The sequence below is a fragment of the Zalophus californianus genome, chromosome 5, assembly GCF_009762305.2.
Source record: "Zalophus californianus isolate mZalCal1 chromosome 5, mZalCal1.pri.v2, whole genome shotgun sequence".
NCBI classification, from domain to species: Eukaryota; Metazoa; Chordata; class Mammalia; order Carnivora; family Otariidae; genus Zalophus; species Zalophus californianus.
The window spans coordinates 22,159,949-22,304,127 of record NC_045599.1 but is presented as its reverse complement, the minus strand read 5'-3'; the positions used below and the strand labels follow the sequence as shown (position 1 = coordinate 22,304,127).

Here is a 144,179-nt window from a genome sequence, read left to right as displayed (position 1 = left end):
AAGACACTTCTCTGAAGAAGACATACAAATGGCTAACAGACACATGAAAAAATGTTCATCATCCCCTTAGCCATCAGGGAAATTCAAATCAAAACCACATTGAGATACCACCTTACACAGTTAGAAAGGCAAAAATGGACAGGGAAAGAAACAACGAATGCTGGAGAGGTTGTGGAGAAAGGGGAACCCTCTTACGCTGTTGGTGGGAATGCAAGTTGGTACAGCCACTTTGGAAAACAGTGTGGAAGTTCCTCAAAAAGTTAAAAATAGAGCTACCCTATGACCCAGCAATTGCACTCCTGGGTATTTATCCCAAAGACACAGATGTAGTGAAAAGAAGGGCCAAATGCACCCCAAAGTTCATAGCAGCAATGTCTGCAATAGCCAAACTGTGGAAAGAGCTGAGATGCCCTTCAACAGACGAATGGATAAAGAAGATGTTGTCCATATATACAATGGAATATGACTCAGCCATCAGAAAGGATGAATACCCAGCTTTTACATCAACATGGATGGGACTGGAGGAGATTATGCTAAGTGGAGAAAGTCAATTATCATATGGTTTCACTTATTTGTGGAACGTAAGGAATGGCATGGAGGACATTAGGAGAAGCAAGGGAAAAATGAAGGGGGGGAAATTGGAGGGGGAGACAAACCATGAGAGACTATGGACTCTGAGAAACAAACTGAGGGTTCTAGAGGGGAGGGGGGAGGGGGGAGGGGTTAGCCCGGTGATGGGTATTAAGGAGGGCACGTACTGCATGGAGCACTGGGTGTTATAAGAAAACGATGGATCGTGGATCACATAAAAAACTAATGATGTATTGTATGGTGACTAAGATAATAAAATTAATATATATATATATAACATAAGGATAAAATTGTTAAAAGAGGTAACATGGAAATAGTATTTAAAAAGAAGGAATGACATAAAAACTTTAATTACTAAAGAAGAGGCAGTTCATGTATATGTGCATTGATATATATACTTAAATTCACATGCAGGAAGATTCTCTTTGTAGTTTACAAGTCTATGGATTTCGGCAGATGTATCCACCACCACAGTCAAGAGGCAGAACATCTGCACCCACCCCCCAAATTCTCAAAGGCTGCCAACTTCGTAGTCTTTCCTCCCCCCCGCCCCATCCCAACCATTGGTAACTGATGTATTCTCAATCCTTACAGTGTTATCTTTTTGAAAATGTCATATCAACAGCATCATTCAACCTTTGGGGTCTGGCTTCAGTCACTTTACTGTGCTCATCAATAATCCATTCCTCTCGCTGAGGAATATTACACTGTACGGTTATACCACAGTTTATCCATTGAATTTATCCACTGAGTTGAAGGATATGTGAGTTGGTTCCAGCTTGGGGCCATTAGGAATAAAGCTGCGTGTGAGCATAGTTTTGCATCTCACTTGGGTAAATACCTTGAAGTACAATTGCTGAGTCAAGTGGAAAGTCCATGTTTAACAGACACCGCCAAATTATGCGCTGTACCATTTCCCCTGGCTCTCCCAGTCTACATCCTCAGCAGCGATGCATAAGACTTCCAGTTGTTTCCATCCTTGGCAGCACTTAGGATTGTCAGATTTGCGGGTGTTGTTTTTTTGTTTTCATCATTCTAATAGGTGTACAACGGCATCATGCGGTAGTTTTAATTTGCACTTCCTGAATGACACTGAGAATCTTTTCATGTGGTTATACCAGTCATCTGTGTATCTATTTTTGCTGAACTATCCAAATATTTTAGCAAAATTTTATTTTTTTCATTATAGGACTGTGAGAGATAATAGTCCTTTACCAGATACATGATTTACAAATATTTTCTCCCACTTAGTGGCTTGTCTTTTCAACCTCCTAATAGTGTCTTTCAAAGAACAAAACTTTTAGGTCTAATTTATCATTTTTTTTCTTTTATGGATTGTGCTTTTGGTGTCACACCTAAAATCACTTTACCTAACCCAAGATTACAAACATCTTCTCCTAGAGGTTTTATAGTTTCAATTTTTAATTTTAGGTCTATGATAATTTTGAGTTAATTCTGATATCAAATTGGAGTTTCCAATTTTTCACACAGACACCCAGTGGCACCAACCCCTCTTGTTGAAACATATACTTTTTAAAGTTAATGATAGTAAGTGCCAATCACTTGTCTTTAAATTTTATTGGATACCTTTTAAAGAATAATAATGAGTAACAAAATGCTTTTCCCTTCAAATGTCAGTATTCCTAATATGCTGGATTAGATCCTTTGCGAATATTTGAAAGCATAAGGCATTTTAGAGGAAAGCATGGTAATGCGTGGGGCTACATAGTTTTTTCAAAATTATTTTAGGGGATATTTTAGCAACATTTAGCAAAAGAAGAGTCTGAAGACCACTCTTTAAGTGTCAGCAGAAAAAATAAACAAAAAGGAAAGGATTTCCTGAGAAGGATTTCAATGCTGAAGGCTTGACCACTTGGAACTAGCAGAAAGGAAGGTTAGAGAGAAAGAAATAAAAAATGACAATATGGTTTCTAACCTGGGGGGACATGTGTTTGGGTGGTATTGCCAATAACCAAGTTCAGAAATACAGGAAGAAGAGCAGACTAGAGCAGGAGAAAGGAAATGAGCTCAGTCAGTATGGGACACGTATTTAGGGTGCCTGTGGATCAAGCATGGAGAGAACCAGTTATTATTTTATGGGGTTTGAGGGGTTTTTTTGTTTTTTGTTTTTTTTGTTTTGGTTTGGTTTGGTTTGGAATTGGGTGGAGTTTCTCCTTTCTGTCTTGTCTTCTCTTTGTGTATGTGTGCATACACTGAAAAGTTACTCCATGTTGGGTTATCTCTTTATATACAACATGATGTTTGACACAGGCTGGTCGGAGAGAAGTGGGCGCCGTGTGATGGAAAAGCAAAGGCTTGAGAAGCAAACAGGCAGGCGTGGAGTGTGGAGTGCACCTGTGCAACCAAGAACTGTGTGACCCAGGGCGAGGTACCTCACTTCTCTGAACCTCACTTTCTTCCTGGGGAAAATGGTGATAATACACCTACTTAAAACAGGATATTAAGTGGGACTTTTCCTCTCTTAGAACTGCAACCATGGGCAAAGGGTGACAAAAGTACCTCCCCACATTCTGTTAGGAGGAAATAGATCCAGATTGGCTTGTTTATGCTAGGGGAGTTATTAGATCAGGCAGATGGACTCGAATGATGGTCAAGTGTATTTTTCAAGACATTCTAAGACAAAATACAAGATTACCCACACAGACTCACTGCCAAAACCCTGAGGATGAGAGAGGGAAGAACAGGGGAGTCTACCCAAGGCTGTGTCACGCAGAGTGGAGAACAGCCCATGTATCGGCCTTGAGCTGTTCTGCCTGATTCCCGATGATGCCCACAGTCCTTCTATCATCACCCGGCTGCCACCAGCCCGCCACATGGCCTGACATGTCCAGGGCCTCCCGGCCTCCCTCTCCATGCAGGTCACCTTGTGCCGGCCCTCCCTGACAGCCATGGCCCCCAGGGGTTAAAGGCTCTCTCCTCCTCTCTTCTATGCCCTCATCAGAGGGCCCCCAAAACTTCGGGGTGCTCTCACAGCACTTGGAAGGGTGAGGCTGGGCCTGCTGGAGATGCCATGAACGTCCCCCAGTCCTAAGGGCCTCGCAGAGCACACGAGAGACAGGGAATTGCTTCCCAATGCTGAGCTCAGGTAATGGAGTCACAGGGTCACTTTGCTCTGGAACCATCAGACCCACTGGGGATATTACTGTTTCCTCCCCAGCTCTGGCCCAGGAAATACAGGGGTAAGCTCAGGTTCAGAGCCCTCCCTCCCCTTCAACTACCACGTGCACAGTCAATTCTAACTCTTGCTCCCTTTCTTCCCTCAACAACCCCCTCCCCCAGCCAGGAGCACCTTTATCTAGTGGTGTGGGGGTGGGGGGGGTGAGGTGGGTGCTCACTGTGGCTGATTGTCTCAAGCTCCTAAAACACCTGAACCCAAGGCTTGGCGATTAAAAGCTCCGACTCTGCTGTCTCCGACTCTCCTCCAGCTCCCTCTGGACAGTCCTCCCTGGCCTCAGGGACAGTGCGAGGCTCTGGGACTCCGAGCCAATACTTCCTGTACTCCTGCCATGTGTATCCAACATACACTGCAGGTGTGATCTGCAGTGTTCCAGGTCTCATTAACAGCCGCCAGGCCCGGGGTCTGCCCACAGGGGGCAGTCATCTTCCAGCCCCGCCACAGACCTGCAGGCACGAGCTCATGTGAGCATATCAAGGCCCCTCAGGAGCCCGTGGGCACAGGCCACAAAGCCTGAGGCAAGCTGCTTGGCTCCCCGGGGAGTCTCAGACACCCAGGCCCGACTGCACAGCAGGGGAGCAGGTACAGCAAACCGGAGTCTGGGAGGCTAGTGCCCTGTCCGCATCAGGGCAGAAACCCTGCCAGGATCAACAGTGACTTCTGCCAGCCTCCCTCCACATTGTGGTCACCAACGGCCTCTGTTTTCTCTGAGATGTGGATTGTGAAAGTAACCCCCTGAGGTCTGGCACACAACTGATTTCTTAGAGGAAAGAGAACAGGGAGTGACGCGTCTGTCCAAGGAGGCTGTGAACACTGGCTGTCAGCGCCTGGGAACCGCGCTGCAACAGCATCAGCCAACACCCAGGGTTCCCACTCACAGGACCATGTGCCACCCCGGAGATGCAACCCAGTCACAGAAATGCAAGCCCCGGAAGGACCTGGAGACCGCTGAGTCCAGATCTTTCATTTCACAGAGCCCGAAGCCAAAGCACAGCACTGGGCAGCGTTCAGCCTCCAGGAAGCCTCCCCTTCTGTTCCATCATTTCCTTCATGTGTTTTGCCTTTTGCTGAGTTTTAAAAAGACACAAAGGGCAAGATTTGCCTTACTTTAGAAAATCGATACACCACTGACCTTCATAACTTACTGGCTTCAGATCTGGACTCGCCTAGATGGTCTCATGCAGCCAGCCTTGGAAAGGGGGCTCAGCCCATGAATTAGGTCAGGGGTGAGTCTCAAATCTACCTCAACCACAGGTCAAGGGGCTAGTCAGCCTGGCCAAGGTGGATCTGAACACACACACACACACACACACACACACACACATACACTTATATATATGACACATTATACATTTATATGTTGATACACACTCTCACACACAAACTTTATTTTGGTAGGATATAGAAGGTCCTAAAAATTTAAACAAGCTTATTTCCTCTGACTCCACAGACTTCTTTATTCCCCATTCCTGAAATCTATCTAAATTTTGAAGGTTCACTCTGAAAGCCGTAAACTTGCCTTTATCTTGACTGGCTTTTAAAAAGAGAAAGAAGTTCTTTTTACAGTTCAGGGAAGCCAGTAAAAAGTTAGACAGGCTTAAAACTGAATTCTGGCCAATCCAGTGACTAATTGTAAAACCTCAGGAAAAATCCTTAAACTTTCTGAAAGTCCACCTCATCTGTAAATGGGAGTAATAACACCAATCTTAACAGATTTTTCTGAGAATTACATAAGAATAGATGAGTACAATCCTTGGCACAGCGCCTGGCTCATAGCAAACGCTCAGTAAATGGTGGATATATTGTAATATTATGGCCATTTTTTTTTATTCTTAGTTCCTAAAATTTGCTATTGTGGAAGTGTATCAACTCTGCAATTTGTCAACCATTTCCTCCCAACAAATATCCTGAGTACCTTTTTCAAAACTGGTAGCTGGATAGATTTTTATCAGATGCTGACCGCCCCCTTTGATGAATTTACGAGGGGGTCAGAGCGAGTGGCCTGGGATTGCATAAATTCCTTCCCCACACCGACTACTTTGGTCACAGCTTGCAGTATAAAAACACAACCTCGACACTTCAGAAAGGTAGAAAAAGCTCATAAAAAGTTGAGGGAAAGTCTTTAGCTTCCGGTGGGATACAATAGGTACATTCCTAACACAACTGAAACATTTTAACCTCAGTTTGTAAAGTGCTTGCTTTAGTTCACCAGCTTCCATGCACCCCTCCCCCTCCAAAATAAGGGCAACATCGCCATCTACCGTTTCCATATCACAATCACAAAAGAGAAACTGCTCTTGACAGCTGTGAAAACTTTTCTAGCTTAGAAAACTAATTTAGTTGCTATTTCAGCTTCCAGAGTAAACTCTGTTTTACACAGGCCCACTGTTTGACAATCTCTTGTTGGAGACTGAGGTAGCTTGAGACTGAAGACAAGTCTTGGCTAAAATTAGTCAAATTTCTTCTTTTCCCAAATTTTGTACCGTGTGTATCTGTCCTCAAGCTCTCACTCTCAATTTAGTTATACAGTATTCTCCCTAAAGGATCCCCAAGGGATATGTTTCTAGATCTCCAGTGGATGCCTGAAATCACAGATAGGACCAAACCCCATATATACTATCTTTTTTCCTATACATACACACCTATGATAACAGTTTAATTTATAAATTAGGCACAGTAAGAGACTAACAACAATAATCATAAAACAGAACTGCAATATACAGTTGACCCTTGAACAACATGGGTTTTAGCTACAAAGGTCCACGTATACAGATTTTTTCATATATAAGTACAGTACAGTACTGCAAATGTATTTTCTCTTCCTTATGACTTAACATTTTCTTTTCTCTAGCTTTCTTTCCTGGAAGTATACAGTATTGAATCCACAGAACATGCAAATAACGTGCTGCTCGTCTAAGTTAGCGGTAAGGCTTCCAGTCAACAGTAGGCTATTAGTCGTTAAGTTTGGGGTGACACAAAAGTTACACAAGGATTTTTCCCCCGGACTGGGGAATGGGGCTCCTAACGCCCATGTTCTTCAAGAGTCAACCGTGCTAGAAGTTATGTGAATGTGGCCACTCTCTCACAGTATCTTATTATACTGTGCCTTGTTAGATGATAAAACGTCTAGGCGGGAAGAGAGTTGGTGAATGATGCAGACGTTGGGACCTAGTCCTCTACTACTGACCTTCCGGTCAGATGTCATAAGGAGCAGCATCTGCTTCCCGATGGCGGTAATTAACACCAGGAAAGCAAAACTGCCAATTAGGAAGGATCACTATACTCAAAACTGACCTAATGAGTGGTCGTTTGTGTGTGGTTTGCTATCTCTGCCTTCTGAATCGGACAGACGGGGAGCACAGGGAGGTGGGGGAGGCCTGAAAAACGTTGAGAAGTCAGTCTTTGTGGTTACTGCTCGAAAAGGGGATATCCTTGCTTGACAGCCACATAAGACCCCGCAAGAGTGCAGTCCGTGATCTAGATCAGCACCAGCTGGTCAGCACTGCCCCTAGCACTGGATCATCAACCTGTACCCACCACAGAGTTGACAGCAGTGTCATCTCCTGGACGTAATTTTTTCCTCTGCTTCTGCCATGATTTATTACCACATACCGACAAATGACTAATACAGAGCTTTCCATTAACTGTAAAGTGGTTTTGGAAACTGTGTATGAAAGGCATTTTGCAAAAGCAAGCCCTACGTACTGTGTGAAGTTGGAGAAGAGGTGCCCTTTCTATATTTGTGTACATACTTGTCTGACTTTTTATTTTTCCATCACCTCACCCGGCACTGGGAAACATCTTTCATCTCGGAATGGCTCTCTTCCACACTTAAGAGTTAGTTCAGTCTCTGGTGAACTGTGCTGGCCCTGGCTATGTTCCTCAGATACTAAGTAAGATTGTAAGACTCCTGTGGAATAATTTGGGAGGTGACAGTTCATTTCGTACAGACAATAAAATAATATAAACTGCCTTTACCTCAAACCAGGATAAACTGCATACCACCTCACAGAGAACAAGGACCACTTTTCACATCCTAGGCAGAAAGCAAAATGACTTAGAACAAGTGGCATTTTTCACATCTTTGGAAGTGTGTTTGTCTCCACCACAGGATGGGATGTCAGCCCTGAGATTCCAGCTCCTTTCTGGGGCCATTCCCCTTTTGGAATCAGGATCAAAGTGGACACAGCCCGTGGGGAGCCACGGCACACTCTTGGGGGAGGCAATTTGGTTCACTTGAGAGCAGAAAAAGAGACTTCGCAAAACCAAAGTTATTGGGAAAAGCAGGAAGGATCATGTTCGGAAAAATGCTAACACCTGATCCGCACGTTTTTCCCCCCCATCTGCTGCTCATAATCACTCACAGATGCTGAGATGTTTAGCAGCAGGCAACTTCAACTTCTAGAGTCCCCTAAGACACAAAGCCATGGAAGCTTCAGCTCAGCTGCTCTGTTTCTTGTTTGACTATAATTGTAAATTCAAATTAGGGGAAAGCTTTCTTTCTCATTTTTACCTTTTGACCCCCCTTCACCTGTTTCTTCTTTGCCCCCTACCCTGCTGCCTCTGGTAACTACCAATCTGTTCTTTGTATCTGCGAGCTTGGGTTTGTTTGTTTGTTGTGTTTAGATTTCACATGCAAGAGAGATGGTACGGTATTGGTCTTTGTCTGATTTATTTCACTTAGCACAATGCCCTCAAAGTCCATCCATGTTTTTGCAAATGGCAAGATTTTCTTCCTTTTTATGGATGAATAGTATTTCATTTTGTGTGTGTGTGTATATATATATATATATATACCACTTTTTTTTTAAGATTTTATTGATTTATTTGACGGGGAGAGAGAAAGCACAAGCAGGGGGAGCAGCAGGCAGAGGGAGAGGCAGAGGGAGAAGCAGGCTTCCTGTCGAGCAGAGAGTCCAACTCAGGGCCTCGATCCCAGGACCCTGGGATCATGACCTGAGCCAAAGGCAGACACTTAACAACTGAGCCACCCAGGCGCCCCTATACCACATCTTTTTTATTCATTTATCTGTCTATGGACACCTCAGTTATTTCAATTTAGTGTTTTCCCTTTTTTTCACTTTCAGTACGGTATTCAGTAAATTACAGGACATATTCAACACTTTATTATAAAGTAGGCTTTGTGTTAGATGATTTTGCCGGCTGTAGGCTGATGTACGTGTTCTGAGTACATTTAAGGTAGGCTAAGCTAAGCCATGATGTTTGGTAGTTTAGGTGCTTTTCTTTTCCTCAGATTAATCCCCAGAAGTGGAATTGCTGGAGCATATGGTGTTTTCATTTTTCATTTTTTGAGGAACCTCCACAGGGTTTTCCATGGTGGCTGCACCACTGAACATTCCCACCAGCAGAGCACAAGAGCTCCCTTTCTCTCTGTCCTCACCAACACCTGTTATTTCTTGTTTATTTGATAAACAACCAGGCTAACAGGTGTTGGCGAGGAAAAATGTTTTAAAGACAAGACCAAGCGTACCCCCATCAGTATTCTCTTTTTTGCATGTTTCCTTGCCCTCTTTTTTGCTCTTTCTACCAATTACAGAGAGGTGTGTTAAAATTTGCTACTATGATTATGTATTTACCTATTTCTTCTGTGAAGTCTGCCGATTTTTACCTTGTATTATGAGAATATGTTATTAAATGTATGTAAAATTTAAATTTTTATATCTCCCTTGTAAGTTGAACATTTTTATCCCTTAAGAGGAACCAACTTTATTTTTAGTAATACGTTCTGCGGGCAACTTTTGTCTGATATCAACATAGCCACACTAGTCTTTTCTTCAGACTTCACCACATACACTTCTATTCTCTTCCTTTCAACTACTATTTATCCTTATGATTTAGACATATCTCTTGTTAAACAACATATGGTTGGGTTATGTGTATCCAACAGGCATTTTTCCCCCTCTTAACTAGAAGATGCAATTCATTTAGGTTTAGTGTAATTACATCTTTGGGTTTTCTATTTGTTCCTGCTATTCTAAGAAGACTTTCTTTTTCTATCCTTGCCTTGAGTATTTTTCATATTGTTTTTCACTCTTCCAATTTGGAAGCTATCCAAATTTTTATTTAAATTATTTATTTAAAATGTTTTTTTTTCTTTTTTTTAAAAACTTACACAAGATATTACTCCTTTTCTGGTCATTGCTTACTAAGATTTACCTATATATTAACCTTTTTCTTCTCTCTCCATTTATTCTTACACCTAAGTGTTCTTCCTGGATTCACTTTATTTCCACCCAAAGTAACAACTTTTGGAATTTCTTCTTATGAGGATTGGTGGTAGAGAACTCAACTTTTGTTGTCTGCAAATGTCTTTACTTCACCCCATCTTTAGAATATATTTTACTGTAAAATATATATATTTTTTACTCTGTATGGAATTCTAGATTAGGGACTCCTGGGTGGCTCCATCAGTTAAGCATCCGACTCTTCATTTTGGCTCAGGTCATGGTCTCAGGGTCATGAGATGGAGGCCCGTGTCAGGATCTGAGCTCAGCATGGGGTCTCCTTGAGATTGTCTCCCTCTCCCCCCACTCATGCACACTCTCTCTCTCAAATAAATATATAAAATCTCTTTAAAAAAGAATTCTAGGTTAGCACTTGTCTTTTCTTAGTACATTACATATATCATTCCATTATTTTCTGACTTGTATTGTTGCTGTTCAGAAGCTGGCTGTCAAGCTATCATTCCTTTCAAGATGATCAGTATTTCTTACTCCTTTTTACTTTTTTTAAAGATTTATTTTATTTATAGTTTAATTTATTGAATAAAAGACAACCTAGAAAATTTCTGCAGGGAACAGGAATAAGTCTGGGCATCTAATGTACAGCAGGGTGACCACACTTAACAATACTGTATTATATACTTAAAAGTTGCTAAGAGAGCGCAGATCTTAAATGTTTTTACCTCAGTAACAACAAAATGGTAATTAATTTATGAGATATCCTTATCATGGCAATCATTTCACAATATATACATGCATTAAATTATCACATTGTACACCTCAAACTTACATAATAAGGTGGTATGTCACCTATATCTCAAGAGAGGTGGGAAAAATTAAAAAGTTAAAAAGATTTTAAAAAGCTGTAAAAAGCGGCACCTGGGTGGCTCAGCGGGTTAAGCATCTACCTTCAGCTCAGGTGGTGATCCTGGGGTCCTGGGATCCAGTACTGCATGAGGTTCCCTGCTCAAAGGGGAGCCTGCTTCTCCCTCTCTCTCTCCCTCTGCTCTTCCCCCCCACCCCACTTGTGCTCACTCTCTCAAGGGCTCTCTGTCTCTCTCAAATAAATAAATAAAATCTTTAAAAAAAATAAAACAATAAAAAGCAGTAAGAAATACTTGAAGGGAGTGATAGCTTGACAGCCAGCTTCTGAATAGCAACAATAAAAGTCAGAAAATAATGGAATGATATATTTAACGTGTTAAGAAAAAATAAGTGCTAACCTAGAATTCTTTTTTTTTTTTTAAGATTTTACATATTTATTTGAGAGAGAGAGTGTGTGCATGAGCGGGTAGGGGGAGGGTCAGAGGGAGAAGGAGACAATCTCAATACGACTCCATGCTGAGCTCCAGATCCCAACACGGGGCTCGATCTCATGACCCTGCGAACTTGACCTGAGCCAAAATCAAGAGTCAGACGCTTAACCGACTGAGCCAGCCAGGCGCCTTCATAGTACACTTCAGTTTTATAGTGGAACTTTCTCTGCCCAACAGTAGATCCTAAATCCCTCCCCTGTCTTTACAAGCATAGTTTTACAGAGTTGTACACTGTGAATTCAGTGTGTCATATCCACCGCCCTCTCCCTCCTCCCACTGGCCAAAAATTCCTTCTTTGCCTCTGTCCAGGTCCAGGGCCTGTAATTTGCTGAATGGAGACAATGGGTGGTGAGGAGGAAGACTGGAAGGCTTTGGAACATGCTTGAATTGTTGATACTGGAAGGGCTCAGAGTGACTGGCAATAGAAAACAAATAAATAAATCTAGAAGCTAAGGAAGAATGAATGAAAAAATGATCTTGGAATCATGTTCAAAATGTGAAGGAAGGATGGCTAGTGGCTTCCTAGGGAGCTAACCTGTTTGTGAAGCAGTAAGAATAAGAGATACAGAATGAGTCTTAAGAGGTTTTACTGTGCTTAAGAGTGGAGGAGCTCTTAATAAAGGTTTGAGAGCTTTCAGAAGAGATGGAGGTTGGTTTTCCAATAATTTATTGGATTTCATAGAGACACTTCTTTGAATGAGTCTCTCTATGGAGACTATGTTTAAAAACTGTCTCGCTTTATTTTGATTACACCATATGCCTCATATGCTCATTTTTAATCAATGAATAATTGCCGTTTAAAATTTAAATGGCATGATTTATCTAATCATTCCAAAATTTATTGAACATTTAGGATGTTTTTAATTGTTAAGTCGCTAGAGTGAATATCTTTTTACTATAAAAATATTTCTAGCACGTACCTACTTTGGTCAAATCTTAACTTTTTTTTTGCTATATTGCTTTAGATCTTTTGTTTTTAAGAAAATAAAATTAAAAAGGAAAGAAAATTGAAAGATATGGTAGAAAGCCCATTCTTAATAAAATACTGCCAGCCCCCTCCAAGAGGTAACCAGTAGTGTGAATTTGCTATTCTTCCTGGGCTGACTTTATACTTCTTCTATAGATGTATGATCAAAAAGCAGTATGTAATATTATTTAGTATTTAAAACCTTTTCCTGAATGTCATCATACTGTGTGTACAATTTTGTGTGTGTGCTTACATCATATTTTTTGTTTAAGTCACATTTTTGAAATTTTGTCAATTTGATACATGTACTGTAATTCACTTATTTTAGTTATTTATTATATTTATTACATTGCACCTATCATTTCAAGGTGTGTATTGTGGGAAGGTTTTCAGGGAATCAGTTCTGTCATATTACCAGCACTAGAAGTCTTCATCATATACACATACAGTTTTTAGCTTCTTTTGCATTATGTCCTGCAGGAAGAAAACAAACAAACCCCCGCCCCAAAAAAACAAAAACAAAACAAAACAAAACTCCATGAGCAGAGATTATGAGATAAACACTTTTAGGTGCAGAACCACCATTTACATAGTTGTGGTGTGGTCCCCAGGATCCTACTGGTAGATACTAACATTGTCATATTGCTTCCCAAGACAGCTGTAAAAATAAATTAGATTCACTACGAACACATTAGCATATTTGATTATCATTTGAAGATGTTTCCTAATTTAGTAGATGTAAATGGCGCTTCAAATTTGCTTTAATTTGTACTTTTTCAAGTTTGCACTGGAGACTTTTTTTTCCCGGATAATTATTTGCATTTGCTTTCTTATAAATTGGCATTTAAAAAATTTTGAGGGAGGGGCGGCTGGGTGGCTCAATCTTTAAGCGTCTGCCTTCGGCTCACGTCATGGTCCCAGGGTCCTGGGATCAAGCCCCACATTGGGCTCCCTGCTCCGCGGGAAGCCTGCTTCTCCCTCTCCCACTCCCCCTGCTTGTGTTCACTCTCTCGCTGTGTCTCTCTCTGTCAAATAAATAAATAAAATCTTTAAAAAAAAATTTTTTTTGAGGGATCTTTCTATTGGCTCAGCCTTTTGTGATCTCTCAAGGAAATGGCCACTCCAGTTTGAGCTGAGTATCTTTCAATGCCAAATGCACTTTAAATCCATACTCAGGGCCTCCATGAGAGCGGGCAAGAAATAACTTCCTCTGGATCAAAAACAGAGAGGTGGACTCTTTACGTGGAAAGGCATCACATAATTACCCTATGCTGTCACTGTTGTTGACCTAAAGTGAACAGAAGCACAGTGAGTAAGACTGATTGCAGATTTAATTCATTTTAACAAAATCCATGGAGAATCAGTTCTGTACAAGCAACTGTCCTAAGGCAACAGGGAGATAAGGAGCTTGTACTCTCTGGTATGTGCGGGAGAAAGAGGAGGCATACCTAAGGAAAAGAGGTTTCTTTCTTTCTGGTTCTTTTCCCAGCCCCCTAGGACAGAAAGAAGATGGAAAAAGTAAGAGAGAAGGTCACCTATCTGCTCTCAGGAGGCTGGTTGCCTCCCCAACACTGGTGAAGGAGGGAACTCCTCATTGGTGGCAGTGGGGGTCCAAGGTTTCCCTGACCATCGGACCCGTGCTCCGAAGGTACCAGGGCTGTCCCCCGCAGACCTCCAGTTTGGGGACCCTCCTGGAAGCTTTTGACCCATTCAGTCGGCTGTCACAGTGACTTGACATAGTGATGAGGAGGCGTAATCACTCCATCTGCCAGCTCGTGGACTGAGCATGGCTTATCTCTTCTACCTCAGGCTTCTGCCCTGACCTCTGGACTTCCTTGCTGAGTGGATTGTCCCTCTGAGTGCTTGGCCTTCAACTTGGGTTTCATGTTTTATCTATGCCTTCTCTGCCATCATCACAGATGGTTTATACAGATGAAGAGATATGTGTTCATATTTCTAAATAATACAAAAAGCTTCCTTCTTTATAATCTTCATGGACAAAAAATGCACAGTCATAAACAGGATTTCTAGTTCTCGAATAGACATGGAGTCATTAGAAAATGCTAGTTGTAACTGGGGAGGACTCTAAGGAATGAGGAATTCCCTAGCCTCTCCATACTACAGATTATTATGAAATAGCCTACAGCCCTCCACCTCCTTTGGGCAAGGCACAGAGAGACTTGTATTCCAGTTGTGAACCAAGTAAGCCCTTAACAGGAGATGTGACAATCAAAACAGTAAGCTCTGCTTACTCACTCTCCATCTCTCTCTATCTGCCATGCACATAATAAATAAGAATTAAAATAAAATACACTTATTTAAGTGGAGCTCACCATTTGAATGTGACTAAAGAGTAAGATGGAGAATTTTGTAGCCATTCTTCCTTTTAAGTTAACAGACACTATTAATGCATGCAATTATATTTGTCATAGCCCTACTGAAGTCTGAAAACATGGTTGAAACCATTTTTAAATAAAAAAATGATGACCTTCAGCAGAGAGCAATTATAAAGAAACTTTTCAACATTCAAGCCAAGTAATGGACCTTCCTCCCCGGCCTTAACTCTAATGTTTAGATAGATGCCAAGTATAGCACAGACTCTTCTGAATTTCCTTTACTTCAACTTTCATTATAATTATGTTTATTACAAAAATGCAATGCCAAATTGGCCTCCTTAGCTATTGGCCTTGCAATTTAAGTGTTTGTATAGTTCCTAAGATGGTGTAAATTCTCTGCCACAAATATTGCGAACCATTTTGGGGTGGTGGGGTGAAGTTTCATTTTCTGTACATTTTAGAATTAAGACTTAAAAAGGTTCTGCAGTTGATAAGTAATCATATTTACTTAGGGTGGGTACTAGAATTTCATTTCTTGAGTTTCAACTCAGTCAGGAACCATTCTCTGAGGCCCTACTTTTAGGTCATTATGTGGGATAATGTCTCCTCGCTCAGCACTGGCTTCGCTGCACATCAGGGCAGTACATCTGTCGAGCCTGGTGAGCTTCTTAGGAAAACACTTCATCAAGGGCTTTGGACTGGGGGTCAGAAGACTTGGGTTCTAGTCCCAGATAGGCAATTTACTGAGCGAAGGCCCACGTTAATCATTTAGCCCCTGAAGCTTCAGTTTCCTGCACCTGAAAATGTAGGTAAAAATACCCACCTTGCACACCTCCCAAAATGAGTGGGGATCAAATAAGATCACGTGAAAGTTCTGTGTATACATCATTAAATATATTTTTACATCCCAACCTTTGGGGAAGTCAGTTACAGCACAGTGTAGAGAACAAGACTGGTTAGCATTCTTTCAGTTCCAAGTACCAAAAATACAACTGCAACTGTTTTAAGATCATCAAAAATATACTGGCTCAATATACAAAAATGAATTGTATTCCTATATATTTGTAATGAACTATCTGAACATAAAATTAAGAAAATAATTCCATTTACAATAGCATCAATAAGAATAAAATACTTAGGGGCGCCTGAGTGGCTCAGTCGGTTAAGCATCTGCTTTCTACTCAGGTCATGATCCCACGGTCCTGCTCAGCGGGGAATCTGCTTCTCCCTCTCACTCCGCTCCTCCCCCCAGCTTGTACTCTCTTGATTTGCTGTCTCTCTCTCTCTCTTAAATAAATTAAATAAATAAAAAATAAATAAATAAATAAATAAATAAATAAATAAATAAATAAATAAATAAGAGGATTCATGGTTGCTTCACCATTTGCACTGATACCAAGGGTCTCTTCTACCCAGTTCTGTGCGTGCTGATTCTTAAGGGCTTCACATCTGTGTCTCCCCTTGTCTTCCCAGTGATCTGGCCTGCGATGCCAGGAGCACAGAGAGGTTTGCTGACTTGTCCTTGGTCACAGAGGAAACCTCAGCCCCACCCCAGCCTGGACACAGCCTCCCTGTCTTGTGGCCTTGCCCTGTGGGCTAGTCGTCACTTGCCTTCATCCTGCCCCTTTTCCTTGATGAGAGCTCATAATTTCCTTCTCTTCCTCCCTCATTTTGATGGAGCTGACCCATTCCTGGCTTCGGGGTTCATCATGGCCTGGCTAGTCAAAGTGATTGGTATAAAAACAAGCTCATGATCCCACAAGGGCCAATGGCAGCCAGCCAGCCGCAGGTTTTGCTGGACCTTCTGGGAGACAAGTGTGTTTTTTTACCTGAATTTGCTAAAGTGATTGTTATGGACTGAATGTCTGCTCCCCCCGCCCCAGTTCATATATTGAGGCCCTAACTCCTAATATAACCTTAGGTATCACCTAACACCCTCATTTGAAAAAATTTTTAAAAACTAGTCTATAAAGGCAGATGTAGGGCAACTTGATATGGGGATCAAATGGATTTCACATTGGGGCACCTGGCTGACTCAGCTGGTAGAGCAGGTGACTCTTGATCTTTAGGGATGTGAGTCCGAGCCCCACGTTGGGTGTAGAGATTACCTAAAAATAAAATCTTTTAAAAAAAATGGATTTCACAGAACTAGATGGGGAAAACAATGCATTTGCTGTCATAATCTTCCTCAGCCTCACTTCATTTTATGGACTATCAATAATAACGACAATGATGATGATGACAAATGTATTAATTGGTTAGAAAAAAATTAATTGGTTGGAAGAATCTCTTCACATTGTAAAAGTATCTCAAATCATCACAATGTATACTTTAAACATCTTGTGATTTTAGTTGTCAACTATACCTCAATCAAGCTGAAATTCAGAAAATTATCTCATAGAATTGTTCTCAAGATTAAATATGAAAATGCAGCATCCCTGACCAATGCAGAGATCAGAAGTGACATCCTCACATAACAGATGAGTCATACAGATGTGAGGTTACTGGACTTGAAACACGAGGAAGTTTCTCTCGAGTGTGACATCTCTAGGGAGAGGGAATTAAGTAGCAAACTCTCCCCTCTTGTAGGAGTGCTCATTAGTGCAAAGTTCTGGAGGCGGTCAGGTTACAGTTTGAACTCTGGCTACGTCGTTTTTAGACCCTGGGCTTCTGAGAACCTCAATTTCCTCTTCCGTAAAATGGCACAATGCCTACTCAAGCTGGGATATTCTAAGAATAAATAATCATGTAAAATGCCTGGCACGTAGAATATTCAATTCACCTAGGTCTTACCCCTTTCCTTTACCGCATTTGCATGGCAAGAGTAGCCCATTCTACCCCAAATTATTTCCCAGGCCGGAGTTTGGTTACTCGAAACTGGACGACCCTAAATTCCTCTGCCGGGGTCCATGTCAGCCTGAGAAAAGCTGGAAACTTTTTCTAATCTTAGGGAGGCAAAAATGTGCTAAAAAGAGAACAAGAGCGTCTCTCCTGCCAGTCCACGAGGGCCGGTCTTCCAATCTGAAAAGAGAACGAAGTAAATACTCAAGTCACAGAAGTTGCTCGCCCCTGGAGCCACACGGGGGAGCCCCTGTCGGGGTAAAAGCGGCTGGCGGGGTGGCATCGGCGGAGCGCGCAGCCCCGCCCCGCCCCCCCGCCCCCATCCCCCACCCTGTCAGTCCTCCCTCCGCGGGTTGCTTTTAACAAAACTCCAGTCAGAACAAGGAAGGCAGTCTGTTTTTAAAAGTAGAAAATAGGGGCGCCTGGGTGGCTCAAGTCATAAAGCGTCTGCCTTCGGCTCAGGTCATGATCCCGGGGTCCTGGAATCCAGCCCCGCATCGGGCTCCCTGCTCAGCTTCTCCCTCTGCCTGCCGCTCCCCCTGCTTGTGCTCTCTCTCTACCTCTCTCTCTCAGACAAATAAAATAAAATCTTTCCAAAAAAGTGGAAAATATTTTCAAGTCACGTTCTTTTCTTCAAAACACTCCCCGCCCCCCATAAATAAAGGGTGAAACCTGAGAAATGTCAGACGACAGAAGGGAATGAATGAAGTCCGGACTAGAGTAGCTAGAAGGCAGGGCACAAGAAAGAAAGGGAGGGAGAGAGGAAAAGAGGAAATCAATCATCAAGATTCCTCCTGTGGGTCTGCACCTGAGTGGAGAGTGACCCGGTTAAGCAGGAATCCCCGCTCCTTTGAGGACCCCGAGATTATGTCAAACCTCAGAGTCACCTGTCTCGGAAAAGAACCTCTCAAAAGACTGGAGGTTTAATAATAAACAGGGATTTGCCTCCATTCGTGGACTTCCGGGTGCAAAGTTTTCTCAAGAGAGCAGACACCTGTGAGACCGCAATGGGACTGTGCAATCACCCTCAAATAACAAAAACCACCGAGGAGGAGCGTTTAAAGGGCATTTACGGTAACAGCCGGGACCGGGACTTGGCCGAGCAGGCGACTAATCCCTTAAGCAAACACCTAGACACCTAGCTAAACGCGGGCTCCCTCTCCTCCTGGACTTGGCCGCCGCACACCAGCGCCCCCACCCCCCTTTTTCTTCGCGCCGGCTTCCTGGCCCCCGTCGCGTGGGAGGGGCTTTGAAAGATGACGTCAGGGAGGGCGCCCCCTGCCCAGCTCTCGAGCCCCAGCTCCCCTCCCCAGCTCTCCCCTAGGGATTCTTCCTCTTCCTCTGCCCGCCAACTGTCCTTCCCCACCTACTCCCGCCCCCCCCGCTGATCCTCCCCCCAGTTCTCCCCAGTGCTCCGATTGATCGCGCCCCCTCCTCCTCCCCATCCCTTACCCCCCCCAACCCCACTGCTCTCTCCTCAGATCCTCTTCTTCACCCCACTCCTCCTCCGGGTCCCCTCCCCCACTTTCCACCTCCTTGCTGCCTTCCCCTCAGCACCCTTGCCTTCTCTTTCCCTCTCCTGCCTCCTTCACCTGCTCTAGACCAAGTCGCCCCTAAGGCTGCGCAGCAAGGGTCTCAAGGTTATGCTCCCCTCCCCGAGGCTCAGCCTCTCCGAACTACTTGACCTGGCCCATTTGGGTTTCAGTGTTGGGAACTTGAAGGCCCCTCTTGAAGGCTGGGTTTTTGGGCATGGGCTTGTGCCTTCTTCAGGTGATGTCTTCGGGCTTCCTTGTCTTATGTCACCTGCAGCACACCGCACCTGATTTTTCTCTGAGGTTGAAATAAGGGTCCTTGGCAAGGACATGGTCTAAGATCTGGAAGCCTGTTTGTCTTATGTAAAACGGGGATAATAATAAAACTAGCTTATTGGAGGTTTGGGGGTTAAATGAGATGACACGTGGAAAAGCTGTTACTGTGAAGTCCTTCATGAGAGGGATCCATACCCCTGTGTTTCTTTGTAGTCAGCTAGATGGAAAAGGTATCAATGTGTAACTTTTAAGTCCCATAATAGCCAATAGTTGTGGCCTTTTTCTCCACCAAGTGTCTTTCTAGAGCATTTTTAGAAAAATGTGCTTCGTGCTCTTGGATTTTGGCATTGCTTTGCAATGACTTATTTACAACAGGCATCTGTGAATTCCTCTAGGACAGGGACAGGGTCCTATTCACTTTTATGTCCCTGGAACGTTACTTGGGACGGAGTAATTCAATAAATATTTGTATAATTAATTGTCTTTATAGAGGTCACTTATAATTGGAAATGGCTCAATAGTTTAGGAGCAGAATGAGGAGATGTAAAGGGAGTAGGAGAGGACCCCATTATACCGCTGTGACCAGGCATTGCTCCAACATTCTGTGCGCATCTTTCCCGGTCCAGTGAGGGGGGGGTGATCCATTATTAAATTTTATACAAGTGATTGGCATACCTGGTGAAAATCAGGCCCTATTTTTAAACAAGTTGATTCCATTCGTTTGCTCCATAAATATTTACTGACAACCTACTACGTGCCACGCACTTGCTAAGTATTAGGGAGAAAACCACCAATAAGTATTCACTGAGTCAATAACCACTTATTAAATGATGCTTTCTTCAAATAATGATATCCTAATGACTAGCATGAAGGAAACTAAATTAACAAATGGAAATAGTAGTTATTGTAAGTTAGGCCTCAAGAATTCAAGCACACATGGAACATTTTCCAGCAGGCAAATCATATTAGTGTGTGGTTGTTAGGACTGGAGAGCCCTGATCCAAGTCACTGATTCAGAAAGCTCCATTCCTAATAAGGCTCCATGCCTTAATTCCACGTATCCACTTCCCTGTCATCATCAGCCTTCTCCTTCAAATAATTTATTTTTTTCGTTTCTTCATTCATTTAAAAATCCTATATGGAAACCTACTGCCCCCAACTAAAATAAGCCACTGGAGATGCCAAAGTATTAAGGAAGTTACTCAATCTAATTGGGAAATCAAATAACAATGGGATAGCCTCAGAGAACAAGTAGGAGGGCTGCAGAAGGAATTTGGCAATGGATAAAGCAGGAAACCAAGCAGGTTTGAGAAAAGGTGTGCATGTAGGATGAGGTGTTTAAATATGAATTAAACATAAGATACTGGGGTCTGGAAGTTGTGACAATTAGCTGTTGAACCAATGAAATAATTTACCAGTAAAATCATTGGGACCAGAACCTTCTTTGGAGACAGTTCTTAAATTATGTTCAGTTCATTCCATGGTTACTGTTTCCTTAAGTTTTCTATTTGTTGCTGTGTCGATTTTAATAATCCTTCATTAAATGTCAATTCCTATGCATTGAAATTTTTTTTAGCAATTAAGTAGAGCATGCTTGTATAATTTCAAGATTTATATACTTCATATATTCTTTTCCTTTTTTACATGTTTTCTCATTTCTTGATGGATTTGTTTCTGTTTCCTAGAAGAGACACATTTTTTGAATGTATTTATCACTTCCATTAACTTCCTCAGGTGTCATGGCTGAAGAAACAAATCCAGAAAAGCAATGCTCTTTGTTTTAATTCTCCCCCTCATTAGAAATGACCTAAATCATATGGAATTTTTTTCTCATAATCCTATAAAAGTATACTATAAGCTATCGACCTCTGGAGATACTCATTAATATCCAAAAGATACCACTATCTTGCAAATAGCAGTCTATAAAGGGAAAGTCATGTTCATACCTCTAACAAGCTTAAGTTGGATGAATTTGTACTAGAATAACTGACAAACAAGAGCAATCTCTTGAACTTTGAGGCTCAAACTCAACGACCCCAAGGTCAAGAGTTGCGTGCTCTACCAACTGAGCCAGCCAGGTGCCCCAATCTCTTAAACTTTTAAAAAAGTGACCTGGAAGAAAGTCATCAGTATAGTTCAGTGAAAGGAATATGATTTTCTGTTTACTACAGGAGACCATGTTTTTTCAGAGAAGTTAAGGAGGATAAAAGTACTGGAAGGCCCCTCTGTGAGAGGAAATGGAAGGGTGGAGGAGACTTTCCAGAAGCTGACCCAGGTTCCTGCCCTGATGCAGCTGCTGACTGTGATCACAGTTCCTCTAAGCCTTGCTCCTCAACTCTACCACGAGGAGAATACTCCCCATTCCAGAGGGGTCTGGTGAGAGTTAAATAAGTTAAAATAAGTAACCAGGTAGCATATGGGGAGTGTTCAGATGATGGGAATCCTCTTTTCCCCCCCATCTTTCCTGAATTATTAGGAAGAAGACAATACTCAACCCATCAAGGCACTGTGACTCCATCTTCGTGCTCAACACAGCACAACCCATCACTCAATCCTATTGATTCTTTTCTCCAAAGCATCTCAGATTTCTGCCTCTCTCCCACCTCAGTCTGGGGACTAATGAGTATCTTCTCACAAGGAAGTTAATCCTGCACCATGCTTCTTAGATTTGTTGGACTTGGTATTCAAGGGTAATAAGGGGAGCTGTTGAGATTTAATGGAACATAATAAAGAAAATTAACCAGGTTGTTCTCAGTTGTTTTAGAAAAAGTATGCTCTGTTTTAGTGAGGGAAGACTCTGCTATTACATTTCTGAATGGTGACTGCATTTCTAGATGCTGTGGGAAAAGCAAACACTTCTGTGATCGAGAGCCTACTAGCTGAGCTTTTCTGCATTTTCCTATCCATGAAGACTCATCACGAAGAGCTGGTTCTTATTCTAGGGCTGGGGAGATCCTGCCCCGTGGTGTGGGTGGGAGTTCCAGAGAGATACCACCCTAAGGAGAAAAGACGAAACAGGTGCCACAGATGGAGTTGCCACGGATGAGGGGGCCAGGAATGCTCTGCCAAGTGCCCTCTGAGCGCACACTTTGAGTTGGGCACGGCTGTGCGGCTGCTGGCCTGGGCTGGAGAGTGGGGAAGGAACGATATGAAGCGTTGAGCTGCAGAGCTTTGGGAACCTAGTAAAGGTGGTGGCAGCCTAGGTTTGGCCTATAGTGCTGTCCACCTCGGAATCAACTGCTGGAGCCTGGGCAGCCAAGGCCCTGGAGCATCAGCCAGACGGGGCAGAACGAACATCTGAGGCCCTTCCCTCAGGTCCCGGGCCACACAAACCCCAGACTCTAAGGGCAAACCCAAGGCAGAGGGGATGGCCCCTGACCTACACGGGGTTACTCCCGCTGCCAACATATCTTCTTTCCACTACAGTTGCTGCCGAACTACTTGAGTGGTTCACCACTGAGCACTCTCCATGGTGACAGTCCACCTGAAGAGTCAAGTCAAGCCTAGAGAGGCAAACCGCAGAGAAGGAAAGGTCAAGAGACGGAGCCCTGAGGACGCTGCTCTGAGTCTCTGCTTTCAGAGTCCCTGACCTCAGCTGTCTTCCTGGCCTTCCTGGCCTTCCCTTTTCTGTTGGCCGGCTCTGGGTTCCGTTCCTGCCACTGTCTGATTAATGTACAAGGAAAAGCGTGAGGAACCTGGAGGGGAGCTCATTATTTGAGCTCACAGCCGGCCTGAGGGGAGATGGGTTTACGTGTGGTTGTGGAAGAAAGGCGGTGGGGCGTGCGTGAAGGACCGAGGCAGCCTTAGAGAAGGGAAGGTTATCCTGAGAAGCAGCGGATGTGAAGGGGACGAATTTCACTCAGAACAGAGATTCGGCAGGAGGACGGTAGGGTTTAACAAGCTCTCCAGGCGATTCTGAAGCACACCACTGTTAGTGTTTCAATTCATAATACACCTGTGCTTCGTTACTATCAACTTTAGGAAAAAAGCCTGTGTGTGAAATTTATGTCAATAACATTGAACTCACAGGTGCATAGACGGTAAACAAGGGATTATCTTTACTGATGGGAAAGTCACAAAAGTCTGCCTCAAGGATGTAGGCTATACCTTTGAGATTGGTACCATGTAGCTCATAGATGCAGATTATGATCAAAGGACTCTAAAATTCAGAGAAAAAAATTAATTTCATTCTTCACCGTTCACTGGTTCCCAGAAGGAAGTATGAGTGCAAGACTTTTAGCCATGAAGAGGCCAACCTTTCACAATCCTTGGATCTTTCTTGGAGCCTAACTTTCCACCCATCCCCACCCCCTTTCCCCAATTATCCCTGTCATCTTTTAAATTTCTTAACTAGTGAAGTTTCTTAGGAACCCAAAGGAGAGCTGCCTAGACTTCAGCAAAAATGCTGAGGGCTTAAAATAAAAATAATCTGTGGCTTATTGGTCATTCAGATAAACTCCTATAGCTCCTTTTTCAAACAACCTCCTTCAAAAATGGCTTAATTGGGGGCTAAATGTATGTATAAAAGAGTAAGTAAAATCGTCTTTCACGGAAGTAGTTAATATGCCTTGATGTGTAACCGTACGTAAATCAAAAACACTGCTTAATTTTAAAACTTTTCTGGTTTATCTGTTATTAGAGATATAAGACATAAAATGGCCCTGTAAACTGCTTCCCATCAGACTGGCTAAGCGAACGCTTCCAGGACAGACTCTCCATGTTTCTCCTCCCAGCCCCAAAGCTTCAGCAGTCATCTAGTGAGATTCTGACCAGTACTGAGTCACGGGCCTCTATGTTTGCCTTCAGTGTCCACGGATCACTGATCCTATGCTGTGGATCAAAAAAGTACAGTTGATTTTCCTTTGCAGCTGTGGTCGGAACATCTTGGTAATTTGCATTCGTATCTGAGAAGAGTGGAACGAAGGATATGTGTGGACACGACGCTAGTTTTGGGGGATGAGTTCCTGATCTAGGATTGGAGCCTACATAAGTAAGGCTGCACAATAGGGCGGGACCGATTCAGAGGCCTTCACATTTTCCCTAAAACAGTACTTGCTCACTCTTGTCTAACACAAAATTCAAGGCTAGAGTCAAGAGGAGAAGATGGGCCTAAGTTCTTAATGCTCCATTCAATAGCCTACCTGAAATGCCTATCACGTGTGAAAGAGGTCTCTGCGCACTGCCTCCAGATTCCATTAAGAGCAACAGGACTTAGATCTTTAGGTATTTTAGTCGTCTACAAAAACAAGTATGTCAAGTTGGTTAACCCACCAACACATTCTGTGTATCTACTACCTAAACTAGCTAAACTAAACAGTATTTTCTGATGAATGTTTCCCAGGATTTGTGCCATCTTTACTCAAACAGTCAAGCATTAAATTACCACCTATTTGTTCTGAACCTACAAACATCCAGTTGATACGTAAAGACAGAATTGTATCAGAAGCATTTATCTGTTCTTCCTGGTGAAGGAACCAAAAATACTGCTGGCTGGAAGGTGAACTCCATCCCTGTTTTGAAAACCACTGGATGCTCTGATACTAGGAAATGCCACATTCATAGCTGCCTTTGAATTCTCTTTTAACTCACCAAAGAAGTCACTAGCCTGAATAGTAGGATTATTGGAAAATAAGCAAGAAGCAAAAAGCATGCAATGGACACTTACATTTCGTTTCAGATCTATTAAGCCAGCCTATAGCCAATCTATCTCTAATTGGAATTCGCATTACCTGAGCACACACTCACTAGCAATATTGGGTGACTAGTTTGGAAATGGCCAGTCTGTCCCAGCCCTGTCAGTTATGGATCAGGCAGCAGTGAGTGCGTAATAGAGATATCCCTGGGGATGAAAGATCTGGGCTCTGGGCCAACATTCTTCACTGATTTACCACAAGACCTCGGAAAATTCCCTACATTGCTCCAAGTTGCTTTCCCAAGAGTGAGAGAGAGAAAAGTAACTGTCCTGGATATATAACTGTCCTCACTTACTATAATGTTCAAATGATAAAGTGAAAATGTTTTATAAAACTGTAAATCAGCTTAGCCAAAAATCTTCTGAAGAAAAGACAGAGACTATGGATCCATTTTAGTCTAGTATCCTCATTCCTAAATGCATGATTTGGCCCAAAAATAATTTAAAAAGAATTAGAAAAGTAAAATCACTTTTTAAAAAAAATCAAAACGAGCTGCAATCCACTGTCAAGTATCAATAGTGACTATTTCAAAGGCTTAGGGATAGTGCACAATTTCAAACAACTTTCTAAGGCATGAATATTAAAGGTAAAAGCCACTAAAAAACTCAGACATTCTGAAATAACAGTTATATAAACAAGGGTACATCACAAAGTTGCCACAGCTTTATAAAACAGATAAAATAGTAGACATTAAATAGTTTTAATGAATCCACTTCCTTTATTGCAGTAACCTCTGTACAAAGCAGCAACTGCAATACTCAACGTTAAAACATTAGAAAAGCATTTGTGTGACAGTTATAGTACAGTATTATCAAAATATTACATTTTCAAACTTAGTAGATAAACATCCACCAGAGCTCAAATCTTTAAATTATTTCCATAGTCTTTAAAAATATGTAATGTCAGAAAGCATATAAAAAGAATGTAAAAGGAAACCTAAAATACAAACGAAATAATGTAACAAATAAATATCTGATTTAATTAACCATTAATCATCAGCTTAACACCACCATTCTCTCCAAACCCAATGAGTATTTACCTATAGGAATAACGAACTGTCAAATGCCATTACATATTTATTTCCAAGTTATCACCAATGATTAGAACTCAAAAAAAAAAATTTGGCATGAAAATAATCAAATTCAGCATAAACAAAATAAACTAGAATAGCTTCAACACTAGCTAGCATCTCTCAGAATTGCTGAAATTTATTAGAGTACTACAACAACCTTGAAAATTTTGACCTGGTGTCTAGTGTTAAGTGAAAGTAATGCATTTTTTTTAAGTGAAAAGCTTCTTACATTATTTCACAGACAATATTACCCTCCCCCCATTATGCATATTTAGATATACTTTATGTACTTTATACACATATGTATGATGCATGACATTTGGTTCCTGCAGTACAGATCACAATGATGGTTTCCTGAATGGGAAAAATTAAAAAAAAAAAAAAATAATAGTAAGTGTACCTGTGCACATTTCAAGATAGCAGCACTCAGTTCATGCCCTATTATCCATTTAAAAAGTTCAAACACGGTATTGTTTACTGAATAATATGACATTTCTACTGTCTTTCCCCCAAAACACTACAAAACCTGCAATAAATGGAACAATGCTGTGAGTTACACTGTGGGAAAAAAAAAACAACCTGGAAAAACAATTACTTCATTTTAACGTTCTGAATTCCAAATTATTATCAAATCTCCACTTTTCTATTCATTTCGTTTATGCTCACGCAGCAAAAATACTGCACTATCGACAACAGTAGTGATATTAATGATATCTATCAAGATTCATGAATTCTGCATATATTCTTCACCACCAGAATGTATACCAATGAACTCACTGAACAGTACTGTAGAGGATGCGTTCTCCATTTCTCACTGAACAGTAACTGTGTGAAGTTACATGCCCTTCAAATGATCACCTTTGTTCTCCATGAAACCTGTATCTCTCAATCTAATTTTGAACTTATGTTTACTGAAATCAAAAAATGTTAATCGAATGAATCTTGATCACTTTAAAATGCAAAAAACCAGCAACATAAATGTCATTATATATACACATATGCATCTGTGTATGCATATACACATACATACACACATACAGATATGTAGACATATATCCCTTGAAATGTTTTTAGGAAATCGTTCCTTGAATAAAAAATGAAAAACTTCACATTAATAATTGTATATAAAGCTTTTAGTAACAGTACGTACGCACTGTCAAAATTTTACTAGTAGACTATGATGTCAAAACAGACATTCCAAAAGCACAAACTGGCAGTTTTTCTTAACACAAAAGTTTTAAAGTATTAAGAATGGATTAAATTTAAATGTTCAGAATAATCTGTTCAAACCTGAGTATATTAATTAAGACTAAGTGTACTGGACAATTGAATGAATTAAGCCTAAAAACATTTCACTAAGAAACCAGTGGTCCATTTAACCATTTGATGAAATGCTAAATATTTTAATGATTTATAAAGAATGTGTACAGTGGAATTCCACATATTGTTTATTGAAATATTCCACTAATGACACTGCTTTGTCTAATTTTCCTTGAGAAAAATCTTTTAGCATTTCTTAAAAGTCCCTCAAGATTTGAGGAAAACTAGAAATTAGGACAGATCGCTCTTCTAATAGATACAAATGATTTTGAGGACTTAGGTCTAAAGAATGACAACGGGATTTTTCAGCCTGGTATACAGAAGTACTGAATAAATCTTCAACCTTCCCTAAGATTTCAAATAAAAATACAAATAACAGCCAATTAGAGATTTTAAAAAAAGAAAGGTTTATTGGGTCTTTTTTCCCTACATCTACATTTTATATGTACCCATACAAACCTAACCTTGGGGTCACTTATTGGCTACCATTTTTTGTTCTGTTTTTTTTTTTTTTTTTTTTGCATTTTTCATTAACTTGCCCTAATTCTCACCTTTAGTATCTAACAGATACCTTTATAAAAGTAATAGAAAACATACAGTACTCAACACTAACTGGTCAATGGAAGAAGAAAAGCAGTGTCCATTTCATTTTAAGGTGGGAGAGACTAGGAACGAAAATGACAGCTGAAGGCAAAATTTGACATTCTATAGATTTATAAAAGAGGATATATGGATGAAATTTGGTTAATTTCAGAAGGCACCTCAAGGCTAAAGGCTTTTTGTACTCCTTTCATCAATCACAAAATAACACACTTTTATTGCTATTCAAGTAGCAAAGGAAAACTTTACTCTCGTGAGCTTCAGTCCAACAACAAGGAATCATCATCATTCATTAAGATTGAAATACAGAACTGACTAAAACTCAAGTCTCCATACGCGTATCAGTGGAGCAACTTCCCTGTGTGCTTTCAAATTAATGAAAAGGTGAAAGAAAAGTCACATTTCCCCATTGTGATGTTAATGTGTCTTTGAAGATCTCAGTGACTTCACTAGGCACTCAAGTACCATCTGGAGGGCTGTCCACTGTACTGGGGCAGTTAGGAATAGAAGGTAAGGACACTCTGATGATTTCCACGGACTAGGAGAATTGGTGGTAGGTTTTTTGAGAGAGCTTCTAACCAGGCCATATAGAGAGCACTAGACACAGCACCTTTCCGGGCAACTGGAAGGCTCCTGGTATCAAAAAGAGAAAGGAAATTAGGCAATGCATTTAAGTTGAGAAAAATAAAACACAATAAAAATTATATATTGAGTCACTAATAACAGTAACTGAAGAGTACCGTGGTTACACATTATTTTGGAGGCAGACAAATTGTGAACATGGCGTAGCAAGGACTATATTCATCACTCTTCCCCCTTTTTCATGTTTGAACAAAAGATTTTTAAAATTTCATCTAATAACAGAAATGAACATTTCTATTATCTGCAACACATTTGGTCTCTAACATTAAACCTTCCATCCTCCCTTCTTCAATAAGGACAGAATTCTTCTAGGGGAAAGGGATGTTTCTACCTAAATTAAGAAAGCAGAAACCACACATGGATAAATGAGATTCAAACATAATTAATTCTATGTATTAATTTTAAACTTCTATCTCCTATCTTCTTTCATTTTTATCTGTACGTAGTGGTAGTATAACCAGCTGCTCTATAGAGTGTTTCTCTCTAGATTTCTAGGTTTTAACATCTTCCATTACAGATATTTGATCAGCAGCAGCAAAACTTGAAATTTCCTGTATTGTTTTTTGTTAATCAAAATAACAATCCTTTGGTATTGCTTTATTTCATCATTTGTCATATTTTTGGAGGCCTGAGCTTTTTTTTTTTTTTTTTTTTTTTACCTATTTAAGGACTGCGGCTCCATGACGGAGAAAATTTGGGTTCAAGTAATATGTAGCTAATCTGACTTTAGTGAAAGGAAAGCCAGATAGCGTCTATATCCAGTGGAGGACAGAATGTCTGTCTGTCAAGTTTGTGTGTGGAAATACGGGGGTGCAGATTCTGACGGGAACCATTTTTTAAATTTAATCCCCAAGATAACTTGATGGTATTATTTCTATGAGGATGTTGCCCACGGTCCATATTTTCTTTTTTTAAGGTTTTATTTTTTATTATTTGAAGTACAATCTACCCCCCAATGTGGAGTTCGAACTCATGAACCCAAAATCAAGAGTCAAACGCTGTGACTGACTGAACCAGCCAGGTGTCCCACACCTCACACCCCAGGCTCCAAATTTTAACTTGAGGCCCTCATACCCCACATAGGCTTAACAGCTATGCTGTAGTGTCCTTCAAGCCAAGGAATTTTTTTAAAAGGTGGGAAAAAAGATAAAGGAAAAATTCTAAAATAAACTATTAGGATAAAGAATTACTTAGATTCATATAAGCTTAAGATTTTTGTTTTTCTTTCCTCCTACCTTAAATGATTTCTCCATATGCTTAAAGCGAAATGTATTAACAGAAGTTTTGTTTTTTCTTCCTTATAACTAACTGTTAAGTCATTACTGGGGTTTATATAGGTTCGTACTTGGTATGGAAACCGATCCTAATTGCATCATCATAAAATGGATGCTCAAGAAAACCTCAGTGGATGCAGTACTTACATGACAATGATATTAGCTGTACTTGAATGTTCCTTCAATAATTCATTTAACCTGATCTGCCGGTACGTCTGCAATAGAACAGGACAAAGTCATTCCTGGACCATTTGGAAAGTGGAATTTAGTGCAGTTCATAGAAGTATAAGTAAACAAAAAGAAACCAGAAGAATTTTGCTATAATAAAAATATCTGTCCCTTAATTTAGAAAAGAATTAATGATTTATACACACTGTTCACATACAGACCCAACTTAGAGGAGACACACTGGTTCCTCCCGTAACAAATGACAGTTCTTGATACTTACGTCTTCCTTATCTTTTTAAAAAAAAAATCAATGGAATATTAAGGAAAAGCAGAAGAGACAGAATACCTTGGTCTTGTAGAGTTCAAGCTCATTGTCGGTTATTCGCCATGGCTCATCTTCTTTCATTTTATCTGCAATATCTTGCTCTTTGTCATCTTCATGAAGTCTGTATGGCTCAATCATTTCATCAAAAGCTACAATACTTGAAAACAAAACAAAACAAAACAAAAACCCAGAAAGAATACTGACCATTAACCTCAATTTGAATTCCTTAACACTAAGATCTCAAATGCTAAATTAGAACTTGAGAAGTTAGTGTTTTCCATATATTATGCTCATCTTCATACCCTAATTTATAACCATCACTTCGGCAACTTATCCAGAAAACAGCAATCGCTAGTTTCTCAAACTGATAAGAAATTTAGAACTGTATTCACAATAATAAAATTGCAATTTCAAGGGCTCACACTCACCTCTCTGTATTTACCCCCTGCTCCTATGCCCACCCCCTTCAACCTACATAAATTTTCATCACAGTAGCTAACATGATCCTTTTGAGCAATATGTCAAATTGTATTGCTCCTTTACTCAAAATATTCAAGAGTGTTCCTAGTTCAAGTACCCATGAATAAAAAGAGTAGTAGTAGAAAAGGTACTAGAATATTCTGAAGAGAGGAGTGGGGAGATATTGAACATTTAAGAAGATGCAGAATTAATCTCTAGATCCAAAGATACTTAATAAAAGACAGTAAAAGAACACCAAAAATATTCTAATTCTCTATGAACGTGAAAAACATTTTTCAGTATCAAGTCTCATATAAAGTTCCTGGTATATATTATTTTATAAAAGGAAACAAATCCTTCCCTGGTCATAACCTTACAAAGCATACCTTATTATTTTCTATTTAAATCTTTGTATCAGCTTCATCATTTATTCACCATTTATTTGAGAATAATTAAAATTATGCCTGGTAGTATAAATATGCACATAATTATAATATCCTCTATATACCATTTTCAGGTGGACTATTCCATAAGTATACTTTTCTTTGACTCTTGAGAATTCTGAATGCAAATATTATATAGGCAAATTCTTAGATTCTCCTATTTTAGTAATAAAGCAAAATAGTAAGAAGTAATACATAACATGGGGTAGGGATTGAGTAGTGGTAATGAAGATAGGCATGAAAAATCAAAATTTAAAGAACCATGTGGAATTTCTGTGGCATTAGGATTTTCAGAAATTACTTATACAACAGTAGTTGAATTCTCTGAAAACTGAAAGCCCTTTAGACTTACTTTGGTATCTGCTATAAGCATGCCAACCGTCAGTGCCAGATTAAAAACAGTTGACTTCACATATAACTAACAGCAGGCAAAACCCCAGGTAATTAGTTTAGAATGATCTGTTACTAGAATATCTGAGTAGGTCACCCAGAAAAGGATCAGAAATCTGTGAAGAGTAATTTATCCAACAACTTACTTTTCTTTCTTTGGTTTAGTATTAATATCGCCTAAGACCATGATATCGGAGAAGTCTATCCGGAACTTGCTAAGCAAAGTAGCCATCCTAAAACAAAAGGAATAGCACTGAGATACACGAAAGCTGTATATAAGTATTTTTATTCTGTTTTGGGCTGAATCAGTATATCTGAAAAAGCATGATTTATAGGAAAACTGTCTCAGGTGCTAAACAAAGTCCATCTGAATTAATTCACATTGTACGTTCAACTAAGTAGACATCTAAATTCCCTGAGTAGAGACTCCTGTTACATTCTTTTACTTTCTCTGAATCTCATCTTAGTATCCAATAATGAATGGGTAGAGCAAGACATTAATAATGAAATCTGAATGGCAACTAGTTTTTAAATTTAATTTTTGTCACGGGGAGTGAGACAATCAGACCTCCAGTTCCAGAACGAACAAGCTGCGAGGCCGGAAGGTACAGCATGGGGCAGAGAGTCAATGGTATTTACTCGTGTTGTATGGTGACAGATGGCAGCTCCATCTGCAGGGAGCAGCATGACCCACAGAGGTAATGAATCTCCATGCCGTACATCCGCAACTAACAGAACACTGTGCATCAGCTCTACTTCAGTAAAGACTATTTTAGACAAATTACATTGGTAAGTATATGGATTTCAGCAAAAACGAGTAAACATTTGGAGGTTTAATTATTTTTGGATTACTCTTCCACCCATGAAGAATGCCTATCTCAAGGTCTAAATAGGACTTTTTGGGGCCGAACTAAAGCTGTAACTGATGGCAAATGAATTTCACAGAATTTCTGCGGGGGGAGGGGGGGGCTGGGCTCCAGTAAGCCTCTGAGTTTTCAGGAAAGAAACACCTTTTTGGAGGCATAGCAGCTGGCTGTGAAGCCTTGGCAGCAACAACAGAAGAGTGGAAACATACATACAGGAAAAGCAGTTAGCAAAATAGGATTCTATCTTTAATAGAAACAGTTTTCTAAATTAAGAAATTAGAAAACACACCAGCTACAGGTTTAACTTTTAAATCATTTCTAGTATTTCTTGCATACTTCTTGTTTGAGATAAATGGACACTCCACTGAATTCCACTATAGATCTACTACGTGTCTATGTGTCAGGGCCCACAAAACTCAAATCTAAGAGATGAAAATAAATATAAAACGAGCTCCAGGACACAGTGAGTGGACCAAGAACCCTGTTATTCAGGAAGGACGGGTAACAACTATGAGGAGACAAGGGTAAAAAAAAAAAATGAGGGAAGCTGTTATGAAGAAAGTGATAGCAATGCTGGACGTGAAAGGATGCAGTACTGCCACAGAGAAGGGAGGCAAGTGAAGAGCTATTTCTAGTAGAGAAATATATCAAATATGCACTGTACTATATCAAATATATATGCTGTATAGTAGGAAGAAGTATGAGTCTGAAACCACATGCTTATTTGGAGCAGGTGCAGAATTGTAAAATGAAGTATAAGGCAGAGTTGGGGGAACACGACAGACTTTCTATGGTATATAACAGAGAGGAAATTAAAAGTATTTTGGGCAGAGGAATCATATGATCAGAGCTTTGGTTTTCAAATGTGAACTCAGGAGCAGTGTGTACAATATATGCTGAAAAGGTCAGAGACAAGATACAGGGTACTTAGCGAAGCGCTGGAACCAGAACTAGAATGGTGACAGCAGAGCGGAAATAAAGACAGTGGGTGACAAATGGCATCCTGCGTTTCTGTTGTCTTCAAGTCTACAAAATGTATCTCACATACGAACATGTAATTTGGGGGCACATCCCCTGATTTTGTTTTAAAAAGGTGCTTAACATTCCAATGGTCCAAGTTTTTAATACTTCCTAAAATGTCAACATAGGAAAAAATGATAGGTATCAGTAACACTAAGTACCCACAACTTAAATGTGAAGACTAAATTAAAGAGAATGCAGTTTTATCCGTTTAACTAGAATTTTTAGCTTTAGTATAGAACAGGGCAACATGACTGACATTTTCTGGATTGTCTGTTTTATCCTATCAAATATATCCTGTACCATACTGTAATAATGAAATATATACCGTAGTAAGACAAATGCTCTTCAATTTAAACAGACTTACGCTCTCCGGTCATGGTCTATTCGATTTATTTTCCCACCAATGAATACTCTGATCTTACAGTCTTTCCACTTTTTCTTGGTAGTCAGAAGATAAGGTATCAGTAAAGTCAAACCTGAATCATAAAAATATAAAAAATCATTTACTAGATGCTAATTTCTCAAGTAAGAACTTTTCATTCAATGTAATCTCTAAAAACATGTTTACTACAACTCAATATCCAACACAATTTTTCTTTCCGTCCTTCCTTAAGAATTCAGTCAAAAAGCCATGAGGTAGGCCTGAACAAAGAGGACAGCCCAACAGAGCTGGGCTTTGTGAGGAAGGCGGTGAGATGGGGAGAGTGGTCCGGCAGAGTCAGGAGATCAGTCACATACAGGAGGAATGAGGGAATGAGAGAATTCATTGACCCTAACGGGGGCCAGGTTTCTCACTGAAGTGAGAAATACAAGAAGGGAGAAGCTGGACTGAAGCCCGCAGTGTTGAATTGGAACTGGTTTTCAATTTATACCTACACGTACAAACATATACGTGTATGTTTCTAAGACCCGTCCACTGAGAGAACCTGGGGGCGCAGGGACACCCTAGCAGCAAGCCTATTTAATGCCATGATCATTGTCCCTAAATACTATTCTCTACTAAAAGCAATCCGGGCTCCTTGGGTAGATGGTGATTCAATGGCTGGTGCAGGCAAAGTGCAAAAGTGAGCCTAGAACATCTCATTATATCAGAAAATAAAAAACGACTGGGAAATGACAAATGGACATACAAGTTAGCCTCCACAGGATCTCTCTGGCCAAATATGGGAACAATGTGAACATCAAAACAAATCATGAGAATGACAAATCATCTCCTACTGAATATAATGGGAATCAATGAATCTGCAAGGATAAAAATAAGGAGAAGGCTCTTCCTTACAATAAAATGCCAACTAATAAATGAGGAAGAATTAACAGGATTGGAAAATCATCATCTGACAACCACAAACATACCACACCAACAGTAAAACAAGAGGCAAAACTATCAATGGATGCTAAAGATGGTGGGTGATAGAAGTTGCAGTAACAATGGTCTATTTTATATAACCCCAAAGTACCTCCCCATCCCCTAACATGTGTAACTACACAAGGGGAAACGGTCACTTTTTATTCTCAAGATCTAGTGAAAACCACTTTACTGAGTGGACAGTTAACTTCACGAGTGATGAGGCAAATCAACATCATGTGCCCCCTGATGAGATACAGACAGAAGAGCAAGGCATCACTTCTGTGAGATTTCTACCAAAATGACATAACTTGAACCAGTTATAATGAAAGCTCAAATGGTACTTCAAATCTAGTGACATTCTAAAAATGGTCAGTCATATTAAAAAAAAAAATGTTAAGGTCATGAGCACACGGAATAACCAGTCAACTTCCAAAGTGAAGGACACTGAAGAGATAACAATTAAGCCTGACACCTGATTCTGTAACCAATCCTGTTGCTTTGGGGAATGTTGTCTAGGAGTGAAGCATACCTGCCATTTCTCAGTATTATTCTCACAACTTCAGTATTATGTAAAATTGCTAAAAAGCATATTAACAACCTTACCTCCATCATCAAAAAGCCACCAGACATCAATAGTATTCTTTCCTTGTTTTTTCTGAAACTGTGTACTAGCTTCAAGAAGCTTTTGGTCAGCTACATTTAAGGGCACAGTAGGGCCTTTGGATTCTAAAGGATTAAGCAGAAAAATAAGATGTAAGGGAGATAAATTTTCAAGTCCCTTTTGCTGAATTCCTATTGTTTCCTAACTTTTGTGTATTTAAATGTTTACAATGCAGATAGTTGTATACAGAGTCCATCATAAGCTTTCAGTTGTTTAAAATTTAAATGTACTTTAAAAAAATGGTTACAGATAAATATATCTTTACAAGAGCTAAACTCATCCAAATTATCTTGCCTAATTTCTAATAATTTGAAGCATTGTGAATGAAAGAGGATCATAAATACCAATCAAGAAAATTATAACAGCTAGATTTTAATTTTTGAGAAACCATTTTAGGCTAAGTGGACAAATTAAGTTTATGCCTATTCCATGAACATATTTCTTTTGTAATGTGGTTCCTCAATAATATGAAGATCAAAGAAATTTCTTACACATAATGTTGCTACTAGTAATATAAAAGACAGAAGGAAGTGGAAGACAAATGAATACAATCTAACGATTATCACAGTGAAACCTCCCAGTCTAAAGAAGGACACCCTCATCTTGACCTAACTTGTCCCCTCAGTATGCGATGCCCAAAGAAAAAGCCATATAATGACACATCTTTCTTTGAAGCACAGAAAGATGGTAGGAACTCCTTGGAAGGGCACCATCTGCTGCAGGTCTCAAGAACAAAATACCAAGGGAGTTCCCATTTATAGTCCCAGGAATTAAAAAATTAAAAAAAAAAAAATCAGCACTGACTCTATGAGCAAGCAAATGACTATTACGAGACTCCTACACTAAATTTTTAAAAGCAGGAATCCACAGGAGGAAACCTGGTCACTTCGGCAGGATGTGTCATTCACTTCTCATGCTGCCATGATGCACGCAAACATAACGAATGATTTTGCATGATGACATAATATGGCTGCCAAACCACACTGCTCCGTAACTCTCACCTCTATCTCCTTCTCATAAAAGTCATGCACGGGGTCATGACTGTGTATCTCCCAAACGCAGCAGGGCTGTGAGAAATATTGTAATTTTTGAAATGAAAAATATATTAGTATCAAAATTAAGGGCTTGGCTGGGAACAACTGATGGTAAAGAATGCGAGTGACACTGGCAAAGACCCATTTCAGTGTCTCTGCTTATCATCTGAACCATGCAGTTTAAATTAAAAAAAAGTAATATTGACATTCAGGGTTGGAGTATTTCAGAAATGCTATAATGATTTAAAATAATTTGCTTTTGATATAATACCTTTCCCTGGGATGATTTAATTTTTTTAGGTAAACTAAAGATGATTTTTTTTCTAATCTGCATTCAATAAATAACTGTAACATCACCTCGCCATGGAAATAAAAACTCAGGTAAAAAAAATAAAATAGCAGAGTTGGAGTTAAAGAGTTAACAGTATGAAAAAGGGGATTAAAATAAAATGATGAAAAATGCCTGCCTTTTTTCAACAGTGGTTGAGTTGGAGTCTTGCCATCCTCTTCCTCATCTAGATTATGTTTAAAAAACACAAAATATAAGTTAATTGCTTTTATATTAATAAAATAATGAAAATGTAAATAGAGCACATTTATAAACAAAGCACAGTATGAAGAGAGAGTCTGCGAAAAATAATCAAGACTGAAGATAGATATTTTCTACGCTGAGTGTTGAGGATTTTTAAAAAAGCAAACATATTTTTAGACCCTCTCCAAGAGGGCCACTGATTAACACTCACCCCTAAATTTTATTCCTATGAAATTGATAAAAACGTCAGCAGGATTTTTAAACTTTTAAACTTTCATACTTGAAATCAGTTGAAGAGATTCTGACCTATGGCTTACAGAATAGAAATAGGACATTAAAGACTGACACTGCAGATAATACATAAATTTTAATCAGTGCCACTGCATCGTGGTGCAAATGACTGAAAAGTAATTTTAGAAACATAATGGAATCTGGTATTTTTAAAAATTATTCACTTGAAATAATAAGGAATTTGATCAGAGACAGTCTTCTGCTTCATTTAAAACACCAGGTTATACAGGCCTACATAAATTTATATATATATATGTGTGTGTGTGTGTGTGTGTGTGTATAAAATATAAGCATATATATGTGTGTATGCATGTACTGGACCATCTGTATTTCAGTATCTGTAAGTATTTTCTTGGAGTTAACAGTTTTCCTAATCTCCGTTTTTCTCTTCATATAAGCTTCTTCTAGTTGTGTGAGGCACACAGAATTCCCGACTTGGACAGGAAAGAGTTCACTGCTCTTAAGTCAGTGGCTCTCAGGATTCCAGTATTATTGCTTTTAACTCTTTTTCTGACTATGTGAGCTTGAACTAGTTAACTCCTCACCTTCCTTGTTAGGAAGAAGGATGAAGGGTACCTACGTCTTCAGATCATTATGCTGCAAGCATGAAAGCACCCATCTCAGTGCCTAGCACAAAGTAAGCATTCTGTGTGCCCCAATAACCGAGACAGACATACCAAACATCTAGGCTTATATAATAATTACACAGGAATGTTTATAATATTCTGGAGACTTCTCAAATTATATAAACTTTTCTATGGTTTCTATGCTAATTTTGAAAATAACTGGCTAGACAGAAAATAAACACAAAATAAAATGAATGCTATTTTTGAACACTAATTTCTTATGCCTGTGATGGAACAAGAAACATTTCAATGATCACATTTGATTTTTATAGCATTAAATATTATTGTTCTTATGAAGTAGGTATTTGATACTGTCTTTGATGATAATAAACATATACGGGCACACTGTGTATTCATTTCAAAGAGCTCAAAAAATGTCAAGGAAATCCTGACACTCAAAAATGACTTACACTAAGGCATTTAAAAGTATTAAAGGTATTTACATTTTTATAATAAAAAGGCAAGTAGTTTCCCACTCTGTAAAAATACTGACTTCACAAGACTGTGACACGCAGTCATGAGCCAACGTATGGATAATGCCCACTGCAATGTGGGAGGCACAGAGTAGATGCCTGATGATTACTAACTACTTCTTTCTTTCCCATTCTACTTTTACCTATCAATTCCTAACAGATTCTGTAAAGAAAGGATCTCCTTTAGGAAAAAGAAAATGGCAGTGCAAAAAAAAAGTAGGAGGAAATGAAAGCATGTATACCATAAACTAAAAATAAATGCAGGAATGTAAGAACAGTTATCAAATCTTTATTATAGAGTTTTGAGATGAAAGAGGAAAAAAATGATAATCAATACAGCAAAGAACTTAAAGGGGAAATGGGTATCAACTAAAGCCTCAACTACCACTACTCTAAGCATACAAGGTAAGAAAGGAAAGCAATAAAAAGCAACAGCAACGCTTCTGCATAATCTGGAAAAGATCAATTTCAAAGAGACAGGATTTGTCCAAGGTAATCAATTTCAGAAAAAGAATGGTAATTCTTTGACAGGAATCAAACAAGTATGATATGGTTTGATGATTTACAGTGCAGATTTTTCCTGTTGCGCGCCGGCTGGGGCTAGGACAGATGGAGATACTGGGCTGATCAGAGGTAGGAGAGTGAGGGTGGGAGAGTAAGATTTGGAAGTCATCCCTCTTTCCGTCTCATAAACATGACATAGGTAGATGGATGAAATTATCTGAAAACCTCATGAGATTTAGAAACCCGTGTGTGGCTTAAAACCAGGGGTAATATGTCTGCAATTACAGCCTAACAGTTCAGTAACCAAATACCAACAGCTCGTTCCTTCAAGAGACTAGAATGAGGAATAAAACTGCATTTGATTTTTTATTACATGGTTTTACTTCAACAACTCCAGGCAGTAGATGTAAAAAATATTCTGAATATCTTAACACATAAATAAAATCCCTGGTATTTAAATATCTTGATTTATAGAAAAATTAGGTAGATTATTTTTATCAATTTCATTCCTTTCAGGGTTATCTTATTATGCTCTATTGCATTACTCTCAAATTATCACATTTCTTTCCAAGTTCAGATTGAACCTATGCTTCAAGCGAAATTGCGCAAAGAATAAATAAAAACATACAAGAACATATGAGAGTGTAATTAACTGGCATGTTTTCTGTTCTACAATCTACTTTAATACCTGAAAAATAGCTAGTCATTTTGCAGCCATCCATTTTACCTTATCAACTAGAAATGAGCGGTACTAATTAGAGAAGGGGTTACTTATTAAGACACGTTATACAATAAAACCCATTTCTCCCAAAATTAAACATTACCATGAATAACATCTCGTCTGAATAAAAATTACCTTTGTGTGTAACAGCTTTCTCATCAGATGGTTTTGAAGTATCTAAATCCGATTTTTTACTATACTCCATACTTAGTACCACATCCTTGACGCCAGGAGATTTCTCTTGTGATGACAATAATTCTTCTATGGACATGAAAAGTGATCAAGATGTTATCTAAATCTTCTTTTAACCATTAATGAAAACAACATGGTATAATATGAATTAAATGACAATTCACAACAAAGTTTATTATGAAATAGTAAGTTTACAAAAAATGATTTCTTATGTGAACATATGTGATCATCTGTTTTGAAAGGACTATTCACTCAAATATCTTGAGCCATAGCTAAGCAGCAGACATTTGAATCAGGTGCTGGAGAATTCATAATGAGTGAGATTCAAGGAACTTAAGAATGTGGTAGACAAACGAATGATGTATGAAATGTGAATGAACTCTACTCTCAAAGTCATTTACACATGTAAAAACTGTAAAATGTGACAAATGTTCACATACATGTTAAGATGACAGACAACACTGAAAAATTATACTCCGGACTAGAGAGCTGAAGCCAGAGGATTAAGCTCATGGTAAAAGTACCATTTCTTCATTTTTATTTTTTTAAAAGATTTTATTTATTTATCTGACAGAGAGAGAGAGCACACAAGTAGGGGGAGTTGCAGAGGGAGCGGGAGAAGCAGGCTCCCTGCTGAGCGGGGAGCCTGATGCAGGGCTCGATCCCAGAACCCTGTGATCACAACCCGAGCCAAAGGCAGATACTTAACCGACTGACCCACCTAGGTGCCCCCATTTCTTCACTTTTAAAGTACTTTTCCCATTTTCTATCTTTTGGGAAGGAGTTAGTAAACAGTTAACTTCCACCATAAAAACATGCATCACAAAGACAAACACATATGAAAATGGACCATGCACACATAATCCTCATCGCTGATTTGGGTGTATCATGAGAAAGATCAAGAGAAACAACATTACAAGAAGTACCAACACTATGCTAAGAACCTCACAAGCTGTGTCTTTACAACAACCCTTATGAAGTCAGTATAGTTTGTTTTTGTTTTTTTTTTTAAGTTTTATTTAAGTAATCTCTACACCCAATGTGGGGCTCTAACTCATGACCACAAGATCAAGAGTTGCATGCTTTCTGACCGAGCCAGCCAGGTGCCCCAGTGATGATGTCTGAAGAGATGAGGAAACAGAGGCTTGGAAGTCGACAGATACGCCCAGGCTGAAAGACTACCGTACTAAGAGAAAAAGGTGGGATTTTCAAAGGAGATCTGACTCCAAAGCCTCTGCTCTTAATCCTGTGCTGAACCAAATTCCTGTCTCCAAATCCTGATGATGAATAATAAGACCTCCAAAACAACTGTCATAATGATTATAAACACATGAAAACACTTTCTTAAAGTTCCGGTCACATTCAAATCTCAATAAATTACAGAACTATATATATAATTTATTAGTCAAACTGTGAAACTTTTGAGAGTGAAAGGGAACGCTACTAATTATGCAGTCTTAAGAGGTACCCTAAACCTCAGTCACTGGTAGTGCAAGAGAGAACTGAAACAGTGTTTTGCAAGGCCTACTCCAGAGGAAGAAAATGCATTTTCAGCAAGCCATACTTTTGTGTTACATGGATAAAGACTTCAAAGCGTTCCTTTCAAAACTGCACAATACCCTTAAAATGGTGGGAGGAGGGGGAGGATTACAACTGTTTAAATACATAAACAGATGACAAAAGTTCATGAAGTGCCACTCAGCTATTTAGGCTTAGCTATTTTTGATGATTTAGTTAATTAATTGATAAGTGTAAAATATTAGGTATGCAATTTTCTTCAGCTTATAATATTTGTTAAACTACTAGAAAATCATTAGAGGGTATGGAATTTTCCACAGTTTTTATTAAGGTGGGCAAAAGTAAACAGTACACCTTAATTAGATTTTAAGCTTCATCTAAAAACATTTTTTTTAAATGCTTTGAAAATTACAAAGTTGGAGAAGAGATTAGTGTCAGGGATTAATGATGGCAGAAAGACAAAGAGCCTCTGGGGGCTTAAAGGGGTAGCACAAGGGAGATCTTTGCGGTGATCGAACAGTTCTGTATATTAAATGTGGTGGTTACATGAATCAACCACATGTGTTACGTGGCAGAGAACTCTACACATGTTCATGCACACATGCACACACAAGTGTAAGTAATACTACTGGAATCTGAATAAGGTAGGTAAATTGTCCCAATGTCAATTTCCTGGTTATGACATATAACGATAGATAGCAAGATGTTATCATTGGGAGAAACAGATGAAGGGTACATAGGACCTGTCTACTATTTCTAACGTCTTATGAATCTATAATTACTTCAAAATGAAAAAGTTAAAAAAAATGATTCATAATTCATAGGGTCTTATCTCTAGACAGAGTAAATGCTATCACCAAGTTTAGTTTTTCATTATTAGTACAACTCTGTGTAAAGAAGCATGACCTTCGTGAACATGAAAATGTCTGATGATTTAGCAGTTATTAACATTTTATCCTCTATTTTATTTATCATGTGTTTTTACAAATTTGGCCAATCTAAAACCAAAACTAATGCTTGTTTCTCTTAAGCTTTAGATGATTTAGACTGAATTTTATTCTCTCTGTTAGTAATCACCAGCCATCATCCAGGTTGGTACAAACTGGTGGAGCCAAACAGATCTGATCTTCGTGTGCCACACAGTAAGGACATGACTGAACTGACGGTGAATGTTAAAGTTACTGAAGAATATGTGAGAATGACATGTAATTTTCTAATAAAGTCACTTCTATTTTTAAACTAAAAAACTTATTCAAGCAAGATTTACCTTGTCCTTGAAGATGAGATATATCCAGACCCTCTTTTAGGCGGATAACCACTACTCCATATTGTATGTCAAAGGCGTCACTATAAGAGGGAGAAAAAAGTTAAAAAAAAAAAAAAAATCACAAAAATGTTTGTGTCTTCCTCTATAAAATGAAGGCATAAGAGATGATTTCTCTTTCAGCTTTACATGTCTGATTTTTAAAATATGCTTTTAAAAATACAGTGAGGCCTATATGATGTCGGTTTCAAATCCTGTATCATTCCCTTACCTTTTTTCTGTAATACTCTTAAAAACATCCTAAATGTATATCTTTGTAGTATTGATACTCTACCTACACCAGCCATTTAAAAACAGTGCCTGTACTAATATCACATCCTATCAGAAACAAACTAAAATTATAGAAAAATAATGTCAGTTTCCCACCATACTTTATTTAGGCTTATACCCTTAAAGTCAAGATAAATACATGAAAACAAAGAAAAGACATTCTACTGAGAATGCGAACAGGTTGGACAGTATAAAGGGATCACTTCTGAAAGGAGTCAGTGTAATTTTTTTTTAATTCTTGAGCCAGTGTATTTTAAAGCAATTCTTACATTTTACAGAAACGGTTTAATAAGTAGTCCAAAGATTTTATATGCATTTGTAGGCATTATTCATATATCCTTTTTTAAGTTTTTTAAACACACATGGGACATCCTATAACACACACAAAATACATTAAAACCCCAAAGACAACTCTAAAACCACACTTCAGTGCTGGAAACTTTGTTGAAACCATGAATCATGTAGATCCAAGATCTTCTCAAATCTACTGCAAGAATTACAAATTCCTAAACTTCAGGTTGTTCCCCAGAGTGTAACAGGCTTAACTTTTATCTTTCATTATTATTTTTACTTGTTCTAGCAACGAATATTCATTATATACAAAAAAGTGATATATTATCTATAGTTATATGTAACAAAAAGAAAATCCTAAAAGCTGGAAAAAAAATCAAATTTTGGTTCCTACTGACACACAGAAAAACATGTATCATTGTAATAGGTCTTTTATTGGTGTTTTGGTGTTTTGTTTTTTTTAAATCATGGGGAGACAATTTTGGCCTCATTCCTATAATGAATTAACTAAGGTCTAAAGAGATTCATTGGAAAAATAAATTAATGGACATATTAACCTACCCCGCTGTATACTGAAAGACCTAACACTAGCGAGGAGTAACTACAAGTATTTAAAAAATAGTTAATAAATCACAAGTGAATTAAAATCGATTTGATTCAAGAAAAGCCAAGGAATACAGATTCCTGAGTTTACTTTGGATTAAAATTGGTAAATGCTTTTGCTATCAACTATAGGGATTTCTATAAGCTATTTAATTTCTCTAAGCTATAAAAAGTGATTTGGAGTTTCAGACCTTCCATGCTATCACTAGGCACAGTAAATAAAGTAAACCTCAATTGCTCAAAATATTTATAATCACAACCAAAACTAAAGTGTTACAAGATAAAAGGATAAGCAATATCATTGTTTTAAAACTGCCATCAATCTCCAACGGCCCTGGAAACCCGAGAGCATTATTTTACCTATCATTTAATTGCTGCCTGCTGTACAATACTGAGAGTAACACTTGACTCTCAAACATGCACGTCAGTTCCTACAAGGTCAGAGTCAGAAAGAACCCTTTCTTCCAGTGTTTCCCTATGAGCAACTACAACTAATAGTGTAAAAATTATTTGCAAAAATGTCGCTTTTTCTATTTTCTATGGTAATTATTCCATCTCACTGGTCTTTCATCTTGAGAAAGAAAAAGCATAGCCCGTGGAGGATGGCCCACATGACTTAATCTTTCTTCTACACTGTCCTTCCTTTCCAAATCCCCAAATACACAAAGTACACAGGTCAGATTAGAAAAGCAGGACGAAATCATGCTTACAAAAAAGTAATAACCCCAAAGCCAAAGAGCAGTTGCAGCACCTGAAGAACCAGCAGAGTCTTAATTTTACTAAAAGCATTTTAAGAATTAACTTGGGAAAACTTATACATTGTACACTTTACTAATCAATATAAAGAGATGTTTTAAAAAGGACAGTATGACATCTGGTTACTCCTTCAAAGTTATTTCAAGGTAGCTATGAAAACAAAACTATCCTATGTGATACAGGTAAGTAATTATGGTTCCAGCGAGAGTTCCAGTAAGGGAAATAACTCTTGTGAGTTAAGGGTAATCAGGTCAAACTTCGGAGAAATTAAGATTTGAATCTGGTCATAAGAGCTACTTTGCCAAACACAATTTTTTTTTTTTTTTTAAAAAGGACAATTGTTTGTACATAAAGGAATACTTTGTAAGAACGAATGAACTGTTCTGTTTTACCAGCAGCTGTAATAAGAAAAAACTATTCTTCAATCAAGAATGGTAGTGTGGGGCACCTGGCTGGCTCAGTGGGTAGAGCATGTGACTCTTGATCTCCGGGCTGTGAGTTCGAGCCCCACGTTGGGTGGAGAGGTAACTTAAAAAAAGAATGGTGGTATGATGGACTCTTAGCTATTGAGAATAGAGGGTTACCAGAGGGGAGTCGCGAGGGGGAATGGGAGAAAGAGGGGATGGGGATGAAGGAGTACCTTATCACGATGAGCACTGAGTGATGTAGAGAACTGTTGAATTTACTATATGGTACACCTGAAACTAATATAACACTGTATGTTAACTATATTGGAATTAAAAAACGTAAGCATTTGTGGATTAAACAGATACGTTCATAAAAAATCAACTGTAACATAAACAGACTAAAATCAGAAAGAAATAAAAAGACAAAGTAACAAAAAGAATAAAAAGAACGCATTAGACAATCCATACAAAGGCAGCTGAAGGCACGTAAAACAAAACTATGCTCTCTGATAAATAGCATTCATTTGAAATACCGCTAAGAAGTGAAGAGCAGACTCAGAACTTACACTCAAGAGGGTAGAAAAGCAAAGCATGTAAGCACAATAAAAAAAAGAAATGTAGATGAGCTAATGCATATATCAAACAATTAACTGCAAAATCAGTTTCCAAGGAGAGCAAACCAAAACCTCTGAGGGTGATATCGGTGATATGCTTTTCTCAGCTCCAGATAATATAACGATGTAACAGAAGGTGAGAGGTCTGACAACCCTGGGGAAATCCACTCAGCAATAGCTATAAGGATATGAGAGAGCTTCCTAACTTAAATGGGAAGCCAGCTGATTCTTTTTCATTCTTATGCTTCTACTAGAAGAGACTAATATGAGAAACAGCCTTTACAAACCAGTGAAGGCTTCAAAAAACCAGTTCAAGTTTTCATTTTCTGAGCCAAGTTACTGTGTTAAAAGGATACTTACTGAAATATGTTTATGTACATATCCACATCCCTCACATCTGCTTGCAACCAATCTTTCTTAAATCCGAGGACGAGTGTGTTTGGCTTCATACGCCCAAGACCAGCAGCCTAAAATACAGGAAAAACACAACTTTGAAGATATACCATCCAGCAAAATATTTTTTAAAGGATCAAATCCTCCAAATGGACAGGCTATAAACATTTTTAAACTGTACACCCTTAATAAACTATATAGATTACATTGATCACATATTACTTATGCTTAACCATATACAAAAACTGAAGATAAATGCTTTAAAAATTCTAAATGGACATTTTCATACTCGTATGATTTGCCAAAATTTCTGTATTTTTAGTAAGAAAAAGATAATAGAATATATCTAATCTTTCATAAAAATCATAATGATACAGTGGTATTCTTAAGTAGCTATTTTGATAGCCATTAACACCCAGAAGCAAAAGCCCCAATAGAAGAGAAGCATTACTGGTTGCAGTTGTGAATCACAACAACACTGAATTTTGGCTTCTACCAATCACGCCCAACTTTCTCCTGAGAAGTGGCTAATTTTCTTCCTCAACTCTTCCATCAAAATATTTTTTGTGCAACTTCATCAAGAGTTGCAATTCAATATGCTTAACATATCCCCTAATCCCATGAATCTCTTCTTTTGTAAGATAGTAAAACACACTGATTTTTGAACTCCAGTATCTATTTGCAAAGCCCTCTCGGAGCCCCAAACAAAAATTCTCTAACCATAAAAGAAGTAATTACCTATTTCTTGCCTCCCTCCAGGTCCTGGTAACATCTAATATACTTCTGTCACTTGAATTTGCTTATCCTTAATGTTTCATGTAAGTGTAATCATACAGTGTTTGTCCCTTGTGACTGGTTTATTTAGCACCATGTCTTCCAGGTTCATCCACGTTACAGTATCTATCAGAACTACATTCTTTTCTGTGGCTGAATGATATTCTACTGTTTGTGAGTAGCACATTTTGTTCATCCATTCATCTGTTGATGGACGCTCACATTGTTTCCACCTTTTGGCTACCGTGAGAAATGCTATCAACACTGGCATACAAAAATAACAATCTCTTTGGCCCCCTGCTCCAATTTCTTTGGGTGTATGTCAAGGTGTAGAATTGCAGGTCATACGCAGATTCCATGCTGTGCTGAGGAACCACTGAACTGTTTCTCACAGCAGCTACAGCATGCTATGAGCCCACCAGCAAGGCACGCATTTCAATTTCTCCACATCCTTGGCAACCCCTGTGATTTCTGGTGGGGGGGTGGGGGCAAGGTGGGGTGTTTTAAATTATAGATATCCTGGGAGTGTAATGTTATCTCATTGTGATTTTGATATGCATTTCCCTAATGACTAAGGATACTGAGCATCTCTTCATGAGCTTATTAGCTATCTTCAGATCTTCCTTGGAGAAACGTTTACTCAGATCCTTAGTGGATTTTTAACTGGGTTGTCAGTCTTTTTCTTCCTGTTTTAGGAGTTCTTGTATTCTGGATATTAAACTTCATCAGATGTATGATTTACAAGTATTTTCTTCCATTCTGTGTCTTTCACTTTCTTGATAATGTCCTTTGATGCATGAAAATTTTTAATTTTGACGATGTCCAATTTATCTACTTTTTTCTTTTGTTGCTCATGCTTCTGGTGTCATATCTAAAAATACACTGCCAAATCCAAGGTCATGAAAAATTACCTCTACATTTTCTTCTAAGAGTTTTATGGCTTTAGCTCCTATATCGCTGATGTATTTTGAGTCAATTTTTGTGCATGATGTGAGGTCACATTTACTTTTTTTATTTTTTAAGGAAACTCTACTTCCAATGTGGGGCTCAAACTCATGAACCAGAGATCAAGAGCCACATGTTCTACTAGCTGAGTCAGCCAGGCACCCCCACACTCAAGTTTTTAAACATGACATACTTAAATCATGTTTTGCAAAGATTAAATTAATCCCAGTATATATTAAGTGCTGACCATGGGTCAGACACTGTCCTAAGGACCTGGGATAATTAGAAATATTCTTAACCACATAAAACTTAAATTCATTCTCAAAACATTTGCTCCATGCACAGGTTTCTTCCAAAAAATAAGATTATTTTCCCACTCAATATTAAAACCACCCACAGATAAAAAAAATAATCATTACTGTTTTTTATAACTATCTGTTAGGTACGAAGATAGCCACTAACCACAAAGTTTTGTTTTTGTTTGTTTGTCTGGTAAAAGAAAAACAAGAAACATCTTTAAGTTTTAGAGTTTTTTTTTTTTTTTTAAAGAACTAAGCCACAAGATAACCAGTAACTTTTTGATGGCACAAAATATTATTATTCTCTTTTTTTCTTTTTCATCACAAACTTTTGTCACAATCTTATTATAATTAAAATGTTTTATTTTTATAAAATTAACAATAACATCCTGCAGCACTCTGTGCTCGTTTCAACTTCATTATTTCAATCCCTTTCCCTTGAATGACTGAGCAAAGAAATTTCAAATGTATCACTCATCCCTAAATCCTTTGTAAATTCTAATCAAAGTAGCTATTCAGTCAGAAGTAATGTTTTCAGTTTCCATAAAACATCATGTGTTTTAAAGAATAATTTATTCCTGAAAATATGTCTTCTCTGGAACAGACTTATTGGTTCATAAAAAATCAGTTTTTCATGGAATTCCATAAATGAAACCAATTAGGCAGAATGCAGTCCTTTGAAGCTCATCTCTAGTTTCAAACATTACTGTGTTATTTGTTTGTTTGACTCTGTAGCAATGTTTTCTGTGCACCTTCCACCACAACTTGCTGATGAGAAATGTGTTTAGTTTGTTATCATATTTTTCTGGACATTATCATAACCATTCTTTTTTTTTTGAGGGAGGGATAGAGCACAGAGGGAGAAGCTGACTCCCAGCTGAGTAAGGAGCTCGATGTGGGGTTTGATCCCAGGACCCTGAGATCATGACCTGAGCCAAAGGCAGACGCTTAACCGACTGAGCCACCCAGGCGCCCCTATTACTAACCGGTCTTACTGCAGCAGAAAGAACCACTTACATCCACAATGGCACATGGCTTTTATTTTTACATTTCACTATTAAGTAACAACATTTCCAAACATTACGCTTATCTATTTAAATGTAGTTAAGTACTGCTGTGAGAGTTGTATTACTTCAAAAATCAGTGAAAAAGAAAACTTGTAGAGTTTGGCTCCATGTCCTGGATGGTTAAAATGTTCAGCTAATAGTGATGGCTTTAAATTATCATTAGTAATATTTCATGGCTCCACACAGATTTAGGATGTGGCTATAGAATCTGGACATAATTTATATTTCAAATATTCTTATTGGCAATGTGACATTATTTTGGTCTACTTATTTTAGAATAATTTAAAAGAAATTACTGTTTACCTCAAAATGTGGCTGATGAAGGGGAAGGTGCCAGAAACACTCAGCATATATTACAGAGTATACCTCTAGGCTATTTTTGTCCCGGAAAAAGGTAGTTATGTCTTTAATGAGACTCTGAATGAGATCCACTTGATTTAAAGGACATTCATATTCTGTAATCTGATTTTTAAGTAAGAACAATAGGTTTTTGCTCTTTGAAATGAAGGTTTAAAATTGGATTGACAGTTTAGTGGTTCCTGCCATTAAAAACAGAAAAAAAAAAAAAAAATGAAAAATCCAAATACATAAGAGTCAGCAGCAGTGCTAATGTGTCACTGCCAAAGGGCTCCTTAAGCAAGCTACTGGTAAGACTGCCTCTTTTTAAAAAAGTGAATCTCAAGTTTTAATGTGGAAGTTGGATACTTAAATGCTAATTTAAAGATAAATAAATGCTTATCATTAGTAACTAGATAAAGGAGGGACATAGAAATGAAAAGTTAGAGAGGAAGGTATAGTAAAGCCTATGAAAACCATCTAAAAACAGCATCTCCAAGATTATAACATAAGTCTGAAGAAACAAATCAACATACAAAAAACTATTTTGACAAAGATTATAAACCTCTAACAGACATACAGGCATTCGCGGTTTTATGTAACAGACTTCCAGAAGGTACGAAGGAAAGAGAAATACTGCCAGTGACAATTTACACCAAGATGTCAGTGATTAATTCTCCTATCTGTAAGTTTATTTTACACAGACAGCTCTGCTACTAGAATAAAGTCAAGCTCTTGGGCATCTCTGTCAAGTGCTTGTATATGCCAGGTTTATAGGACAGTCTCAGAATACCACTGTTCGATGCATCCCACCTTTGCTCCATACTGCTGAAAGACCCACTGGGTTGAGCATGTTAGCTTGAGAGTGATGGGGATAATGGACCCTAGCTCTCATCAACAGTGTCATTTTAACTGCAGACACCCTTAAAGACAGAGGTCCTCGAAATGTAGGACCTGGACTGTCTGAGGAGCACCTGTCAAGTTACGGAACGGCAAACTCTCTGGACTCATTGCAGACCTACTAAATCATTCCAAAGGTGGGGCCCAGCAGTCTGTTCTAACAAGTCCACCAGGTGATTCTGATGCACGCTCAAGTTTAGGAACCACTGCTCTAAGGAAGTAATTTCCTTCATTTCCAACATAACATTTATTAAATACTAATAAAGAAATGTTATAGAAATGTTCCTATAAATTGTACAAAAGCAAGTAAGATTTACCCACTAGAAACAACCCTATGACCAGAGGTAGGATTTTACTTGAAAAAATAAAAATTTTGCATAGAAAAGTGAATAATCAGTCACGTATCCACTACCTAAAGAAAATAAACATGACACACTTCAAACACCGTATGTTTCCTTCTCATGCCCTCTTTGTATTTTTACTATGTATTCCATTATTTAGGCATACATACATATACATTTTTAATTTATAAAGATTTATAATTTTATAGCATCTCCGTATCATTCCTTTTAGCTTGCTATTCTCCTTAAGGCTTTTTGTTTTTGAGGTTTATCCCTGTTGCTATGTGGAATTCCACTGCATGGTTATACCATTATCTTTAAAACTGTGACTGATGGTTGTTGAAGTTACTTCCAGTTCTTTGTCATTACTACAAACAGTACTGCTCCGCAGTTTCATATAACCTTCTTTACGCGTGTAAAACTTTCTCTAAGGTACACATGTAAGAACAGCATCTCCTAGGATGCCCACAGTTTCCAATTTGCAGGACACTGCCAGGCTGCTGACCAAAATGGTTGATCCATCTATGTTATTACAGCAGTGCAGAGATTTCCAAGTGCTCTCATTGCTCCCAGCACTTGGAAGTGGCAGACCAAACTCTGGTCAGTCTAGTGAGTATGGAGTACACGTGTATTGTGGTTTTGATTTTTACTTCTGCTGTTTATGTCTCCTCTTCTTTTCCTCTATTTTTGCTCCTTTTTTCCCCCCTCTTACCAATTGACACTATTTCTTTACATAATCTGGGCCATATTCATTTGCTAGTAACATGTTGTCTCTCTGGCCTGTGGCTTCCTTTTTTGTTTTCATGGTTTTTGTTTTTTTTTTTTTAAGAAGCACAAAGTTCTAAATTTTAACTAAAGAATAACTTATCTCTTCTTCATAGTTCAACTTTCTCTGTCTCATTTTAAAATATCCTTCCCTAGTCCAAGTCATAAAAGTATTCTGTATCTTCTTCTAGTAGCCTAAAAATTTGCCTTTCATATTCCTTAATCCATCTGGAAATAGTTTTTGTGCAGTCTTTGGAAGGATCTGTTACATTATTTTTTTACACAGATAACTGTCCCAGACCATCCTGGATTTAATGCTACCTCAGTCATGTATTAAATTTCCTATACGAGTGGCTCTATTTCTCCTGTTTTGTTTCGTTAATCTAATTATCACTACTTCAATACCACTATGTCTTAATTATGGTAGTTTATGATAAGGCTTTATATCTGCCAAAGAAAGCCCACTTCCATCCCTTATTATTCTTGAGGATCACCTAAGATATTCTTACCCTTGTGCTTGTCAAGTGTGAGAAATGTGAAACATTCAAACAGAAGGGGCACAGATGACAGCACTCTGAGCCTCCCACCTCTGCTTTAACAAAGCAACTCCACAATTAGCACAGTGAATGGGCTTCTAGTTAAGCTTTCCTTGGAAGAAAGGGGTTCGTACAAAAATAGGATGGCAAGGGGCGCCTGGGTGGCTCAGTCATTAAGTGTCTGCCTTCGGCTCAGGTTATGATCCCAGGGTCCTGGGATCAAGCCCCACATTGGGCTCCCTGCTCAGCGGGAAGCCTGCTTCTCCCTCTCCCACTCCCCCTGCTTGTGTTCCCTCTCTCGCTGTGTCTCTCTCTATCAAATAAATAAATAAAATCTTAAAAAAAAATAGGATGGCAAATACTATCTCAGTCCATTTATTTCTTCCCACAACCTTTAGGGCTGATTGAGGAAATTAAGTTTCGGAGAAGTTGAGTAACTTGCTCAGCAAAAATTCATAATAAGGAAGTGGCAGTGCTAGCATTTAAATCCAGGACTAATTCCAAATCCCATGTAACTACTGTGTCACACACAAAACTGAAAGTGAAGTCTATGTTTAGTAAAGAAATAGTGAGAAATACGGTAAGGAACTAGAATTTTTTAAAAATTACATAAGGACTGCCATTACTTAACACTTAAAACAACAACAACAACAACAAACCCAGTGAGGTATAGCAGCAGAAAATGAGGGGGAAATACCTTAGGGAAATAGGCTAAGATAATTTCCAGACAGGTTTTCCCCTGTCAGCCAACAGCACATTATCTCTATAGTTCCTTAAGTGCTCAGATTACACAAATCTTAGTAGTAATAAAGATATTTGAAAAGATATACCATTTTTATTAATATGAAGAATGACACCTAGAAGACAAAAGGTTTTAAAGCTTACCCAAAACTCAAATTTTGTTATTTGAGAGGCGTAACGTATTTACCTGCATCAAATATTGTGCACCTTCTCTCAAATCATCTGCATGTACTGGAGCATAAAAAGCCTTCATCTTGTTTTTGATAAGCCACCGCTGATATCTGGCTTGATCAACGCACATCTCTTTCATGGCTTGTCTTCGAGGGCCCTTTGGAGAAGAATATTAATAATGCCTTTAACTGAAAGATAATGCAGTCCGCACTTAAGAAAATCACCATTACACTAGCTTAAACAAGGTGCCTAAACCTTGGGGATGGGAAAGAAGTAGGACAACAACATTTTCTTTTTTTTTTTTTAACATTTTATTTTCATGTCAATGAATTCTTTCTGTAGATTATGACAAGGTACGGTTGATGGAACAGTTAAGGCACAGGAGGCAGCGTGAAAAGGGAGAAGAGAAGATGAAGAAATACATACTGAAATATAAATAGGAAGTTTTCAATACACTAAGTAAATAAGCGAAATTAGAAATTATTGAAAATGGAGAAGAGATCACATGGAGAAAAATAAGAGCCTTCTGTTTTTCTACAAAAAGTTTCCCAGCTTATTTTTCATTTGTCCCCAATGTCTGAGTTATTAATTCTCAGGAACCTGAAAATGCAAGTTTGCTGTAAAATATAAATGCATTTTTTTCTTCATACTTCTGTTAAATGATGAAGAACAGAATTAAGGAAATGAGATTTTCAACTTGCAATTCTATTTTGATCCTTGCAAGCAACACATAAAATGTGTTATATGCAAATGTATATAAAGCAAAAATCTAAAACTAGGTTTAAAAGTACGCCTTAATTGTTCATGAAAAAGTAAAGGACAAATACAATTTGTTTTTCCTGGTAGGAAAATTGCCCCATTTGTAATTTCCTGCGGTCAAAACCCCAACCTGAACTGATCAACTTGGAAACAAACTGAAAAACTCTACCAGTCCTATGGGGGACCTGGGGCCAGTGTGTCCATGTTCTCGGCCAGACGCGACTTTGACTTTGTGACTATACAAGCAGAAGATCAACCCTAGCAGGAGCTGAGACATGGGGCATCCAACACACATTTCTAATGAGATAAACAAAACAGTTTGGGACAAAAGCTGATCTGACAAATACTCCAATTTCTCATGCAGAACAGGTGAACCATCATCTAGCAATTCTTTTCAAGAGCCAAGATGCCAAAAATAGAAAACTACTTTTGGGTGAAATGTTTACCACTACTTTTCTTTAAAGATTTTATTTATTTATTTGACAGAGAGACACAGCGAGAGAGGGAACACAAGCAGGGGGAGTGGGAGAGGGAGAAGCAGGCTTCCTGCAGAGCAGGGAGCCCGATGCGGGGCTCCATCCCAGGACCCCGAGATCATGACCTGAGCCGAAGGCAGACGCTTTAACGACTGAGCCACCCAGGCGCCCTACCACTATTTTTAGTAATGTTAGTACTCATGATTAAAACACAAATGAACAGGCAATTAACAGTGTTGAAACTTGGAAATTCAGCATTCACTCTGCTCTTCTTATGTACTGGAATGCTAGATATTTACCACCATTCATCTACCTCCTCGAACCTCTTTTTTCTTTGGGTAGTAAATGTTCCCAGTGTTCTCAGAACACTATGAGAAATATTAGTAAGAAAATACACATACTGTATTTCATTTAGATTCCTTAGTTATCAAGAAGCTACTTTTCTTAGCCAAACCATTCTATAAGAGAAATATAGTTTGGTAAAATCTCATAATAAATAAGAGAAAGAACAAAGATTTAAAATTCTAAAATCTTTTCTAAAATGAGGTTTTGAGACAGTAATAGAGGCAATAATATTTTGAAGAACTAACTTCAAAAAAACCCCAAACTCAACAGATTTATCTTGTCAAATCGTTTCATACCTAGAAAGCCCCACAAATTACAAATTATATACACAGAGCAAAAAATGTTTTAATATAAAAAAAAACAATACAAACACTTACCATATGTACATGACTACAGATCATCAAACCAACATTTTTTGTGAAATCATGAACAAGATGAAGTAAAGCTGGGCGTGAGTTTGGAGCACCTGTCATAACAAGACACTGTGGCCTAATTTAAGATTAAAAAATAAAACAAAATTAGAGAAGTTTAGATTTTTGAGAACATGGACGTTTTTAAGTTACTTCTCTTAAGAATGTATTATTACACTAGAATCTCCTTCATGCAACTGTCCTCAGGACGTAGGCCACAGGATGCTCAAAAGAAGAGGACTTTTAACCAGGGTTTCTTAGTATATGAGAAATGCAGAAACAAAAACTTCTTGGACCTAACATCATGCAAAATGTCCTTCTAAAATAATTGGTAATGTTATACATCAAGATTCTGGTAGGTATTATAGGAAGACACACAATAGTTAAAATATATTAAATATATGTAAACAACTTTTCATCTTCTAAAGGTAGTAAGTATTCCAGTTCTTTCACAGAGTTCACAAAACTTCCTAAGAGCATTGCCTTCCCTTCATGTACAAACAGGTCACCTTCCTTCTTGGCTTGATCACATTATAGTGATTTCTACTTCATAATATCAGCTCTCTCTAATCTAGCTTAATTTCAATGGCAACTGTCATATCAGTAAAATCACTACAGTTGATGTGAAGGTTTCTATTTGAAGTAAAAGTTTTAATTCTAATTAATTATGGTGAAAATCAAAACTAAATTCAATTGCCTTTGTAGACACAAGATAGTGGCATGACTTTCACATACTCTTAACTCTTGATTTAGCTAACTAGAAACGGAGATCAATGTTATTTTCTGAAAAAATATTCAAGTATCCATTTTATAAGTTCAAACATTACCATAAATTCTTTAAAACAAGACTTCATATAATTAAAATAAACTTTAACAAAAAGTAAACTAAAATTTCTGACTTAACCACTAAATTAAATGTTAGGGTAGTTCCTAACATCATAAAATAAGCATGAAAACTTGAATAAAGATCATAAAAAAACAGAACAAAACAAAAACTAACCTATTCAGAATTTTAGCAAGCTATCTGAAAAACCAGTCCTGTCTGGGAGAATGGCTTTGGGGGAATCCAACATGACATCATCCTCTATGGCCCAGACTGCTCACCTCCCCATCTAAGCTTTAGCAGGTTAAATAGCTCCCCACATAGAAATTACATAATTCCTAGCCTGCCTGGTAGCTTACAACTGACCCTCTGAGTGACTTACAGCCCATTTCCTCTAAAAAGGAAGCTGGCTACCCTCCACACTTTGTTTCCCTTTCCTGTAAGCTACGCCATGGATGTGGTGATGACTTTGACCACACTGACAAAAACACCTGCTAGGAAATGGCAGACTGACAAGATACAGGGAATGTGGGACCTGAATGAGCAAATGCAGCAAATCTGCCCACCATAAACCATCCACACGTAACAGTGATGTCCGTCTTGTAGAGCCACTGCATAATTCAGCTTTTTTTTAATGGTAGTTTAACGTACACTTTAACATAACCTATACTACAATTAAATAACTGGTAGTCCCTATCTTTACTAAATGGTAAATATACCACAAAAGCTTAATTTGGTATAGTTGTATCATGCCAAAAAAGTATGGTATGAAATATATTAGAGATGACAACGAGTAACAATGACAGAGTGTAAACATCTGTTTCATTTTAACTCCTTCCTCAAAAAATGCCATCATATAATGGGATTTTTAAGGCATAAAACCCACAAAAATATGAACAGGAGAAAACACAGTAGTATGGAAATACTGAAAGCCAGAGATCAGATGGAAGACAAATCAGGAAGTGGCTAAATCCTAAAGCCTATGAGAAAGCTGTGAAGCTACCTGATTTTATGCCTTAAAAAAAAAAAAAATCACCAAAATGCCTATAAGTTAGAGGTAATAGGTGCCTCTGGAAGAGGAAGGGGCTATGTATTAAAGAGACCAAAGTAAGAAACAGTGGTTTAAACTCTGCACAAGAAACCACTAGATAGAACCAAATCATTTCCATCACTATGATGAACAAGTATCTCTGTCCTTCCCCAACTGTGTTAGGCTAGGGCTTATTTGCCAGAAAGGGCCTCAAAACCACAATGAGGTATCACCTCATAATACTCAGAATGGCTAGTACCAAAAAGACAAAAAGTAAGTGAGGATGTGGAGCAAAGGGAGCCCTCATGCACTGGTGTTTGGGGAATGTAAATTGATGCTGCCACTATGGAAAACAGTATGGAGGTTCCTCAAAACATTCTTAAAGAGAGAAGTACCATAGGATCCAGTAATTTCACCATTGGGTATTTACGTGAGGAAAATGCAAACACTGATTGGGAAAGATAAATGCACCCATATGTTTACTGCAATGTTGTTTACAATAGTCAAGATATGGAAGAAACCTAAGTATTCAGTGATAGATAAATGAATGGAAAATATGTGGTGTGTATATATATGTACATATATGTACATATATACACACAACAGAATATTACTTGTTCATAAAAAATAATGAAATCTTGCCATTTGCAACAACATGAATGAACCTAGAGGGTATTATACTGAGGAAGATAAGCCAAAGACAAATACCGTATGATTTCACTTACATGGGAGTCTAAAAAGTAGAAAACAAACAGCAACAAAGGGAGAAACAGACTCATGGAGAACAAACTAGTACAACAACAACAAAAAGAGAAACAGATGCATAAATATAAACAAACTGATGGTCACCAAAGGGAAGGGGATTGGGGAGATGAGCAAAACGCGTGAAAGGGATTAAGAGGTACAAACTTCCAGTTATGATGGTAAATCTTGGGGATGGAAAGTATAGCACCGGGAATAGTTGATAATACTATAATACACTTCTCATGGTGAGCATTTCATCATGTATATAATGGTTAAATCACTATGTTGTATACCTTAAGCTAATTTAGATTTTTAAAATTTAAAAAAAATTTTTTATTATTTTTTTAAGTAAACTCTATGCCCAACATGGGGCTTGAACTCATGACCCTGAGATCATGCTCTACCCATTGAGCCAGCCAGGTGACTCTAAAGCTAATTCAGTATTGTATTAATTAAAAGCATTTTTTTTAATTAAAAAAAAAAAAAAGGCGGTTTCTGGTCTGTGAGACACCAGCAACACCTAAGGGCAAAAACAGCTACTTTCATCAGGGGAGAGTGAGAAAACATTTATTTACACACTGAATCCAGAGATTCCCGACCTCCTTTCCCACCTGACTAAGAACTCTGGTAGCCAGGACTTTTATCAACAAGCAGATTAAAATATTCTTTTCTGGGCAATCTAATCATATCAAAAAAAAGAAAGTCTTCAAGATGACTTAAATTTCTCAAAGAACCAGTAAAGCCATATTAATCTACATTAAGGGCTTCACTGACAAGCCCCACCTACCAATGCAGAGTTTCCCTGGCTATGGACCACAATTACTTCAGACAAGGCTAAATCTAAGAACCCAAGTTAAAGAAACAGGAAACAGTGAGAAAGACACTTCAAAGAAACAGAAACTACGAAGCTCAGAAAACAACATCTTTTGTTAAGTTTGGTGAAGGATGAGATGGTGATATATATTAAGTTGAAAGAAAGAAAGAAAGGAAAGAAAGGAAAGAAAGAAAAGAAAAAGAAAGAAAGAAAGAAAAAGAAAGAAAGAAAGAAAGAAAGAGAGAGAGAGAGAGAGAGAGAGAGAGAGAGAGAGAGAGAGAGAGAGAGAGAGAGAGAGAGAGAGAGAGAGAGAGAGAGAGAGAGAGAGAGAAAGAAAGAAAGAAAGAAAGAAAGAAAGAAAGAAAGAAAGAAAGAAAGAAAGAAAGAAAGAAAGAAAGAAAGAAAGAAAAAATGGCTCCAGAGGAAACAAGAAGGCTGTACAGGAAAGAGAAAGCAATCATAATTTACTACATGGCTCAGCTGGGAATCATTTTAAAGCGTTATAAAAACATAAATATGAAGTACAGCCTAATCAAAATAGTGACATAAAAGATACTGTGAGGATGGGATGAAGGGAAGAGTGCATGCATGAGCCACCGCATGTGAATGAAGGAAAAACATCAACAGATAAGGCCTAAAACATCCAAAGTAGAGCAAAACCACCATGATGTTTGGGAATATCAAGTAATTACTAAATGAATCAGCGAAGAGTTCGAAGTGGTTGCCTGTGGTATGTCACAAAGAGGGACACAAAAAGTTGGGCAATTACAGATTTTCATGACGAACCCAAGTTTTTCCTCTCTCAACTATGTTTATGTGTAATTCTGATAAAGATTTAAAAAGGTATTTTGGAATAAAATACATCTTTTCAATGTTCCCATTCCTATAACAAAGCAAAGGAAAAGGTTTTTACTGATGGCAAATTAACTTTGGCTCTACTTAGTAGGTATACAATACTTACAGAACTTCGATGGCCACAGTGGGAAGAAACTGTTCACTTTATGAGAGCTGACACTTAAAAGCCTTCAAATGGGAGACTTCGAACACTTTCTCTCTCATAACATTTTGGTAAGTTAGATAATTCACCTCTTTGTCAACTTCTGATAAGAAATCTCATCCTTATTTTTGAATAAACTGCCCAACCAAAGTCCAACCAAAACAAAAAACAATAATCTATGCTTTCAGGAAACTTCTCATGAAATAGCAGCATACAAAAATGTTACTGAATGGTAAGTAAAGAACTGACTGCCACCTACGACCAACGATTCTATGTTACCTTACTGCTCACCTAAAGTTTTTCACATGGTCTTCCACTCCTGAAAGACGAATCGAATGCTGTAGTGCATTCAGGTAAGTCAAAGCTTGTGTAGAGGATCCCCAGTTCACATCTGTGGGAAGACAGTGTTCATGCAGCAAAACACCAATATTCACCAACAATCAATAACCAATTTGAGACACAGAGACGTAAACAGTGCTTTCATATTTAAAAAATCAAGTGCTAAAATAAACCAATGTACTCAGAACTTTCAATAGTTCAAGTCCAGAGCATGACACTACGAAAATGCTCATCTGAACTGTAATTGTTTTTAAAGCAAAATGTACAAAAAATGAAGGTGACAGGGCAAGAAAGTTCCACAAATAATTTTAAAATTATTGTTTATATAGGCAGAGGTCTAAGGGGAAAGAGGCAGCTCTCTGACTGAAAGATTTCAAAACTCTGGAAGTACCATTTATAGTGCTTAACGGTTAAGTTATCTGAACAGGCAAATTTCACTCTGTATTGAATAAACAGCCTGGGCACGAAATATGATTTTAGACATTTGTTATTTTAGAGAAATAATTGTTTCTAAGATGGTTAAAACATTACCTTCTTTGTCCATTTCATTTCTAAGGCCAGCACTCTATCCAAAACCTCATTGTGTCATATCTGGATTACAAAATGTTTCCTCACAGTTTCACATGACTACACTGCAACCACTCTTGTAATTTCTTCCTAAACTCTTCTTTTGGGGCCCAAACTTCTTAAACCTTTTTCACTGGTTCTTCCCTCAGAGTTAGAGGTCACCATACTATACTGGATCAACCCCAACATACCCGAGTATCATTGTCTTATGTGGAGATACACCCAAGAGTTATCAGTGTGACACCTTCTGGGTAATCTTTAACTATTTCCCAGTTAAAAATACCTTTGTCAAATTAGGGAAGATACTATGTCTTTCTAATATACCATAAATTCTGTGGTACTTACTATACAGCAGGTACTAAGACTACAGTAGTAATACATATGTTTATTAGGCTAACAGCTACTACAGGAGCTATTTCACTAAGTCTAACCCTTTCAAAGAAAATTTTAAAGTATATTGAGGGCCACCAACATGTTAATAATACAAATTTGTCATTTTTCTTTAAGTAGGATTAGTTAAATCTAATTTATGGGTAAGCAGGAGTTCCAGAGAATAAAGCCCTGTGGTAATTATTTTCACTAAAACTACATGTATTTGGAAATGAAGTATTTTAGGTTTTACAAAGCACCTTTCAAGTACACAAAAGATGATGTTTAGATATGAAAAGCCACAAAGAACTTCTAGATATTTCTAGCTTGAATATACATAATAAATGTAAAAAACTACTGACCTGGTTTTTTGTAGGTAACATAAATATACAGCCCAAGGACTATTACATATGTTAGCAATGCAGCCCACCAGTTAATAACGAACATCACTATGCAACAAAGAATTGCTCCAAGAAGTGATATCCACATGTTGTAGTATTTGAATGCAGGACGCCACCCTAACAATCACAAATAAAATAGAGACATCAAAGTCACTCAAATACCTTATCTGCTTTAGACAATGGTACATATGTATGCACAAAATAACTTTCTTTGTGGTTGCTTTAAACAAGAAGTATAAGGCTAATGTATGACAGTAAAGTCATAGAGCATTATTGAGCACAATTTTTGAAGGCCACGAAGAGAGCCCATCTATTTACTTCTGTTTTATTCTATGTTACTAGTTTCTGTATTCAATAAACTCTTCATCAAAAAAAAAAAAAATGTTTAAATCAACGTATCTTAATGAATGGTTAAAAACTACAAAAGATTGAAAGTTTTCAAATCCAGCCCTTAGTAGTGTGGTTTTATGTTCTGGATTTTTAGCATAAGACATACCCATATTCTAATGAATATACAGAAGAGTTCAAACAGAATGTTCTTGAAAATTGTTAAAAGTTGATCAACCTGCTAGAAAAATTAACAGTTGAGTATAGAAGGTTACCTTCGGTGAAGTATTTAAGAATTAAGCTCACTCTAAAAAAAATGCTGAAGACCATGTTTTAAATTTTTCATTCCATAGCCAAAAAATATTTTTAAATCATAATTTAATATATTTTATATTCTTTTTTTTTAAATTAAATTTCACACAAAGTTATGAGAAAGAATTCAGAGAAATTCTGGGGACCTTTTACCTAATTTCCCTCAATGGTAACATCATGCAAAATGATACTATAATATCACAACCAGGATACTGCTATTAATACAGCCAAGATAAAGAAGAGGCCAGTATAAGCACCCCTTGTGCTGCCCTTCATAGCCACAAAGACACCTCTAAAATTTATATCCTTAAAGTTCTGAGAGGCTTTTAGGCCCTTAGAAGGAAAAGTGCTTTTTGTTCCTTCAATTCTTTCCCTGATGTCCAACCGTTATGATTAATAACAAAAAGCCCTCAATAAAAGTATACGAGGCACTTTTTCAGTTGCAAGAGAGCCTTTATAATAGAACTCCGCAAACTTATTGTGTTGAAAATATTCCTCTGGGCAGGTTAGGTACACCAAAATATTGTTGAATAGAACTTGAAACAGAAAGCAGCTAAATAAATAAAAACAGGGAAAGAAAAGCACAATAATTCTTTCAAAGTGTTAGTCAGAATTTGAGATTAACACTCTTACACGAGTTCTAAGACAAGAAACAGTACATTACTGGGAAACATCATGATAAAGAGATCTTTGAAAACTCAGTGAATTTGACTGAACTGTAAGGGCTGACTGAGCATTAATGGGCTATACACTCACAATACCATCTTTTAAAACATGTTAAAGTCTTATTTTCTCTAAAATCAAAGACATTAGTGCATTCACAAAATTTTTTAAAAATGAAAATCACCTGGAGATTTTGCAAGTGATGCATGGAACACCGAAAAATTGATCAATGCATATGATGCAAGGAAGAAGTTAGAGATAATTGGAGCAATAACATTCAGCTCAGCTGCAAAAGAAACATGAGGTATATTTACTGACACATTACTTTTTGACTTTTTAAAAAATGAAATTATTTTAAACCTTTAGATGACAGCCTTAGGAATACCCCCAAATCCACCATTCAGACTTAATGAATACTTACACTTTGTCAGATATAGTTTGTATACTTTACTTTTCAGGAATCAAACCTTAGGTCCATAGTTGAAACCCTTTATACCTCATCCTTACAAAGTTGGTGTATTTTTCCAATGATATCATATGGTTTTACACATATATAGTCCACAAACATTATTAGGTAGTCCCATTTTGGTATTTTAAAAGTTAGACAAATAATATCACACTATATTTATTATTCTGCAATTTGATTTGATACATTTATTATATTGGAGATTCATTCATATTGATATATGAAAATCAATTTTAATCATTGTTTTTACTCCTGAGTATTATTCTGCAGTTTCATTCTTCTGTTAGTAGGTATTCAGGTTGCTTCTATTTTTCACTATTGTAATTAATGACACTAAAGACATCCCTGCATATGGCTCTTTGGTTATATATTCAAGTTTCTTTAGGGTAAATACTCCTAAAGAGAATTGCTGGATTGTGAGAAACCTTACGTAACACTGCTAATTTGTTCTCCCAAGGTAGCCTTACCAAACAGATACCTAGCAGCATTACATGGGAGCTTCCACACATGGTGGTATCATCAGACATTTATTAAAAGCCCACTGTCATCTTTAGCAGCGGAAGACTGATTAGCTCACTTGCGATCAGAGGCAAAACTGCCAAACAAAAAGTAGCTCAGTGAAGGCCGTACCTTCAGGAGGGGGCACTGAAATCCTTTCCCTTATGCTATTATCTCATTGGTTTCAGGGACAAGAACCTAGGAGTTCCCTCTCATGAGGATTTAATGACGGTAGTAATTTCAGCAAATATGCACTGAGCACTATTATTTGCAGTATTTTCTATATACTCTTTAAACTGACCACAAAGAAACTAACTTTGTTTACTAGGCAAAGTAAGGTTTTGTTTATAATTTAATAATTCAATATTTAGAGCTAATACTGTAAATACTCCAATATCTGTATTAGCACACCATTTATATGACTAACCAATTAAGATGAATCCAAGGGCAATTAAGAATGTTAAGATGTAGCCACGAAGAGGTTCATTATTTTTCCCATAACCTTTAGCAAACATCTGGAAAGCTGGGTAGATGTTGTCCTTACAAAGAGCCTAGGGAAGAAACGTAAATACTAGAAGGAAATGTTAACACAGTTAGACATACAGATTTCCTTACAGTTTTAATAGGTTACTCAGGAATAGAACACAAGTTTCTAACTCTTGTTCTTTCTTCCCCCGTATGATACTGCTTTACCTACAATCCATAAAGGAGACCAAACATTTCAAGCATCAAAAGGTAGTTGCTGGGGCGCCTGGGTGGCTCAGTCAGTTAAGCGGCTGCCTCCGGCTCAGGTCATGATCCCAGGGTCCTGGGATCGAGCCCCGTGTCGGGCTCCCTGCTCAGTGGGGAGTCTGCTTCTCCCTCTCCCTCTGCCTGCCTCTCTGCCTACTTGTTCTCTCTCTGTATCTCTCTGCCAAATAAATAAATAAAATCTTTAAAAAAAAAAAAAAGGTAGTTGGTTCAGAATACCACTGAAGTTTTTAATCTGCTTAACCCCACACTCATATTGAAATTCTTTCAGGAAAATAAAAAAGTCAGAGAAGCAGGTACATGAATAAAAGAAATGTGAAAACTTGGTAAATGACATAAGTATGACCTACATTAAGAAAAAGTTCTGAATCCTAGATTTAAAGCAGATAAAAATCCTAATTATAAACTTCACCACTTTTCTTAAAGCTTTACTAAAAATTGTTTTTTAAGAAATATATTCTACATTTACTGTACTCACTGCCTACAACTATAATATTAAGAACAAGGATGCAGAATCAACGTTTCATTTTTGGACTCAGTAATAAAAAGTATTTCCCATTCAGTATCGGCTGTTTATTGAATGCTCATTAAAGGGAGATAATGTCTACCTTATTCATCTTTCTACCCTAAGTAGTTAACACAACGTGTGACATATGGTAGGCATTCAAATATTTGTAAAGTAAAACATAAAGACTGACATCATGCTAAGAGGGACAAGATCCTTTAATTCTTCTGATTTATGCTTGGAATGCATTCCTTATTCTTGATAAGACATTAGAAAAATTTGACCAACGAGAATATGTCAAAAAAAGCAAAAATTCATCACCACTTCCAGAAAGACAACTCAAGGACTACACCCTGACAGTAGGTAAATGCACTAGAGTTTATATAAACAGAAACATTCACATTCAAACACACAAAGTTAAACATATCTGGCTTGAGATACATGTGTATAAATCATAAACACCTATGAGGTAAACAAATAATCTGAAAAAATTAATCTCAAAATGAAATGTATTACCATAAATTCCCCTTCAATAAAGGCTGTAATGTGAAAATACCTACCTGAAATATTTTGGGAGCACTCACAAGGGATGCTAATGCAGAAGAAAGAGTGGCTGAAAAGATACCAGCAGAAATTAATGGTGCAAATCCTGACACCATGCTCATTACCTTAAAAAGGGACAAAAATGGAAAATTAAGTCTTACAAACCACTCAAAAAACTCACATCTTTATTATGCTAATGAAGGAGACTAATACCAGGGAAATATGATAATAATGAACAGGAATAATAATTCTATGCATTAAAAATTTCTGAAACAGATTTACCATGAACCCTCACCTTCAATCTTTTTATTTGGTAAAATTTCAAAGACATACAATGGCAGAGAATAGCATAATGAACCATTCCCCACATCATTGTGAGTCAAACCCCAGATATCAATGCATAAAAGTTTCAGTATGCACCTCTAATGCATAAGCACTTTAAAAAATCCTACCTGCAAAGCCACTATCACAGTTTGAAAAGTAACTCCTTAACATCACCAAATATCCTATCAGCACTCAAATTCCCCTAAGCTGTCCATCTTTCCTTGCCTTTTAAAATAGTTTGTTTAAATCAGGATCCACAAAGGGACTCCACATTAAATTTGGTTCATATGTCTCTTAAGTCTTTTTCAATCCACAGGTTCACTGTTTCCTTTATTTTTTATTATTTTTAGGTCATTGTCCTATAGAAGCCTCACACTCTGGATTTTGCTGACTGCACCTCCAACTTCTGTTATTTAACCTGCTGCTCTCACTTCTGTATTTCTAGTCGACTCATAGACCTAGACAGGTCATCAGACTGAAGCACAAGTTTTCTGGCAGGAATATTTCAAGATGGTACAATACACTTCTGTCAGGTAGGTTCTTTCTTTCTGGTTTTTTGTTTTTGTTTTTTGACGTTAAGGTAGCAGATTTGTACTGTGGTTATGCTTTTTCTTTTTAAAAAGAGACCTTAAATATTAGAGCTAACTGTGGAAGTATTTCTACCTGAAGGGATCTATGTTTATGATTGGTCTTCAAATAATCTGGGAAGTAGGAAGTTATAAATAAAGTAACGTCAGCCAAGCACTGGTGATTGGTAAAGCTGGAAAATGTATGCTAGATACATTACACTGCTTTTCAATCTTTGCACATGTTCAAACATTTCCTTAATGAAGTTTTAAAAAAATGAATTGATCACTTAGATCATGAGAAGACAACCAGCTAAATCCAAACTGAGGGGCAAAATGCAAAGTAACTTGCCTGGACTCTTTAAAATATCAATGTCCTGGAAGATTAAAACAGGCAGGCTACAAAGCCCTAGATTAAAGGATTTTAAAATAATAACTAAATGCCATGCATGACCTAGATTGTATCTTGGATCTAAGAAAAATAGCTGAAAGGGACATTACCGAAACAAGTGGGGAAAGATGAAGATAGAATATACATTTCGATAACAGTATTCTGTCAACATTAAATTGCTTAAGTGAGATAAGAATATATATATATACACACAAAGATAAAGCAATGGGGTAAAATATAAACAAGTAATAAATATAAGTGAAGGGGTAGGTATACAGGTATTCACTGCACTGTCCCTTCACATTTTTGAAAATTGTGAAAAAATAAAATTGAGGTGGAAAATATGTCTGGTGGACTCAGGTACTGTCAACTTGACCCATCCAATTATAAATTTCACCAGTAGTGAACGGTGACCATCACCTAAATTCATTCCTTCCTTAGGAGATTTACTTCATATATACATATATATATATAAAATTCATAAATATATATAGTATTTATAAATATATTTTATACATATATTTTAAGATTACTTATTAGAGAGAGAGAGAGAGAGAGAGAGCACATGCGTGCCCAAGTGGGGAGAGCAGGAGAGGGAGAAAGAGAATCTTAAGCAGGCTCCATCTTAAGCCAGCTCTATCTCACGACTCTGAGATCATGACCTGAGCCAAAATCAAGAGTTGGAAACTTAACCGACCAAGCTACCCAGGCATCCCTACTTTTCATTTATATTGACCAAGACCATGTGCCAACTGACAACCAAGGAGATAAAGGAGATATGGTTTTAAGGTGTTAGTGACTATTATACACTTGACTGTAATTTTATACTTTAAACCAGATGTAAAGTTAACTACAGGCACAATCCCTGGCCATAGTGCAACAATCTGGTTACAAGTGTACATAATTCCACCTTTTTTCATTTAAGTATCTCCCCCTGTATCTTTCAAAAGACCCAGTGTTAAAAATACACTAAAGTGTTTTAATGAACCTTAGTATTACCCTCTCTGAGCATTTCAAGGAGCAAAAAAATCTTGAAAAGATCATTTTCTATTCAGCCCTTTAGTAACAATTTGGTTAGGTATATGCCATGTATTTTTCACAATCACTGTATTACACAGCTTTTAATACTAGATCAGCACTGCCAATCCTGTCTTTAGGGAAGGAGATTATAAAAGACATATAAGATGGACCAAGATAAAAAAGTAGCAGACTTGATTTCTGCTATATATACTTATGAAACACAAAATTCTGTGCCTGTCTATAATGACCTCAAAGACAAATGCAAAGACAGGAGATAAATGAAGAGAGAAAGCAAGGAACAGAAAATATGATACACTGCTGGATTAAGGCAAAACATATACCACTAGCACTATATATAACTGACTTTTCATCTGTCATGTTTTGGGGAAAAATTCCATTTTCTCTTCTTCCATTATATCATCTCTTCTTCCACGAACTGAGGTAAATAATGCTCCATGCTTAGCATCTCGAAATACTCTGCTTCTAGAATTTGCCAAGTTTCCTGTTTTCTAGTTATATATTTACCCTACTTGGTAACCTCTGCATTTTCCACCATTTAATGATAAAATATGAGTAGTAAGGACAATGATAATGAATGTAAATAATGGTAACACCAGTGTTGACCAGAATACAAAGTACAAAGATAACAAAAACACAGGTCTTCTCTCTAGTAAGGGGGAAAAAAGACAAAAAAAGACAAAAGTCCGATAAAAGGTGTGTGTGTGTGTGTGTGTGTGTGTGTGTGTTTTGATGACTTGTAGTTTAGAAAATCTTCATGGAACTGGGTCTCCTTGAAAGCAGGCAGATTTGGACAAATGTAAAGAAAAAAGCAGGTGCATTCCCAGAAGAGTGAAGCAACAAAACAAAACAACCCCAAGAGAGTAGGGTAAGCATGTATGCATGTGTATGTGTACAAACATCCAACCACTGGAGTTCAGTATGGATATAAGGCTGTGGGATATAAGTCTGGGTATCAAGGGTTTTGACTGACAGAGCAAAGAAGCTCACACTTTGTTTAGTAAGCAACGGTGAGTCAAAGGTTTCAGAGGACATGAAAATATAGAACTACATTCAGAAACATTAGGACTATGTATGTAAAATTAAAAATTTAAGATAAGTAAGGCAACCCAAATCACTCTTCCTCCTGAAGTATGAAATGTCAATTACATGCAAAACAGTGTGATCAAGTGTGGCTTTGTACAGACTTCATGATCATATTCCAACTTATAGGCCCCTCACATACGTTCTATGCATCATTCTTCATTCTCCAAATGACAAGCAATTTGCATTTTTCAGGATTTTTTTTCTATTTAGTTTCACTTTACAAGGCATTTAAAAATTGTTTTAAAAAATTTTTTTGTTGTATTAGAAAAGCTGCTTTACATAAACCAAACTCCTCTTTGCTTTAATGAGTCCATACTAGACTTGACAAAGACAACACACTTTTGTATTTTAAGGTAACAACACAGAAATCTGATTGGCATTTTCAGTCACCGGGCAGAGATCAACATTTGTGCTTTTCATACACAATATCAATGTCAGAACTGGCCTGAATCATTAGCTGGATATGAATACTTTCTTTCATTCCTACGACTATGCCTAGGTCTTGTGACTAGAACAAACAAACTTCTATTACATAATTGGATTCAATATTTATAACCAATGAAAATGCAGTCAATTGCTTAAAACACAAAATAAAAAAAAAACCATTAAAAATTAAGTGACAAATTTATTACAAAATTTAAGTATTCTACATAAAATGTATATTGTTCTAAAATACAGTGAACTCTCAATGATTATGTTTACACTAAACTGTAAAAACACTAGAATCAAAATTTTTAATTTTCACTTTGAGTTAGTATAATCTTCTCTGTAAAAGCCCATAAATGTTACAAAAATTTCATTTTGCTTTTGGAACCTTATAGAGGTAATAACAAAAAGGAAAAGGAATGATATTCTCTAAATTCTAGACAAGTAGTGCTATAGTTCATATGTTCTGAAAGGTCACAAACCTTCAAGCATCCATTAAGAATTTAATTCTACTGTTCAATGGGAGTTTACCACAGCATGACTACATGGGCCTTATCTAATAACACTATTGATACCAACACTTTTTTAAAAGGGAAGTTAAAATATAAAGCAATTATGAAGACACCTCAAATTAGAAAACTGAACTCATTTCACTGAGTACAGAACTCATTTAAAATACTTAAGGGGTGGCCTGGCTGGCTCAGTCGGTGAAACATGCAACTCTTGCTCTCAGGGTTGTGAGTTCAAGTCCCACACTGGGGGACTTTTAAAGATTTTAAAGAAAATCTTTAAAAAAATAATAAAATACTCAAAATAAGAATGAAATACTTAGGTATAACAAAACACGTCGAGTGCTTGTATTCTGAAAACTACACAATGCTGATGAAAGAAACCAAAGATCTGAACAAATGAAGAGACATACTGTGTTCATGGATTGGAACACTCAATATAGGGACACATGCCAATCCTCCCCAAATTGATACACAAGTTCAATACGTTCCTATCAAAATCCTAGCAAGACTTTTTGTAGATAAACATTATTCTAAAATTTGTATGAAAAAGCAAAAGGAACTAAGCTAAAACAATTCTGAAAAACAATAAAGTGGGAGGAATCAATCTACTTGACTTCAAGACTTATCATGTAACTACTCTAAACAAGAATGTATGGTACTGGTGGACTCATAGATGGAAACACCAAAGAACAGATCAGAGAATCCAGAAATAGACCCAACAAATATGAGCATGTGTGAGATGCTTCCTTGCTTTCTGAAGCTATACACTACATATATATATACTATATATTATACACGATCATAAAAGCATTACCCTCGGGAGCCCTTTTGCTCTTGAACAGCTTCAGATTTTACCCTTTCAGTATTTATCTGTTTGCCCAATTATTTATCTACAGACTTTTCAAACAGCTATCTGGGTAAAAAGTAACAATGGTCCTACAATGGTCCTCCCTTCTAACCGACTGCTGTACTCTGAATGCTCAGGTTTGATAGCAGTCTGACCTCTATATATACAATGTCAGCATAACATAAATATGAGGCTCACCTGGAAATTGTTCATTAGGCCATAGTAACAAGGACTGCTTTCACAAGATGAAAAGTCAAAGTTTAATTTGCAGGCTGCAGAAGTACAGTTTGTTAGCTCTGTTACAATAGTGTCATTAACATTCCCAGTGGCATCTCGAACAACACAAGAACCTGAAGGGCAAGGGACAATAACAACAAGTAATATAACTGAAATTTATATTCATTTCAAAATTACATATATCCATAAAGGAATTTATGGTACTGACTGAATATATACTAGTTAACAGTACTTACATTTTCAGCATTTACATATAGCATTTACAGTTTAAATAGATTTACCTCAAACAGAATTGGAAAAGCATCATGGTCCCCAATATTTAAGTAGTGAAACAAAATCTTACAGAGACGAACATTTCACACATGCATACTTAAAAAACCCCATACATATAGTTGTGGAAAATGGTAATGAGCAAAACTATTTGGTTAAGCAATTATGAAAACTCTGTTGGAAGAGTTCCAAATGGTAGAAATGTTTTCCTGCACTCCGAAGTGTTTTATATGTGAAACATGCCAAAGATCAGACTTCAGGTAGTATCAATCTTCTGTGAAGGGAAACAATTTGAACATTAATGAATTATAATTCTATTTAAACCTTTGGCTCAAGTAAGTCTATCCAGATAAGACAGCACATGATACCTGAGATTTGCTTAAAAATAACCCCTGGGGCAGAAGGAATGGGCACAGGTGAAACAAGATTAACCATATACTGTTACTTCTTGGTAACTTTGTTGAAAGTAGGTGATGGTTCATTAGAAAATACACTCTACTTTTGTGCAAAACTGAAAACTTCCATACTATGACATTTAAAAACTTTTCTTGGAAAAAAGCACTTCATTATTTGGAACAACATATGATGTGTAACTATTAGTAATTACCATTCCTTAGACTTTCGAAGCACTTTAACACTCCTGTCTCATCACATAGTAAAAATTATAAACACTGCAGCCAAAAGTGAACAACACACAGAAAATTAAGTTTGAAAGGGAGAATATTTTAATCAAGTTCTTCCTAAATTTCTTCATCTAACTCTCGGAGCAGTGTTTGCAAAACCATGTTTCCTTAAAGGTACTTGTGAAACCATGTGGGGTGAGGAGAGAAAAGAGCCCTGTCTACCTTACAGCAGCTATGATTTTATGTTTCATACTCTGATGTTCTACATCGCAGGTGACGGGGGCGGGGGGAAGGTTCCCTTACTCTGAACCAGTTATACATCCACTCTTGTAGAAACTGGCCCCACTCCTGAGTGTCAGGGAGGAAGGGCTACTCCTACTGCTCCAAGGGCTAGTACGGACAGAATGAAATAAGTATGAGGGCTCACATCAGAGAGACAGATACAAACAGAAAACATTTGTTTGGTGTAACTAATTATTTTCCAATTTGAAACACAATCAGTTATATCATTCTTTAAATTAAAACTAAATTTTCTTGACCCAGGAACTTTTAGGAGAACACAAAAATATTTTTGCTAAGCTTTTATTTATATATATATACATATATATATATAAAATTATTGTTTCTAAATGAATTTCAGAAATCTACATATGGACTGTAAGAATAAACAGGAGCGCCTGCGTGGCTCAGTCAGCTAGGTGTCTGCCTTCGGCTCCAGTCATGATCTCAGGGTCCTGGGATCCAGTCCCTGCTCAGTGGGGAGTCAGCTTCTCCCTCTGCCTGCCCCTCCCCCTGCTTGTGCTCTCTCTCTCTCTCTCACCTTCTCTAAAATAAATGTTTTAAAAAAATTTTAACTATCCATCAGTGCATGTCAATTATATATAAATCAATACTTACTTTTTTGGGGGAACGTTTCAGCTAAAGAAACTAAGAGTCTTTAAAGAATTCACTAAAAAACAAAATAAAATCTCTCTTTGCCAGGAAACAATTCTTTAAATCAAGTGTCACTTATCTTTGGTAGGAAATCTCTAAGCTTTCATTCCTTCATGTGTACAACAGTGATTTAGAGACTGGTTGACCACTTAAGTCCTTTCCAGTTCATTTAAAATGCTATGATTTCATGAATGTAATAAAAGGTTGAAAACCAGGTTCATTCAATTTAATAAGACTTCATTCAATAAAGAATGTCCTATCTACCAAAATCAGTTTTTTTGGTAAAAAATGCCAAGCATTGCTTAAATGTCTTCAAACAATCTTCATAGGTAGTAAGATTAACATGCAAATATAAAATAACCACCATAAAAAATATTAAGAATTTTATAATGATCACAGAGTAAAATGCATTTACTTCTACTATGTGAATTGTATTTTCTATAAAATATAGCTAAGTCAAATTTAAGAGTTTGCAAAGAGGACTTTACATAATTTTTAATTTACTTTAATTCATAAAGATCCTAGAGAAAAAAACAAGAGGGCATCTGGGCATTTAGGTAGTATCTGTAAAATCACTACTAGTTTACTTAAAACTCTTTCTGAATTAAAATACGCAACTCTTCATCTTTTTATTGAAGTATTTCTGAAATTAGAAGTTAAAAATATAATACCATGGAAATAAATATTTAAAGTATGTATATCATGAAATTTCTGAAAGAGAAATATAAGGCTATTTACCTACAGATACTGCAATTCCTATGTAAACCACCGTAGTAATTAAAATGGCTAAGAGTGTTCCTTTGGGTATGGCTGACTGAGGATCCTAGAGGACAAGAAAAAAATTTTGAGTCTACCTTTAAAAATAAATATATGTATACCATTTTTTACACAAAATCAATACAGTACTTTGTAATACTTACTGCAAGATCACCTGAGATATTTGCTCCAGCAAGAATACCAGTTGCAGCAGGAAAAAAGATGGCAAATACAGAAAAGAAAGTCTCTTCCTCTCGAAAATCTGGTCCAAAGTTCTCATTAAATATTTCAGCTGTGGAGAACAAAATATCTTTGGCAATTAATGGACAGCAGATTAGACCATTATAATTTAGGTCAAGTGTAAGTGTTATGTATGTATGTATGTAGCTTTTCTTCAGTTAACTGGTAAATTCTTGACTATTTCCTAGTAAAAGCATGGCATTGCCTGTTTTCTTGTATGAGGAAAGAGTTTATAATCACAATGATGATTTGACCTGGGCCATGCCTACTATTTTGTATACCTTACTAATTATGTTTCAAGCACCTCTAACTTGATTGTTATCTCTAGTACAAATGTCAATCAAAGCGTGGATAAACTTCTCAATGTCTGGGGTCAGTCAAGGAAATAAGAAAGGAGGTAGGAAAATAAAAAAACATCATACTAATCTGGACCCATTTTTTTTTTCTTACATCCAACTTATATACTATCTGTACAGTTCTCTATTTCCTTGTGGTGACCTGTGTAATTTTTGATGCTGAATTATTCATCAGGCTTCCATATAATTTTAGCTAAGGCAAACTAGGTAAAGTCCCTTTCCATTTTAACAACAATGAAAGCTTCAACTAGTCCTACTGTTTCCATCTATTCTGATGGGCCCTGACATTGAAACAACTACTTAACTATCATCCATCCATCCATCCATCCATCATCTGAGTAACTACCATGCACCAGGTTTTCCTACTGGAGCCATTAAGTATCTCACTACCTTAGTAAAATGAATGAGAAGGCAGCAAAGCAGTATCAACCACCAAAAAAGAAAAGTCACATTCTGAAGTATATTTAGATTTATTTACTTCAGACTGAGATAAACCCAGATACACTACTTATACAATATTTATTACTATACTAGGTAACAATGCAATACTTTTATAAGGTGCCAAGGACCTGAAAAAAAAAATGGAAATGAAAAATGTGGTTTAGCAGATATTGGCAGCTATTTTTAAATCAACTAAAGTCACAAACAGAAAATATATAATTACTAGGTATATTTTTAGAAATAATCATTTCCTATAATTTTTAACACTTCTTTTAGAAGTAAGGTTGCAAAAAGAAATGTTCAGAAAAATTCATAACATAAAAAAATCACTTCTAAGGACAAGAAATGTCACAAATATAATTTATGAAAGCATAAAATGTAAAAACATATCTACCTAAGTGATGGTTTTAATTTTCACTTCTGGCATGCCTAGTAAACACCTCTTCCCCCAATCTAGAAAATCAGGAATTTAAAGCCCAGTTTAGACGTAGGCACGAGCATTAGTAATAAGAACAGATATCCCACTATCAACCCAGGACCAGCAGGCACAAATAATGGGTGAATGTCACTGGTTAAGGTATAAACCTTGAAACAATTCCTATCAGAAAACTACCCACGCAACTAAGTGTCTGAGAGAAGCCAAACCAGTGCTACTCACAAATGATCAAGGACTGTATGTTGTTACTGTGATCAAAAAGATTAGTAAGCTTACACCAGAATGTAAACGAACTAGGTCTCTAGGATCCACAGTTTGTGTCAGCTTATTTTTTTTTCCCCCAGTAAGACTTTGTGAAGGAAGAAGGGCACTGCTGTACATTCTGTATCTTTTCACAGATCTGTATGAATAGCTCTGGGCTGAACTGGGGAGTACCACAGCTAGGCCTCTCCCTCTAGGGTTTCAAAACAGGGAGTTTCTTGAGGAGTTTTTGTCAACTGAAGACACATCTATTACCCTAAACGGTAACCCTCTCTGACGCTAATCCAAGTGTTCTTTCCTGCTCCATTTCACCCTGTGCAGATGCAGGTGCAGAGTGGCTCCATTTGGTGGGGAGCGGCAGATGGTGATGGGGTGGGAAATACAGATAGAGACTTAAGGAAATAACAAATGACAAGTAAATTTCACCAGCAGGGACAATTAGAAGCAGAATGAAAAGGGTCACAAAGATGAAAACTGTGGAAAATCCTCACAAGGTATAATGTAAAAGGGTAGAAAAACTGAAGTTGCCATTATACAATGAGTATTTTCTTCATAGGTGTAGGTACGTTTAGACTGTTGTGTTGAAATACAACTTAAAGAATGAAAAAGCCATGTGAGCATAAAAGTCACCATTTCAGTTACAAATTCCCAAAATGACAGAGAACAAAGGCAACTTTCCTCAGGAGCACTGATTTTTCTACCTTCTATCATCTTTTGATGCTAAGAATGACAACCAGAAGATGTAAATAAAAGTGGTATTTTACTCTGATCGTAACATACATAATGGAGGCAACACTAAATTGGATTGTCAATTAGTGTGAGTCACTCCACCAAAATCGGTTATATTACAAATTACCTACAGTGAACTTTGTTTACTAATAGATAATGCTATAACATGCACCTTTAAAAAGAGAGTCTGTCTTTTTTACTTACACTTATAACCAAAGAAACCTTTGGGCTTCTTGCTGTCCAATGGGATAAATGTTCCTATGACGAAATCAGCAATAGCAAGTAGTAGAATCACCAAAAGAACAATCTGAGCCTGGAATTTTAAACATGAAAAATCAAAATCAAATCTCTCATGTCTCTCCACTGATTTAGTTTCACTCTCGGATAACTTCTGTGACTGAAGAGACTTGTCTTGTTTTCCCAGTGCCCCAAAAAGCTTTTTGAGGTGCTCAATAAACTTATACTACATAAGCAATCTTTAAAGAACTATCCTAAAATGTTCAGTATACTAGCGAAAAAATGGATCGCATAAGTAGGATCATGCCAAATATTTCTGAAATGAATTAAAGGTGTGCATGTCATCCCACAAATCATAAAGCCCCATACATTCCACAACACTGCAGGCTTTTCATCCTTTATCATTATTTACTGCCCCCTCCGATGGAAGTACAGTCTTGACACGGGGAACGGATGTGCCACAAACACAAGTTTTACACCGAGTCCAAACACAATGTTGAATGTCTGACAGCCCCAGGAAAAGAAGTGTAATTTATTTAGTGCAAAAAGTGGATGGAGTGGGAAGCAAAAGTAAGTAATAAACTCACTGTACAAAAAGAGGAAGACAATTTGCAGGAGGAGGACTGAATTAGTAATGGGACTGGAAGGAACATCTCTAAGAACTGCCATCCCTCCTCCCGCACGCTTCTTGTTTTGCTCGTGAGATATAACGGACATGTAACAATCTATCAGTTTCTGGGGTAGCACATAACAATTCAATATCCATACACATGCAATTGTAAAGTGATTGCCACAGTAAGTCTAGTTAATATCCGTGACCATACATAGTTTAAAATTTTTTTCTTGTGATGAGAACTTTTAAGATCTACTCTTTTAAAAAAGCAACTTTCAAATATGCAATACAGTCTTAGCGACAGTGACCATGCTGTGCATTGTATCGCCATGACATTTATTTGATAACTGCAATCTTACACATTTGACTCCCTTCACTATCTTGCCCCCGTCCCCCGCCTCTCCTTCTCCACTCTTCACCTCCCAGTAAAGTTAGGCAGATATTCATGAAAACCTGTGTCATCCATGAGAATAAAAACTGCTTAAATGCTAATCCGGTCCCAGGTAGGATGAAATTCTATTCTTTTCAGTTAAGTCAAATGGTTAAAAGTATAAGTAAATGATTTAATTATATGCTAATTATATACTAACGACTTAAACAACTTTGGGAAAATTATTCTTTCCAACTTGCCTAATTTTTGACCTGATAAATATTATCATGGCTCACATACAGCAGAAATATAGGATCTTACACAATTTATAAAAGGAAACATGACGACACCTAGAGGGGACTTGGAGATCCTCAGCAGGATCTTTGTGGATATGCTTTAGTCAGGAAAGCAGAGCTGTACTGAGGAATATTCTCTCAAAGGTGGAGAAATAATGCCAGGTGCTCTGCCTACAAGTTAACATGTGATTTCAGCAACCCTTCCCAGACACAGTGGTCCTGGCTTTGGTAGCCATGATTTCTGAGACTTCAACAGCAAGGAGCAAGATGAGCTTCTCTAATCTCTTATGGGCACTAACTTGAAGTTTACTGCCCCTGTATTTATTTTTGAAATTGAACTGTTAAATAAATTACAAAGCCAAAACTTTAATCTGGGCTACCTAACATACTGACCTGAGTGATTCTAAATAACTTGAATCAAGATTAAGGGAGCAGAGGGGAAAGGAATGGGGGGGAGAGGGGGCAGGAATCCAAAGTTAAAAAGTACTGGGGTTTTTTTTTACAGAGAGAGAGAGAGAGAGAGAGAGAGAGCACAAGCAGGGGGAGCAGCAGAGGGACAGAGAGAAGCAGGCTCTCCTCTGAGCAGGGAGCCCGATGTGGGGCTCCATCCCAGGACCCTGGGATCATGACCTGAGCTGAAGGCAGATGCTTAACTGACTGTGCACCCAGGCGCCCCGAAAGTACTGTGTTGAAGTGGATGCTAGACTGACTGCTATCTGTAAACATTCCTTGCCTTGTCAGATAGAAAATAACCTGATACACAAACTTCTCTGAAAATGGCCACTGAAGCAATCTTCGAAATCTAAAAATATCACCGCACTTTAGAGTGGTCCCTAAACAAACACTCTAAAAGTTCGTATGTTAAATATGTACAGATATTCCAGTGAGTTTATTACTTACTTTTGCTTCCCACTCCATTCCAGCCACTGAGATACCTAAAAGGATCACCACAGTAATGGCTCCAATAATTCGAATATCATTGATTTCATCGATCATAAGTATGGAATGTTCCTAGAAAAAGAGAATTATAAACGTAATGAGCAATTTCAGTTATTCAGATAAGCTCTTTAATTCTTTTGGAAACATTTCAGAGACATCAGAATCTCTTACATGAAGAAGTGGAATAAATACCTATGTAAGGAATGAAGAGGAAGGCCTAAGAAAAAGGAATAACTAACTATGTACTACTGAGGCACCATTCAAAAAACTCAAGACATCAAAAATAGGATCAAATTAATAAAGGCTATATTTAATACAGACTCAATAAATCAAAAATGAAATTGTTAACAAGCAAATACATCATAATATGCCTAAGCAGGACTCACAGTTAGTATTTTTTAAAGAAATATATTTTGTATTACTGTGATTAGCAAACTCATGCTTTTAGTGGTCTTTAATGTTCTGTAAGAAAAAGAGATGAATACATGTTCATGCAGTTGTCCAAAAACACACACTGTTCGCACGCTAACAAGCAAAACTATTTGTGGTTTAATATCAATGACATTAAAAACATGCTAAATTAAATAACAAAAGAATAGTAACCATTAATAGTTATACTGCTTGCTTTCTTACAGCCCTTGCTTTTCCCCATCCCTTAGGCCTATACAGCTAAGGGCAACGCCAACATAAGTGTCAGTCCCCCTCAGATCTTACACTTCCTAATGGACGGCATCCGAACACAGACGAACAGAGTTACAACCTAACCTAACATGAACCACTATAGGTGTCTCTCAAGGTTGCTCTCAGTTAATAATGCTGAATCCTATTTCACTTCTACTGCTTTAACTACACACATCCCAATGACTCTTTTCAAACAAATCCTCCTCTGAATTCCAGAGCAGTATTATCAACTACTTCCTGGCCAGCTCTACTTGGATATACCTCTGGTTCTTCCAGTCAGACATCCCAAACTACACTGTCTGTGCGGCCATTACCCTCCATTTAAACCTCCAACTCAGAAATCTATTTATCATATATATATATGTATATATTTATATATATATATATATTCAGGTGTGTGTGTGTGTGTATATGTGTGTATATATATATACCTGAAATCCTCCTTTCTCTTTCTCTAATTTCCCATATCCCAGTAATCATCAAGTCCACTCATTTAACATTTTAAAAATCTCTCCAGTTCACCCATACCTCTCCAGCTACACTGGTCATTGTTTGAATGTACACCACCATCCCTTTTCCCAGGATAGCTACAACATTCTAAGTGATCTCCCTCTCCACCTGTGAGCCCACAGATCCATGCTCTATATTCTTCTTCAAGCCCCAATCTGATCATGTCCCAGCCCCTAACTCCAACTGAGATTAAGACCCCAATTTAACAGCAAACAATACCTTTCCTGATTCGACCCTTTTTTCCCTCTCTAGTCTTAAATCTCTGTTTTGTGCTACAATCAGATAGAAATATTTGCAGAATTTTTTTTAGAAAACACACCGCACTCTACCCCTTCCAGGCCTTTGTTTCCTTTTCTCCCATATTCCCCCTTCATGGTACCCCCCACCTCTCCTACCTGCCTGCTAACACCTAGACTCCCTTCCCTGGAAAACGCTTACTCACATTCCTTTGTGACCCCCTTTCCTGGGTGGTAGTAAGTTAAGTGATTACCCTTTGTGTTGCCAAGGTCTTCTATAACTACCCACTTCTGACAATGTATCACCATCACTTTATCTCTTACACTAAACTTCTTGAAGGACACGTTTTGTGTGCATCACTGCTTTCATAGGATCCAATATGGGGAGTGGCACATAAACCCTCAATAAAGATTTGGGAAACCAATGTCCAGAAGCAGAAATTACCTTAAGCAACTCCACCACAGTTTCTGCAAATCCAACCACGTACATAGCAACTGCAACAGCATTGGCAAAAGCGAAGATCAGTCCAATTGCACCACCAAATTCTGGTCCTAGACTTCTGGATATTAAATAATATGCTCCTCCTAAAGGAAAGGAAAAAAAAAAACAAACCAAAATACTCAAGTTAGGAATTTAAATGTCAAACAATCCTTTTAATAACACAAAAGAGTTCAGAAAGCACATGCCTCCAGTAAGCACAACTGTTATATTAATAAGCAAGTGGGTGAGCATATTTTCAGGAAGAAACATCCCAAAAGAATTCTTTACAATCCACTTCATTCATTAGCAGTTCTCAAAACCCAGAGAATTCTGCCTGTATCAAATATAAAATCATCTGGCTTTTTAAATCCCTATTCTCTCTTCTAAAGCTTAGACTAGAATGGACAAAAGCCTCCTACTCATATTCATAGATACCAATATCATCTCCTAATGATTTTCTCAGTAATGTTTTAATCTTAATGTAACTTTTAAAATCACAATTGAGATGATTTCAATAACCTATACTGGTATGGTAATTTGTTGGTAAGATGACTACTAAGACTCAAAAAAATTTCCCAAGAAATTGCAAAGAACAGCAAGCATAAGGTCGTATCCTAAATAGATACAATTTATATTTTAATAAATCCTACCTAAATGTAATAGTCAACAAGGACATTAAATGAACTATCATGAAACAAGTATTTTTCTAACTTAAATATTAATCAGTATTATGATTTTGAGTCAATTCTAATGCTTAGTTGAAATCTCTAAGAATTCTTCTAAAATTCTATTTTATTTCTGGTCTCTAGATAATAATCAAACTTAGTTTTAGTAATAGTAAAGTTACATGAAGTTATATACATTTTTTTAGATACTGATGAACTGTTTAATTCTTTTTTTTTTTTTAAGATTTTATTTGTTTATTTGACAGAGAGAGAGAGACAGACAGTGAGAGGGGGAACACAAGCACGGGGAGTGGGAGAGGGAGAAGCAGGCTCCCTGCTGAGCAGGAACCCAATGTGGGGCTCCATCCCGGGACCCTGGGATCATGACCTGAGCCAAAGGCAGAGGCTTAATGACTGAGCCACCCAGGCGCCCTGAACTGTTTAATTCTCAAGACCATAAGATGAGGGATGCCTGAGTGTCTCAGTCAGTTAAGCGTCTGCCTTCGGCTCAGGGCATGATCCCAGGGTCCTGGGATGGAGCCCCATATTGGGCTCCCTGCTCAGCGGAGAGCCTGCTTCTCCTTCTGCCTGCCACTCCCCCTCCTTGTGTTTCTTCTCTGTCTCTGACAAACAAATAAAATCATAAAAAAAAAGACCATATGATGAAATGCCACTTAACAGCTGAGTATTTCTCCTGTTCTCCCAGTATAATCAAGACAAATACAATAAAAAATTCTATAGTTCAATAAAGTACTAAGTATGCAAACTTCATTTTGGAAATATCTGTAACATTTTTGTAGTTAATTCTATCAATTCTCTCAAAATATTCTATACTTTAAATCCATCCACCCAAAATTTCCTCAGTTACTTATTTTACCAATTAATAATTTCAACTACCTTGGAAATCCTCAAGAAAAAAATGCAATCCGATCATTTGTAATGATTGGTCTTATGGTTTTTAATCAGATAAAATTACTTAGGAATTTCCCAGAAATATTTCTGAACACTAAGAAATTCTAATGGACTTATATAAGGACAAATGTTTTTTATATCAAATAAAGATCTTAGCTTAAGACATTAACTCCATTATAACTAATCACAAGGAAAATCCCTGGAATACTCTAATTAATCAAGACTGTATTTAATGTATATGTTCACAAAATTGATTTAAACTATTTTATTTAATTCCAATACCAACAATGAATTATTTATCCTGACTTCACAGATGAGAAATTTAGGTCACCGTGAAAGGTTAAGTGAAATCCGGGATCTAGCCTGGCATCTGGCTCTCTGCTCAGCAGGGAGTCTGCTTCTCTGCTTCTCCCTCTGACCCTCCCCCTCTGCCCCTGCACTCTCCTGCTTTCTCTCTCTCTCAAATAAATAAGTAATATCTTAAAAAAAAATAAAGAAATCTTTCAATGACTCATGTGTTTTAACAATTGACAATATAAACTTGAGAATGAGGGGAGCCTGCGTGGCTCAGTGGATTAAGCGTCTGACTTTGGCTCAGGTCATTATCTCAGGGTCCTGGGATCCAGCCCAAGTTAGGCTCCCTGCTCAGCAGGGAGTCTGCTTCGCCCTCTCCCCTGCTCCTCCCCCCCACTTGTGCTTGCTTGCTTGCTCTCTCAAATAAATAAAATCTTAAAAAAAAAAAAAACAAAAACTTGAGAATGAGCAACATCACCAATAGGACCTATAAAAACAAAGAATTCATTCATGATATACTTTATAGTTTGATTTCAAGTCTTTTTATTACTAAGAAGAAAAAATATATATCTTAAGGTACATTTAATATGGCAAAACATAATGGGAAGGGGAAATTCACCTTGGAAATGATGAATATATGTAGGCAAATTCTGGCATTTCAGAACTATTTTTAAATTTTCTACAATTTAAAATATCTAAACCTTAAAGCCTCACACCTAGTTTTGTTAATTTTTTAAAAGATTTGTATTTTTTTCCAAGAAAATAAAGAGGGCATGGATAATAAAGAATAAGAGTATCTGCTAATCTGATGAAAAGCATTCTCTGCCCTGTTTCTTTCACTTCTATTTCTGCTTCCTAGAGACAACCAGTTTTAAAAGCAGTTTTCCTTTGTTTTTGGTTTTCATCAAAATCAAAAGATAGTATTAAAGACCTACCACCTGGAAACACTGGTCTGGTATTTTTACCAGCATAAAGTAGGTATTTATCTTGAATAGAAAATTTCTATTTTGTTAAAAATTACATTTTACTTACTTCTAGCTAAATACTATTATCATTCCCATTTTACATATGAGAAAATGAAGGCTTAGAGAGGTTAAGTAAGTTGACCAAGGTCATACAAGCAGCCAGGGAAGAATTGGGCTTAAACTCAGGTCTGGCTCGAGTCCTTATCATACAATATGCATGACAAAAATCAGGCTTTTTGTTATTATTGAAAATGGCAACTAGAAGGATGAAGAATTATGAGTGATAAAAAGGCATCAATAGACAACAGTAACTACTTTCTTTCAAAAAAAATCTATTTGTCAAACACAGATGTTAATGTTGAAAAAAAAATTCTTCATGGGGTTTCATAATATGGCCATAAACTACCCCAACTTCTGAGTGTAGAGGACAAAAATGAGTCAGATACCAAAGTACTGAGTAATGATACTACATACACTGGGTTCCATTTTTATTACATATTGATTTGGGGATATATGTCCCTATAGCTCTTGCTAAATTTCACATCAATAACCAAAACCCTGACTAGGGTAATCAAGAGCTTAAGATTAAAAATGGATTATTGGCCATAAAATAAGTGTCAGTAACTTTCAAAGATCTGAAATGATACAGTGAGTATTACTGACCACAAAATAATTAAATTAAATGTATGAAAGATCCCTAATATCTGTAAATTATGCAACATACTTTTAAGTAACCCATTGGTTAAAGAATAAGCCACAGGGAAGTTAAAAAGTATTTTTAATGAATGATAATGAAAATACAACATATCAAAATTAGTGGGATATAGCTAAAGCAGAAATTCTAGAGGGACTCATTCAAATGTTTGTATTAAAAGGACATAAAATCAATGATCTAATAAGAAGCTAGAAAAAAAGAGTAAATAAAACTTAAAAGAGAAACAAAGTAATAAAGAACAGAAACCACTGATACAGAAAACAATAAAGGAAAATCAACAAAGCCAAAAGTTGTTTTCAAAAACATTAATTGAACTGGTAGACAATGAACAAGAATAAAAAAGAAAACATAAATAAACGAAGTCACTAATGAAAAAAGGGATATACAGTGATAAATCCCACAGTCATTAAGAAGTTAAAAGATAATATAATAAATTTATTGCAATGAATATGCAACTCAGATGAAATAGATGCCCAAACTGAGGTAAGAAGAGGAAACTGATATAATCCTATAGCTAAGAAATTAAACTTGTAATAAAAACTTCCACAAACACACAAACACACATTCAAAAAAATTACAGGCCTAGATACCTTCACTGAAGAAGAGGAGAAAAGATCAATTTTACACAAATTCTTTCAGAAAACAAAGGAAGAGGAAATGCTGGCCAACATCCCTTTTAAGATGAGCATAATCCTGACACCAAAATCTGACAAAGGTTATTAGAAAGAAAGAAAGATTTCAGATGAATATTCCTCATGATCATAGACTCAAAAATTCTTAACAAAATGTTAGCAAATAAAATGTTGCAGAAAGCATATCATCTCTAAGCAAGTGGGGTTTATCCCACAAATGCTAGATTAAGATTCAAAAAACCATATAATTTGTGAAAGTACAGAATAAGGGAGGAAAACCATATAACCATTTCAGAAGATGTGGGAAAAGCATGGCAAAATTGAATATCCATTCATGATAAATATTCTCCACAATTTAGAATGATAACTTCCTCAATCTGACAAACGACATCTGTCTTCAAAAACCCCACAGATAACATCTTCTTAGTTGTGATATATTGAACTTATTCTACCTAAGAAAGAGAACAAGGCAAGGATATCTATTCTCATCACTTCTATTCACCACTGTACTGGAAATACTAATTCAACAAATGAGAAAGAAAGAAAAAAAATCCTAAAAATGGGCAAGAAAAAGTATAAGCCACGTCTATTCACAGATGACATGTCTGTTTATGTTTATCAAGATCACAGAGCAATGGTGTCAAAATACAAAAGTCTATTTTACTTCTCTATGTGAGAAACAAAAACATGGAAAATAAAATTTACAAATACCATTTATAACCAAAGAACATGAAAAACTTAAGGGTAAATTTAACAAAATATAGGCAAAACAGCTATACTGAAAAATGTAAAACACTACTGTAAGAAACAAAAGATCTAAACAAATGGTAACCATTCTTCCCAAAAAGATTTTTAAGACTGAAATACCAAACCCCATTAAGATTTTATGGGGTTTTTTGTTTGTTTTTAAGCAGAAATTGGTACACCTAATTCAAAAATTTAGGTAGAAATGCAAAGGACCTAGAAGAGCCAAAACAATCTTGAAAAAGAACAAAGTTGGAAGACTTAGAAATTACAAAGGCAAGCAATCAATAGTAACTGGCATAATTACTCCTATAATTCTCCCTAAGTGGGAGAAACAAACTTATCAATGGAACAGCATACAGTCCAGACAATACTCAGACAATTGATTTTTCAACAATGGCACCAAAGTCAATGCAAAAGAGAAAAGAAAGCCATTTTAAAAAATGGTGCTAGACCAAGTGGATACCTGTGCAGGGAGGTGGGAGGGGAGAGAACCACAATCTGTCTCACTAATAATAGTTTGCTATTGACAGCCAAAAACCTAAGCTAAAACTATAAAGATTCTAGACAAAACAAAAAAGAATTATCTTCATAACCCTGAGATAAGCAAGAGATTTCAGGTCAGTACAAGAAAAGCCCTAGCCATAAAAGAATACCCAAGAATCTGGATGTCATCAAAATGGTAAACTTCTGCACTCTGAAAGATAAGATTAAGAAAATTATAAAAATGATGAGGCAAGTCAAAAACTGGGAAAAAAATACATACATTAGACAAATCAATTGTATTCAGAATATACTAAAAGAAACCCTCCTACAAATAAATAAAAGATAATACAATTTAAATATCAGCAAAAGATTTGAATATATTACAAAAGAAGATATACGAGTGGTCATAAGCACATGTAAAGATGCTTACCATAATTAATCATCCACAAGAATAGCTATAATTAAAAATACATAACAAGTGTTGGTAACAACGTAGAAAAACTGGAAGTCTCATATATTGCTGATGGTAGTATAAAAATGGTACAACCACTATGGGAAACCATTTGGCAATTTCTTATAAATGAGACATACAAGTGCCTCACAAATCAACAAATCCACTCATAGGTTATCTCCCAACATGAGTAAAAACATATAACCACAAAGACTTATACAAGAATGTTCCTCTCAGCTTATTCATAATAGCCTCACACTAAAAATAATCCCAATGTCCTGCAATAGGTACTAAGTAATTTATTGTTACTACAAGAATACAGTCATAAAATAGAGTAATATATAGTAATGCTAATCTACAACAAACTACTAATATATAGAAAAACATGGGTGAATCCCCAAAACACTATATTATGGTGAGACACAAAAAGAGTACCTTCTATAGAACATAATTGCATCCTGGGCTAGAGGCGAGGGAATGATTATAAAGGAACTTTCCAGTATGATGAAATGTTTGAGCTAGGTTTATATACTTATCAAAACTCACTGAACTGTAAACCTAAAATAAGTGCATTTCACTACATGTGAATTTTACTTTAATAATATGATCTAATGAACTATAAATCTATTGTCAACTAGCATTTTAAAACTTAAGAACTGTACAAAATGATATAGCAAAAAAATTCATGTGCTAGATTTCAAGAGAAGATTAAAAAGGTCTCAAGCAAGTTCATCAACTCACTGCTTATAACGAAAGGAGACAAAAGTTATTTCTAAGGTAGACTGTGTTAAATCAAAGTTTTTCTTTTTCTTTTTTTTGAAGCTTTTCTTAAAAGGCAATTAAATTGGGGCACCTAGGTGGCTCAGTAGATTAAGCATCCAACTTTTGATTTTGGCTGAGGTCATGATCTCAGGGCCATGAGATGGAGGCCTGTGGTGGGCTCCATGCTCAGCCGAGTGTCTGCTCAAGATTCTCTCTCTCCTTCTGCCCCTACCCTCTGTGAGCATACTCTCTCCCTCTCTCTCAAATAAAAAATCTTTAAAAAAAAAAGGGCAATTAAACCCATAAATCCATCTACATGGGTTTTTTTTGTAAAAACAAAGAACCCAACCCAAGTTCAGGATTAGTATTGAACATCTGCAAAATGAAGAGAGTTGTCACCCAGATTCTTCATCACCACCTAGCACCCTCCCTCCTCTCCATTCACTTCTGTGGTTCTTAGGTGTAACCTCACAGAATCCTAGTACTATAAGGCAATTCACTGGTCATCAGGCCAAACTCCTCATTTTACATGAGGACACAGAGATTCAGATAAGTAGTGACTTTAAGCAACAGGTGATGGATAAAGCCATGAAAAGACTAAAGTGATGTGCTGATTAGTCCCCAAGTAAAATCAACACTAAAATGACTGCCTCCTCTATCTCTTACTGTTCTAAGAATTGATTTAAAACTCCTTGGGAAAAATAAGGCCCTATTACAATTCTATTGCAAAAAATACTAAAAATCTTTTTCCTTGGCTGCTACCTAAAACATAGAATTTCATGAATTTCATGAATGGTGTATAGAGGTAACAAAGGTTTCTGCAAAGTAGACAACATTTTAGTAAAAAAAAAAAAAATCGACTTTATCCTGTTTCTTTTTTTAAACAGGAGTCAGTAGATTTGAAACTTCTTCCAGTGAGCTCCGTCTTGCCAATTTTTGTTATAAAGCATTAATCAATGATTACCTTAGTTTTTTCTGATAAGAACCATAAAAATGAAAAACCCATTGTTAACCATTGTGAATGTGCATGGTCAGGAGCAATTTTTGATTAGGAGTACATTTACTAATCAATCTTTGTAGAAAATGGGATTATCAGATACAGCTATTATGAACATTTAGAACAAATGAACTGAACTCAAATGGCACCTTCAAAATAAAATACACAAAGACAAGAACCCCCACGCAACTAGGCAGGAAGGAAGGAGTAGTACTTACTATCTTTTGAACACGCACTCTGGACGTCTACCAATTATGCCACAAAAGAGACATTTCTTAAACCACACAGGGCTCTTAAAGGTTCTCATCACAAGGGAAATAACATGTTTTTCTTCTTTTTTCCTTATATCTATATGAGATGATGGATGTTAACTAAACTTATGTGGCAACTTAGCCACAATATATGTAAGTCCAGTCATTATGCTGTAATACCGTATTCAGTGCCATATTTTTATTACATCTCAATAAAATTCTAAGGAAAAAAAACTACACATGCTTCTATTTAGACTTGTTCTTTTTATCTGCTAACATGGACTAAATGTTGCATATTAATGTGAAAAATTTTTTAACCTTTAGAAACACCAACAAACCTGTCCAAGTCAAAGTTAATTTCCTTTGAACTATGTCACCTTCTTTTATTTTAACTCTTGCTCATCCTTGATAAAAACTGCACAAGAAATCTTACTGTCCAATATGACGTTGAAAAATCACAGTCAACATGGGATCCAGTGCATCCTCAGTGCCTCAGGTATGGGTAAAAAAGTCTGAACAAAATCAAATTTTGACACGTTTTCTACCAAAATGAACTTCCTCCAAAGTGTAGTTTGAAAGTAATTCAATTTAAAATACAAACAAATACAACTATGCAGTAGAAAAACACATGTAAAAGAAGATAAAATTTGAAGGGTAATGGACTCCAGTTAAAATAAAAGTTAATTTGGGGCACCTGGTGGCTCAGTCGGTTAAGTGTCAGCCTTCAGCTCAGGTCTTGATCCTGGGGTGCTGAGCTGGAGCCCCACGTCAGGCTCCCTGCTCAGCGGGGAGCCTGCTTCTCCCTCTGCCTCTCCCCTCTGCTCATTCTCTTTTTCTCTCAAATAAATAAAAATCTTTAAAAATAAATAAAATAAAAAATAAAAGCTTAGCAAGGTGACACAGGGAGGGGATAATTTTACGTGTCCACTTGCTTGGACGTGGTGCTCAGATACGTGGTTTCCGTGAGGGTGTTTTCAGATGAGATTTACATTGAACTGATGGAATAAGAGTAAAGCAGATTGCCCATCCAATCTGCTTGGGTGGGTGGGTGGGCCTCATCCAATCAGCTCAAGTCCTGAACAGAAAAAAAAAAAAACAAACCTCTCCCTAGCAAGCGGTAAGAGGTAGATAGTTCTGCAGCAGACGGCCTTTAGATTTGAACTGCATCACCTGTCCTCTGGGTCTCCAGACTGCTGACGTGCCCTGCAGATTTTGGACTTCCCAGCCTCCATTCCATTATCATCTAAATCAACACCTTCAAATAAATCTTTCCTTATATATACATACACAACCTATTGATTCTGTTTCTCTGGACAACCCTAATATGAAAACGTTATAAGGTAAATATCCAGAAATCCATCATATTTCCATTTAACAGCAACAAATAGTAAGAAACTAGAATTTTAAATAGTAACCTTACAATAGCACCAAAAAACAGTTAATACTTTAAGTATAAATCTAAAAAATATCTGCAAGATCTGTGTACTGACAAACTGAAGAACTAAAGAGAGATAAACGATTATTTATGTAATAGAAGCCCTAATAGTTGTTAATTCTCCCCAAGCTGATCTCTATATTCAACACAATTTCAATCTAAATTCCAGCAAGACAGTTTGCAGAAATTGACAAGGTAATTCTAAAATTTGTATGGAAAGCCAAGAGAACTAGAATAGCCGAGACAATTTTGAAAAAGAACAAAGTTGAAGGAGCCATACTACCCAACTTCAAGAATTCCTGTAAAGCCACAGTAACAAGATAGTATGGTATTAGATTAAGGACAGATCTTCAGATAATGTACCACTAGAGAGTCCAGAAATAGACCTACACATGCAGGGTCAATTCATTTTTTTCCAGCTTTACTGAGATATAACTGACGTATGATATTGTATAAGATACTGTGAGGTTTTGACACACGTACATGTTGCAAAATGTTTACCAAAATAAGGTTAATATATCCTTGACCACAGAGAATTTCCATTTTTGTTGTTGTTTTATGGTAAGAACATTTAAGATCTACTACCAGGAAGTTTCAAGTATATAATACTAATTATAGTCTGCATGCTCTATGTTAGATCCCCATAATTTCTTCTTATAACTGGAAGTCTGACCAACATCTCAACATTTCCCTTACCCATCGACCCCTCGTAACCACTTTTCTGCACTCTGTTTCTAGGAGTTTGACTTTTTGAGATTCCTCATACAAATGAGATTATATAGTATTTGCCTTTCTCTAACTTATTTCACTTAGCATAATGCCCTCAAGGTTCATCTATGTTGTTGCAAATGGCAACATCTCCTTTTATATGGCTAGATAATATTCCATTGTGTGTGTGTGTGTGTGTGTGTGTGTGTGTGTGTGTGTGAGTCATTTTATTTATTCACCTATCAATGAACACTTAGGTTGTTTCCATGTCTTAGCCACTTTGAGTAATGCTGCAATTAACATGGGGGTGCAAACATCTGTAACAAATAGTAATTTCATTTCCTCTAAATAAATACCAAGGAAGTGGGACTGTACAATCATATGGTAGTTCTATTTTTTGAGGAACCTCCATACTGTTTTCCACAGTGGCTTAACCAATTTTCATTCAGAAAAGTGCACAAGGGTTCTCTTTTCTCCACATCCTCACCAACATTTATCTCTTATATTTTTGATAATAACCATTCTAACAGGTACGAGGTGATAACTCATTGTGATTTTGATTTGCATTTCCATGATGATTAGTGATGTTGCATCTTTTCATGAACTTGTCTTCTCTGGAGAAATGTCCATCCAGGTCCTCTGTCTTTTAAATCAGACTATTTGGTTTGTTGCTATTGAGTTATAGAAGTTCCTTCTCTATTTTGGATATGAACCCCTTATCAGATAGGTGATTTGCAAATATTTTCTCTCATTCTGTAGGCTGTCTTTTCATTTTGTTGATTGTTTCTTGTACAGTGCGGAAGACTATAGTTTGATATAGTTCCATTTGTTGATTTTTGCTTTTGTTCTTGTGCTTTTGGCGTCATATCCAAAAAAATTCACTAGCAAGACCAATGTCAAAGGGCTTTTTCCCTATGCTTTGTTCCAGGAATTTCATGGTTCTAGGTCTTAGATTTAAGCACTTAATCTATTTTGAATAAATTTTTATGAGTGGTATAAGATAGAGGTCCAATTTCTTTTGCATGTGAATATCCAGTTTTCCCAACACCATTTAAGAGACTACCCCTTTCACATCGAGTATTCTTAGCTCCCTTGTCAAATATTAGATGAGTGTACATGTGTAAGTTTATTTCTGGGCTCTCGATTCTATTCCACATGTCTACGCATCTTTTTATGCCATTACCATACCATTTTGATTACTACAGCTTTAAAATGTAGTTTAAAATCAGGAAGTGTGATGCCTCCAGCTTTGTTCTTTCTCAAGACTGTTTGACAATGTGGAGTCTTTTATGGTTCCATGATAATTTTTCCTATTTCTGTTAAAAATGCCCTTGGAATTTTGATAGGGATTACATTGAATTGATATGGAAGGAACTTAAGTGTCCATCAGTAGACAAATGGATAAGGAAGGGGTGTGAGTGTGTGAGTGTGTGTGTGTGTGTGTGTGTGTGTGTGTGTGTATGTGTGTGGTAGATATTACACAGCCATAAAAAAGAATGAGATTGTGTCATTTGAGACAACATGGATGGACCTAGGCAGCATTATGCTAAGTGAAATAAGTCACAATGAGAAAGACAAAAAACTCATAAAAGGAATCTGAAAAAAAAAAAAAAAAACAAACACAAAAAACCTCTAAACCCCCAGGTGAATAAACAAACAAAAAGCAGAATCAGACCTATAAATACAGAGAACAAGCTGATGGTTGCCAAAATGGAGGAGAGTAGGAAGGTGGGCAAAGTGGGTGAAGGGGAGAAGGAGATACAGGCTTCCAGTTATGGAAAGAATAAGTCACAGGAATAAAAGGCCCAGCATAAGGAATACAGTCAATGATACTGTAATAGGGATGTAATGGGACAGATGGAAGCTACACTTGTGAACATAGCATAATGTATCAACTTGGCAAATCACTAAGTTGTAGATCTGAAACTAATGGTAACATTGTGGGTCAACTACAATAAAAAAAAATTCAAAATTTCTAACTAATAAAAAGCTTCAAAAAGTTGTTACCCACGAAACAGGGGAAAATGAAAAGTTTGCGACAGACATCCTTTATCTCCCGTGGAGAAATGATCAATATAAATGATTCATCTATGTATTTTACAGTATCAACGAAAATTGTGTAAAATAAAGGTTTTATTGGTGTATTGAGGAAAAAACAAATCTAAAGGTGAAAATAACAAAAACGTAAAATTATTAATGCCAAAGTCAACTATTTGACAATTATTGCTCAGAGTTCGTCTATTATGATTAGAAAATACACCAGAATTCTCACAGTACTAAAACACCTACTTCTATACACTCACTAAACAGTTTATCCAAAGCCCCCTTTTGTAAAATTCCAAGGAACCATTTTGAGAATACAACAGAGTTCTAAGGGATCCAAATGGATCCAATATCCATTTTGGTTATCATTCTAGGAAATACATTCTAATACCCTGGTCTACCAATATACAATAGTCTGCATCTTAACACTGTACAAATTTCCTCTGCTCTGTTGCCATTATTAAGTCAAGTAGAGAAAAATGTGCTAACCAACATGAAATCTTCAGACTAGGACTGGGGGCTGTATTATCATTGTGACTGATCACTTGAATAAGTTATACTTGAAGAGTCAGGACATACTGCCCTAATTATGCAGCAGACAATTTCAGAACCAAGTTGAAGTATTTTTAATCATTAAAGACTGGCAAAATTGAAATGCCACCAAATGAGTCAAAGAGAAAACCCAAGTCAAAAATTATTTACAACTATTTGCCAGATTCACATTCATACTATTTGTGGTTTATAAATAGTGTTTTACTAAACTGAAAACACAATGTTAAGCTTAAGTCTAATAAAATCTCAAAATACAACTGTTAGAGAACTCCTTGTTACAGCTTCTTCAAACATTTCACTGATCTGGAAAGCTGTAATTTGAAAGAAATTACCAATAAAAGGAAAGAACTATGGAGCTTAATTCTAAGTTACAACTCCTTGCTTGGTGATGACAGGAATGAATAGGTATATAATGGACTAAACAAAAAATTTGACAATCGATGTTCATCTGATTTTACCAATATAGAAGGCACTTTCTGTCACTTAAAATCCATGCAAAAAATGTTACTATTCCTTCCAATGTTTAATTTTACCTATATAGAGAATGAAGAGGGCTTCAATTATTTCAGAGAAATGAAAAAGATAGCGGAGAATAAAAAGACAATTCTGACATAATGCAGACACTTAAAAAAGATTCGCTAGTAAAATCTGGATGAAATTTAAATTTGTTGAAAAAATGAGTATAATTGTTTCATTTTTACTCTCTTCATCCATACAAATTATACATGTGACTAACAACGCTTCATTAAATCCAATGGATAATGTATGTCAAGACTACATTATCATGCCTAGCAGTTACGTTTCATGTATCATGCCTAGCAGTTAGGTTTCAAAAAATAATTGCCACTATTATCTGATTACAGCTCCAAGAAAACAGGATATTCTCTGACCTTCATTGTTACAAACCCAGTGTCTGTCACAAAGAGCTCAACAATTATCTGTTGAATGACTGATGTACAAGTAATATAAAATTTCATCTTAGTCATGGAATAGACAGGTTTATATTAATTTTACATTTTCAGAACTACCTGTCTGAATTTGATGTAACCTGGCTTTTTATCTGAAAGTACACTGAACTCTGCTTTCAACTTAAGGCTCAGCACTATAATACAACATGATTCAAAAACTAGTATTTACTATTTCACAAATGAGACCATATTCACAGATTAATTAATTTGAGGATGGAAGAACTCCGGTCTGAGACATCTAGAAAATGCAGATCTAAGTCAAAGTGACTGCTGGCCAGCACCCTCTTAGAGAACCTGCTGCATGTGGCCCAAGTAAATTCAGTAAAACCCAGCTTTCAGAAACACCGATAAGGATTTGCACAATGGTAAAGAGCTCTGGGCTTGGAGTAGGCCACAGTCATCTGTAGACTATATTTGTCTGTTAGGCCAGGCACTGAGGCAGAGATGAAGGTGAGGAGTACCTGCCAAACTTACTTGGCACTGCTATCTTATTCTGTGCAGGCAGAGAACTGAGGACATGATTCTGTAACCTCCGAGTAGTTTCAGTACCCAAAAATCCTGACTAAAAACTAATGAAGCCTGAAACTATGCTTTTATTTTCTAAGTTTTGACTAGTTTTGTTGTTTTTTTTTTTTTTTAAGAAACCTTGAATGTTGTCATATTATTTTTATCCTGGACTTCATAACTGGACATTATTATATTTGTTTACAAATTGGCAGTTACTTAATATTTTAAAAAAAGCACACTTTCCTAGATTGCTATCTGTTTAATCTCTAAAATGTACTGTTAAAGCCAATGTTAAGGTAACTTGGTAAAATTAAATTTCTCTAATGGCAAAAAGCACATAGTGCTAGGAAAAGTATGTATCTCACATACTGCCAAAGAGAGAGAAACATACCCTATAAACTGAGAATAAAATATTATTCAATATTAAATAAAGTATAAATAAATGTTGTGATTGAGTTAAGTATCAACATAAACTGTTGGACTCTACCTCAAAATAATTCTTTATATTAACAAGATTACTAGGGAAGTTCAAAAGGAGCTCTCCAAATTGAAATTACTATACAGAGCAACCACAACCTTTAGGTAAAATATTTCCTTATTAATTCCCTTAATAATCAACCTCCAGTCACAGAAAATTGAGATGGATTTCCAGACATCACTATTTCCATGGTATCCCTCTATTTCTCTAACCTAAGCCTTTGGCACCCTGACTTGTGGATATTTATAGCTCTATTCCTGTCTTCCCTGTGTAGCCATTTTAAGAGAAGTAAAAATCAAGTCCTCAGTGATTGGGCTAGGGGAGATCCAAACCTGGCACTCTTGGTCCCACCCCACTTAAAGACAAAGCAGTTTACTGTTACGAATGGCAAACAAACTCACACCTATAAAATGAGTCTCTTACAGTTTGCTTTAAACCCTAACTCCCACACTTTCTTTCTCCTTGGAAAATTATGTCAAACAAGGAAGATTCCTGGGGTACCTGGCTAGCTTGGTCAGTGAAGCGTGCAACTCTGGATGTCACAGTTGTGGGTTTAAGCCTCATGTTGGGTGCAGAGACAACTTAAAGATTCCTTGTTCCAGAGAGATTCCTTCTCTGGAATCTGCTATCACGCTACAGTGTTATTTAGTAAGTTCCTCTCTCCTCTGTACATTCTATAAAATGCTTTCTGGATCTACAGGCATGGTATAATTCAGATTCAATTTCTCAGGAAACAATACTTCACAGATACTTTTACTGAGTAAAGAGCTTACAAAGTTGGAATATTTTAATTCTCTTTCCTTCTCTTGCTACGTCGAACAATTATCAAAGAACAAATCTCATCAATTTCTTGATTACACTGACTTTAGGTAAGGAAACTTTCATTCAGGAAAACTTGATGAATCTCATGTTGATGAGATTCTTCACATTTATTTATCAATTTTCATAATAAGTTAGTTCCCTAGCATTCTTCAAAGGTAAAAAATAAGATCTTTTTGTGGTGTCTGTGAACTTAAGGATTTTATCATACATTATGTCTTCATTTAAATTAGTTATTATTAGTAGTAGTATTGCTGTTCAAACTAAGCAAACTCAAGTCAGCACTAGCCTCTTAATTCAAATTGACTCCTGGGTCCTTTTGACCTGAAACTAGTAGCCTCTGTTACACCTTCTTTACTTTCCAATGTGAAAAAATGTCTAGGCTCTTAAAGTACATTTCCTGCCCAGATCTGGAACCAATCATTTCTCCAAGGTCCTCTGCTCCTCTGACTGAAAATATACCACATGGGCACTAGGGGGTGGTTCACTGCTACTGGGTTGGTCATTTGTTATACGTCATTTTTGCAAACAGAACTAAGCAACATGCACTTTTGGGATAAAATATATTAAGTCACACTAATACTTTCAATTTAGCATCATGACTACAGGGTGCGATATATTCTTGCCAGATTTAGACCTGTATCTACTTTCTCATATGGGGAAAATCCTGTTTTTCATGAAACCAAATTAAATCCCATTAGGGCTGTCCAAGTCCATGAAGCAGATAAAGCAGTGACAGAAGGGGCTTACAGTCATGGAAAAAAATCTCCAAAAAACTTTCACTGATACAACTTGCTTGTATTCTGTAAAGGATCAGCCAGGTTTCCAAAGTCACCAACTGACAAGTGAAAAATGAACGCCTTCTAGCAAAGTTTCAGAGTATGTGGTCAGAGTCTGAGGTAGATGTATTTATGAATACATATGAAAACTACTGACAGTATTGAAAGATTAAATGGCTTTTTAGTCCCAATGCAGGAAAATCTATGCTGCCCCTAAGCTTGAGTTCACATGGAGAATAATCTGTGGGGTTCATGCCGCCAGTGGCTTCATGCCCCATTGAGGCTTACAACCTTGACTGGAAAGCCTAAAGAGAAGGAGAAATACTTTGATAATTTGCTGATCCACCACATCCATTTCTTCTTTCACTACCATTCCCCAACAGTAGCAGAAATAAATGAAGCATGGGGCACAGTACATAAGAAGGCAAAAAGAATCTCAGTGTTGTCTGATTAACTCTTTTGGACATATCCACATCTTTCACCCCAATATAGCTCACTCTAGACTCATGTACATGTACAACTTCAGCCAACAGTCATGCATGCTCAACATGGACATATGGCTACCAGCTTCCCGCAGGCCATAGAGATCTGGATCTTCTGGTATGTAATATGAAGACAATGAAGAGAAATGAAAGGCTCAATCTAGTTCTCTCTCTAAATACCTGGTGCAGACAAGGCAGAAATTGTCTATGTATAATGTCAAATATGGGTCTGTAAAACAGGTGAGGCAGATGTTACAAGTAGATTCTCTTCTCAGTTGATTGCTATGACCACTGTACAGGAGCTGGTAAAGTCCATTTTCTTTCCTTTCTCTAGGGATGTCCTCACTTCAGCCAAATGATGAGTTTTGATTTGGAAAATGCAATTCTTTTCTTCTTGTTCACAGAGGTCCCAAGGCGATTCTCCTGGTCTCCTAGGTGCTCTCCCCGGAAAGGTAAAATCTCACAAGGCAAATCTTGTGGATTCCAATGAAAGAGACCTCAGGGCAACCAAAGAAGAGAGCTAGAGTTGATAGTATGGATTCAGGTCCCAGGTGTAACTCACACAAGCTGTCAGATCATGGGAAAAGAACTCTCCCTAAGCTTCCCTAAAGGTTACACCTATATAATACTAACCAAATACAGGATGCATGCTATTGATCCAAGGGCTAAAACCAGGAAGGAGGTAAGGGACAACCCAATGGAGAAGACACCAGGTCAGAAGCTCCATCTTGCTACCAAATACAATGAACATCCTAATTAATTTTAAGCATACATATTTATGTATGGGCCAAAATTAAATTGTATATTCTAATATGCTAGTTTGAAAGTACTTAGTAGCAAGTTTCTCACCAATACAGACCTGTGTTGCTTTTTTTAAGATAAAAATAATTTTAAAATTTAGACCTCAGTTTACTTAGTAACAGTAATCTGGTGACAATGATGTGAAAAGACTGAATTTACCTCCACGTACAAATCCATTAGTAGCTATTGCTGAAGTAGACAATCCTGTGATAGTTGTCACAACAGTGGCCATTATAATTACAACAACCGACAGACCTTTAGGGAAAAAGAAAAGAGACTGAGAATACTTATATTTATTTCAACCTGCCTTATCTAGAACTGGTTAGTCTACAAAATTTACATTATATTTAACAATTACCTTATTTTTATTCCATTTTAGAAAAATCTAACCAAAATTTTGAAAAAAATTTTTAAGATATTAAGACAATAATCTGATACAAATGAGAAAATAGCTTAGAATAATTCCAGTTGTTTGAATGCTATGAGGTTCACAGCCTAGACGAGCACAAGGCTACCTCACTTTTTCATTCTCAAATGAATCAAGCAGTATATAACTTCGCTTACCTATTCCAGCTTGACCCACAATCCATGACAATCTAATGAAGAGCATAACACCCCAAATGTTTAACATACAACGTACCTAGGAAAGAAAAGAGGACAAGTCCCAGATGAAGGCAAGTGACCAAATTTAATACATCAGTAAATGCAAAACTAGCCAAAAGGAGGACAATATCCATTTAAAACTAAAGAAAGACATTTACAATCTCTTATCCTTCTCTTTGTAGTACTTTTTTTAAAAGAACTTAATGAGAGCTAAAATGTGAGCTAATTTAAGTGTAATATAACACCACAATGATCTAAAACAGCAAAAGGTACTAAACAAGGTAAAAGAAATCTTTTACCACTTCAACCCTAAAAAAATAGTTCCTATTCCTATTTACTAAGTTTAATTTTTGCTTATTCTTTAATAACATCCTTATTTCATGATTTCTTCAGAAGATTTAAGTATTATAAAGTATGTCAAAACAAAATGCTAATTGTTCACACATCTTTTTTTTTTTTAAGTTTATTTATTTATTTAAGTAATCCCTACACCCAATGTGGGGCTCAGACTCACAACCCCAAGATCAAGAGTTGCATATTCCTTTGACTAAGCCACGCAGGCACTCTAGGATCACAACCCGAGCTGAAGGCAGACGCCCAACCTACTGAGCCACCCAGGTGCCCTTCACACATCCTTTAAAACTGTGAACAAATGATACACTGTATGGTGGCTAACATAACATAAAAAAAAAAAAAAAACAACAACAACAAAAAAAATCTCCGAACTGTGAGTTCTAAATACTAAATATCTAAGAATAGGCAAACAATACTATCTGGAGCTTCACATTTACCCTATTGATTAAGCAATGAAATTACTACTGGAACTGGGATTTTCCCTCTGCTTCTCCCCTAAATGTCAACATGACTCTAATTAAATGCTCCCAAAGCCCCAGTGGAAGTCATTTAGTCTCCCAGTCTCCTCCAGTCAGTTCCTTAGTGCCTATTCCAATACAGAAAAACAGAAATACATCTGAAACGTAATCACCTGAACCTATCTAGTGAAGTGACCTCAACACTTAGGAAAACAATTTCTCCTTCATTCTGTTCCATGTTAACTTTCATATATTTCTCTTCAAAAAATAATGGGGTAGCAGGAAAGGAGGCAGAAATAGATCAGCTTTACTGCCTGCTCAGCTTTCTTGATTCTGATGCTCCCATCAATTTAATAGTTTCATATTTAATTTCTGAAAAATGACAATATGTGAGATTTACAAGAGGTAATAAAATACAATTTAGAGGAAATCAAGTATAATATGATTCTGTTAATACATATATCCTGTTTCCTTTACTGAATTTAATATCCACAAGAAAAGGAGGTACAAGTTATTAATTTGGTCTTCGATAACACTCACATAAAAAGAGAAAGAAGAGCTCTCTTAAGAAATGATGAGAACATTAGGAAGATTTTATAATAAACTTAAATGCTGTTAGTCTAATATTCAATCTATAGGTACATACTAATACACCCTTGATCCAGCCAAACTTCACAACTCCTTTACTTTCCGCAGTGTATGTGACTACAGCATCTCTGGTTGGAGTACTTTCTTCCCCGTTGGCAAATCCATCCTCAAAAGGTTCCTGGTTAGAAAAGGAAATGTGAATTATGCTTAATTATTTAAAGTTTAAAAATCACCTGATAAAGACAACAAATATCTCTAAATACATTTAATCATGTTTAGGAGGATACAGGTTTCCAAGAATCAAGGATGTCTGTATACTTTACCTTAAAAAAAAAGTAAAGTAATAAAGTGGAAGAAAACCTTAATTACGAGGTGTTGAAAAAATTTAAATCTTATCAGGACAGCAAACCCATTTTAATAGTTTCAAATTTTAATTACACTTTGGTGGCATATGGAGAACAAATAAATACATATAGGCTTAGCTAAAAGTCAGTTCAGACCTGTCTCTTCAGCCACAACTTTATAATATCTGGTTGGCAACCTTCCCACAAATGAAATTTCAACATTAACAATTTAAAATTCCATCACCAATTAACACAGCTTTCCCTCTGTAGTCCATTACAGCAGGATTCCCATGGATCCCAAGATTCATTCCTAACTCTTGCCTTTACTCACTTTATATCTTCATGTGCTCTTCATTTTTCTCTTCATAAACATGAACTGGTTTTAATGCTTCATGTCTCACTGTATTTTTAGTTTTTTGTTCTCTACATTTTCCCCCTCTCTCTCTCTCTCTCTCCCCCCATGGTTCCGTTGTTCAGTCCCAATACACTCAAGTTATATGACAAATTTCCAAACCAGTAACAGTGTGTTAAACAGGTCATGAGGGGTGATGGGAGGTGCTGGGGCAGAGAAAATGTTTTAGATCTAGAATCATGTCCCTGACACTATCCCCATAGTTCTTCCTTATCCATATGTCAAGAGCAGGGAACACAATACAGCTGTGTTTCCAAAATCATTCTTTAAATGGAGAAAAGCCAACTAAATCAGTTATTATTTAATCCTGAAAATTACCATCAAGATTTCATACCATACTTTTTAAAGACCATTTCCAGTAGTTCATACCCTCCAGTGAATTCCTAATGTAAATTTTTTTTATTAGAAATGAGCTATATCAAATTCTTTGTTACTGGAGAAAAAAATCTGTATAATACAAACTTCCCTTTTTCCCTTGACCAGTATCTGTTAGCCAAGTAAATGTATTTAATTCTATTTATGTATTAATGCTATATGTATCAACCTGTATCAGCTCTTAGATTTCACATTTATACAGCTAAACGACTGCTAAATCTTAGATTTTTAAGCCATAGAAGAAACACTGTAAGTTAGATGCGATAATTTCTTTTAGTATATCTTTTGAAAATTATTTTACCTAGGCTTTTTAATGACAACAAAACAACAAATTTTCAACTAATGCTCATGTTTGCATCAAAAGACATGGCAATAACTTCAACTGTATGAAACACTTGGAAAACAAGTCATTCTAAAATCACTAAGAGCTTAAAGATGAATGTTAATGTTAACCATTCCTGATTAGTTGGATTTTTAAAAACATCATAAGGGACACAAATTATTATAATTTCCTTTATAACACATAGTTTCCCAATTACTTTCTACTGTATCAATGATTTCTGTACTGTAAGAGGAATACCCCAAGCTTATAGTATAGAGAACTAACCACTCCCATTAACAAAAATTATCTGCTATACTTTATCCCAATGATCCCAACCTGCTATACTTTAACAGATTTATTGAGATATAATTCATATAATCACACAACTCACCCAATTAAAGTACACAAGTCAATGATTTTTAGTATATTCATCAAACTGTACAATTATCACAACCAATTTTAGAACATTTTCATCATCTCACAAAGAAACTCCAAGTCCATCAGCAGTCACTCCCATTTCCCCAGCTCCTGGCGATCACTTATCAACTTTCTGTCTCCATGGATTTGCTATTCTGACATGTCACAGACATGGAATGGACTCATATAATATGTGGACTTTGTATGTGGCCTCTTTCACCTAGCCCAACATTTTCAAGATTCATCCACGTTACAACGTGTTTTAGTACTTCATTCTTTTTTATTGCCAAATAACAATACATTGTATAGATATACCACAGCTGTTTAGGCATCAACTGATAAACATGTGAACCTATTCCACATTCTGGCTACAATGAAATATGCTGCTATGAACACTGGTGCACAAGTTTTTGTGTGGACCTAAGTTTTCATTTATCATGGAAATACCCCTAGGAGTGGAATTGCTGGGTCTCATTTTTGAAATGACTACGTCTGGTGATTTTTTCTTCTTCTTTTGTATAAGACTGCTGAGTGTGACTCATTTCAGTCAATTTATCTGTCTATTGTTATCCCTCTTCCTCATTTAGCACCTGGTATAAACACGGAAATCAGTAACCATATTGTTAGAAATACATATATGTAGGGGAAAATAATGTGACCAGGGGCCTGTGTGGTTCAATCACAGAGCATTCCACTTTGGCTTTCCTTCCACTGTTGGAGATGCTCTAAATGGCAGAACATCAGTGATGATCCCAAGTGAAAAAAAAAAGATTCTTCGTAGGCATGACGACTCCAGTTCAATTATTAAAATAAAGCCAGAATAAAAATTTTTGTCTGTTAATTCAATTAACTTTAAGGTAGAGAGAAGTTCCTTGATTTTCACTCTAGGATAGTGTTCTGCATTTAATTTGTAAATGGAGACTTTAAAATATTATATAATCTTGGGGCGCCTGGGTGGCTCAGTCGATTAAGCGTCTGCCTTGGTCTCAGGTCATGATTCCAGGGTCCTGGGATGGAGCCCTGCATTGGGTTCCCCGCTCAGTGGGGAGTTTGCTTCTCTCTCTCTCCTTCTGCCCCTCTCCTACTCATGCTTGCTAATAAATAAAATCTTAAAAAAAAGCTTAAAATATTATATAATCTTCTAAATATTACAAGAAAATATAATGTCTATAATATGCACAAAAAGACCTCTTCCTTCCCATTTCTATGAAAGATGCATATACGTTATAGGCTATCTTTTCTAAGGTTAAGTATCAATGTGGGTGTCTTTTTTAACACTGCAAAAGCATGCAGGCATCTTAAAATTTTTACTGCGGGTGCTTATCAGAATTCTACCACAAAGCTGAAGATCTAGAGATAATTATGTAAGTTTCCACTATACTACAAACAATTGTATTCAAAAAATGCAGATGAAGATTTTCCAGCATGTATGAAAGCAGTATTTCAAAACAGACATGAGTCCACATAAAATGAAAGTTTACCTTCCTCTCCGTTTCAATAGCTCTATTTAAAAAACTATGTTATTAACCTCTGAAGTACAATTCAAAAATTATAATCAAGTATTTATAACTTACAGTTCAACCAATAGATTTAAATATAACAAAATTGGGTTAAATTGTATTAATTTCCTGCAGGAACAGGAAAACAAAGCAGAATACATACACTGTGTTCCTTTAAATATATTAATTCAGGATAAATAAGGAAACTGTGGTATTCTGTCTACATACAAAAAATTGTTTAAAAACCTTATAATCAGAAAATTTCACATTTACAATTATGAACTAAAATTATGCTGATACAAAGCTGCATAAATAATATCTTCAACCTACCTAACAGTTTCAAAGAAATGATCGGTTTGTGTTTTCTCCTGTTTTTCACATAACGGATAAAAGGTCAAAAATAACAACATGAACGAATGTTATGGGTAATACCATATTAAATGGAAGGCCAAATGAGCCAAATTAATTCGGACTTATTCGGGGGGAAAATTGTTCCAAAAGCAGCACAGTGATCTGAGTCTACCAAGCAGGGACTGAGGATGGGGGCAGGATCAGAATGGGGAAGTGAGGAAGAGAGAGAGGAAACAGTGGAAGATCCAGAGTTAGGCCCTCAGTAACTGGAGGCATTTCTAAATGAAAGAAAGGGATATACTAGTAAATTATGGCAGGCTGAAAAGGAAGGGATTAATTCAGTCAGACATGGTGAATTTGAGGAGTCATGAGACAATTAAAGAGTTCTATCAGGCTGTTAAAAAATTCATGACTGGAACTTAGGAGAGGGACCAGGGATAAAGAGCAAGTGGGTGAAGCTATGGAAACACAATGAAAAGAGAAACTTACAGAGAGAAAGCGTGAGGAGTTGAACATTTTTCTGAGCATATACAAGAATGAGGAGGCACCTGGGTGGCTCAGTGGGTCTGCCTTCGGGTCAGGTCATGATTCCAGGGTCCTGCATCTGGCTCCCTGCTCAGTGGGGAGCCCTGCATCTGCCCCTTCCCCCTCATGCTCTCTCTCGCACTCTCTCTTCTCTCTCTGTGTCTTGATAAAAAGAAAAAAAAAATCTAAAAAAATAAAGGAAAGAAAATACAAGAATGAAAAGGAACTCTGGTCTCCACAGCCATTATTTCTTTGCAGAGAGGAGAGAAAAAAAGAGTTTTTTGAAGTACGGGTAATCTCTTCTTTCCCCTGTGTATTCAAATTTCCACCTCAACTCCATCATTCTTTCTCCTTTAACCACGGTTAACTTCTTACTGCAACATAAAATGTATTATCTTCCAGAAAGTGATCGCTTTTCTGTTCATAGAATTGCTGCTATTCTCTTCTTCGATCTCCTGCTGAGCTTGTAGGTGTTCAGAATGGTTTGATAACGATCTAGCTGAATTCTGGGACCAAACCAAATTTAGGTCTCCTACTCCTCTGCCATCTTGCTCCTCTAACCAAGGTTAGCTTTTTACTGCACAATGACTCCCCAAACACAACCACCACCATCAAAAAATGCCCAGTCAAATCTGCTGAACTATATAGCACATTCCTCAATGACTGCCAACCTGGCTTCACCCCACCACAAGGCCAAAATAGTTTTAAGACATCCCAAGACTTCTCTGCTGCCAAATCTAATGTACATCTTTCAGGCTCTGTCCCACTGGACTTATGAAATGGCATATGACACTGTTGACTACTCCGTCTTTCTTGAAGCATTTCTTGAAATGCCATTTTCTCTGAGCCTCTTCTACCCAGCAATTAAACGGGAACCCTTGGTCCTAGAGCCATCTCCTTTTCTCATTCTGTATTTTCTTTCTCCAGTCATCTCACCATCTCAAGTAACCCATAGCTTTAAATACTACCTATATGTTAAGCAATAAGCAATGGCTCCTGTTCATTTGCAGATTAGATCTACCCTGCGAGTGTGAGTCCCGAGTGTCAATACTGATGTTGCCACTTGGATATTTTTTTTTCTATTCTAATTCTTACCAAATAAGAAAAAGAAATTGTCAACGTGCTATAAACAGCAACTTTCCTCTAAATGAAAAGAAGGAAATGATTTCTCTTTCTTGGATCAGTTTTGGCGAACACTTAACTATCAAAAAAAAGAATTTGACAAGAAAAACAGTAAGGTCTTAAAAATTAAAATCCTTTATAATGTAAATGTATGTTAGATTCCTCAATGGACATCTTAAAAATTGCTGTGAAGTTTGTTCAGCTTCCATATCCAACAATTAAACTTGTCTCTCTTAATTCACCCATTTAAATATCAAATGTTATATTTCAATTCTGACCAAAGAGAAGACACTACCTGTAATATACTGAGTTTCATCATTTTTCAGTAAAAAAAAAAAAAAAGAAAGAAAAAAGAAAAATCTCATGAAATCAAGCTGTTTCTTCCCCAACAGAAAAATTTTCTTCAGATTTTTAGAGACAACGTACGACAAAACCAGATTTGTTTTCATAACATTGGACAAAAATCAAGCTTTAGGAAAAAAACACTTGACCAGGTTTTTTAAAAAACTGCCATTAAAAACTTTAATACTGGTTTAAACTAGCTCTGTAACCTGGAGCGCAAGGTTGTCATCTGTGTACATCCTTCTCAGCTCCCAAATATGCACATCAATGCACTTCTCATTGTTAAATGCTTTAGTTCACATTACATTAAATGTCAGTGATTTTCTCTGGACATTCCAGTCAACTAAATCCACAGAATTTTCATTTCCAGAATAAAATGTAGCATAGGTGGTCTTTACAACTATACAGACAAGGATGTTAATACAGAAGAGGACTGTGCAGTGATACGAATGAGTTCTGATCACATTTTTTGCACGGTAAGTTGATAAAGGTGTTTATCGTTGGGCAGAGAAACATCAAGACTGTTTAAATAGTGCAACTTCTGAATACAGTTAAAATACTAATAAAACATATTTCTAGCAATGTTTATTACCAATCTACTCATTTTAATACAAATTCAATTTTTATAGTTAAACTGGTAAAAAACCTGGTAAAAGTGTCTTTGCTCAACAATTTCAAGTCACAGTGGGCAAAAGATAATGTTTGCAGTTTTATTTTGTTTTATTCATTCATATTTTAAAGAACTGAGCAAAGCTGTACCTAGGTGTCTCTTTAGGCCTAAGACTGCCACAGTATTGTTTCCAGGGAGACTTAAGGATGCTCAAATATGGACACTCTACAAAAGAGAAATGCTCCAATCCCTTAACTGTATTTAATATATTAAAAAGTCCAAAGTAACCCTTAACATTCTTCTGTTATTTGAAGATTCTACATTTACAAAAAGCCACTTCTGGGCATAAATCACAATCACATCCTTCTACTCATTCATTTAACAAATATTCATTCATCAATTTTATCAATCACCCTAATAGGTACTTTCCAGCCCTCTTAGACTTGTCATTTTTATAGTAGAGGCTAGAGATGAACGGCAGGTCCCCCACCTTAAATGTGGGACATTTTCCACTATACCAAAGTAGCCGCTATTAAATTAAATGCTTAGTCTGCCTTCGGCTCAGGTCATGATCCCGGAGTCCTGGGATCGAGTCCCGCATCAGGCTCCCTCCTCCTTGGGAGCCTGCTTCTCCCTCTGCCTCTCTCTCTCTCTCTCTCTCTCCCTCTGTCTCTCATAAATAAATAAATAAACTCTTTAAAAAAAAAAAATTAAATGCTTAACTCAGTCAAAAAAAAAGGTTAGGGTCTTTTTCAATAACACCCTCTATTTCAAGTCACTGCCTTTCCTTAAACAGTAACTTTCCCAATCTGTAAAATGGAGATAATAGTCCCTGCCCACCAGTACCATCCCCTTGGAGTCTTGAGGCTCTCTAAATAATGATCAATTTTTAGTAACACAGCCCCAGAAAACAGTTGACATTTCTAGCTTGATGCTATAAAGCCAGCTGATAAAACTTGATTATAATCTAGCAATTTAAATTTAAATGCAAGTGCCACGTTAGAAATGTGAGATTATGACTCACCTACAGTTATGTGTTTCAAAAGAATTGGAAAACTTATTCTTAGGTTGTCCTGGTTTTTCCATGCCTGACCACTGTTCAACAAGAACAAGATTACACACTCAGTTGACCCTATCAGAGCAAGGACAGCAGTTTCCCTAGAACTCCACAAGCTCTCAGTGCCCAGGCAATGATGCTCCCGTGGCACCTGCTGGGAAGTCCTGACCTCTCCCAGCACCGGAAGACTAAAGCCCGTGCCAGCTTCTGCAACTAGAGAGCCTCTTCCTTTTGTCTGCCTCCTGCCTCCCAGAAATATATACTGCATTAAATCTTGATCATGTGTTTTTTTTTTAAAGATTTTATTTATTTATGTGAGAGAGAGAATGAGAGAGAACATGAGAGGGGAGGGTCAGAGGGAGAAGCAGACTCCCTGCTGAGCAGGGAGGCCGATGCGGGACTCGATCCCGGGACTCCAGGATCATGACCTGAGCCGAAGGCAGTCGCCTAACCAACTGAGCCACCCAGGCGCCCAATCTTGATCATGTTTTATGGACCCACTGTGAGTCTATGTTTCTGTGTAAAGGCCCATTTATTTACAGGAACAAAATTTGTTTTTGTCATCACCTCTGCAACTAGAAAGTGGTTCTTACACTAATACACTAATTTACATAGTTACTGTGAGGATCACATAAGGTATTCTTTTACAAAAAACAAACAAACCAAAAACCCAAGGCTGATTATTCACTGAAGATAAAGCTGCAAATAAAAAACTAGATTATGACATAGTTTTAGTTTTTCAGTAAGACAAGGCTATATGTACTAACTAATCATTTTCTTGCTGCCATAAAACAGGAGTAAAAAATTCATTCACCCTGCCCAACGTTACCCTGCTTTCTAGCATTTGAACCTATGAAATAAAATTTGGATCTCATTCACAACTGACCTCCTTATGCAGTACATCAACCTTACCAAATAATCCAAAGTGACAGGAAAAAACCAACATGAACAGGAAAAGAATGTGGAGGTGGGTGTGTCAATACACAGCTATACAGTTTGAATGCATTTAACAACTACTTACTCAGAAGAAGGTGCTAGGTACAATATAGTAGCTATGGTAAACAACACAGAAATTTGAAAATATGCAAAAATGTTTACCCTTAAGTTGTCCAATTCCAAATTATTCTGGCAGAAGACACCATCTAAATGCTAAAAAATTCTGCTAATTACAACCATCAAAAATGTTACAAGTCCAACATTAAGGGAGATCTCATATAAATAAGACTAAAACAATAATTTCTTCCAAAAGTTAAGTTTTAAATTCTATCCCATATTCATGTTTGCACTAAAAGAAAAACAAGATGGAAAAGCTTATTTAGCAGTGTCCCAAGGTGCCTTAGTACACTTAGTTCCCTTTATTTCCCTATGTTTCTGAGCAATCCCCTATTTCCTCTAAGCACATGAACATTTGGTAAATATAACAGAGATAATGGCTTCTTCCCAATTACTTTCTAAGAGTTCAATTCTGGATGAGAATTGGTTTGTGGGTTAAGAAATAGTTTGATTTTGCATTTTGGGGGGTAAGGTGAACCCTGCACTGAATCTAACCCTATCAATTCAAGTCTACAGTCACATACACCAGAATTTTTCTACTAACTGTGCCAGATACAATGAAACAGTTTTTCCCGCTTTCAAAGATACAATGAAACAGTTTTTCCCGCTTTCAATAAACAAAAGTTTCTTATAAAATATAAGTTGTATATAATCTAGGTCTGTTTACTCATTACCTTTGGGATAAACTAAGAATTCTTAGTATATGAGACTACCATAATCCATCTGGCTTACTTACTTTATTATATATTAGATTTTTATTTTTTTAAAGATTTTATTTATTTGAGAGAGAGAGAGAGAGAGAGAAGGGTAGGAAGAAGGTCAGAGGGCGAGGGAGAAGCAGACTCCCCGCTGAGCAGGGAGACCAATGTGATGCAGGGCTCAATCCTAGGACTCTGGGATCCTGACCTGAGCTGAAGGCAGATGCTTAAAAGAATGAGCCACAGAGGTGCCCCCTGTATGGCTTACTTTAATATAAACAGCCACATTTACCAAAAACCTACTGTGTGTCAGATAGTTCCCTAAATGCTTATATGTCCTATTTTCCTAAATTGGCACATCTTTGAGAGGCAGGTATTATCTTCACTTAAAAAATGAGGAAACAGTCTTTTGAGAGGTTGACGCATCCCAAATCATGCAGCCATTAATGTGGCAGTACAAAGACTATTCTAAATGGTAGAAGTCCACATATTACAGTGAGCCAAAGTATTCTGGGCTAAGGGCCAAAGATAGACAAATCACCCAACTCAGGAAACTGGTCTGCTCAAACTTCACAATTCCCCTGCCGTTTTCACTCTTCAGCATTGTTTCATCTTTCCCTCCTTCCTCTGCTTCCAAATCTAAAGAAGCTTTTGACAGGAAAAAAGAAGAAGACAGAAACTCTGCACTGGAGGGCACCACAGGGGATTATTTCTAAATCTGTGCTTTGTAGAAAATCCCCCAGGGTCTACAGTATCTACAAAACTCTTTGCCCTACAAGATACTTACAGACAGCTGCACTGGACCACCTATGGAGGAGAAAGAATGGCCAGCATCCAGACACAATCCATCTGGATAAGGCATGTCAAATGTTTAAATATGAAATTATGTACTAGATAGAGCTGTGTTACTTAACTTCAGAAGTGTATTTGGAGGCTACTGTGGTATGGAAGGTAGGTAAAATAGGTCTATCATTGAGTTTCTATGTTATCTAGGTCTTCCTTTTTCCACTTAAAAACCACATTGCCTGCTCCAGCCCGCAAGCCCTTTCAGTCAAATGTTGCAGGTCATACACGTTTCTTTCATCCTTTATATGCTTTACCATTGGAACCTCTTGACCCCTGGGCCTACCTACACATCCACATTTTGTTATCACACACAGATTGGACACAACGGAACAAAAGGTAAATATTAGTCGGTTTTAGAAGCTACTGTGTTTTTCCAGTCACAGATCACTTTCCTATTTCTATTAATTTTGCTTGAAAACTTTTGTACATGCCTTATACACCCTCAAACTTCCGTCCGTTAAGTGAGAAAAATGACAGGGTTCTAACTGAAATATTTAATGTGATACAATCCTGCTTCATTGCTGAAATACTGTCTTAATAGTACTTTCTCCTGGGAGACCTTTTGCTTGCTGCTCCCCGTGCCTGTAACACACTTTGGAGATGAATGTGTCCCTCAGATCCTCGAGGCCTTCGATTAAATGTAGCCTCGTCCTTTCTAGGCTGCCCAACATACAGTTTCCTCTCATCAGTGCCCCTTGTACTGTCTTCGTAGCACATATCGTACTCTGTGATTTGCCTTTTAATTTACTCAGTTCTTGTAATCTACGCATCTACCCCCACTCCTTCAGTATGTATTAAAATGGAGCATCCACAAGGGCACAGACCCTTCCTGTGATTTTATCCAAAGACGAAGCAACTGAATTTTGAGTCTTTATAGGCCATCTCTGTTTTCCACACAATGTCCTGAAATGGTAGTAAATTTAAAAGTGTCTCTGAGTCAGATCTAGGTTATAATTCCAGCTCTGCTACTCAGTAGCTATGCAAACTCTGGCAAGTTATTTAGCCCCTCTGCTGTCAGTGTCCACATCTGTAAAATGGAGATAAAAATGCCTATTCCATACTGTTTGAGAAGATTTAGTGAAAAAACATGACGATTGAAAGAACACAAAAACTCTCAATACACTGCTGGTGGTACCCTAAATTGGTAAACAACTTTGGAAAAGAAAATTGGGCATTATCTTTTCAAATTCAAAACATGCATGCTGTTCAACCCAGCAATTCTACTGTAAGATATAACCCTACAGACATAAAATACTTATATGGAGCAGGACACCTGTATAAAAATGTTCGTATCAGCACCGTTTAACTGCCAAATTGTGTTTGGCAAATTATGTAATAATTGACAAAAACAGTAATAATCCAAACATCTGTAATTGCTGAATAAATAAATCATAGCATTTCATACAGTGGAAGATGGTAGCAATAAAAACGAATGAATTATAAATACAACCATAATAGTGAGCAAAAGATAACAGATAAAAGTATACCGTATGATTCTATTTATATGAAGTTTTAAGGCAAAACTAGACTAAGAGTCTTCAGGAATACATAAAGATGATAAAAGGCATTTAAAAAAAAATTGAAACCAAGTCTCAAGGAAATAATCACCATTAAGTCAGGACAGCAGCTACTTTCCATGGGGGAAGGAGGACTTAAAAGGGGTGCATGGAGTGTATCTGGGGTACCAGTGATGTTCTATCTTTTTATCTGGGTGATGACGGTGTAGGTGTTCACTTAATTAAGTTATACACTTATGCTTTGTGTTTTTCTCTGGTATAGTCCACAATTAAAAACAAAAAAGACTTTAAGATTGAACAAGAACATGTTTTAAGTGCTTGGTGCATTGCCTGACATTAACAAGTAATTACTCAGTACATTTCTGCTGTTATTATAAGCAACTAGTAAGCAATCTATTACTACAACTGTCCATGTTGTGCACTTAAATAACCAGATGTTGAACAAATACGTGAAAATAAATACCACAAAACAGCATTAATCTAGACTGTACTACAGAGCTTCTTATAAATTGATATTAGCAGGGCTTAAAATTACCCATGGAAGAAAAAAAATAAAAAACAATGACTGTTACATACATATAGGATCACCATTCTGCGTGGTGGTAAAAGATATATCACGTACACCATCGGCAACTTAGTAAGACAGTGCAAATAACATGGCTTTTTTTTTTAAAGATTTATTTATTTATTTGAGAGAGAGAACATGAGAGGGGGGAGGGTCAGAGGGAGAAGAGGGCTCCCTGCTCATGCGGGACTCCAGGATCATGACCTGAGCCGAAGGCAGTCGCTTAACCAACTGAGCCACCCAGGCGCCCGCAAATAACATGGCTTTGATTGTTAAGGATCAAACTGCTAAAAAGTTCTGCAACTTAACTGGTACTGAAAAATGTGCTTACTAAGATAGCTTCCTCTCTATTTCCTTTAGTGACAAATGATAAGCACTTTACATCAACTAGGGTTAATGCTAGATAGCATGGTCTGAGAAGAGAAGCAAACTTCTGGGCCCAGCTTTATTTAAGCCAATCAAATCATCGTTAATGACAGGCAGAGGAGTGAAAATCTTTATTTCAGGACACTATTACTAAATAACTATTCTTTGTTTAAAAGCAGCTTATTATTGATTTAAAAAAAACCAAAACTGGGGCCCCTGGGTGGCTCAGTCGTTAAGCATCTGCCTTCAGCTCGGGTCATGATCCTGGGGTCCTGGAACCGAGCCCAATGTCGGGCTCCCTGCTTGGCAGGAGGCCTGCTTCTCCCTCTCCCACTCCCCCTGCTTGTGTTCCTGCTCAAGCTCTCTCTCTCTTGGTCAAATAAATAAAATCTTAAAATAAATAAATAAATAAACCCAAAATTACATCTAAAAAACGTTAAAATTCACACCAAAAAATGCAGTTTAAATCCTAAAAACAAACTTCTGAACTAATAATAAAGACACTTTAAAGATAAAAATCTCTCATATAATTTAAAAGCATCTGTTCACTACTAAGATAAGCTAAAGTATTAAATTAATATCCTGAAACATAGCCGTATCAGTAACTAAAAATGTATGTTTCCATACGCACATTTAGATGCCAAAGTGGCTGGGTTTATTCTAACCATTTTTTCATCAAGTACTAGCCAATTATATCATCCCAAAGCTACAAACATTTCCTATCCGCGCTGTCGGTGATTGGTGTATTCAGTGTAATGCTCCCCATACAGACTACTCTCTCAAAACAACGTATTGTTTTACAGGAATCCAATCTGCTCTGGTTAACAATGGCCTATTAATATCCAGTGGCATTAATGCAAAGCTCAAAACTCAAGTGCCACAGATAAAAGTGGATGATGTGACCATGTGACTTTACAATGAACCAAGTCAGAACTGCTGATTACAGTCAAAGAATTCAGTACTCTACCTAGCCCATCATGTTCTTTACTAGCCATTCAAGACTGAGTTACAACACTGTGCATTAAAAACAGCATAATGTATGCATTATTTCAAATCCCACACAACTTGCTAACTTCAACAAATAGATTGAATCTAACTCACCAGAAAACTTATGCCTCCCACTATCAATTAATAACATGACTCTATGATCTACATTTCAAATTATTTTATTTTTGAAATAAGAAGGACCAAAAGTTTGTCAAGGACAAAAATACATGACCAGAGGCATCATAAGTGGGTAAAATATTGGAAAAGCAATACAGAGAACCACATGATAGCAAAAACTATAGTTAGGGCATGGCGTGCACTTGGTATTTCATGTACTTCTCACTATGAATTATCATCTTTCTCATTCTCTATAGCAGGAAACCAAGGATCAAAGGGGACAAGTCCTTTTTCTGAGGGTCACACAAGTATTAAGTGGAAAGGCCAAGATTTAAATCCCGAATGACAGCTCAATTACACATGCGTGTTAAAGAACCTAGGGCAGATGGAAACAAAAAAACAAAACACCACTTGATAAATACAGCTGCACTGGGTGAGATCCTTTTTTAATGGAGACCATTCCCCAACTGTGTGTAACTCAAATGGATGGAAGCCTTAGTAACTAGAAATATTAGAGAAGACAATCCAAAGCCAAAGAGAGGAATTGGAAATTAAAGTGGCAATCTCCAGAGAAAAAAGGGATTGATGTCAAAGGTAAGCCCCAAATCTTTTTTTTTTAATTTTTTATTGTTATAAGCCCCAAATCTTGACTAACCATTAAATTACACAGGTATAGGGGAGACCTCCCCAACTCAAGGGGGCAGGCTAAAAAAGCAGCAGCTGAAAACCAAAAAACAGAACAGATATATCAGCTACCACATAGCTGGGAAACAGGAACCAGTTTGCAGTCTCAACCCAGGCAAATTAAACACCTGGTGGAACAAAAAACAGTAATTCTTAAAAGAAAATAACCACCACCACCCGAAGGCACTACAGTGTATTACCTACATGTTCAATTTTTACTCCCAAGTATTAATAAATGGGGAACTATAACTCATAATTAGGAAAAAAACAATCATTAGCAATTAATGCCAAGTAGGTCCAGGTGTTGGATTTAGTTGATAAAGACCTCAAAACAGGGGCACCTGGGTGGCTCAGTTGGTTGAGCATCCAACTCTTGATTTCAGGTCAGGTCATGATCTCAGGGTCCCGAGATCCAGCCCAGTGTCAGGTTCCCCACTCAGTGGGGAGTCTGCTTGAGATTCTCTCCCTCTTTCTCTGCCGCCCCAACCCCCTCACTGTCACTTGTGCTGTCTCTCTCTCAAATGAATAAATCTTAAAAAAAAAGACTTCAAAACAGCTATGTTAAAAAACTAAAGCTGAATATGATATCAGTGAATAATGGAATCTCTACAGAGAAACAGAAACTGTATTTTAAAAAATCAAGAAATTCTAGACCTGAAAAATCACAAAACCTGAAATGAAAAGTTCACTAGATGGACTTAATAGCAGAAGGGAAATAGCAGGAGAAAGCAGTGAAAAGCATTAACTTAAAGACAGAAGAAACTTAACAAATCCAAAAAACGATACACACACAAAAAAACAGCCCCACGCACAAATGCTAAAAGCCACAAGTAAAGAGAAAATGATATGGTTAATGGCCTTCTTATCAGAACCAATGGCGGTGAGAAGACAGTAGAGGTACATACTCAAAGGGCTCAAAGAAAACCCTGTCAACCAAGAAGACCACATCCAGCAAAACTATCTTTCAAAAGTGAAGTGAAATAAAGACATTTTCCCATTAACAAAAAGAATTTTGTTACCAGTTGACCTCCTTTACAAGAAGTACTGAAGGAAAGAAAACAGTACCAGCAACACGGATCTACAAAAAGAAATAAAAATGAATGGAAATAAATGAGTATAAAGTACCATACATCTATTTTTCTTTTCTTTTTTTAAAGCCGTATGGTTGTTGAAAGCAAAATGTACAACACTGTACTGGGGTTTCTAATTTATGACAACCAGAGCACTAAGGAAAGGATTGTTTTAAAGTTCTTATATTTTAGCTGAGGAAATTCAATATTATCTCTAAGTAGAGCAACCACTGAGATAATAATGCAAAGAAATATATCGCTGGAAAGTCAAGAGAAGAATTAAAATGGAATACTAAAAAATTATCTGATCAGCACAAAAATTGTCAGGAAAAGAGGATTAGGGGATCACAAAACAAATGAGGAAACAGTGAACAAGTATCAAAAATACCAAGCCTATTACAACCAAATTGCAATAGATGTAAATGGACTAAATAAGTCTACAAGAGAAAATGCAAGTTATGGTATAAATATCATATGGGTACACGTATGAGAGTATTATGCAAACACTCACTTAAACAGGATTATTGTGGGTGACAGAAAACTTATATTACTTATTTACTAATGATTAGTTATTTAATGCTAGGTGGGAAGAGTCAAATAAAAAAACTCTTGGTTTTAAAATGCACATGAAGGGACACCTGGGTGGCTCAGTCATTAAGCGTCTGCCTTCAGCTCAGGTCTTGATCTCAGGGTCCTGGGATGGAGTCCTGCATCGGGCTCCCTGCTCAGCGTGAAGCCTGCTTCTCCCTCTCCCACTCCCTCTGCTTGTGTTCCCTCTCTCACTATATCTGTTAAATAAATAAAATCTTTATAAAAAAATACATTAAAAATGCACATAAAAACACAAAAATTTTGTAAACTTTCCCTATCTTCCAAATGCACATAAAAACACAAAAATTTTGTAAACTTTCCCTATCTATATTTTCTTTTCATAATGAAATAACAAACATTTTAAATAAAGTACAAAATGAAACCCCTGGAGTACATTCTTAAAGTGTTAGTTTTAAAAAGGATTAATCCTCAGCTTCTTAAAATTTGATACTCTAAGATGACTTGAGACTGAAATTTCCCAAAATTGTGTAGTTGACTTTCTTTTGTATTAAAATTTAAAACACTCTTTTAAAAAAATTTTTAAAAGTAAAACAGTTTAAATTTGTGCCAGCACTATGCTGGATGGAGATGCTACAAAAACCAAAACTTGGGGCACCTGGGTGGCTCAGTCGTTAAGCGTCTGCCTTCGGCTCAGGTCATGATCTCAGGGTCCTGGGATCGCGCCCCGCATCAGGCTCCCTGCTCTGCGGGAAGCCTGCTTCTCCCTCTCCCACTCCCACTGCCTGTATTCCCTCTCTCGCTGTGTCTTTCTCTGTCAAATAAATAAAATCTTTAAAAAACAAAAACAAAAAACTCAGGAGCTGTTCTTTACATCCATTCTAAAGGCTACTCTAGACTGCTATTTACTGAGAACTTTGTTTCTGCTTTTCATGCTTTTCTTATCTTTTGTCTCTATGATATGCTGGCTATCTCTGAATCCACCTCTGCCATGTTCATTTTCCCTTCTAATTTACTTTGTGCCATATTTGTTATAACTGTGTGTAAAGTATAACTACACAATCCACAAGTATAGGTGTAGTGAATCCCTCTTAAGTGAAAGCCTTTATGTTACTGTTGTTGCTTTAATTAAGAGATCAGCTTTTTCTCAGGTCAGCAAATCTTCCAAATAATTGGGATTGAAACAGGTGAGGCTTTTCAGCAATTTCTCCAAGCCTACCAATTTATAAATTTGCCTAATATTATTTCTAGAAATTTACAGATTAAGTCAGTGCTGCAAGTAATTTATCATAAAGCTTCATTTCTAAAATAATAGAGCCTGCGTGTTTATGTCTGAAACCATTAGGCTCTATAAAAGAGTGTACGAGGCACCTGGGTAGCTCAGTCACATAAGCATCTAACTCTTGATTTCTGCTCAGGTCATGATCTCAGGGTCATGAGATCCAGCTCCACCTTGGGCTCCCCGCTCAGTGCAGAGTCTGCTAGTCCCTCTCCCTCTGCTCCTCCTCCCACTCACGCACATTCTCTCCCCGTCTCAACTATATAAGGTCTTTCAAAAAAAAAAAAAGAGAGAGAGAGGCAGTGCATCTCTCTGGAATAAGTCCAACTATTCCACATGAACTCCCCAGGATTCAGACTTATCCCTTAGTACTTACAATGTCTGATTTCCCTACAGAATTTTAATAGGCCACTGAATAAACAACATACATGTTCATCCTAACACCTCGCATGTGAGCTTTCAATTAACATGCCCACGTTTAAAAACAGCCATCTATCACTTACTGGCTATGAGGCTTGGGCAAGTTGCTATCAGCCTCTGAATTTGTCTATCTATAATTTACCTGGTTTGGAAGTTTATTGTGCCCAGACTATAGAAAGCTCCTGAAACATGGTAGATATCCAATAATTGGTAACTTAATGCAATTCAGTATACAGTTATTGAAAGGTTAAAGTCAGATCTTTTTTTTTTTAAGATTTTATTTATTTATTTGACAGAGAGAGACACAGCAAGAGAGGGAACACAAGCAGGGGGAGTGGGAGAGGGAGAAGTAGGCTTCCCGCGGAGCAGGGAGCCCGATGCAGGGCTCGATCCCAGGACCCCAGGATCATGACCGGAGCCAAAGGCAGACGCTTAACGACAGAGCCACCCAGGCGCCCCATAAGGTCAGATCTTTGATAGTTACCCCTTATCTATATAAGGGTATTCCGAAGTTGAGTATCACCACATCAAAAAAATAACAAATGTACTACTGTTACAGACATAAGCAAAGTGTAAGACTCTCAACATGCTCTGGGACACTGGTTCTCAAGCCCAGCTCTCTGGAAATCACCAGGAAAGCTTTTTAAAAACTACATATATTTCTTCGGTAGAGGGGAGTCTGTAATTTTTGTCCAGGTGATTCTTTTAGAAATTTGGAAATCACTGCTCCATAAGAAAAGGATAAGGAGAGAGAGAGAGAGACCTAGTTTCAAAAAGATTCAGCCTCACCAAGTACTAGTTGTGTGGCTTTAGGCAAACCACAACCTTGTAAAATCAGACTGCTACTCCAAGACCTTCTTAAAACCTACTTCCTCCAAAGATAGATTTGAAGACCAAATATAGATATATAAGTTAAATTGCTCTGGAAACTTCAACACTTTATACAATATTAAGAAATTCTTCATAGCCTTTCCAATTAAAGACCCAGATTTCCATTCTCAGATGGAAAAACATTCCACTGATTCGACAAACACTTCATGGACTAATATGTCTAAACGTCTTTATGTAAGAAGGATTCCATGCAAAATTACAAGAAAATTTGACTCTAATAATTTTAAACTAGTGATTATTTAATATGGAGGAAAAGAAAGGAAGAATGAAAGAAGGAAAAAAGTCCCTTTAAATATCACTTCCTTGACAACACTAATTGATCTTTCTGTAACGATAGAAATGTTCCAGCTCTCCAATGATCCAATATGGTAGCCATTAGCCCCATGTGGGTATTTGAGCACTTAAAATGTGGCTCTAGTAATTGAAAACTTGAATTTTTAACTTAAATTTAGACTTAGTTTCACAGCCACATATGACTACTGGTTACAGTATCATAAAGCACAGCCCTAGAACATTTAAAAATGTAGGTCTTCTGGGAGATGCATATGGAGAGGGAAAGGCAGAGGAAACAAAAACTTAGTTAAGATTCCTTTTATAACAAACTTTCTTAGGGGCACCTGGCTAGCTCAATGGGTAGAACACAATGAGACTCTTGATCCAGGGGTTGTAAGTTCGAGCCCCATGTTGGGTACAGAGATTACTTAAAAATAAAATCTTAAAAAAAAAAGAAATTTCCTTATGTAATTTTTTTTGAAGATTTTCTGACTAGAAAAAGATACATTCATACAATAAAACTGACGAGTCCAAATCCTTTCTACATTATCTTCAATGAGCTAAAAAACAACTGTTTGGGTATTTTAAAGAGCAAACAATGAATCATGGAACGTAACATCAAAAACTAATGATGTAATGCATGGTGATTAACATAACAAAAACAAAAAACAATCAAAAATAACAAGAATTTATACAGTATTAAACTATAGGATACTGGAATTAGCACCAACTGAGAGTCAGAATATTTGTTCCAAGTTCCAACCTTGACCCAGGCAGTTACAAGTCCTGTGATTTTGGACAGTTACTGAGCTCTTCTGTTTTTTGTTTGTTTGTTTGTTTTTAAGATTTTATTTATTTGAGGGCGCCTGGGTGGCTCAGTTGGTTAAGCAACTGCCTTCGGCTCAGGTCATGATCCCGGAGTCCCGGGATCGAGTCCCACATCGGGCTCCCTGCTCAGCAGGGAGTCTGCTTCTCCCTCTGACCCTCTTCCCTCTCGTGCTCTCTCTCTCTCATTCTCTCTCTCAAATAAATAAATAAAATCTTAAAAAAAAAAGATTTTATTTATCTGAAAGAGAGAGCACAAGCAGGGGGAGAGGCAGAGAGAGAGGGAGAAGCAGACTCCCCCACTGAGCAGGGAGCCCAACATGGGGCTGGATCCCAGGACCCTGGAATCATGACCTGAGCCGAAGGCAAACGCTTAACCATCTGAGCCACCCAGACGCCCCTGAGCTCTTCTGCTTCTCAAACTCCAGATGTGGGTTTTCAGGGTAATCTGTCAAATGTCCTTTAGAGTCATTTAGATAGAGACATCTATCTAAATAATAAGTATGTCAAACAGTTTTTCTTTTGTAGTCCATTAATTTACAAAGAATGAGTTCTATTATTAAAAATGTATTGACTGAGGGGGCGCCTGGGTGGCTCAGTCGTTAAGCGTCTGCCTTCGGCTCGGGTCGTGATCCCAGGGTCCTGGGATTGAGCCCCGCATCGGGCTCCCTGCTCGGCGGGAGGCCTGCTTCTCCCTCTCCCACTCCCCCTGCTTGTGTTCCCTCTCTCCCTCTCTCGTCGTGTGTCTCTCTCTGTCAAATAAATAAATAAAAAAAAAAAATCTAAAAAAAAAAAAATGTATTGACTGAGGATCTGCTACCTCAAGGCTATATACTAGGTACTAGGGACACATAATGATAAGTAGCCACATAGTCTGCTTCTCACGGAGCTTGAAGTCAACTCAAGCCAACTCAAATAACCACGTTAATAAATATACTATTATTAACTGAAATAAAGGCTCTCAGGGAAAAAGTGGTTTTTCTTAGCTAGAGGATAAAAGCTTCCTCTCTGAGGATAATAGGATTGAAGCAAAATCTTAAAACTGAAAAGTTAACAGTGTGTGTATGGGGAGAAGGGAGGAAGAGTTCATGGACAGTGTCATGAACAAAGGCCTTATGGCAAAGGAAGTACTGTGACACTGAGCAACTGAAACATTAAGGAACAGGTAGGCCAGACCTGGGCAATGCAGGGCTCGTCTTAAGCCAAGGGATAACATATCAATTCTGTTTTAAAAATATTTTGGGCACAACAGTGATGGGAGAGCACAGTGAATACGGAGAACCCAGTTAGCTATAGAGGACATGCTACAGTTTGGGTTAGGATGGTAGCAGTGAAGATGAAAAAAATACTTAGGAAATAAAGGTGATAGAGGAAATAAAGGTGATAGAACTTGGTGATAAACTGGATGTGGAAGGATGAGAGAAAGCATCAAGGATGACTCATATACTTCTCACCTGTGTACCACAATGAATAGTGGTACCATCCATGCAGACACAGGGAACACTGGAAGAGGCCTGGGCTGTTTTGCTTTTGGAAGGGGAGGGAGAAAATCCTGAGTTTGTGAGTACAGGGTGTCACTGAGATAAGAAACAAAAAAATCCAGCAGTCATTAGATGGCCTGAACTTAGCAAATGGATGTGGGAAGGACACAAAATTTTGGAATTCATTAGCCTACAGATCATACAGCACAGGGAGAGAAAAAGAAAGGGGAAGGAGAAAAGGCAGAATCAAGTCTTGAGGATGGCCAATTTGGAGATAAAGGAGACTGCATAAGACACTGGGCTGAAAGAACCTCAAAGTTAAAAGACAAAATGGTGTAGAAGCCAAAGAAAAGAAAACAAGACCTCAACAGAAAATCAAATACTGCTGGAAGGTTGAATGCTGATGGGAGATGGGGCAGGGGAGGGAGGGGGTAGTTTTCTGGACTTAATAATAGGGCGGAGGTCGCTGGTAACTTCAACAAGAATTATTTAAGTAAAATGTATTACGTAGAAGGTCAGGGTCCACATGGGTCCTTTAAATCTCTACTGGAAAAATCAAGCCTACCCTAAAAAGCCAACTACCCCCCAAAAGCTCCAAAATGACTCACATACTGAACTCTGTTAGAAGCCACATTGTTGAAGGAACTAATTCACACCAACCTAACAAAGAACCATCCCAGATGTTTCTATGATTCTTAACCTACGTGAATATCTAATTAGTGAATGTTCAGGAACAGTATAGTGAAAATTTAAAGCAAGGAAATTTCAGAGCTCAAATCACCTACTATAATTGCTTCTGCAGAGAGACAACATTCCACTAAGCTATTTTTTGCTTTTCAGATTTTCCCCATCTTCTAAATAGACATCCTCGAGTTCTCTATCAGTACTAAGTTTTTCATAATAGCTTTTAAAAAGCAGTAATATCAAAGGATAAAGTAGCCAGTGGCAAAGGACAGCATTTGTATTTTATTTTTGTAAGATTTTATTTATTTGAGAGAGAGCACGAGACCAGTATGAGGAGAAGCAGGCTGCTGTCTGAGCAGGGAGCGTGACGCAGGGCTCGATCCCAGGACTCCAGGATCATGACCTGAGCCAAAGGCAGCAGCTTAACCAGCTGAGCCTCCCAGGTGCCCCAGCATTCACATTTTGTATGAGACACTACCGATACTTTTAAGATTTGAGAGAGCGCGCATGCGCACGCACACACTCCAAGCGGAGGGAGGAGCAGACGGAGAGGACCTCAAGCGGACTCCTTGCTGAACAAGAGCCCACTGCTGGGCTCCATCTCAAAACTCTAAGACAATGACCTGCACCAAAATCAAGAAATGAATGCTTAACCCATTAAGTCATCCAGAAGCCCCACCACTGATACGTTTTTAACTTGAATATCCTTGTTGTCCGTCCCTCACTCACCTTCTGGAATCGTCTCAGTAGTTGCTCACCCTTTTGTACGCTTTTTGAAAAACTACTGGCTTTCATGGCTTTCCCTAACACTTGAAGTATAAAAGCACATTTTTATGCTACAAATTAAAACCCATTTTCTTAAATACTATTATTTCACAAACCAGTGGCTGCCATGTTATTAGTGTTTGCCCCACTGCAGAATTTGCAGAATGAAACCCAACTCCAGTCCATCTCCCAAACCTGCTCTTCCCACACTCCTCCCCAAGTTCATAAATATCAACTCCATTCTAAAGAGGGGAGAAACCCTGCCATTAATCCTTCCATACACCCCTCATCCAAAACATCAACAAATTCCAACAATTTGACCTTTTAAACACACCCAGCATCTCAGCATCCCTCATCACATCAAACACTGTTACCTCAGATTTGTTCCTCACTATTGTTCTGACCTCCTCTCGTATCATTCTCCCTCTTGCTGGCCTCCTCGTTTCTCAGTCATGCTCAGCACACTTCCACCTCAGGGTCTTGATGTTCATCATTCACCTGCCTGGACTGCTCTTCTCCCCCAAGTATTTGCAAGGGGTGATCCTCACTCCCTTCTTGTGTCTGCTCAGCATCAGAGAGGCCTTCTCTGACCACCCTTATATAGCACAAGATTGGCCATCACCATCTCTCCACCTTTAAGTTTCTTCACAGTACTTACATCTGACCTATTTCCTTACTGACTCCTACCACTAGAATGAAAGCTCCATGACTTGGCTGTGGTCGTAGCTCTATCTCCAGCATTTAAAACAGTGCTGTTGTTGGTGCTCAGTGAGGCTTTGTTGAGTAAATTCATTTCGCTTCAGCATGAAACCAAAAGGATTACTACTTTGGACTTTCCAAACATTTATATTCCAGTCTCATGGGATTGGGAATGTGAGTATGGCAACACAAATACACATAGAGAAGACATCAATTATGAGAGCAGTGTACAGTTCTGCCACATTTTAAAATCCCAAAGTTTATCTTTCCTTCTACCCAAGCAGTCAGCTGGTGTATACCTGGGCAACTACATACAGTATTACAGATAAACCACACTTCACCTCAAGTGGCATGGGTTTAGCACAGTGAAGCCCCTGCCAAAAGTGCGGTATCTTTCAAGTCTGACTTTGCCATGTGCAAATATTTCTTATCAATGTCCTACCTTTATTCAGTCCTGGAACTCCTCTACTCCTCCCCTCTTCACGGGATGTGACCCATTCTTTCCTTCAGGAAACTTCAAGGACCCAAGTTATGTAATAAAGTCATCAGTAGTGTGTGAAATTTCTTGTCCCAGAATCAACACAGCCCACTCAAAGAAGCAGCTACACAAGTTAGTAGAGATAACATACTGTTTAATGCTTTATTTAAAGTCCTTAAGAAGGAAGAACTGCCTACCCTGATACATTCAGTGAATAAATGTTTATTAAGTACCTGTTCTATGTACGGCGATACATGAGACACAAGCTCAGATCCTATGAAAGTGGCAGTCATATTCATCACTGATTACACTATCACAAGTGTTCCTCCTCATTTCTCTCAGCTCTACCATCATTCCCCCTTCATGAAGTCAGGGCAGAGGGATGATGTTGGTAATCCCCAATGTGTCTTCCTCAACATCCCAGACATCTCACAGCAGGTCCGGGGACAGGGAGGAAGAAGAAGAGATAACAACAAAGAGAAGTTACTACTTCCTGGCATTAGAGTCAGAAAACCCTGGGTCTGACTTCCAGTTGTTCCACTTTCTATGAGTGACATTAAGCAATTTCTTGGCTTCTATGAACCCATTTTATCACGAGTAAAATATGTGTAAGACCTGTTTCTTAGGAATTGTACGAAAAACCAACAAGCTCAGTGAGACATAAAAGACATTATATGTAGTTCCTCTCTCTTTTTATTAATGAGAAAGGCTGTAACAGAGGCCATATGCAAAAATGACGTACCACCAGCAAAAGGTGCCCAAGCCTTGACTAAGGACAACTGGGCAAAGGTTATTCTACCTTTAAAACTGTTTTAATAATGCTTTAATCCTGTAGAAGCTATTATGGATTGTCCACCACTCAATTCTTCCATATTTGATCATCATGCTTTCCATTATACGTGTTGAAGTTGCCCATCAAATATTAATTTGTTTGACCTCCACTTTTAAATTTCTCCTTGTAGGGGCAAGAATCAGTACTTGGGACTTAACTTTTTGAAAAAGGTTAAAAAAAAAAAAATCAATTCCTGGTAAGAGCCCTGAAGAGTTTCTGCCTTCTTTATAACTCCTCTCTCAGCTTCCCTGACACTGCTACCCTGGCTATTTCTCACCAGCCTAACGGCTCCTTCTCACTTCCCTTTGTTAGTGTCTCCTTAACCTCTAACAAACCTTTATGTATTCTCTACGCCTAATCCCAGACCCCATTTCTTTTCTGTTATCTACCCACTCTCCCGAAGTCATTTCAAGTCCATGACTTTAGACACTCTCTCTATATACACACACACACACACACACACCTTGTATTAGATATACACATGTATATACACACATACACATATACACATGCATGCGTACGTGTGTGTATAGATCTCCATTATACGTGAAGTTGCCTATCAAATATTAGTTTGACCTCCACTTTTAAATTTATATATAGATATCTATAGATATTTATATAGATATCGATATATATATATCTATATAACCTATATTTACATAGATATAACATATATTCTGCCCTCCTCCCTCAAAATGACTCTTGGACTAAGATGTCTTATAAACTGCTACTCAAACACAATTCCTCCTTTCCCCTCTCAAATCTAGTCCTCCTCCTGTATTCACCATCTCGGTTGTAGCACCATCTATTCAGTTGTTCATCCAAAACCTGGGAATCAGCTCCTCTTTCACTGCCACAACCAATCCACCTGCATGCGATTCATTCTGCCACCAACTCTTATTATCTGTAACTCAGTAATAGCTTGGGTCTCCCTGCTTCCATTGTTGTTCTGCCAATCCATTCTTTATCCAGCAGCCAGAGATGGTGTAACAAAACAGATCATGTGGCTACCTCATGAAAAATCCTTCAATAACTTGCCACTACATTTATAACATCTTCTCCTGGCCTCCTATAGTTCTTATAGTTCTTTGGACATACCACTCTCTCCTCTCACTGTATTTACATACACTGTTTCTTTGACCTGGAATGCTGTTCTGCCCTATCAACTTATCCTTTAGGTTTTGGCTTCAGTGTCACATTTCTTGAAAAAGGCCTCCCCAATCCAAATTAAAATTAGGTCTCTTTATATCCTTACTAGTATCCCACACTTTCCTCACATAGCCCTGAAAATAAAGCTTGTAACTATCTTACTTGTGCAACCATTTGGTTAAGGTATATCCAAACAAAGTATATGTTTTGCTAACCACTCCATTATCCCACAGTACCAAGAGCCATGTGGCTAACACTTAAGAAACTCCTCTCTCCAGTAAAAATGTGACAAATAGAAAACTCATGAGTCCTGGTTCTACAATGGCTGCATAAGACACCATGGGAGTGCACTATTCCACTTCATCTGAATTTTCAGGGAAAAAACTTTAAAGTCACAGTGGTGGGTAAAGAAAGGAATTCAAGTAGAAGAAAGACTATATAGTCCTTTCCCCTAACAGGTTTCTAGAGTGCTTGTCTTTTACTTCTTTTGTTCTTTTATAAAACCTAGTACAGAGTATATAGATCCAGTTAAGGTGGAAACTGAAGCACTTAGTGATCAAAGTAGACTGTGCGACATCAATCAAGTGCTAGAATTAAATGCTACAAAATTCTAAATACTATGATTCACTGAGGGCTAGAAGCATTAGAATAGGTTTTATGGAGTTAAAAGTAAATATAGACAGGGTGAGGAACAACTTTTGGGGATCTAGTCAAACTACGCTAGAACCTCTCCTGCCCTCCTTCAACAGCACTATAGTCAGATCTGTACTCCTTAAAATGACGTGTTTCTTCAGTCCATTTGCGAAATTCTAAACAAAATTATTTTCTATATGAGGTTCTATGCTTAATCTAATAAACCTTTTTAACTGACCATAAAGGGCCCAAGTGGCAGAAGGTAAAAAAAAAAAAAAAAAAAAACTACAAAGAATTCATTACACTACCTGTTGCATAAATGGAGCTATGAACATAACATTTATACACTACATTCATCATGTAGGAATTAAGAGAATCTAAATTGAAACCCTAGAGTTTGCGTACTTTCTGAAAGGCCAACATAGGTCAAAATAACATGGATCGAACTAGAGAGGGTATTATGCTAAGCGAAATAAGTCAATCACAGAAAGACAAGTATCGTATGATCTCACTGATATGAGGAATCTGAGAAACAAGACAGAAGATCATAGGGGAAGGGAGGGAAAAATGAAACAAGACAAAACCAGAGAGGGAGACAAACCGTAGGAGACTCTTAATCTCAGGAAACAAACTGAGGGTTGCTGGAGTGGAGGGTGGCGGGAGGGATGGGGTTGCTGGGTGATAGATATTGGGGAGGGTATGTGCTATGGTGAGCACTGAATTGTGTAAGACTGATGAATCACAGACCTGTACCCCTGAAACAAATATTACATTATATGTTAATAAAAAAATAGAAAAAAATAACTACATATGCCATTATTTTCTAGGCACTGAACATGGGCCTTGATGTTTTCTTTGCTTTTCTAATCTTCAAAATAACCCCAAAAGTTGAGGAAGATGAGCCTCAGAGGTTGGGTAGTTGCTTCAACTCTACAGCTAACAATACAAGTTTTCTTTTTAAGATACTATAAATTGATCAAAAACACCCAAACAAAAAACCCTCAAGTTTTGGAGAACTTGAAGTGCTTTGTTGTTCATAGAATTTAGAGTAACAAAAACTTTCCTAGGATGTTTACAAGTTCAAGGTATATAATATCCTTCAATTCACAAACCCTTTTAAAAACTTATGGGTAAATATAGACTGCCTTACTACTTAATTCTTCAGCTTTGGTGCAATCAATCTGAAATATAGCATATGATATTTTTAATAATAAAATGCTATAATGAAAGGGAAATTACCAGCTATACATCTACTTTACAGAGATATGGAGTTTGGTTAAGATAAAAATAAATGTGAAAGAATTTATACAAGAGTATAAATGTTTTAAAAATTGTTTTTCTTCTGATACGACAAAATACCATAATGGAGTAACAGAAGTAGTATTATCCAAAGCTAAATGATGTCAGGCTTTTAAAGAATCAGTAGGCTGTAAGGATTGGGACCTCTGTAATTATTTCAAACTGTATGAATGTTACATTATCAAACACTAGGACAGGTACAGTCTTGTATAAAATGAGTGTATGAAATCAAACAATCACACCTGAAGAAATTACATGCTTTCTGTATTTAAATTTTTCCACACTATCACATCTCAGCCCGGGTGGTACCAACTCTTTGCATTCACAAAAATTCATCAACGTAATCATTTTACACTTGCTAAAGCAGGCGTCAAGTAATACCAACTCATAAAAGTTAAATATTAAGTCAAATTCCAAAAGCATTGAAGTTATCTCAAAATAATAATTTTCCACCCTGAAGAAATAAAAATCGGATGTGGCCATAAAAAATAGAATTATGGAAACCAGTAGACTTTTAGGGATGGTTTTCTGTTCACAAAGTATAACTACTTATGCAAGACCCCAGAATGTCTTTCAATCTAGACCTCCTCCACAGGGGGGGAAAAAATTTTTCTCTTGTTTCTCTTTCTTTCCCCTCCTCCTATTTTACACTTTGCCCACCAACTTTTCATACAGTCCTCACCCAAAAAGTTTATAATAAAAAATAGATCTATGCCATTATCAGCAACAGTGTATCCTAAGATTTGTATAATCCTTTGCATGTTCAAGACAGCAGTAACTGAGCTTTAATAATTCAGAAACGACAAACACACCCTGTTAAGATTTTCTTTTCAAACACTACTGTTCCCACTCTCGGGACCCCTAATGGGTATACATAAACCATACAACACAACCTTTAAAAAGGACATCTAAAAAGATGGTACGTGCTCTCCACTCTCTCCCCAGAGCCATCCTCACCTCAACCTCCCGCACACTCCCTTCTCGGGTCCCACAAGCACAACTGTCATTCAGAGGGATGGTGGCTGTTAAGCGTGGGTGAGAAAGAAAGCATACACCAGATACACAAGTGGATGGTGAAGGCTGTTAAATGCAGTCTCTCTTCTATTACCGAACTAGCTTAACCCGCTGCAAACTTTTAAGAGATTAAGTTACATTCCTCCCGCAATCCCACCCTTGACAGCTGACTGCAGAGATGCCACGGAGTCGTGCACGTCCATTCCCGCCACCTCACCCGTGGCGAGCCGGCGGCCACATCCCGCGGTCAGCGAGGACCAGAGGACCAGTGCTTGGGAATGAGGGAGGGCTGGGAGAGCTCACCTTTTCCAGCTCATCGTGGAGCTCAGCCAGGCTGGGCCGGAGTAGCTTCTCGCCCAGCTGCGCTACGGTGTGCCGGTAGTGATCGATCCTGGGCACGGCGTCCATGGTGTTGTGGCCAAAGGTGCGCAGGTAGTAAGTGTTGGTGTGGGTATCATAGTAGTAGTGCTGGTGGTGCCCACTGCCGCCGCCACCGCCCGAGTGCAAGCTGCTGCCCTCGCTCAGCACTGTGTCCCCGCCGTTCTGGAAGCTCACGTTGGGCCCGTCGCCTCCGACCCCCGCCGCATCCGACAGGCTCTCGTCAGCAGATGAAGAGGCAGCCGGGTCCACGAAGTTCACGCGGAAGCGGCCCTTGGCTTCCTCGCTGCCCTTGCCTGGCCCGCTTTCGCCGCTAGCTTTCCCGTCCGCTGGGGTCTCCTTACCCCCAGCCCCGGCCCCAGGCGCCGCGGCGGCCGCAGTCCGCCCCGCGTTCTCGGAAACGAGGTCCACCTGGAAGCGGCTCTGGCTCGGGGTGGGCCCCAAGGGTCTGCCCAGTCCGTCCCCGGCCGCCGCGGCGCCCTCACCGCGGACCCCGCCGCCGCCCCGGCTCGCGGCCGCAGCATCCTCCGACACTGAGGGCACGGCAGTGCCGGGCAAGTCCACCCCGGCGGCGGCGGCCAGCGCGGCAGCTGGCGGCGTCTCCCCGACACCGGCCAGCCTCGGGGCGCCGGAGGAGGGCGCCGTGGGCCCCGGTTCCATCGCCGCCCGACCCCCGGCGGACTCCGAGAGCCTGGCGGACGTCGCGGGCTGCACGCCCTCCGCGCCCCCCGCCGGCGGTGCCCGCGGCCGCAACGCCAGGTGACGGAATCGCTCAACCCCTCCGCCCGCCCGCCCGCCGGCCCGCCGCCGCCGCCGCCGCCGCCGCTAGCCCGGACCCGCACAAACGCTGCCGGCAGCCGAGTCGGCGCGCGAGTACAGTGGGCGTGGGGCGGGCCCCGCTGTTTAAAGCCTCGGCGGGGCCGCAGCGGTGGCGGCTCCGGCAGCAGCACGCGGGAGGCGGGGTCGGCGGCTCCTCCGCCCCTCAGCCCGCCCACCCGCGGTCCCGCAGTGTCGCGCGGCAGACGCTCCCTCGGCGGGCCGGCCCTCTCGGGCTTCTGCCAGACCCCACGCGAGAGCTGCCTGCGCGAGGATCGCGTCCGTCCAGTCCGCGCCGGGCCTCGGGCAGCGCGAGCCGCTCGGGTAGCGCGACCAGGGAGCAGGCGCGGCGCCGTGCCGCCTCACTGCCTTCGCCGGGATCTCCGCGCCGCTACCTCCTCTTCCGTCGCCCTCCTCCCACCCCTCCACCTCCTTCCCCCGCCCCCTTTGCGGCGAAGAGGAGAGGGGCCCCCCGGCCGCCTCCCTCTCTCCCCGCCCCTGGGGCTGCACGTCAGTGGGCCGGCAGCCCAGGCCTCGGCAGCGGCGGACGGCGCCCGGCCCGGCGGGCGAACGGGCGCCCGAGTCCTGTCTCGGCGCACGCCGACTGCTGATGCGCCCGCGGCAGTTGCCACCACCGCGGAGGCTTCAGGAGCTCTCTCTCTCCAATCTCTCTCTTCTCTTTTTCTTTTTTTTTTTAATTTTTTTTTTTTTTTGAGTTCTGAGCTCGCAGTGCTTGGGCTGAGCCGGCGAGATCTCGCGAGATGCTGCGGGGCTGCAGGGCCGCTTCACCTCAGGCGTGTGGTACCCGAGGCGGTGCTAGAGCTGCCGGTCGCCCCCCGCTCCGGTGGGTGATGCCGGGGATTTTCCCGTCGGGCCCGCAGGTGCTTCCGGAGTTGCGCCCCTAGGCGAAGTCGGCTCGCGGCTCTGGCCGGCCGCGACGGCCCTCCCTTACTCCAGGCCTGGGCCTAGGGGGAGGCAGGATTTCCTTTGAGCCGCCACTGAGGCGGTCGACTCCCGGCCTGGCCGCGTTAGATTTGCATAACCAGAAACACTCCCGTGGAGATGCAGTGGGTGTGTCCACACTTCGATGACACCTTTATTTTATTTTATTTTATTTTTTTTTAAAGATTTTATTTATTCATTTGAGAGAGAGAATGGTAGCAAGAGAGCATGAGAGGGAAGAGGGTCAGAGGGAGAAGCAGACTCCCCGCTGAGCAGGGAGCCCGATGTGGGACTCGATCCCGGGACTCCAGGATCATGACCTGAGCCAAAGGCAGTCGCTTAACCAACTGAGCCACCCAGGCGCCCCGATGACACCTTTATTTTAAAAAGCTGTGATGTTTGAAGGTGAGAAGGGAGCTAAGTTGTGATACCGTATCGTTTCAAGACGATTCTTAACTTGAGGCATTTCCAAAAATGATGGGAAGCTCAGCTCAGAAGCGAATACACAGCAGTAACCGTAGAGCCATGACTAACCGTGGAGCCCTGACCGGGAACTTTCGGCGTGGGTTAGGTTGTGAAGAATTCCTGTTTTCCTCCTCTCCTCTGCAGACCTGTTTTCTCTTCTGTGAAATGTAGGGGAATATAGTGATTTTGCAACTTTCTTAGCAGCAGAACCTATTTTTAAACTAAATTCTATCCACAGCTCCACGTAAAAGCAGATAACGACAACGAACTGTTTCTTCCACCACTCGTCTTTTATTTATTTGTATTTATGTATTTTAAAATTTTAGTTCCGGGGATAAGCACCCTCCTTTGTTGAACCCTGGAAGTATGGCCCAAGAGCCCTAGAGTTCGCAGAATTATTCGGAAATGCTGTGAAGAAAGTTGCAACCAGACAATTTTCAAGGAATTGTGCTAGCCATGATCTTAGTTGACCTTGGCAACTTTTCGTCTCAATTTACTATTTCTGTTGTAAAAATGGAGAGAGGGAGGAACCACGCTCCGATCATGTAGCCATGGTTTTTAAAGTCCCTCTTCAGCTCTAGTGATAGCAGAAAACCAGGAGAGGCCAGAAAAACCAGGTGGCCCTTTAGGCAGTGCAGTTGCTACTGGGACGTTGCTGCCTCTGTAGCTGCTAGGTGTGGTACCGTAGCTAATTTGGTAGCTGTTGAAATTCAGCATTCATTGAGCTGAACAAACGGTAAGCACTTACCACGAGGTGCTCTGTATTTTGGGGATACGGCAATGAGCAAAGCAGACAGTCGCTTCTCTCATGGAAATCCTAGTCTAGTTGGGGAGAGAGAGGCAATAAAGTTAAATGGATACAGTAGATAGTGTCGCTCGTAGCGCGGAGGAAGGAGAATGGGGTATGCGGTGTGAGACGGCGGTGGCAGAATTTGTCATGGAAGGGCCCCACTGAGAAGGTGACATTTGAGTGAGGTAGTGAGAGATAGTTGTATTTGGGAAAATAGTGTTCCAAGCAGAAGAAAAACAAAAACTGAAAGGTGAGACAGCATGCCTGACTTGTTCTTGGAATTGCATATAGGCCAGTGGGGCCTATAGGCCTGCTTAAGGGATGGGGAGAATCAAGGGAAATGATGTCAGAGTTTAGGGATCGGGGGCATAAGAGACCAGAATGGACCCCTTTGGCTTTTGGAAGGACTTTGGTTTTTAATTTGTGTGAGATGGTATATTAATTTGGACTGTCCTAACACAATACCATAGACTGAGTTGTTTAAATAATAGAAATGTATTTCCTTACAGTTCTGGAAGCTGAAAAGTCTAAGCAGGGTGCGAGCATGGTCAGCTTCTGGTAAGGGCTTTCTTCCTGGCAGGCAGGCAGCTGTCTTATCACTGTCCTCACATGGTGGAGAGAGAAATCTGGTGTCTCTTATAAGGGAACCAGTTTTGTCGGGTCAGTGCTCCACCTTTATGACCTCATTTAATCTTATTCTCCAAAAGGCACTATCTGCAATGTAGTCACATGGGTTAGGGCTTCCACATATGGATTTGGGTGGCAAGGTCACTTACCTCCTTAGCAGATGGCAAGTTATTAGAGAGTCCAAGTAGAGGAAAGGCATGATCTGACATATATTTAAAGCATCAATCTAACTGCCTTGTAAATACACAAGAATCTAAATGGTGGGGATAAAGAAAGAAACAAGGAGATGTGTCAAGAGGCAACTCAACAATCCAGGAAGTGATGATATGGCTTTGACCAGGATGGGTAGCAGTGAAAAGGGGCCAGGGGGCGAGGGGAGAAATGGTTGAATTCTATCTAGGGAGGCAATAGAATTTTCTGATAGTTGTGGAGTGTAAAAGAGAATCCAAGGGTTTTTGCTTGAGTAACTGAAAGAATAGTGTTGCTATTTTCTGAGGTGGAGGAGATGCTGAATGGAGCAGGCTTGGGTAGGAGGCACATCAGGAGCTCAGTCTGAGATGTCTGTTGCAGGAAACAAATACATGTGTAGTAATAAATAGTAGTCACTCATATGAATGGGTAGTTAAAAACTGAGAAGTTCTAGGACAGACTGGAACATGGTACAATGAGAATGCAAAGGGACCAGACTTAGCGAGGGAGGAAGTGACTTTTCAGCTGAGGTCTGAAGGATGATAACTTCCAGGGGCGGTGGGGGGGCGGAGTTCAAAAAAGGGAAATATTGTGAACAAAAGCCCTCATGGACTGAACATGGCCTGACTAAGGAGCTTGCAGCTAGTTTGGTTAAAGCATAGAGCTCAAGGGGCCAGAGAGATAGGAGATGAATCTATCTATTCTAAAAGCATCTTGTACAACCATTAATGGGTTTTCAGGGAGATAGAGGGGGGCATGATCAGATTTAACCTCACTAAAAGTCTCTCTAGTTATATTGTGGGCAGAAGATTGGAGAGGAACAAGAATAAGAAAGACAGGATACAATTTCAGTAATCTAGGCTTGGGATAATAGCTAGTAGCTAACATTTATATGGAATAACTAGTAGCTAACATTTATATGGAATTTATGTCCTGGATTCGGTGCTAAACTCTGCATTCATAATCTTATTTAATTCTTACAACAACACCATGAAGAAAATCATAGCATTACCCGTGTTTTACAGATGAAGAACTTGGTCAAGAAAAAAAGGTTAAGTAACTTCTCCAAGGTCACTCAGCCCAAATCAGGATTTGAATTCAGGGAGATTGCTCCACTAATCAAACTCTACATTGTGGAGGATACACGGGAGATGAGGAAAGGGAAAAATTTGAGAGATACTTCAGAGGTAACTCAAAGGACTTGGAAATGGATTGAAGGAATGAAGGAGAATAAAGGATGAATGTTCTAACTTGTTTACCTGGGGTTAGATGATGGTAACATTGGTGAGAAAAAGAACATTGCAAAACTAGGTTTGGAGATGGAATATGAGAAATTTGGTCTAGAGCATATTGGGCTTGAGGTACTTTTGAGACATCCAAATGGAAGAGTTAAACTATTTGGCTACACGGGTCTTGGGCTCAAAGGAGAAGTTTGTATGACAGAGTACAAATGTGTGAGTCTTCTGCAAACAGATGATAACTGACAGCATGGACATGAGTAAGATCACTCAGGGGGATGGTATAGAGCAGCACTGTACAATAGAACTTTCTGCAGTGGTGGGAATATTCTATATCAATGTTGTCCTGTATAATAACCATGAGCCACTTGTGGCTGTTGGGCACTTGAAATGCCTAGTGCAACTGAGGAACTGAATATATAATTTTATTTTCTTGAGTTTATTAGTCCCATGAGCTAGTGGCTACCATATTGAACAGCATACGTATAGAGTTCAAAGAAGGTCTAGAGTCCAGCTTTGTGTAATTCCAGCATGTAAAGACTAGATAAAAGAAGGAGTGGCCTGAGAGATGAAAGGGGAACCAGATGAAGTCATTTTTGAAGTAAGATCAGCTGAGTTAAATTGGGCCAAGAGATGGAAAAAGATGAAAAGTGATAATATATTGAATGTAGTAACCTATATTAGCCAACACAATGGGAGGATAATGGGGAGGAGCAAGGGTTTCAGGAGATAGAATCAAAATGTGCATGTGAAACTTGTAGAGACACTGTCAGGAGAGGTCTCTGTTATTTCACTGTCAGCAAACAGTTGGTGATCAGATTTACCATGTGTCAATTTAGAGACTAACCTTGAGGAGAACAGACTAGTTGTCCGTGCCATGATGGAGTACCCCCATCATTTTGCTCACTTTCCCCTTTTGCCAAAAAGTCAGCCTGCGGCATTGTATGTGTCAATGCATTTACTAGTATGTATTGAATGTACATAGAATTTTAGGACTAGAAGGGACTTAGGTTGTTATTCCAAGCCTCTCAGTTAACAAATACTAAAAATCCTAAAAGGAGACATAGATTATGTCTAGATCTACAACTCTTCATATCTGCAGATTTAGAACAAGTGAGGTACAAAACCATGTGGAGACTTTAAAATCAGCATATTTGGGGTTTTGTTGTTGTTGTTCTTGTTGTTTTACGGTGAGTTTTCCTTGGATGTGCTGTGTGTGCTCATATTCCACCTGGTTATGGTTTTCCTTTTTTACTAGCTGGCATTCTGCATAAAGAATAGATCAGTGGTATTTTTCTTGACAAATAAAGTTATTATCCTATCATGGAAAAAAAGTTACCCTAGAGAAGCTTGTTTATGCTGTAAATGCCATAATTTTGTTTTCTTACTCAAGTCTCAATCACATTCTTCTTTAAAAATTTATATTTGTAAGTTATAGCTTTCAAAAAAGACAGCTCAGTGTTTTATCGAATTTAAATCTTATCCAAGCAGTACATTCATAGCAAACACATTTAAAATAAACGTAGTCTCAATCTCTTTTCATTCCCCACTTCCACTTATGCATGTATTTGTAATAAAGCTAGTCAAGGAAATCTTTTTTACTCAAATTTTGTACTAGAAAATTATTTTCTGTCTGCACAGATTTAATACTTACAACTGTAGGCTGTGAACACTTGTGAACTTTGAAGTTCAAAATTGTTGTCAAATACTAATATATGAAGCAAATACTTTTACAGAATAGCTTAGTGGTTATAGTCATGGTCTCCTTGGCCAGACTACTTGGATTTGAATCTTGGCTTCCCTGGCTCCTAGTCATGTGATGGGCTAGTGTGACCTCTATGCCTCAGTTTTCTCCTGTGTAAATCAGGGATAATAATGGTAGCTACCTCATAGACTTATGAGGATTATATCACTTACTACCTGTAATGTGCTTAGAACAGTACCAGACACATGTTGAGCCCTTATATATACAAACATTAAATATTTTATTAAAAAAAAGAAACAAACCCAGTCAAGACTTTTAAGTTGTATCTTTTTTGTGGGTGTGTCCTATTTAGTTTTTAAATTTTGCTTTCTGTTTTGTTTTTGAGAGGGATTTAAGTGATTTTTTGAGTAGTACGTAAGCTCCTTTTTTCTGTTACAGAGTTTGTAATTTTTTTAAAGCAGTTGTTAACATCATTTTCCTGCCACTTATTTGGAAGATGAAACAATACCCTAGATTGAGGATTTGTTCCGTGTTCACCTTAAAGCCACTTATTCTTTTTACTGGGCCCTTTTAAATTAATAGTTTATTACTAAAACTATTATATACTAAATGTATGTTACATGCCAAAGTATGTTATAGTAATGTTTTGTCTGTATTCACTGTATTTACTATACTTTCGAAAAAATAGAGATTAACAACATAACACGCCAACACTTAAAAAATACACATCCTAATAGTTTAATTGCCTCCCCCACTGCCAATATTTATGGAGTCAAATATTGCAGTGTATCCCATAACTAAATTCACTATTCATGAAAAATCTCTAATTTTCTCTTCTCTATTATATTCATTAATGATTAATCCATTTTTCACTTTCAAAAAGTAAGTATAGTTGAGGTATGTTTTTATAATTGTTTAAGATGCCTGAAATACAAAAAAACCATAAACGTGGAAGAGATCTTAAGGATTATGAAGTAAGCCACTACTTTGAAAAATAGAATAATTATTCTACCCTTGACTCTTTAAAAAAAAAAACATTGTTTTTTATTTCTAAGTATCTCTACATCCAGCACGGGGCTCGACCTCACAACCCTTGAGATCAAGTGTTGCATGTTCCATACACTGAGCCAGCCAGGCGCCCCCGCAAAAAACATTTTTTTCTTTAGTAACACATTATAGCAACTACAAGCTCTTATAGCCATAGTATTAGACACGTAATAAACACTCAAATGCTTATTTAAGAAAAGGACATTCTTCCTAATGGCTAAATTATTCTTCTAATAATTCAAATTTGTGCTTCTTGTCCTATTCTAGGTTATGGTAACCCATAAGATGTAAGGTTACTTCTTGTTTTAGTTTCTAAATGATTTCCTCTTACATGTCATTATAGAGCCCAATTTCTAAATACATAATTATTTTTATTACTTTCCTCTGGGCCATTTCCAAGCAATTTAATCTGCCTTTAAATGTGGGCCAAAACTATTAGGTACAATATTCCAATTAAAAAAAATAACTGGTGATTGTAAAGGTAAAGACAGACTTTTACAGTACAAGTAATTGTTTTTACTTAAAACTGGGCTTAGCACATCAGACTTCAGATCTGGCCCCAAAAATCAACTCTTGGATTAGTTAAAAACTGTTTCTAAATTTTTAAGAAATTTTCACTAAAAGTCTCATTCTTTTCCTACCAATTTCCAAAGACCTGAAATTCTAGAATATAAATTAAAAAGTTCATATTTCTGAGGTCCATTAATTAGGTATTTTTCTAATTATAAAAGTAATCTATATTTAATACAGAAGTCATAGGGAAAATAAAAGGGAAATATAATGCCATCATCCTAAAATAACATTTACCTTTTGGTTTTAAACAATTTTTTTTATCTTTTGTAATTGTTAAAACTTACCACTAACATGAACATCTTTCTGTATATATAAATATCTTGCAACTGCATGATTCCTAATGTCTTCATAATATTGCATCATTTGGGTTTATCCTAAGTTACTGAATCTATCCTATTTTTTGAATGTTTAGTTTATTTCCTTCCTTTACAAATATAACAAGCAATGCTGAATTGCTTTATGCATATGTCTTTCTTTCTAATTGATTATTTCCTTAGGATAAATTCCTAGAAGTAAAATTGCAAGGTATGTGTATTTTTAAAACTTCTGGCATACATTGCAAAATTGATTTTCCAAAGCTTATATCAATGTATTCTTCTATCAGCATTGTACTTCAGTGCTTGTCTTCCACCACCCTTACAAATTCTGAGAAGGATCTTCTGATCTTTTTCAATCTGATTAGTAAAAAAATGGTTTAATTTTCAATCCTTGATTGCTGATGGGGGTGAACTTTTTAAAATTTATTAATAATATAAATCATTTATATATATACACATATACATATATACATATACGTATATATATATGTATATATATATATATCAATTGCCTATTGATGTCTGTAGTAGACTGTTGCTGTATCCTGAAAGTCTGGCTTCCATTCTGCCTTGTTCTGGTAATAGCATACATATGTTTTTTGGTGGGGTATGGGAATGACCTCTCTGTGCAGTTTTGAAGGATATAATATTCAAGGACCTTGCCTACCCCAGCTGAATTGAGAGCACATTAACAAATGTGCCATCTGGCTCTCCCAAGAGTTTTGAATTTTGAATGGTGTGATGCAAAGCCAGAAAATAAGTCCAGTTGCTGGGGCTTTTAGCTGCTCATTCCTCACTGCCTCCCTCACTAGAGAACTGCCTTGCCTGGGGACTGGCAGAGGCTTCATCTGCATCCTCCTTGTGAGTCTGCCTTTCCCTCTGCCCAGTCCTGCCTTCCCCATTTCCTATGGGTGTATCTCCTGAGAGCACTTCCCAGCCAACCTTCTCTATGCCATCTTCCACCTGTGTCTGCTTCCAGGAACCTGCCCATTTATTCCAGTGACAGCACTCATGGAAAACTGTATAGTAATTCATGCTACCAAAACCCTCTGGAACTACTTCTCTTGTCCTTTCTGCATCTGGTTCTTCCTTTTACCTTTCTCGTGTTTCCCAGTAATTCACTTTAAGTTGACCATAGTTGGTTCCTATGGCTTGCAACCAAGAATCAGTATTTATAAAATGTTCTTTGCCATTTTTCTATCTTTTGCTTATCAATTTTAAGAGCTTTTTAAGTACCACATGTATAAACCTTAAACCAAATTGGTTCTCTTCCATTTGTCAGTTGCATTGTAGTTTTGTTCATGTCGTATCAGCATTCAATTTTTTAAAAAATGTATTGCTGTCAAGTATTTCAGTATTTTTCTTTGTTATTTTTACCTTTGTAATGTTTAGATCTTTGCCATTACAAGCTCATGTACAAAAATTAATATGTACATGTTTCGATTTATGGTTTTATTTTTAATCCCCTAACTCTCGTAACATTTATTTTTGCTTTTGTATGAGACAATGATTTAACAATTTTCTACAAATAATTTAACTGAGTATTTAGGTTCTAATGTTAGAATATACTTCAACAGTATCCTCAAATTTCAATGTTTTAAATAAGATCGACATATATCTTTTACTCAGACAGCAGTCCGGAAATGTCTCAAGCTTGCCAGGCAGCTCTGCCTTCTCAGGAAGGAGGCTCTCATTCTCTGGGTCAGAGGTACTTGCTTCACTTCTTGCTACTTTTCAGTCAGTGGGAAGGGGGAACTAGAGGTTAGAAAACAAGCAACTTCCTTAGCATCACACAACACATACACACACGCACGCGCATGCACACTTGCATCCTGTTGACCAAGATTTAGGCACTTCACTATGCATAGCAGGTTGGGAAATATCTTTTACTGGACATTCATGTGGACAGCCAAAACCTATGGAGTTCTGGTATTTTCTATGATGAGTCCTGCCAGTGGGTAGAAACATGCATTTTAAAGGATTATAAAACATCCTAATACTAGCATTAAAATGGTAGTTATGTTGAACATGGAAACTGAAGATGTACCTAGAAACATCAAGATTAGTACATAGCTAACATTTTTAAAGGGTTTTCCCCTTTATAAAGTGTGTGTGTGCGCGCCTGCCGTAGCAATTCAAATCTTTTCTTCTTCCTCCTTCACCATCTCTACCACCATATTTGAATATTGTGCATGAGTTCAGAAGAGTTTTTTTTTTTCTTAACTAGATGATTTTAAGTCTCTGGACATGCTGCATGGTACTCTTTTGTTCAGCTCTCAGATTCTGTGCAGGCTAGGTGAATATGAGCAGTGATGATAAAAAGGATACGTTAGTATGATTGTTTAAGAGGATTTGCAATTTATGAAGTAAATTCATCAAGAAATATAATATTCCTGAAAAGGAATGACCTATATCTGACTTAGGAATGAGTATTAAAGACGTAATAATGAAGAAAGAATCAGAAATTCTATCTTCTCATCTATCTGTTCTTAGGACTGGTACTGATTTTTATTGTGATGGTTTGGACACAGTTTCACATTCAGCCTCTCTGTGCTTTATTTTTGGATTATAAATGCCCAAACTTTAGAATTCATTCTACAAGCCTTTGACTCCTTGCTGACTAGAATAAGATATCCTTTGGAATCAGTGTTGGTCTATGTGAAACATGGTTTTGATGCAGAATAGTTCTGAATGCTTTGTTTTATTTTATTATGATATATAACATATATATAGGGAAGTGTTTAAGATATATATGTACCTCTTGATAAAAATTACAAAGCAAATATCTGTATAAGCCACCATCGAAGTCACAAAACATAACATTGCCCAGCCCCCAGAAGCCCCCAAGTATGCCCCTTCCATCTCACAACCCTTTTATCCTACTCCCAGATAGACTGAGGTAATTTCCTTGGTTTTTTTATATGCGTATATATCCCTAAATAGAATATAAATAGATTCATACTGCAGGGTTTTTTGGTGCCTTGCTTCATTTCGGCTTATGTTTGAAGAGTTATCTATGTTGTATGTGTGGTAGTACATTTATTTTCACAACACTATAGTGTTACCTTGTATTGGTATACCCCAATTGATGTAGCCATTCTGCTGTTAATGAATATTTTGGTGGTTTCCAGGTAGTTTTTGTTTTTGCTATTGTGAACATTGTTGCCATGAACAATTTAGTATACATGTCATGGTGGATATGTGTAAGTTTTTGTAGGTTCTGTATTTAGGAGGGTATTGCTGGTTCACAGGGTATGTTCTTTACCTTTGGTAGATCATCATCTATCTATAGAAGGTGACAAACCATGGAGGACAGACTGTTGTCCAATAAAGTGGTTGTACCAAGAATGGTATTATTTTTAAGGTTCTTTAGCATCTCTTCAGATATTTGCTAAGTTTCTTGAGTGAGGAAAACAAATGTTATGGTATTGTATTTCATTTTAAAGTTAAAATACCATGTAGAAAGGATGGAAACCAACTAATTAATGGATATTTAGGTCATGTCCAAGTTTTTATTATTACCAGTGATGGATCCGTAAATACATTGGAATATATATACCTTGTAATATTTGAGAGCTTATTCATTGGGTACATTTGTAATTACAGAATTATGGTTCATAGTGTATAAGCATTTTAAATTTTGATATATACTGCAAAATTGCCCTCCAAAAAACTGTATCAATTTACCTTCTAATCAATGACTATTTGTCAGCACTGTATATTGTCAGAATACTTTGCTGTTCAGATAGTTGAGAATATAATTCTGTTTGCATTCATTTAATTACGAGTGAAGTTGAGCATGATTCCATTGGTTTTCCTTTTTCTGTTCAACTGCCTGTTAGTATCCTTTTCCTAATTTTCTGTTGGATAGTTGCATTTTTTCCCTGAGTAATTTGTAAAACTTATGACAAATTAAAGAAATTAACATTTTTGTCTATTATGTGTTGCAGATACTTTTCCTGTTTTGGTTAATTTTTACACTTTATAACTTTGTACGTAGGCTTTAATCTTACGATTTTCATATTGTACATAACTTGCAAATTGCTTAGAAGCCTATTTCATGTGTTGTCATTTGCTTTGTCAATTTATAAAGACAGCTAAATTTAGCTCACAAATAGCTCAGCCTTTTTTTTTCTTTTTTGCAAAGATGTATGTGTGAACATCCTTCTAGGAACCACTATAGATCATGAATACGATGAAGCTAATCAGTTTTGATCGTCAAACAAAAATGTGGTTAACATTTAAATGACTACTCTTTCCTTCTCCCTTCAGTGGCCCTAAAAATCAATGGGTAGGAAAGTATTATTAGTAAGGGACAGCATCTTATCAGACATAAAGTATGTACCTTAAAAAGTTAGAGAATACAACCTTCTCTCTCCAACCTTCCTTCAATTTCATGTGCTCACTTCATCTGAAACACCGTATCAAATACTGTCAGAAGTTGCAGCACCTCTTACAACAATTTATTCATGGATAAACTTTGGCTTGTAATAAATGAAATGAAATTGATTTATATGGACTTTATATTTGCTTTAGAAACCTATAATAGATATCTTAATAGAATATTTAAAAGATAACAGATACATGAAGATCCTTAAAACACTTAAGGACATCCAAATGAGTTATTATTTGCATATATAGAAATAATCTATATGAACCTAGCTTAGATTCAGTTCTAAGCCAAAATGACTTCTAGTTCAATCCAAATTAAACTAAGAGACTGAACAAGTTCAAATAAATAGTAACAGACAGTTATAAGTAGTGGGGAGTAACCAGCCATGCAAGACATTTTTAGCTTATCTTCTTGTTTCATATATATTTTAAAGCTTTTTATAAATTACTTTGTAAAATTAGCTAGTATGACATCAAATCTTATCTTTGGCTGTTGTTCAGTAAATAGACTAGAAACTCAAAGCCACCAGAGTTCTAGTTGGAAACATGAGATTCCATATTGCCTCAAACTAATCTTGCTTTCTCGAGAGTTCTTCAGCTCAGGCCTACTAGAAGCTAATAGAAGCATCAGGCCAGTTTAGACAGGACCTCATACTTTTGGCTTTAGAAGTTAAGAAAGTTTCATATTAGACTGAGGGAATTGTAACTATTTCAGGTCTGTCATTTAAAGATTTTCTAAAAGATGCTGAATATCAAAAGCTTATTGTTTTCAATAATGCATCTTGTTAAATATTTAAATGCTATTTAGTTTATAGCCTTATTAAACTTTATCTTAAGAGTTTTTTTTAAACTGCATCTTAATTTTTACTTAAACACTGTTGCATTTCTAGTGCTGTGAGAAAGCTACTTTATTTGGCTCCAATTCTAGAAATTAAAAAAAACTACAATACCGGTCAGATCATACATTAAAAATGTTCCTAACATGTTTAAGTATCTTTGTTTAAAATGTGTATTTCTCATTAAATTCTAGGAGAGCTTTAAAGAAACATTTTGGACTGTGGTATTCAAAGTTGAACTGAACACTAAATTGTGCCTCCAAAAAAGAAAATGTAAGATTCAGTTAAGAAGTTAGTTAGAAGGTAAATATAATTTATCAGTTACTGGACCCTATCAGAAATAAACCTTTCTCATATCAGTGAGATCATATGATACATGTCTTTCTCTGGTTGACTTATTTCGCTCAGCCTAATACCCTCCAGTTCTATCCACGTCATTGCAAATGGCAAGAATTCTTTCCTTTTGATGGCTGCATAATATTCCATTGTGTGTGTGTGTGTGTGTGTGTGTGTGTGTGTGTGTGTGTGTGTGTGTGTATACCACATCTTCTTTATCCATTCATCTGTCGATGGACATCTTGGCTCTTTCCATAGTTTGGCTATTGTGGACATTGCTGCTATAAACATCGGGGTGCACCTACCCCTTCGGATCACTACATTTGTATCTTTGGAGTAAATACCCAGTGGTGCAATTGCTGGGTCATAGGGTAGCTCTATTTTAAACCTTTTGAGGAACCTCAACCTCAACCTTTCCAGATTGGCTGCACCAGCTTGCATTCCCAACAGTGTAGGAGGGTTCCCCTTTCTCCACATCCCCGCCAACATCTGTCGTTTCCTGACTTGTTAATTTTAGCCATTCTGACTGGTGTGAGGTGGTATCTCATTGAGGTATTGATTTGGATTTCCCTGATGCCGAACGATGTTGAGCTCTTTTTCATGTGTCTGTTGGCCATTTGTGAATCACGGACCTGTACCTCTGAAACAAATAATACATTATATGTTTAAACAAAAAAAAAAAGGAGATAGTAGGAAGGGAAAAATGAAGGGGGGGAAATCTGAGGGGGAGACGAACCATGAAAGACTATGGACACTGAGAAACAAACTGAGGTTCCTAGAGGGAGGGGGGTGGGGGGATGGGTTTGCCTGGTGATGGGTATTAAAGAGGACACTTACTGAATGGAGCACTGGGTGTTATACGCAAACAATGAATCATGGAACACTGCATCAAAATCTAATGATGTATGGTGATTAACATAACATAATGAAATAAAAAAATTAAGGTGATATGAAGCAATTAATGAGGGAGTTAGAAGAACACTCGAGGATTTGAAAATTCTTCTGTAATGGATCAGTTTTAAATGAGACCATTATTTAATTCAGAGAATATTTTGATGTCCTGTTTCAGCACATTTTAAAAAATGACCTTGGCTCTAATTTGAGCCAATAAAATTGATAAATTTGTTAAACTTTATATAGAGTATGTTTTTTTAAAAAATGTGTATATTTGTGTACAAACATCCATGTGCCAGAAAGAGACAATAAAGCATTATGTCAAAAAAAAAGAAAACTTTCTCAATATCAGAAATTTCAAAGTAGCTGAAAATAGTTTTTAAATGTTAAGATTTTAAACTGCCTTTAGAAATATCTCTCTATATATTATTTCCTCTGCTTTTTAAAGGGAATACTGAAAATAATACTTTTCTGGCTCAGGTCAACTTTTGTAATGATAAAGCTATCATAACATGCTGAAGGTGGTAGCTGTAGATAACAAGTTTAGATTTATTGAGAGATGATTCTCCATGGATCTTTTGGACATTGCCTTTGTTGCAGACTTTTTTTTTTTTTTAATGTTTGTATAGCAACCAGCCTTTGAAGATTGAGATAATG

At 37.6% G+C, this 144,179-nt stretch overlaps 1 protein-coding gene across 2 annotated transcripts; it reads right to left on the bottom strand.

The window, feature by feature from the left end:
• Positions 1-25,685: 25,685 nt before the first annotated feature.
• Positions 25,686-129,266, bottom strand: SLC12A2 (solute carrier family 12 member 2). Of its 2 annotated transcripts, XM_027604681.2 has the most exons (27): positions 128,281-129,266; positions 99,486-99,605; positions 97,989-98,064; positions 97,584-97,679; positions 79,943-80,082; positions 78,032-78,142; positions 75,820-75,928; positions 73,317-73,444; positions 73,135-73,219; positions 70,532-70,683; positions 65,161-65,268; positions 63,773-63,896; positions 62,566-62,667; positions 61,041-61,196; positions 59,695-59,794; positions 54,963-55,074; positions 53,022-53,162; positions 46,098-46,204; positions 42,740-42,819; positions 39,898-40,023; positions 37,083-37,130; positions 35,524-35,646; positions 33,937-34,048; positions 31,830-31,916; positions 30,413-30,548; positions 30,046-30,113; positions 25,686-28,615 (listed from the first exon to the last, which is right to left on the bottom strand). In XM_027604681.2, the coding sequence occupies exons 1-27, from the start codon at positions 129,013-129,015 to the stop codon at positions 28,480-28,482; spliced, it is 3,618 nt and encodes a 1,205-aa protein (XP_027460482.1). In that variant the 5' UTR covers positions 129,016-129,266; the 3' UTR covers positions 25,686-28,479. The 2 variants fall into 2 exon arrangements, with proteins under 2 accessions (XP_027460482.1, XP_027460484.1); XM_027604683.2 differs by lacking the exon at positions 37,083-37,130 and having other exon boundaries at positions 128,281-129,151.
• Between the last annotated feature and the right edge of the window lie 14,913 nt (positions 129,267-144,179).

What these genes read in the sequence shown, in the direction of transcription:
- SLC12A2 (XM_027604681.2), bottom strand. Translation starts at nt 129,015, where the DNA reads ATGGAACCGGGGCCCACGGCGCCCTCCTCCGGCGCCCCGAGGCTGGCC. An exon ending in CTGTGGTGGAGTTGCTTAAG is followed by an intron (nt 78,143 to 79,942) that starts GTAATTTCTGCT and finishes CTCTTTTTCTAG; the next exon opens with GAACATTCCATACTTATGAT. An exon ending in AGGAATTGCAGTATCTGTAG is followed by an intron (nt 70,684 to 73,134) that starts GTAAATAGCCTT and finishes CTTGCCCTTCAG; the next exon opens with GTTCTTGTGTTGTTCGAGAT.